This window comes from Colias croceus, chromosome 21 (genome assembly GCF_905220415.1).
Source record: "Colias croceus chromosome 21, ilColCroc2.1".
Lineage (NCBI taxonomy): Eukaryota > Metazoa > Arthropoda > Insecta > Lepidoptera > Pieridae > Colias > Colias croceus.
Window position 1 is genome coordinate 4278445 of NC_059557.1, and position 144179 is coordinate 4422623.

Genomic DNA, 144179 nt, shown 5'->3' on the forward strand with positions numbered 1-144179 from the left:
ACGGAAAATGTATGTTATTGGAGTTGTGTATGTGTGTTTGTGTGTGTTTTCTTATATATACTGAAATCAACCAATTTATATCTGTAGTTATAAGTCAAAACATACAATAACTTATGAATAAAATAACTTTTATATTGTAAAGTCGTAAAATTAAAACTTCTCAACTCAAAATAGTGTGTTAAACATTTCGAAGAAAGTATTAGATCTCACACCTTTTATTTAATAAATCTTCTATTTGGAATGTAAACTGTGAGAATCAATTACGAAAAATAAATTTAGCCATTATACTTTAAAAATTAATTAGCCTTTCCAATAATAACTCTAATTAATTATTATACTAACCAGTCCACATGACAACCAATAAAAATGTTGTTCAATTTAAAAATCAAAGGAAATATTAAGATAAATATTGAACACAATCGTGGGAAGGAAAGTGGAATAACGTTGTGTTTTTCAAACTGGTCCGTTGCCACCTGTCCGTAGGCTTTATCTAATTCTATTTATATTAAACTAGATTTCTGACTTCTGTGCTGCAATATCCTCGTCTATAACTTCTTTTTATTTCAATCACTTTTGCTCAGTGAAAATATTGATAACTAGATTTCCGCCCGCGGCTTCGCCCGCGTTTGCAAAGGAAAACCCGCATAGTTCCCGTTCCCGTGGGATTTCCGGGATAAAAACTATCCTATGTGTTAATCCAAGTTACCCTCTATATGTGTGCTAAATTTCATTGTAATTGGTTCAGTAGTTTTTACGTGAAAGAGTAACAAACATCCCTTTCGATACATCCATACAAACTTTCGCATTTATAATATTAGTAGGATTCTATCATACTATAAATCCTAGTAATATTATAAATGCGAAAGTTTGTGAGGATGTCTGTGTATGTATGTTTGGTACTCTTTCTAGCAAATACTACTGATCCGATTACAATGAAATTTAGCACACATATAGAGGGTAACTTGAATTAACACAAGGATAGGTTTTATCCCGGAAATCTCATGGGAATGGAAACTATGCGGGTTTTTACTAAGGTAGTTCGTTTATAATAAAATTATACCAGTTTTGAAATACTATTTTGACGGTGAAATTTATTTGTTCTAAATTAAGATTTTAAAAGACGTTTAAAATGGAATTTATTTTAAATTTTATTATATTTTTGTCGATTTTACGGGTTTCGCCATTAAGCTTTCTCAATCGAATTTAAATTAAGCATAATATATTTCTATTACATCTATTTTAGTATGCTATTTAAAACAAATATTTTTAGATTATACATATTATCATAATTTCAACATTTTAAAACATTTCACAACAGCCCGCGCAGTCACAGAAAAACCCGCATAGTTCCCGTTCCCGTGGGATTTCCGGGATTGCGTCATTTTCCCGGGATAAAAAGTAGCCTATGTCCTTTCTCGGGTATCAAAATAACTTAATACCAAATTTCATGAAAATTGGTTCAGTAGTTTAGGCGTGATTGAGTAACAAACAGACAGAGTTACTTTCGCATTTATAATATTAGTAAGTATGGATAAGATAGACAATAAAATGTGTTTTATATATAAGTAGTTTAACCTTTTTGTGTAACAAACATTAATGTACATTTGCATAGGCCAACGACTGAAGATAATAACATTCAGCCGCTAATACGTAAATTCCTTATATTACCATATTTATGAAATAATTTCTTATTCTTCCATATTGTGCGGACAAAAGCAATTGAAACCGAATAATCTCTTGTTTTATTAACAAGCTTATGAATATTTTGCACTTGTGTCTCGATATTAGGAATGCAAATAAGCCGTATATTGTAGGATAAAAATAAAGGGACGCTTATTGCAACACGTAAGAAACATTGTATACCTACAGCTTTATTATAAAATATAACAAACGTGACGGTATTGCAATGACGCGACCATGAAATTTTACTCTCAAAACGCCTAAAGAAATTCACTTCAATAAATACACGAACCCGGATCCCTCAATAACTAACTACTAACTAAATAGACTATCTTTAATTAAAAGATAGTAACAAAAACACAATAAACGCAAACAATGATTTCAATTCAAGGTATGGATTAGCGGATGAGTTTAACCGCTATTAGGTAGTGATTTATGATGAGCCGGACTGTTCCCAGCGTGAGATCTGCTAGGGAAGGCATGTTATCGATATCGATAAATATAATTTCTATTAAGTAATTAGTTAGTAGTAAGATTCATTTGTGAATGTGAAGTTATGTATGCTGTGTGTTTTTGATCTGGTCTGTAAGGTTATGTTGGAATAAGTTTCTATAAAAATTGTGTGTGTTCCTACTTAAAGGAATAGCCAATAATATTTTATATTGTGTTTGCAATGCTAAACAGAAACTACTTTATCCCTATCTTTGGGAACTCCAAAATAAGCGTATTTAAAAAAATGCAATTATTGGTTTCATTTCTAATAATGCTAGGTTTCATGTTCTGAGGTTCCATATTCCTCTCAGGCAAAGCTGTTTTATAAATATTAATATGGCGATCATATGATATAATAATAATTGCTAGTAAAATAAAACATTTTTATATACTACATAGACCTATAATAACCTCTGTACAACTAAACGGTAATGTTTATACCAAATAAAATAACATCAATAACTAAAATAATATCGATATACCGTAACATCACTAGCAACAGACCGGTACTAGATACAGGTGCGTCGGTTTCTCACCGCGCACCGTACGAGGACGATTTGTCCGCAGATTAACATCGGATAGCTTTCTAGCTTTACCTTTTTTTATTTACACTATTTAAAATGATTTTTTAACGTATATAAAAACATTTATTAGCTAAATGAAGTTAATAACATTTATAATTCTGTCAATAAATTGCATAATTTACATATTACTTATTATTGAAAGGTTACAATGGTTATTTACAATAAAAATGATACGTAGGTATATACAAGTGTACGTATAAGGGCATTATTAAGTTATGATATTATGCAAAATGCATAACCGGTTGTTATATTTAGTGAGTTGTAGTGTAGTCAGTAGTGTTGTTTTTGTTCTATACTTATTTAGGATAGAGTAAGCGAAACATTTTAGACAAGACATTTCCAGATGGCAATAGTTATCTAGAAATATCTCGAGAATTATATCGAAAGTTATGGGAAGATAATATTTGGAAATGGAAATTTATCTATTATTCTAACTTAGAATTAATGTCACAAATTTCTCAACTTTTAGCGTTCTTTCTGTTTTAGTAAACTGTAATAATTACGTGATATAATTTATTAATTATTGCTTTTTCTCAAACTCGTTTAAACAATGTAGAGTTCATCGCAGTTATTCTTGCTATATCCTTATTATTAATTCCCATATTGTCCCACTGACTACCGATACCAGTTATTAATCGATAACAGTAATCAGCCCATCACTAATGATCGGCCTGTCAAACGTCTAGAAAGCACTATTAGCCGGAATGATTCAATTAAAACTCGTACTGACTAATGATTCGTTGTTACAATCATTTAGTTTCTTGTGATTGGTCGATGCTGTATCTTATCGGATGCGATTCGATAATATTATGCGGAAGACGATCCCAATTAACCGTTTATTGATGGCGTTTATTATAAGAGTAGGCGGTCACATGAAAGCGGCGTTTTTATAATTTGTTTGTGTAATTAAGGATAGTATAAAGCGATGGGTATCTCGATCGTTAAAATATTAGAGATGAAAATCGCATGATCATGTTAATGTATGAATAATTTTCCGTTACATGAGCGAGCATCGTCGTTTACATATTTTCTGATAGATTGTTATCAATGAGAGAAATAGCTATAAATATCACTCTCCACAATATATTGACTACCTTCTTTATAGGATTAAATTACAGTCTCTATATATTATATATATTTTTTTTGATGAAATACGGAAGTAATTGCCTATTTTATTTGAAAGTATGGCTCGACCTTGCCTATTTAATTATTAGTCTAACGAATTTTTCGATTGTGAACTTGTCACAGTTAATCAAATAATAAATCACAATCTCATCACAAAACGATTCCATTACCGATCCATAAATCGATATAAAAATCGATTAAATATTTACAAACAGAATGATGTTATTAACATTCGTAACGATTAATAAAGAGAATCGATTAGTTCCGATGAGCTTTATGATACCGATATAATAATCTCATGAATAAAATATTATGTGACCAACCTTATTAGGTAGTTACGACATTTCTTTTGAACGGAAGCAAAATATAATATAATGCTATCTTCGGATCGATCTTGAGATATCGTCTCGTGTAGCGTCGGCATAACAACTGAAGATGCGAGTTCTCTTGTTTATACATACATGTCTGGGTCAGAGGATTTATTAGAAACTAGTTGGAGACTGCGACTTCACTCGGTAAAAAGCTATGTGCTTACTACTTACAGATAATTTATATCTGTATCAACCTGTACATCCATATATACCTACCTATTGGCCACTTAATAATAAAAATAAAAAGGAACATAACGGATCAATAGTTTTGGCGTGACTGAGGAATAAACATTCAAACATTAAACTTAGGTAGCTAGAAAATCTTTATTTACACCATCAATTCAATTTTAATGTTTATTAGCAATAATAATGAAAGTTATTATTATTCATTAATTATCACAAAAGAGCCGACAGAAAGTGTCAACATTTTAAAAGATTTTATGTACTTACGATGCATGTAATAAATGCTATAAAATAATGTTTTATCATTAAAAGGCCTATAAAACCGTCCTACCTTATCAGCTTTGAACATTACAGTGAGTAGTAAAATATAAATTACCGTAAAACAAAAATTACTACTCTTTTTATAGGTTTACCTACTAGTTCTTGTCTCTGGCTTCTTATTTATTATTTTAGAAAATAAAATACTTACAATATATTCGCATTGATAGGTAACATGAAAAAACTACAAATACACAATACATATTACCTATTTTTTTTGTCAAACAGTATCATTTTCTTAATACAACCATGGACCAATATACTCAAGATACAACTAAACATTAAAAATGTGAAAGTAGTTCTTTCTGTATGCCAATTGCCAGTCCGTCTCTTCTTCACGCCTAAATCATAGAACATATTTGGATGAAATTTTGTACAGAGATAGCTTGAAATCTGAAAAGGGACGTAGGATATAGAGCAGAATTTTGCATTTGCGCAAACAATTTTAGTAATCATTGTTACATTGTTCTACTACCTATCTGTAATCTATATAATATTACGTATTATTAATGATTACCTAATGTCTCTACGTTTTACTCATTATTGTAACAAATAGTAACCAAATTAATAAGTGCACGAACCGTTAAAACGGCTCAACCAAATGAGGTTGATCAGCGACAATCTGTCATCGTGGCCGCACACCTGACCTCTCGATTGTTTCCGTGATTGATGTATGGATACTGTGAGAATAGCGTGAGGGATAAGCGAATGGCGATTATTTAAAGATGACCTTTTTATGATTATTCAATTTTTTAAGAAGGTTGTTTTTGCTCCCATTGGTCAGGTCTTCTATGGGAACAAACCTCAATATTGTCGAAGTGCGGATTGATGTCGTCACATTGTGGAACTTTTTGGTTAAAACATGCTGGTTTTCCGCCGTTAAAAGACAATTAATATTTTGACTTTTCTGTTGTTTTCCAATATCTAGTCTCAAATCTTCCAACCGTCTTACATTTATTCATTACTGCTTGTCACGATATACTAAAGCAATAATATTATAGAAGAGAAACACGGGTGCAAACTTCCGTCCAACAAATATTATAATAAATTGGTAGACATCCTACAAATTTTAGTTTAATCAAACATATACCTACGACACACAATATATGAATATTGTACCAAGAAAACACCTTAATACATAAAATAATACGATAATCTAGTAAAACTCTATACGCTCATAACTTAGACCATAGTACCAAGTAACCGTAACGACAGTGTGAAATCAAACATCAATGTGGTTACAAATTGAAAATCATTCTACACGGAACTTATATCTACTGAAGAGGCGTTTCAAATTACGTATTTGTGTACATTTGTATCGAATGTGATTCATTAATTATAAGTATACAACGTTTGTATTGCTTATTGTATGAAATAACTGTTGTGTGATGATTATTTTGTTAATACTTTCTCCCTTTACTATTATATTTTTAAAACATCGTATTGTGAAGATTTATAGTTCATTAAATATTATCTAGAATTAGAAGTAGGTATATAACAGAGCATGTTTTTAAATTTAAACTTCTTTAGGCGTGTTTAGAGTAAAATTTCAGGGTCGCGTCATGGCAATGCCGTGAGCCGTCACGTCTAGGAAAGAGGTTTCGGTATCTTTGAATCTTGTCAAAGAAGTTTCACTTGTAGGTAACACGTGTGCTCGACACACACGCTCTTTTTTTATTCTTGCTGTAGCAAAAGCTAAGATGAGAGTACTTACTACATTATAATAGTTCATTAACCTTGATAAACCTTATTCTATAATAAAACACTTATAGTTGTTTTTATTTCACTAAATACAATATTATTATAAACAGATACTCGTTGTTGATAGACAATAGCACTCATTTTGGTATCAAAACGGTCGATGTTTTAAAACTTACTTAGAGATGGACCATCTTTGTACGGTCGGCAAAAAAGTTACAAACAAATGGTTATTCAAAATTATCTGGTATGAATAAATGTTGAAAAAGCTTTATTATTTAATTATGATTCAGTAAAATAGATGGTTCCTTTTATAATATCTATTTGATAACTAGAATTATGAAAGGGCGCCTCCTATTAAGTCCTAAAGGTCAAATGTGGTTCACAAGTACTTATAACAGTTTTAATATATCAGGGCTGGTTGTTCATATAAATTACTGTCCATATATTAATGAGTCTTCTAGTTAAAAAACTCCTATTTTAATAAATAAACCCATGCTCAATAAACAGATTATGTTCTCAACAAAAAACGCACAATAAAATATATTTTTCTGCCAACAGTACGCTCGAAGCTTACACAATCATCAAATCAGAGTCTGACAATTAGATTAGTGAATAACTCGCTGTGTCATCGCGATTAGAGGAATTGTTCCATAAATACAATCTTCGGAAGCTATGGAAATTATTCAAAAGTGACGTTTTGTTGATGTTTTATTTATCAAATGTCAACAATGTGAATAGATGAATATTACGTTTTTATAGATGTGTTATGTTAAGGATATAATTAGACGCTCATAAATATGATAACTTATTCGCCTACAATCGAATAAAATATGTATATCTATATGTCATCTAAATTTAGTTTAATTTATAGTTTTAAAAGTCACGTAATTAGAACATTCTGACAGAAACATAACACGTCGCAAACAAATCAATTCCATTTAATCATTTTTGACCTTGACTTCTCAAACGGTAATCTATCACAATATAATCTATCTAGCAAAATAGAAACCATTGTTCAAAAGTAAACAGTATTAATAATAGTCCTTGACATTTCCCAACAATGGCCCACGCTGAATCCCACGAACTTTCAAACCCAACGGGCAGTTTCGCATTGCTTACGTAAGAATCGAACCCGCGACCCCCACGGGTCAGCTAACATAATTGATTAACGCAACGCACAATGCATTAACATAAGATAATGCTTAACCTCTGACATTGGTTTTAAAGTTTCACTTCACAATATGAACTGGACGTGGACGTGAGAGCAAAAACTAGTTATGTTTTATTGACTTCCCATGTTGGTTCACGTCATATTTTATGAGGAAATTTTGTTGGCAGTTGACAAGTGCAGGGTGCATCAGTATGAAATTGATTTTATTGTAACCTATATCTCTTTATATTCTGTTATTTCTGTTCATAGTAGTATATCGATGCGAGCCTATTGACCATTTAGTAGACAACACGTCTGCATGTTCCCTAAAACATTTAAAATAAATATAGGTCACGCTGGTTTACGTACAGGGTCATTAAAATGTAATTCAACATATACAATAAATGATATAATTTATTCACAATAAGAATACCTACCAAAAATATTTCTGAACTAATAAAACAAATAGGTATTTGACAACCCTTATGGTGACCGTGTAACCGTATTTGACCCAATAAAGTCTAGTCTTCCAAGTGTCATGCCGATGTGTTAGTCTAAAGCGCGTCACACACGGTGAAGATACTGTAATATTTTATGTTAAGATTCTCTATAAAATATTATAGTATCTTCACCGTGTGTGACGCGCTTAACACGATTTTATATAACATTGTTTGAAATTTTATCAAACAAGCTATACCATTACAAGTATTAAGATGATGATATATTTGTTCCTTACAAAAATAGTAGAGCCATACGTGTCACTAACTTAAGAGCTCTACTATTTGACTGAAATTTAAGAACATTTACTATTGTTTAAACACGATAATTGTTCTTCATCGTAATCAATCGACATTATACCCATTATAAGAATAGAAAAATAAAGCAACAGACAAATAAAACAAACAGCTGACAACCCTAACGTGACATAACATTTTGACCCGCTGACGTTACTGTCTGCCAAGTGTCATACCGCCGCATCAGTCTGACATTGGTCTGACTGGTCTGACATGAATTCTCTCAGTCATTAACGGTGCTCAAGTTAGATTGTGATCACTTACTGATGAAAGTTTGTTTAGTGTCGGCGAAAAAAGTTAACATGCAATTTTACTGTCAGTTCATTTATTAACGACCTGCTCAATGATTTGTTTAAGTTCGTGGGTGGTAATTCGTGTAATGGTTTTGTATCTGCAAATAGGTTATATGGTGATATGTCAGATGTCTTGATACTTTTCTAAATAGCTATTTATTGGTATCATATCGTGAGTAATTCAAACGATTAAAATGTAATTTTGACTTCTTCAAGTAACTTATTTAAAGTGTCGCCTTTTTGCCTCTTTTATTTAAAGTTTAATTTTCTTTCATTTCTAGTGAAGAGACACGTAAAACACAAAACAAACAGTAGATAATGTAAGTCGAAAATGAGAAAACTAAATAACCATTCACGTCTACAATATAATGATTTTCAACAATTACCACATCTAAACAAAAATCACTACATACAATGATTACATTCAACAATTACCACATCCAAACAATAGTTCATCCGCTCACAGAACATCGAAAGTAAATGACATGTCCAAAACCTGTCAAATTCCTTTCGCATCTGTGGGCTAATTGGGAAAGTGCATAAACAAAAGACAGAGGTGGTCCAACAATGGCCCAGTATTGTTCGGCCACACAGATTTGTTTGCCGTCCGTATTGACATAGCCATACATATTCATGAAGGTTTTAGTGGCTTTTTATGTGATTTTGCATGGGTACTGAGGTCATTGATCGGTTATTTAGTTTTCTATGAATAGATAGAATTTAATATTTGCGTAGGTACTTTCATTCATTGTTAGTAAAGAGCAGTAGTAGGACGTAACATTTTAAACAGATTTCACAATTTTATTTTACAAGTACATAATTAGAATCGCAATCAATACGTTGTTTAATTAAGAATATACCGAATATAAGTATTTATTTATAGTTCAAAGAAACTGAACTGTTCAAGATATAAATAAGACATATCTACTACAACTAATTAAATAATGAATCTTTACTTTATTTTCAGGTAATTCTAAGATGGCCACTCGAGACAAGACATCAATGCAAAAATTCTTCAAGCGCTCATTCACCGTCGAAACTCAAGATTACTTAACACAATTACCTACAATTTTTATTATTTTGGTATATTATGTAACGTAGTTGAAATAAATTGAATTATATTTCAAGTTGGGAGATGAGTTACCTTATTGAAATTAATTAAGACTATGAGTTACACTAAATAATATATTCTTACGAGATCTATGTCTATTTTTTAATAATGTCCTTCATTCAATATAATACTTAATAAGTTTAAATAATTAAACATATCAAAACTATTAATTTCACCATATCTCAAATCATGACAATGTAATATTTTCAATGATGTTAACAACCAAAAACTAATTAATCAAGTTCCACCCTATACTTTAAAACAAATGCCTTAAACAAATACCACGCTTACAATCTAGGACATTCTTGTTTGCCCTGAATCTACAAGAACGGCGTCCCTAACACAGGCACCTAAATCGAAATCTCTTGTTATTTCTGCAATAGCCAAAAAGGTTATATGTAAGCTTGGAACACAACAATAAACCACTTGACAGCATACATTCGTTTATTCGTGTTTACATTTTTAGATCGTCCTTTAGTGTATAAATGCTGTGTGTGCTTTTAAACATCACACACACAAGGTTAAAGCTACATTGTTACTTTTATGTTTGTATGCACAACTAGTATAATATTATATTATCTGTGGCACGACTCGCTTCATAAGAGGAAAACAGTCAGAAATAATGCAGCTTCCTATTGATGAAATAATTGCCTATTTTTGAGTAAACTTTGACAAACATACATAAAACATATCTTCTTTTTAATGTGCTAATGAAGAAAGAGAATGATTTTTCTTTATCTTAAAATTAAAATTATTCCATGCTAATTACGCAATCATAGGAAGCTATTTATCATTCATAATTAGAGAAACTAATCGAAACATTGTATTCAAAACAATAGTGATTTCGTAACCCGTCGATTGTTATAAATCATGAGAGGCATAACAATTTGTAAGCAATATTTTAACAGATAATACATTAGCGTGATAAACGATTTGTATCGAATACTTGACGTGGTCTGATAGACACATCAGATGTCAATCAAATGTGGGATCGAGCACAATTGCTGAGAGTTAACTAGATGTTTCATAATAATGTTAAGTAACTATCTATTTGTGCTTTAAGGAAGTTAAAATATCCTGTTTCTAAACGGTAACACAGAAATCGTGTTAAAGTCTGTCTGTCTGTGCTTCATGTATCGACTGAATTGATAGATGAAATTTGGTACAAAGATAGTTTTAGAACTAAGAAAGGACGAAGGATATGTTTAAGAGAGGAAAACTATATTTTGTGTTCAAAAGCTCGGACAAAAAGCAACAGTATAGAGTGAGTGTTTATTTCTTTTGATAATATCTATTAGTAACTGTTTTTCCTCCCGCGGCTTCACTCACGTTTTCAAAGAAAAACCCGCATAGTTCCCGATTCATTAGAATTCCGGCATAAAACCTATCCTATGTTTAAGTCTGAGTTACCCTCTGTATGTGTGCTAAATTTCATTGTTATCGGTTCTGTAGTATTTGCGTGAAATAGTAACAAACCTACATACACATACATCTATCCTCACAAACTTTCGCATTTATAATATTAGTAGGATTAATTGAACAAAACTCGTGCCGATTATCTTCACTATCAGTAGGAGCAATTCATCATAGCAATAAGATTTACAGATATTTAGCGGTTTCAACCGTATTATTATTGAAAGGTGTAATAAATTACAATTATTATTAACAATTACTTAGCGGAGACACGAAATTATAATTATATGATAGATAGGTATGGCCGTAGGCTTGATCTAAAAGAATTTAGATTGCCAGCCCACTGATTTTTAACTGATTTAAATCCATGATATTTTCTTCAATCTGTAGATATTATATATCAAATTCTCAACAATATCCCAGTTTCTGATTTAAAATACTTTTTGCAAATACATGCATGCACCATTGTAAGAAATGAATGTAAAATTTAATTAAGTATTAAGGAATACTATAATATGTTTCTATATTATCATATATTTTAAGAATGATTTTTGTTACAAAATAAATCGAAGAAATTAAAATCTAATCAGAATCTTATAAGATATAGATAGAATATTAGATACTTATAGATAGACTTTATAATTTTTACTAGCGGTCCGCCCCGGCTTCACCCGTGGTACATATTTACGTTCTCTACATAAGAACCATTCTCATACTTCAAGGAATATAATAAAAAAAGAATTATCGAAATCGGTCCACCCGTTCACGCGTTATGCCGTGACCAATGAAAACGGGTTTCATTTTCATAGATATAGATTACAATAGAATGGGTATTACAAACGCTAATTAAACATCACATTTCGTACATCGATTCCTAACCACAAACAATCGCTTAAGTTACAAAACAACAAAATTTATCGTTAACATTGTAGGGACGTCAACAAGTGTTTGTTTCATAGAAAGTAAAGCTTTAAGCCACAGGTTGGATTGTGTCGAAACGAAAGACGTTTTGCGAAGGCGATCATAATATTATATAGGGTGTTTTATTTTTTATTGCAATATTTTTTTGGATTTTTGAGGATTGGATTTTTAGGCCAAAATTATTATTTGCTTATCTGTAGTAGTAGGTAATAAGTATGTATTTGTAATTTCATATGACAGGCAGGATATGGCGGGACTTATGTATGTCAAAGATCTAATTTTATATTGATGTATAAAAATATTCGAATTTGAAGATTTGTTTATAAGTAGATCTAATAATTCAGAATAAAAGTGTTTTTACAGAGCTACTAGACTTCTAGTTTTATTGGCTAATTTAGTTACCTAAGTGACAAATTAATCTATTTAAATACCAACATGATTCTTTCATTATTCAAGTTTTCATAATAATATACTTAGTGTCGTTACATTACACACGTCTTATTTAAAAATAATAACCAACTTTATTAATATTCAATATAGTTAATGAATTAATTATTATTATTATCTCAATTCCACTCTACTAAAAATAAATTTGTTTACTCACTATTCCGAATGATTGTGCAAGATGTATAAAATATTATTTCATATTAATATTACTAAAATTTCGTTTACAACAGAGCTAAACGAGTCTAACTGGATTCCATTCAAGGATACCTAGGTGTCAATCACTTCCGGTCGCTGCAAACTCCTTCTTTTTATTTTATAATTTAATAGATATTATTTTAACAATAACAACTCGACTGGTACAAACTAACAGGTTATGATATGATAGTTTTAAAGTGAAACTTTTATTACATCCGTCTCAAACTTTTTGGTCTGTGTAGCGCATGTCGCGTGACGCACGATACGTACGATAATTATCGTACAAATACGATAATTTTTAGTAATTGTGAAAAAAATTTCACTTTTACCGTGGTTTCATAAAACCACACAACATTTTTATTTTTATATGACTTTTAGCTTTATATTATGTAATGTTTGTTATTTACACGTATACCTGCAGTGAACAAGTTTGTCTGTCTGTAGATATAGAATGCACATTCGTCATAATAAATGAAAAAAATGATGGTTAAAGATAATAGCAAAATTACAATATTTAAAATCGCAATTAAATTATATCGATAGTAGTTTTTTCTTAATTAATAATTATTATAAGATTGTTTGAAAAACTTCTTGTTTTTAATGATTATAATTAAAAAAACAACTTTCAACTTTGTTTAAAAATAACAATATATATTTTTTGTTATGCGACAAAAAATAACATCCTGTACAGTCGAACGATCGAGTCGTTCTACTTAATAATTTATTGTGAGAATCGACAGTAGCAAGTATCTATTGTGTAACATTGGATTTTATTGGTGTTTAACCGGTAACATTAGTTAATGATACATTAAATGTTGGCAATCTATTGCAATCTGTGGAGTGGTATGTTCCTCGGGCGTTTTCTTGTTTATTTAAGATTATTACTTAATAAATAACACTTTCATGAGGAAAGGGGTAATCGTTTAATATTATAGAAATAAAATTACATAAAGTGACAATAAAATGATACTTTATTACACACTTTATTGTATAAATAGCTACTTAAACTATATTTCTTTTTTGCCTTATTCGAGTGAATAGTTTTGTATTTGTCGGTCCAAACCCGCATGCAACATCGACAAATAAGTAAAAACACTATAAATTAATTAATTACATATCTACAAAGACAACAACCTATTTTATTAAACAGACGGTAAAATATGTACAAAAACTTGACGTTTTGGCGGCACCACACAATTAGTAGACTATAATCAATTCAACCGTCGCGCCATCTATCTTTTCGGCACCTTACTTACATTTGACAGATCGCTTCTCTCTCCAATTGACAGGTGTAGTTAATTAATCGATGTCACTACAATGTTGGGTAACTGTAGTTTTTATATATAGTTATTGAGGTAAGGTTGGAGTCGGTGTTTCTTTTATTCTTTGATCTTTACGGATAAGCTATTTTCTTGCATTTTTGAAGTGAAAATTCTTTAGGCGCGTGTAAAATTTCAAGGTCGCGGCATGGCAATACCGTCACGTTATAGAGTAAGGCGACGATTTTGGTATTTTATAGAGTATATAATAATCATAAACGATGCCATAAATATAAATAGGAAAGGCCTGGTTTGATTTTGTTTATTATTCTTATCTAACCATCAGTTGTCCCATTAAATTTCACCTCGCCGACTTTCTTATTTCCCATTGTGAATAATTTAAATAATTTGATTGATATAATGTGATATTTTGATAGTTTCTAAGAAAGTACTACAATAAAACTAATATCTTTCTATCAGTAATATCATCCGTAATGAATAGCTAAAAAATATTCACAAAACAATATTCAACCACCAACGAACCCATTAGTGTCAATATTCAAAGAAAATTGTACTTTATTGCTACATCATTTAGTATTAAATCACTACAACAATTCAAAATAAAATCAGTTGCACTACAGTTGCGGTGCGTAAATCAATTTTTTACAACGCCTCAATCTTAGTTTGCATTTAAATGAAACAATGCTCTATTTCACTAGTAATACGATTTAAAATTGAATGAAAGAAACAATAGCACATAAGTCTTTTTAGAAGTTGTAAGCTTAACAACAATAAGCTCTTCAAGCTCGCTAGAATAGAAAATTCGCAACATGATAATAAATATTAAATATTATAGGTAATGAATAATGTTTGTATTATAGAACGTGATCCAATTATTGACCACAAGTATAGTAATTTTATTACTGCTAGGCACAGTTCAACAGCATCTCAGTAATACCAATACCTCGAGTAATTAAACTTTTTAAAAATATCTATAAGTAATTATATCTAGTCTATTGTTATAGCATAATAAGAAGTTATAGCACAAATTATCACGTTCGTACCTATTCTCAAAAGGGTATATTTAATTTTAACCCAAAAACATCACATAACTATAGGTACTATTCATATAACAATATGATCCTCAGTCAAATCTTTTAAACTAGCACTTGACAATGAACTCATCAGTAATCACATGTACAATCTCCAAATCTATCAACCAAAGATAACAAGAACAATCTTAAACTACAAAAATAATCACCAATATTAAAAACATTAAAGAGAAAACAGTTAAGTCCATCGAACCAGTTGTCGCGACAGGTGTAAGATAATTCAAGTTTTGAAATCACAAACTAGTATGCAAACAATTATATGATCATTATGTAAATACAATGGTCTAAGTTCTGTCCAGGTGTGCAACTCTCTACCATGTATATGGCCTTGACACTAAAATATGGCTATGAGTTGAGAAATAAATGCTTTGTTAAAATGTTTTATTAATCGATTAATGATTGAATGTTAAACATTGTAGGAAGTCTTCTGTCTTTATAATCCCGACTCACGATAACTACGTATGTATACAATTTTGAGAAATAAGTAATATTTTTTGGTAACATACTGTAAATTGTCCCTTAATTTAGCGCTGAAAAATACAAGTAACTAAACAGTTTTAAATCTATTTTAGTCGTTATTTTCTTTATTAAAAATCAAAATTATCTATAGTACATTGTGAACTAATTTAAAATATAAACAATACAAATAATATTTAATGTATTGCAAACGTTTATTAGCTTCACGTTTTAGCTTGTAAGGCGTTAAAGTCCACCAACGCAACTTGTTATTCTAAATAGGTAATGAATTAGTGCAATGTTCCGTCAGATTTGCAGATTGAAATTCAATTACATATTACAATTGTATTTAATTTACACTTGTCGGTTAGTTTAACAAATTCTTCCGGGATGCCATAGAATTGGTTAAAAGTAACAACCTAAAATGGATATCATTTTTATAGCATCAACGATTAATGTGTATAAATATTATAAAAGTTTTACGAATGTCTGATAGTTAACCGTTGATATGGTATCAATGCATAGGAGCTTTTAATTTTCACCTCTTATTTGTTCATCAAAATTGATAATTTATCAAATATATAGGTATAATTAAAAGTGTAATAGTAAACCTATATTATCTGTGGTGTTACTCTGAAAGTCATAGGTACATGAAAAAAATACATGAAGAATACTAAATATATATTTACGTATCCGAGACTTAATCAAATTATCTAAAAGTGAGTAGATTTCTATCCTATATCTATTCATAATGTACCACAATAGGTATGTAGGTACACATACATTAATAGAGTAGGTAGTCACACTAATGATAAATGATATACCAATACTAATACATTCTCAGCACGCATTTGTATCGAAATCACGTCGTTCCAACAATAGCAGAATAAGCCCATTTAATTGCTCCAGCTGTATTGAACCATTCTAATTAATATGAAATCCTGTTACAAAGGGCAGACATTCTCTTTACGGCTTCCCATATTCGCAAAATTTCGATCTAATATCGATAATGAAGACTAGTTCTTGCGTTCGTTTTACGGTTCTAGAATATTCTGTATACTTAAATGCTGTATAACTTTGATTTAAAGAGAGCTTTGAAAAATGGTAGAGACAGGCATGTTGTAAGAATCTGTATAAATAAAATCATTAATAATATCATAAAGTTAATTAATATTTATGTATATTTATGTAAGCGAAGTTATGTAACCTGTAACTATACTTTTTTATGAAATTAAAAATATATATACATACCTACATGTAACAACTGTTGACGGATCAAATAATAGCGCCTGGGAGGCGTTTCAAAAGAAAACAGTAAAAAATAAAAGTTTTGTTTAATAAAGCATTTTAATTAATAAATGTGCATATGCATCGGAAATCGTAAAACTCTACAAAATAGTTTATTTTCTAATTTAAAAAAAACAGCACCAACATCCACTCCACGGCTTTCCCTGTTCCGTTTGTCTGATAAACCGCTTGACAAAGGATATTGTATGGAGAGAAGTCTATTGTTGTTTTAGCGAACCACAACACGGTGACAAGTTGTCGTTGCAAGAACGGCGTGAAAGTGGCTCTACTTTAACCTGTGAATAAAAGAAATAAATTAAATAATTGTTTTATTGATGCAAGATTATAATCGTTTTACTGTGTGACAATGTAATAGCAATATTGTTTTATTACTATGATCATTGTAAAACATTATTGTAACAAATTACGTGAGAGGTTGTGGGTTGGTGATTATAAAATATGTATGCAACATATTTTGTCATGTATAAATGTTTAACAGTTACCTAATTAAGTATTAAATAAATAGAAGCTTAATAAGCGTATTTTAAATCTTGTATAAAATTTAATTTAAAGGTAAAAAAACTGAAACCACCATTTTAATTATCATTTCTATAATTTACTTAGGCTTTCAAACTATTTATTTCACTGGTGGTTTGCAAGGTGATGTTTGATTTTTTTTTATCTACCAATTATTTGAAAGATAAAACAAAATAATTTTCAGAGGCATTCAACATTATGTTGATTAATCTAATCCCTTTTCTTCACCTTTATTAACGATTTACTATAGAATATTAAACAATGCAAACTATGTAGAGCAACATGTCCGCTAGTTTTCCTCAAACAATAGCAACTTTAGTGGCCAACGACTCGAGATTGCGTTTGAAATATTCACAAAGTCATTCCGCGCCCGTCTGTCTACCCATAACTGTGTTAACATAACCCATTATCTACTAACAACGAAAAATAAACTCTATATCCATAGCAGTAGAGTATTCTTTAACCGCACTAAAAAATAAAAATTGGTACAGCGGAGAATTTTTCATTTACAAAGTTATTAAAAATATGCTAAGAGCAGTGACCTTTGGGAATTGATTTTCTATACGTTTGTAATGTATTATTAATGGCAGTGCGTACTTAATTCCCTTATAATAGGTTAAAAATGATTATCATTTATTACGATAGTATGACAAATTATTAGTTCTTTATGTAACGGACCTTTTTAACTGTTTAGATTAAAACAGTATTGCTGACATCACATATTGTATTTTATTATCATTATGACGCATGAAACTAAAAAGGAGGTTTTTACAACATGAATATATTTAAATATATAAACTAATTCTTTATTTTAACAATCGTAAAATCCTATTGGTTCTGTCAAAACCCGCGGTGATAATAATTGAGTAAAGGTCAAAGTGAATATTTTTTATGTAAAATGTTAAACTATCTGATCTTAACACCTTCTTTCATAAAGTATGTAAATGTGACTCTAATAGCTCTTGATAAACCATTATTGCAGTTGTTATATGTAAATAGAATATTATAAAAAAATGAACATCTGTTACTTATTTTATAATATTGGAAATAGCGTGTAATTTGTTTAAATATGAATTCCGAAATCTCTTACTTGATAAATGGTTCCTTAATTTGCATATTCTATAATAAATCATATTATGCTGTAGTATTTAATTTTCAGTTTGGTTTTTAATTATTTATAATGATAACCAAACCAGATAAAACTGATTAGCAACGAAAACGGTTCGTCATGATCTTCTAAAGTATACGAAATATTTGTAAATTTTCAAAGTAAAACGCAGGCAATTTAGTTACAGTGAGTAATTACCTGAATCCGAAAGATAACCACACAACTATTCATCAAAATAAATTATACCAAGGAACTACAAAAATTCCATATCAAATTAAATTCTCAAACAAAAAGAAATCAATATTACTGCGATGAAAAATGCCGCGTCTGTTTCTCATAATTACAACTGCATAGTCCAGTTATTTCTTTAAATAAACACATTCAATCTTCTGCTCCTAATATATTAACACCTGTCCACAGCATCCTTGCTTATTAATTAAATAAAATCCTTATCTGAGACCGGTCTAGTAACACGTCGCTTTTTTTTTTAATCTACCCATTCCTATATTTACGATGAACTTGAGGTATAACTCAGAATATGCGCCTGTGCTTTCATAATATGAAACTCGCAAAATACATGTTTAATCAAATATATCATATTTCAATCAAACCCAGAAACGTCTTAATCTTTGACAAATAATTATAATACTATAGGCACACCCCGGACACTCCATACAAAATTATCGTTTTAACAGTCACACTGTAGAGACTGCAAATGTGTGTGTTATAACGCTTTATGGTTGGCACATTTGTGACTAGCGTAAAAAAAATTCGCGTTTTTCTGATGAAATACATCCGTAAACAGCACAATATCTAACCATTTTCTACGAAAAACGATAATCACAAATCCAATATAATAAAATTACTTTAAGTCAATTTGATTAATCTTGTCAATCTTCGTTGCGTATCGTCCTTGCAGAAAAATACGGACCATTTTCAGGCTGATCGTGCGGGGTGAGGTAAGTGTTTAATTTTGGCGGGAGGTGGAGAGTGTCCGTTCTGTAGCGTTAAGCTACTATTATGTATTCTGTGCTATAGGCTAAGTTTATTCTTTGACAAGTGTAGGTCTACGTACTCTAGCCAAACTGTTTCTCTGCAGCTTGAAAGAATGGGAAACAAATTTCACAACAGTTATTATAGTATTATAGTAGATATCAATATCACTTGTATTTAAGGTTTTTCAGCCAGGCTTTGCCTATCCTAGCAAATTGCATAGAAATACATTTTTGTAATTTTCCAGTATTTTCGATTGCTCTATTCCCGATTTTAAATTATAGATTTTATAAATTTTATACAATACAATAAAAATATATTTAGTTTATTTTAAAACGACCAGTTAAATTGAAAAAATAGGTACCTACTGTATTTACCAGTATGCAATCATAAAATGAAAACGAATTTTTGTTATAATGAAAACTTGCAAAAATCTATCTCCTGTCTGAGCGCCCTTCCGTATTTGTTTCCGGGCATTTTGAAATCTCATTATATTCGGTGACGATTTGAATTGTTTGTTTGTGCATAAATTTATTAATTTTTTTATGAAAAAATAAAACTATGAATACGTTTTTTTATAGCGGTGTTCATTATCATAACAATAATACCATACTTACATTACTAACATTAATGTAAGTATGGGAAAGCCAAATGTAGAGTTTTTTAATTTATTTCGATTACGTCGTTTAAAAATGTTTGATAATACTATTTACGCAAAGGCTTTCACTTAGCAAGGAAAGGGAAAACACTCCCTAAGAAAAAAGACCCTTTCTTACTAATCTATAACTTATACTGAACTGCAAATAATTTTGGAAGTCAGTGCATATTTATTACTAACTGTGCCCTGCGGTTTTACCCGCATTGCTCTGCTCTTGCTGGTTTTAGAGTGATAATAATAACACCAAAATCATTTTTCAAATCGGACCAGTAGTTCCTGAGATTAACGCGTTCAAACAAACAAACTCTTCAGCTTTTGAAATATTAGTATAGACAGTATAGATTTAATCTCTGTACTGCTAACTATAGAAGGCGACTTATTTTTAAAATTAACATTTACTGTCATTGTTAAATCTAAATATTGTTCCTAGTGCATAACTTGTATTACAAAGGCCTGCTTTTGGAGCTTCCTACCGCATTCAAGATTAAAACGTTATATGTAATTTAATATCTATTGTACCTACTTGAATGAATAATATTAGCATTGTTTCGTATATGGCAACACAAATGCAAGGAAATTCATATCGACACCTGGCTATATTTCAGGCTATTTAATCACTATCTTCAATGGTATTTGACCGCATTCTTGGTACAGTGGTTGACGCGTGAGCGTAGAACCGAGGCTCCTGGGTTCGATTGCCGGTGGAGACGAAAAAAAAAGAATGTCTCGGTCTGGTAGGACACCGAAGGCCTTCTTGTCCCTAATGAAAATCGATCAGTGAAACAGATTTATAATGCATCTGCCCCCTACCCCAATAGGGGACTTGGGACTCCGCTGCAATGGAATTTTCTGAGAAAGCATTCTTTGGTTGATATTGGGTCATGTTTTTGTCTCGGTTTTGTGTTTTTAGGCAAGGTGATGACCAATATATCATACTGTCATACTTATTAATATATCTAGCCATACTTCAGTAGGGATCATACATAGGAACTCCAGGGATTGTTATTATGTGTTGTGCTTGACCACCAGGGAGGTTTTGTTTGTTGAGAATCTCACATACGTACCCTGCGTTTTGTCGAAATTACATCCTCATTAATAGAAAAAATGAAATTATTGACTCTGTATAAAATGGAATTTCATCTTTGATTTAGACTTCCATACGTAAACAGTAGATAAATTGGAGAGCCATAAAAAAACAACGTTCTATTAAATTAAAAAGATTTTGACGATTGAATTATGTTTTTGATAGATTGAGTTATTTTTTAAATAAATAATAATACACAAACATCTAAAAATGCTAAAATCGAAACGTACAAAGTTCACTAGGCCCTCAATAAAATAAACTAAATTAAACAATTTTACTGTCACGATAAACCAGTTTCGTTTGTTCAAATACTGTTCATCGCTTTATCAGTAATGGTTTTGTATTTATCAAACAGATAGAAGTGAAATAATTTTATACGAAATTTAATCTTATCTTCGTTTTAATGCTTATATATTTTATAGTGCCAATTATGAGACTGGCAGGTTAGGTGAGATTTTTTACACCAAATAAGGACGTAAATGTGCAATTAAATAATATAGGGCGATAAGGTTTTTTTTAATCGTATTTACTCTTAATTATTTGTCAGTAATTTTAAGAATAATTATTCTCATTTTAAAGCGGTATTTTTGATGTTTTCTTTAAATAGGTACCGATTATAGTTTATTTCGTTGACTCTATATTTGTATTTCTATTTGGAGACCATACTAAATATAAATAATATAACGGTGTGATACCTATATTAATACCTACAATTAAATATAAAATCTTAAAATCTCTAATAATATCTATATAATATCTATTAATAAAATTCTGATCAAAGTTTGGTTAAAAATAACGTTTGCTTTCTGTTTATTTATATACCTACATATTTTATAGTTTATTAAAATAAAACTTAAATGTAACTTAAATTTTAAGTTTTAAAAATAGTTTTCATAGTAGTTTGCCCATTTTTGTTAAAGATGGCGTTGTAAGAAATATCCCATAATGCGTTATTTCCAGCATTTATTGATAAATTCATACCGTCTGTTCAGACCCTTACAGATTAGGATTCCCGATACTATTAAATAGCAATGATATTTAAGTTCAATTAATTCCCATGATTGTATAGAATCTGCGATAAGCTATATTATCTGTGGCTAAACGTCAAATATGGTAACTGTTGATCGGTTTATTGTTGGAAATGGCACAATAAAGGCTGTATTCCAAAAACTGCATATCCGGTCCAAATGTAGCTTGTAAGTATCCGCTCTTTTGAACGTTAATCGTTATAGCGACATGGTGCAAACAAACGTAATAATATTTTTTTTGTAGAATTAGAAGTGTTATTTCTGTTTTTGTACATTATTGTAATTATATTTAACAATACCTACATCAATTTTATAATGTTTGATTTTTTTTTTTGGACATTATTACACAAATCGACCTAGTTCCACAGTAAGCTCAATTAAGGCTTGTGTAGTGGGTACTAGGCGACGATAAAATATAATATTTAATAAATACATATATAGATAATAACACCCAGACCCAAGAACAAATAATTGAGTTCATCACACAAATATTTGCCCTGACCGGGGATCGAACCCGGGACCGTCGGCTCAGTAGGCAGTTACTTTACCACTGCGCCAATCGCGTCGTCATCCAATGAAGTTATAATATAGAGTACTTAGATATAGATATTAAAAATTGCAGCTTCTCCCATTCATCGTATTTTTATCTAGTGGTATCAATTTTCGTATTCCTCTTATATTGAAAACAATTTGCACAATTTGTGTAGTCCATTTTTTATGTTAGCTTATAGGTATAAAAAACAGTCACTCTAATTGACAACAATCTATTGGACAATTTAATACTTAAGCTGTGGTTTTCAATTTTTCGTTTGAAATCACTGTAACTATGACAACAAGTTCCCGCTTATAAAATACAAAAGACAAAATCGCTGTCTCTTATACCTTGAGCCCTACAATTAATCGTTAAAATAAATCTTAGTACGATAATGCCGGCTAACGAGTGACGATACAATGCCGCGACAATCGGCGGCGGCCTCTTTCATCTTGACACTTTGTCTTTTACTGACGAGCGGCTGGAGTCTGGACTCTGGACTAAAGTTTAATTATTGCAATTATACGGTTTGCTTTTGTAACAATGCGTACGGTTACATTGTTTTGCTATATGCTGAAAGAGAGATATTTGAGGTATAAAATTGATTGTGTTTCGTGATAATAGTTACATTGTTTTGCTATACTTTAATAAAAGAGAGAATTGAGGAATTAAATTGATTGTTTCGTGATTATATTTACAGTAGGTAATAGATGGTAAGTACAATAAAATAAAAAAAATAAAAAAAAAATAAAAAAAATAAAATAAAAATAAAAAAAATCGTTATAAATAAAATCGTAAACTATCAATATTATTTGATACATACGTAGAACGATTTTAAAAATAGATAAAAAAATAAAGAAAGATATTGCGAATGTTGTTTTCTTGTACAATGACGCTATTATAAAATGTTAATTATTTTATCTGTCTAATAATACGATTTTAGAGATACGTAAATTTTGCATATTTTTAATTACCTAAATACCAACTTCCTTCAAAGGATGCAATAATCGGTAGTAGATGTTATTATGGAATGAACTTGATGCCTAACAGATTTGTAAATTCTGGTGCTCAGTACCGGAAAATTGGAATTATTTCGTCATCAGCCATTTTAACTTTTCAGTGCTATAATGCGCTAAAATACCAATGCCACCATTGTTAATAAATGTGTCCTTAATTATAAATTACAACACCATCTTTATTTTCATTTAAATAGTCGTCGTAACCACTTTCAATTTGATATCCATATCTCAATTTAAAATTACATTAAAATAAAATAAAAAAATCCATTAATTACCATGTCACAAACACGAAATGTTGAGAGCGGGTAATGGCAAGAAAAATAATACAAAATATCAGTGAACATAATGCAATCCTTTGCAACCACAACGTGCATCCAGCATTTTATTCAGCTAATGTATACAAAATTCTAAAACGCATGAAACAGTATAATAGTTGATTCTCTATTTTTACTACTTGAACTTATTTCAAAGGCCACCATTTGAACAGAATGCAGTAATTTTAGCTTTCTTTCAACGTCGGTGGGCGGAAACCTTCCTTCTATGTCAACGTAGGCTTTGACTCATTCAGCTTTTTGAGTTTTGCACTCGTCAAAGAAAATTGTGAGTAATGTTCTTCAATTTTTTGTTCCGCCATTATTAGTGCTAAAATATATTATGTAAGTAATTTTAGGAGATTCCGCGGATGTGAATGAAGCCTATTGAATGGATCTTCCTTAGAAAGTAATGCCCTTTTTATGCGAATTAAAGATGCATTTATCTTGAAATATTTGAAAGAATTTAGAAAAGTTCACTTTTCAGTTAATTAAATCTTTGCGACGTCTAGATAAAATGGAATCATAATTCAAAATGGAAGTCTCAGATCTTTGAATGGCCTGCCTTAATCTCGTCAGGCTGTTATGTGAATAGAATGCTGCTAAATAATTTTTTTATGTGTCTAACAGTTTTAGAGCGAAATTAGACTAAGATTCAATCTAGGACAGGTTATATTTGGCTGCAGCGTCGATGAATGGCTGCAGACAGTAGGTATTAGATTACCTTTCGTTTCCATATTGATTTTTCTATAAAACTTAATTTACAAAATAATCGTAATTCGTACCTAATACATTTTCTATCCTACTCGATATGCGAATTTTCACGGGGGCTTACACATCAAATAAATGATAGATCTATATGTATCAAGCTTATAAGGTAGGTACCACCACATGCACCTAAAATAGACTCTAATATCAACTTTTTACTAATATTTGAAAAATTAAAAAAAAACAACGAATTGTCAGTCCACTTCCCAGCCCCACCACTACATTATTGGCTTATCGAATGCTTGGATAATCTGCGAATTGCACTCGTCGGCTTCCTTTGTTAGTTTTTTGGTCATTTTGCAAATTATCCTCAAGGATCGATTGTGAGACACGGTGGAGATCAAAGCATACTTTAAAGTGATTGAACGTTTTTGCAGTTTTTACACTTACTGTTTCTCAGTTGTGTTTAGATGTTTACCAGCCGTATATAGTTTGGACATTTGGTTTTAAATGTTTATATTTTAGTATAGTTCTTTAAACTTATGAGCAATGATTATAATATAGATATCTAATTTAGAGAAAATATGCGTATTAAGGATTTGTGTAAGATAAGAAATCACTGTAAAATGCACCAATATTTTAAGTCAATTAATAGATATTATCAAATTACATAATATTATATCAACATTAGGTGCCTACAATAAACCTTATGTTACAACGTATTTTTCTACATTGTTCGTGTTCATTGTGTTTTATCTATTTAAAAAAAATGCAGAAAATTTAAATATTTATATACAATATTTTAACTTGGGTAGGTACATAATATCCAAGCTGTATCATAATTATACAGTCCCAACTCCAACATGTTTATCTAGCTATCCTGCAACATAATAATTTAAATATTCAAATAAATATCCTCATTACATCGCGTTAAAATACTTAAAAGCGACAATTATTTCATTATATCTGTATAAAAATTCATAATCGTTGAATTATTCAATTCCAACTTTACCCCATACCGTTTTATATAAAACAAAGTTATTTCATTGCCTCTGATTGCTTATTAGTCTATGATTTTATTGTGGGCTTTTCTCTTACAATTTAAGGACCAGTTATTTAAGATCCCTTCGCATGTATTACGATAAGAGGATGAGAGGTCCATTATAATTGGTACTAGACTTGGCTGAGGTAATTTTTATGTTTTAATAAGATATTTACGATACTTGTCAATCGTTTTCATAAAACATCTACATTCTACATACTGAGAACAATTTTGTATAATAAAGCCTTAAACTTTATTCTATTATAGAGAAATTATGCTTGTTACAAGGAAATAGGTACTATTCCTTAATCCTGTTAATAATATAAAATCTATAATAATTTATACTAGTCCACAATTCATAAATGAAATATCTATAATTATTATAAGAGTTAATTGACCTCCTATCCATGGACGTATAAAAAAAGACGGACGGTAAGTATATCGCCTAAACATTGAGATTCCAACAGAGATTCCGACTCGCACTTGGCCGGTTTTTTTATAATATATTGTACAGTATAAGAATTTTTTTTCTATTTTATCGAGTACGATTTTCTCAAGTTTTTGCTTATCACTTCTTCTTCACGTGAATGCGATATTTGGCGAGTACCTACGGTTGGGGGGGGGATTCCATACCTTTCCAGCAGCGTGTCCCCCCCCAAAATGTCAGGCTGGGACCGCGCCTGTAGCTTACTATGGTGGTGGCTTCACGTTGTTTGTTCGTAATACGGCGTCCGTCTTTTTTTATACGTCCATGCTCCTATCTAGAAGTATCTTTATTTCTGATATTTCACCAAAATCTTAGAATATTTCACCTTAATGATACCTTCTTCATTGTGAATTAAATATCCGAGCATAACTAAAAAATATTTCCTAATATTTCGCATTCAAATGATCAAATTCACAAACCACAGTTTCATATACAAACTTGACACTGCACTCTTGATACGAGCGGCAACCGTAAAACCGTAAAAACCGGAAAAAACGTAAAAGAAACATCGGTTCGGTATCGGTGATCTTCACCATTTGCTAATCACGATACCGTTTCAACCTTTGTGGCTAATACTTTTTCGGAGCGAATCCATTTGTATAGGTTTAGACAAGGTTTAAGGCTTTGCTAGAGGCTTCTTTCATTTGGTGATTAAACCATTTTGGTTATACATATAAATTTTGTGTGTAGTTTTACTATGTATTATTTTCCTTGTTGAGATTTTACACTGATCAGTGATGTATATAAGACACATGTATGTATGTACCTATGTACCTATAATATAAGACACAATTAAATATAGTAGTAAGTTACCTTGCTTGATAATTCAACAAAATATCGATAAATTGAATCTCATGTACAGGTATAAATATTTTATTGATTCAATAGATACCTAAAGACAATTTTAATTTGATATCTTATTTTTTTTACAGATGAATGTACAGATACCTCGATTTCGCTTAATATAATACAAACTTAAATGCATTATCAATAAATAAATTTGTACCAACTCTAGCTTGTATAAATTAACATATTATTCCAACGTATAAAATATATCACAGTAACCAAATACCTAGTTGTAAATTCGGTCCCGGTGTTAAGATAAAGCTTCTGTTTTTTTCTCAATTTCCCCGAGGTCAACGACTCGCTAGACCCACTGTCGCCAGCCGTGAGAACGAAAAATCGAACAATTTTGTATAACATTAGCATAATCGTGTTTTAAGTTTTGACCGTGTGGATGTCGCTTTACACCGAGCCATGATACTGGGCCACATATCTTCCAATTTCCATAGATAAGTAATTTGAATTTGGAATCGTTTGAATATAATCTGTGTAATGACAATGTTTTGAATGTGAATAATTTATAGTCTATGCTTTTAGCGTTCGTATTCTGTGAACGATTTCAATATTTAATTTTGGAATTTATCTAATTTTGGAAGTGTAAAAAAATTCGTTAATGTACGCTTTTGCCGTTTTATGGTTTGCGATTGGTATTCAAAGTACATAATATACATACTACACGGTTAAGTCTTTTAACAGAAATCAAATACTATAAACCTGGTCATCAATTTTATAGTTTAAACTTAGAATAATTTATAATCTGTTGAAAACCAGTTGATTTGTAGCTTCATATTCTTATCACATACTTTTATCTTAATCGGACTTCAATTCGACAATACAAAACTGCCTACTATTTTATTGATAGAATGTGTCACATATGATTTTACCTAAAGTTTATAATAATACCGATGTCATCCACAAAATATTTTTCCCAAATTTTTCTACAAGAAAATTATACATAAAACATATAGAATAGCTTAGGGCTGATTTTTCAATCGTTGGTTAAAACTTATTCATCGAATAACGTATTATAGGTACAACCGTTTCAAAAATTTATTCTAATTGTCCGTATTTGACAGTTTACAGGTGACATTTTAATATGTTCGTGTAACACTTTATTGGACGGATAAATTTTAACCAAGGATTGAAAAATCGGCCCTAAGCTATTCTATATGTTATACCTACACGAATAACCAAACATTTGACGTTTTATAAGAAATAAATGTTGCCTCCCGGAATTTCATTGACCTCACTTTATTTCGAAGCCATTTACTATACCTACCTATTCTAATTTTTTCTAACTCGTTAAACATTGTCATTTAAACTTTTAATAGGATTCATTTAATTTATCACGCAGAGAACAACATAATTTTATAATTAATTACTTTTGGTGAAAGGTGATTAATAGCTAATAATTGTGACAGTTATTTTCAATTTAATTTTTATATTTCACAAAATATTGCATAAATCAATATGACTGCAGGATGATATACGAATTGCGAACCTTAAGAGGTTATGAAAGCATGTTCAGTTATGTATTTCTATATTGTATAAGTATGTAGGTATATCAAAGTTATGTCAATAATACAACACTTTGATAAACTTTTCTACATTATTTTTTCAGAGAAGACCTAGTCAAAAATCCCTTTTTTATTTCAATAATACTTCTATTATTGACAATAAAATGACACAGATAATAATACTATACTAGTAATACTGACTTCGTTTCAGTGAGACCTAAATACATAGAAGTCTGTAGATAATATATTTATTTTAGTTAATCTTTAAAAGTTTAAGATAATTGGATTTATTAATTCTTGTATTTAAGAACCACTCGAATTGTTTTTAAATCTTTACAATATTTATTTAAATTATAATAAAAGAATATAATATTATGATTTTGCTCGTTTTAAAAGTTCGCATAATATATTTTTATTGTTTATAAGCTAGGACATCATTACAACGGTATTTCTAAAATAAATTTAAGATTGTGATACATTAGATTGTATTTTCAGTTTGTCCACTTAACACTTGAATAAATTAACAGTTAAATTGAATTTACAATACCATAATAAAACAGATAGATATCAAAAAAAAAAACAAAAATGCATTCTGTCATATTTAATTTCTTTCGACTGGAACAACAAATCAAATGGACGACATTTATTAATGTTTAATTGACTTTTTATTCAAATATGTTTATTTCTGCACATTATTAAATTTAGATATAATTAGTCGAGACTAATATCGTTCCGAAATTAACAAACCTTATTTTTAAATTGAGAATAAGTTAGAAAGTTTAGTTTAAAATTAAGGTAGAAAGCTTTTAAAAAATTTAATAATAGATACAAGAGTCTATTATTTTTATAAATTTAAATCCAATTCGGAGTATATTAATAGATATGGAAATAATATAGTTTTAGAATATCATGACTCTTACAAATAATAAATAATAAAGGTTGAGACCACAGAATATAGGAAAAATTTAATTCCGTATTATGATAATATGAATTTATATGTCAATGATTATTCACAACATGTATATTATTTATTGAACCAACATAATATACATAAATACGCCCAATATATTTATTTACCACATCATAGGTCCACATTCTTTATTCTATGACAGTACACACGTCTGGAAAGTAAATATTTTATTAAAAATGTAAAAGCGGTCGATCCCTCGACATCAATAAAACTGCGATCAGTATATTGTATCCTCCTTGAATTATGTGAACTGCCGCGCTATTTGTAAAGGTCATAGAATAGCGCGTAGATGTAGCACTTCTCTATTTATCTCACAAAGCAGCTCTGGGTTTAGGAAATGTTTATATTTGTAGATTATAAGCTCTAGCTAATTGTAGCGTCTTTCATTTATTTGCTACATAATATCACTGGGTTGAGAAAGTGTTTATTCTTGAATATTAAAAGCTCATATCTGTAACATATTACAACTTGTGATCAGAATTAAGACTTAATTATGCATTTTTCTTAATTTTTCTAGTCATAATAATTGTAGCTCTACATTTATCGGAAAAGCTAAACATATGCTTTATAATAACACAGAGTATATATGTTTTTATTTTTCATATGACAGTTTTATTTTCTATATATGTGGTGATATTATTTAATAACTTTATATTTGAACACTTGAAAGAGTATAATTAATTTAATCTTCGTATTTACCGATCACAACAGTGAAGGTTCAGATTTTCTTGTGATATAATTATTATTGACGTTTTCAAACGAATATGGTGTTTTTATATTGTGATAACAATTTATTTTTGCCATATCTGTTTTTTAATCAATGACGGGCCACTCGCGTATCGGTAGGCTTTCTTTGTGAATTATTGCGGAAGCCGCGTCCGCGTCAATACCTTAATGGCGGCGTGTTTCAGCAAATAGAAAACACACTGAAATTCAGGGAAAAGGGAAAAATCTATGTGTCCTGGTTGTATTGAAAGTGTTTCTATCAAACGTTTTATACATTATTTTATATGGGTGCATTCGCGGGAAATATATGGCAACGTTTTAACTTCCGATAGTGAAATTGATTAGATTTTTTCACAGTGGTAAGTTAAGTTAGAAGTAACGAGTAACGCTTTAATATTTTTAAGATAATATTTTATTCAACTTACACGTGGACAAGATTATGGAAAGGAAACCGTACTATAAAAGCTTTTCTAAGAAATTAATGCCGGGAACATTCTAGACTCTGTACAAGTTTTAATAATATCTTTAGCCTTACATCTGTGTAACAATTACCTAAAAGGTTCCCTAAGAAATTAAATTTTGATATCCAATACAGAAATAACGGGCGCAATTTGTAAAATACTAAAAAGGGTTCGGTCAAAACATATCTTACTGGCGTCTTAAAATTTTCATTCCTATTTATAAAAATGTAACCAGCATACGTTGACCTTTGAGTTCTCTTTGCACTACGATCAGTTGGTTCAATTTTGGTAAGCTGGGAGGGGGAGGGGGGGTCAAAATAGATTGGTGGTTGTAGATCACTGTTCGGGAGGGTTCAAAATTTACAACCCTTTGCGTACAGATTTATGAACCGTATTCTGGGTTTACCCTCACATGCAGAAAAGATCGGGTTTCTTTATTTTATAAATTGCTGCAGAAATAGATTTGTTACTTTTTTAAATGATGACAACTGTATCTTCTAAATAACTACATTCATAAACATAAATAACAGCCATCTGACACGAGTAAAATAATTAAACTATATAAGTGACAATTACAATGACTACTAGTGCATTAAATTGAAAAGTCGTAACTTCTAGAAAACAGCAAAACAAACGTTATCAACGCTACATTACAATCGTCCAATAATGACCATATAAAACCATAGACCAGCCAGAGCATTTTGCCCACAAAACGAAGTACTTAAATACACCAGCGTGCATCGATATCTCATTACGTTCATCATTACGTTCACGGCCGAGAGCATGTCCGCGGTATCTATGTCAGTTAATTTTCCACCAAGTGTAATTACCGTGTTGCTCTTTGTTTTTGCTACCAACTTTATTTGCATGTGGTATGGCGCGTTCGACGGGACAGAGAGTGGAATGGAGTAGATGTTGGATACTTTTGATTTAATAAAAAAGTGATCGTGTATTTATTTGAATAATTATTAAGTTTAAATAAGCTTTTCAACCACCTCTAAGGGCAGTTCTTTATGATGAAGATTTAGCCACATTTCTAAAAAGCTGGAATAATTCTAATACGAATTAAAAATAGCAAAAATAAATGGTTAAAATAAAAGCACAAGTGATGACTTAAGTACGTATAAGTTTATTTAGTTGAATATATTTTATCATTTTTTTAATCACATAAATAAAATTGTCCTTGCCGTTATTCGAGACCGTGTGATGCGGAACCTACTAAAGAAATTAATATTCTTATCACAATATATTACTTATCTTTAATTAGAGAATGAATTATTATAAAATTATTCATCACACATAACAACATACCGATTAAAATAGCACCAATGAAGTCTCCACCCCACTCCCTATCCAAATCTAAAGCCCCAGAATAAGCTAATAGAGACATTGTTCGTCCCTCGTTAGCTGGATCAAGATGCGCGCGCGCCGGGGGTCTAGCGCACATCTAGCCGCGTCATCTCTTACGTAATTTAGACCTGCATATTCGATCTATTTCTTATACTTACGATGTGCAAATTAATGGAGATATATTGATGTATAATTATATGCCTTGGTTTAAAAATATTGTTTTTTTTTACTGTGTTTTGTTTGTTTCAGGTACGACTGGCATCTATCTACTATTGTTATTGAAGAGCACGTGCAATGAAAAGGAAATAATTTAACAGCAATGTTTTCATGTCGAAAATAAAGTTATTACAAGATTTTGTACTTTTTTAATCTAGCCAATTAATTGAAGTACCTATCTAATATGGGTTTAATTTTCATTTAGAAACCAAATGCGTGCGTATAACGGAACAATATCATAGCATTAAGATCGAAGCATTGATATCAATTCTGATTATAATATCGTTCACACTTCTACACGCAATTTCTTCTGTCATCCGAGTTGTCATCGCGTCTAAATCCAGGACATTGTCGGTTCTATTTCAAGCGGTTATTAAAACATGTCTCTAGTCGCTGTCATAAAATATAATATGACAATAACCACGCTGCATTCTATTTGCTCCTTTGACGCGCGTTGAAAACCATGTTGGAGTGTCACAAGGTCTATTCTTGATCCTATGTTCTATATAACATACGTGACAGGTTAATAGCATTTTTTGCCGTCTAATTTACCACTTAAGACCATGTTATAAATACAGATAAAAGATAAGATGGAGAATATAAATGAATTGTTTCAATAGACGGATTATTGCGGTGATGTACCTATAAAGGAAATTACATGAAAAGTCAAATTATAAGTATGACGAGCCGAAAACATCTTTCAAAATGTTTCATTTCTTTATGAAAACGTCAGTTCTATAGCATAGTCATAAATGCAAGTATTCATATTGAATGCAGAGGCGTAATCCGGCAAGCTTAAGAAGTAGGTCGACTTGCAAATATTACAGTATTGGAAGGTTTCTCGAAATGAAGATCGCGAACCAACGTTCATAAAGCTAATTGAAATTGCCTTTGAATTCATTGCCTAATGATTTAATAGAAATCCTACCATTTATTCATACTAGTTGCGTATTGCAATATCAAGTAAATACTCTTTTACTGTATAAGAATTGTATCAAAGATTAGGTCTTTCATTTTACTTAATTATTTACAGGTACCCAAACTTGTTTATTTTATTATTAATAAAAACTATCTTATAAGTCTACAAATCGCATATGAGAGTCATTGTCAATTTAGAATGAATGACTTTCTAAATTACTTACATATATTTATTACTTACATATATTTATATGATTTAATGTTATAATTTTCAGAATTTTACCTCGATAGATTATAAAATGATCGTACTGGCAACGAAGATTAAGTAAAAGTATCATTAGGTACATTAAATTAGTAACCATAATTGCTTTAAATCTTTTTTGATAACAACATAATATAATATGTATCCTTACCCCGATAGGATATTTATATTATTTGTCTTATGATACATACTCTGACCAAGTTTGGTATTTCAAAAATAAATTAATATTAAAAACAGGTTAATATAATCTCCACGATCTTTTACAAAAACATGAATCTAATGCATACAGTTATTGATTATTTATAACGCATTCATCAAATCATAACAAGACAGCCGTTTTTATTACATTATTCTCTACAAGGTAATAAATAACGTAATTAAATATATAAAAACTTCGCATATACTATATGTTAGTTACGACTAATAAAAACTAAATCCGCTCCTTAATTGAGCCACAATGACAGGGGAAGGGTTTCTTTATTTCGGATGTACGGAAATAGAAAGAATAACAAACAGATGTTAGTTTGTAAAAAAGTATTTCTCGTGTAACGGGTAAGGCGTCTTCAGACGATAATTCGATATTGTCTCATAAAACTTATGTGTTTTGATTCTATCTGTAGGATGAGTATCATTATTACCTGTAAGTACATGCACGTGTTTCTGCAGTTTTGTATTCTTAGCATCAGAAAAGCGAGGAAGTTGTGTTTTGGCTGAAGAAAAAGCTTTTATATTTCAGTGGATTTTGACATATCACAGTAGCAATATATTGAATGCGTATGACTTTGTGTAATTTAAGCTCGTTGTACAACTGACGAGAAACTTAAGAAATAACCTCACTCATAAAAGAGAAAATTGGTATTTTCGGATTGATTAAAGATAAATATTGAATTAATGCTTGCATGCTTTGTTATATACCTAGATACATATAAACAGTAAAATCATATTTTATATATCAAATATTAGTACGAGCTACTGAAAAGTCACGCGTTCTGTGTGAAGAGCCATTACAATTTCTCGCACACCTTCCTTTATTTGTCATCCACTATTTATTGTTTCAAAAACGCATCAAGTTACTTCAGTAAATTAAGAACCATACAGTAGGAAACGGTTAAAATTAACCCCAAACCGCAATTTGTTAATTGTTAGGGACTTTTTTGCTCTCCAGGACTTATTTATGAATTTAAATGGCCCCTTAAGACCGGGGTTGATGCTAATTTGAATTTTACGAACTTTGTTTGTAAAGGGTTAAATCTCGTGGGAGGCGATTTGTGCTATTCCTACGTATCTGTTTCTTAAAACACGGTTAACGGTTTAAATTTATGTGATGTTAAAACTTGAAGCGTTGACAATTAACGGCCGTTCTAAAATCTTGATGGCACCAATAGATAGATCTTGAAATTGAAAGTGAAGTCCGTGAAGATACGTTGAGAATAATATTTTAATTGTATCAGCTATAACAGAACAATATTAAAGTATTAGTTATGAATAAATGTTTAAAATATCATTAGCGTAAGGTATATTCGAATAATTAAATAATTGATTAATAAATCATGTAAATAAAACTTAATTTAGCTGAACCTAAATATGTAATATTGTGCATAATATATAGCAGCAGCTGGTAACGCCACCTAACAAAAGTTTTCGTCTAAAGTCCAAAATGATGTCTAGTATTATGTAACTTACAATACGTGAAAGATTTCAAAGTTGATAGCGCAGTTTTCAGTTTATAATCTCCCTCAAACTCACAAAACACTTTATAACATTACCACCTAACTACGAGTAACATACTGAAAGAGCCCTTAAAACATTACTAGCTGTGCTCCGCGTTTTGACCCGTAGTGGTCCGTTCCTGTTGGTCTTGTTGATAAATGGGCTATCTAACACCGAAAGAATTTTTCAAATCGGACCTATAGTTCGGAGTTCCTGAAATAAGCGCGTTCAAACAAATAAACAAACACTTCAGTTTTATAATATTAGTATAGATTATACAAAATAAAACCTAATCAACAATAACCTCAACATTACCATAATCTCATACTAATCATACGAGACAATAACGGTACTATAACGTAAAAAGTTTCCAACTCTCGACCAACTTTGATTGGATCGCCTTTCTTTGAAAGCCGAGATTAAAGGCTGGACAAATGATTATAACTTCTTCATAGTATATTGCGAAAGTTTTTACTTGCACGATGGATTATTGGAACTGTCTAAGGGAAGTGTTTAGTATTATTACCTTAGATTATATTGTGGCACTTGGTTAGAGGCAATTGTTTACAATATTAGAAGTTGGAACTTTTCAAACAAAAATAAGAGCTAAATATAGTTTTAATTCATTGTTGTGTTTGATATAAAACCGCTACAATTAGATAACAAAATAATACACACTTGAAAATGCAACGAATAAATCTTGATAAACATCAAAATTTCAATTTGTATCAAAATATTTATGCAGACCTTACACGCTTTAAATAATGCACTTTTAAAATGAGCGTATGTGCTCATCATAACTTCATTAATATGCGAAATATGTTCACGATAAAATTTTATTCCCCAACTGAAAAGGGAATGAAAATAAACAACTTTAAAACGTCGCTAGCAATGGTAAAAATCGATTAAACACGCCACAGAACATATAAACAATGTGAGGAGGAAATTATGTGGGTAACATCAAAAGAATTCAGAATTCAAGACAACGTTGATTCAAATTTATTATGAACGGAAACAAAATATAAAATGTACAATAAATCGCATTTGTAGACGCCTTCTCTGGGTATTTTCAACGGAGAAATGCCGATAAAACTATAAAATTATCGCGCATAGTGTGGATTTAGCTCGAATGATATAAATTAACGCTTTTATTCATATGAATTATTATATTGTGGAGTACAATAAAATCCTTGTCTGGGAAATGGGATGGAAGCGTGTTGATACTTGTTTAGAAAGAAGAAAACATCGATTAACATTGTATCTATTCTTTTAACTGGTAACGATATAAATATTAAAACCCGTAAGCCATATTTCGATTACTAGTAATCTAATAAGAACTTTAATTAAATTAAAAAATATCCCAAGAATATACTCATCTTATTGTAGATGTCATTTCTAAATGCTGCCCACTAGATTTTGCGCCAAGTGTAATCAAATGACATACCACGCGATTTTTCAGAGCATAGATTCCTATTCAATTTTCTACTTCTGTGTGAATTCCTACTAAACGAATTTATTTATGAATTGATTCTTCCAAGTTCACTGTACATTTGCAGATTCCCTTTATCAGCGAGTGCCATTAATTAAGAGAAATATAAAATAGACGTATCCAGCTACACTAGAGAAAAGTGTTCTTAACTGTCACATTTAGTTTAAAAATAATGTCTCAAAGTATCAATTCAGCCGGTCGCAGTACACAGAATTATGAGTTACGACCGTGGCCTGTTCCCATATGACACGAATAAAATTATATCCAGTTTCTAAACTATTTATAATATTATAATAATTTCCCGCTCCAATTATTCCACTGCTGACACGTTTTATGGGTATATATACGATTGTTATGCTTACCAAGTGATAAATAATTTTTATAACAGAAGTTATTATAAACAAAACTTTCGTGTCTTGACTTATGTCATCTGTATAGTTGTCTATGACAGTTACACTGGTCCATACTTTATGTTACATGTTTTGCCTCTTAATTTAGTCTATTTTTAATATCTCCTAAGTTGTTGTGTCAAATTTATTAGATAATCTTATTTTTACTACGTCATTAATTCAGTTTATTATCAAAAGAAACATATGTATTTAAACACAGTTACACAATTGAAACAGCAAAATAAAACGCTTAAAATGGTTAGGCATTTCAATACAGACATTACCTTTTGCACCATAATCTATAAATATAGATCTATAAATCACAAATTAGCATTAACTTTATTGCATTTAAATTATGCACATCCTCAATCTAATCTGTCACAGAGTTCTATAAATTATAAATATGGTATGTTCAGTGACGATAAAACACCCTTCTTCTCTCTATTTTATTCTCTGGTACTTATTAAAGATTAGTACATTACTTTACCTTCTTTTAGCTTTATAGTAGGACAAGCAATCATAATCTTTAACATTGGTGTGAAAAAAAGAAATAGGTACCTAAAAATATACATGAAAAATATTTCAATATCTCTACAAAAACATAAGTATATTTATACAGCACTATATTAATGTTCTGTGTACACAATTGTACAAAGATTCGGTATTAACACCTTGAAATGAAAACAAATCCACTCGTAATACGTTTTTAAACACCAGGGATAAGCTTCTGCAAAGTTTTAATAAGCCCCCATTGAACTGTTCCCAATGTAAAATTGCAAAGCCTCACCCCCGACCTATAAGTCGATACAAGTTATGATTGAAACGGTACGAAGAATATTGTAACACGCATTTTTGCTATAAATATAATAACAAAATATTAATTTGTAGAGATTTCGTGTTAAACGGTGTTTTGGTAGAGTCAGATGTGAAATATTAAATAATCGTTTAAGCTTGAGTTTTTGTTGTTACATTACCTACTCATATTTTACAAATAATTCAAATTAAACATTCCTCTTGATATTTTAAACAATTTACATATTATTATCTACATAATATTTTTAAAATTCTGTAAAAGTTTTCACAGCGACCACTGTACAACATATTAATTTCTTAATAAAAATTTATTTCTGTCCAAAAATTTGCGAGACGTCAATCCCTACAGCGAAGAAAGGGGAGCCGTCATAATCCCCAATATTCGGCTCGATCATAACCCTGAACCACAAAGGTGACGTAATAACAACAGCTAATCCCCCATTGTAGCGCCATCTCTTGACAGATTACTTCCAACCTGAATGGAGATTACGCGGGCCGCCGCTAGGGGCGCTTTGTTCCCGCCGTTATTAAGAAAAGCCTATTGTACACTGGAATGTAGCGCGTAATTTGTTTTTCGACGGGCTTCATATTGAAGTTTGTGAACGAACGCTTCAATTTTGGCTAATGCTTTATCTTTTAGTATGCTTGTAATATCGTACTTGAATTTAATAAGAGGAGCTTCAAGAGTATTCTCTAGTTTAATTTATAGATTTTAGCGACGTATTTGGAACGGAGAGCGGAGAAACTCAACATAAATCTTTCTTTACCTTAATGTACCTGTTATAACATAGCTTATTTATGCTTGATATATTTTCATTTTTTATAAAAAAATATATCAACAAAATCGGCAAGTCAACGAACTCTCTGAAAATTATATAAGTAGTCCACACAATGTATGCTGTTTTGTATATGGGAACTAGAGCGTGGTGATTTGCTTCTTTCGCACCTAAAGCTGTCCCGTGACTGACCTCTCCGGTCTTGTCAGATTCAGTTATCAGAAGTTGCCAGTCTTCAATTCGGGTTGCAAGTCCCTAATAGAGTTCACCTTTGTTTTATGTAGCTATAATACTATTATCTCATAGGTAGTTAGCTAGACTTCGATTATGGTTGCAGGATTTGTCCAAATAGGTCAATATTGTTGTATTATAACGAAGATTGATTGAAGACTGAATTCACTCGAACACCTAATGATCTATAATTAATACACTTCCCTCTTCTATTTCGAGTTTGTTCGTTTGTTTAATCCCGCCCGAATTAAATGTTTAACCCGTAAATTGTTTAGTTACGTCACACGTCAAAACATTTGATGGATCGGGGTAATAATTGCCTCACGCTTCACGCTCCCGAGAAAATAGGGGTTTTAATGTTATTGATGGGTTCGCCAAATTGTTTATGTGCTGTTTTGTTTTATTGCAGGGGTTATTAGCGGTTGAATTCGCTTGGAATACCTATGGTTCGTTGTAAGGAGAGTGAATTTGGTTGTGAGGGTTTGTGGGTGAAAATATAGCTACGACAAGTTTCGCTAATATCATCTGAACTGAATAAAAATGCTTAAATAATATATTATATTGTCGTCATAAAACTTCTAAATGTTAAAACAAAAGCAAACCATAATCCTTAATTAAAATTAATAATGCCCGTTTATATGTTTTTGCAATAAAGAATCATCAAATATAATGAAATTTCTTGTTATATCTGTGGTACAAAGAAATTCGCATCTTGAATATAATAAAATACACCATTTTATTTCCATTGAAGTGTCTCATTTGAAAAAAAATGCACTTCGCAAACAATAAAGGATTGTCATAATATTTTGTAAATGTATCGCCGAATATTCATAAAATATCCAATTTTTGTGTTCAAATTAGCACCGCGTTAAACGGAACGTAAATATAATATGTTGTTTTTTGACAATTTGGCCGTTTTATCGTTATGATTTAAAAGTTCGGGAATATTCTCATTAAATTTTGGTTGCGTTCATTGTTTTATTTCACTTTGAGCGCAAAAGTGAATCATTTCATGGAATTATTTATGCCTTATTAATTTAAGTTTTTAAAATATTGCGATCACTTTATTTTATTGTATGGTGTTAAATGTTGTGTATTACTTTCTAATATTGTTATATCTATATTATAAATATAATATTGAGATATTTTATTACCTAAATTAAATTATACTCATATAACTGCAATAAGTACATACATAATATATTATATACCTACTCCTATTAAATAATAATAATAATAAATATTTACATGCATAATAGAACACATTACAATAATCTCACCAACTAGACATCTAAAACAAAATCTAAAAAATGTCCGTGTTCACTGTTCAACCAATTACGTTTTGAAGTTTCGTAAAATATAAGTAACATCTCTGTAGACAAAGTAACAATTAAAAAACGATAACGAAGTTAGAAATCGCAAAAATGTATGGGATTGACATACGCCGCGTTAGATCACGTGGTCTATCTAATGTCAATTCCATACATTTTTGCGATTTCTAACTTCGTTATCGTTTTGTAATTGTTACTTTGTCTAAGGCCCTCAACAATCTACAAAATCACTTGTATCCTCTTAAATATTATATTTACAAGGCAATTATAATAAATTGTGCTATTAGCTGTGATTCAGAGTAAATTATTATAAAAAATGTTATATTCTAAACTGTACGCACCGCGCGGTATGTTAAACTTGTGGTAACCTGAATATGTAATTTATTATTATGTTAACTATAATCATTATCTTGTTATTTAAGGCGTGGCTGGAGACTTTAATCGAATTAAAACTGTTCGGTTAGTTCTGTGGTGATAAAATTATTAGTTTATTGTTGTAGTTTTTTATTAATATCTAAATAATATGCTACTAGGAAATTACAGCTAGCTATGTATCTTTTGACTGAAAATGTATAATTTTATGGCTGAATTTAGGCAGGTACTCAGGACGTAATTAAAAACTAAACTAAATTAAAAACTAATTAACGTTCGCTGTCATTTTTTTGTTGTTTGTAAAGCCTTAGAAATGCTGCAGTTTCACTAAAAATTAACTTCACTTTTGCCATAATTTAAATCGGGTTATTGTAAATTTGCCACAAAGTTAATTCGTCACGTTTTTAAAACTCCATACATTGAAAGTAAATTCGTCACATGCCTTAAAAAGTATGTGTAAGTTCGTCACAGGTATATTCGGGTTATTGTAAATTTGCCACAAGTAGTAAAGTAGGTACCGCCAGCAAGCAAGGCAAGTGAATTATACCTTTCAGCCTGCGGTGAAACCAGCAATATAATGATTTACATTTTAATATTACAGTCATCATTCACATAAGGTAAATTCATCAATAACATAAGGTAAATTCATTATTTAGTCAAATTGATTTGCGCTTTTTAAAAGTTTGAAATGATTTTTTATGTATTAGAATTTTTATTTTTATGGAAAACGAAAGTTGACTTATAAAAATAATTAATGTGATTTTAACTGTGATTTATTAATTGTCATGATCATGAAACGCGCTAGTCTGTTTGAGTTTTGATTTTTATTTGCTTTGTGTTTTTCTAATATTATAGGATATGATTTAAGTAAAGTAAGTAAGTAAGCAATATCTTTACTTGTTAAAGTAAAAGAATAATATTTTATCCTTATTTTTATAGGATTGTTATAAATATTGTAGAGCCGCTTTTAGTTCATTGCATTTTAAAAATATTTATAAAGAGAACTGTGATTTTTACGATTACCTATGTAGAATAATATAGATGTTAAGTAATATTTTTTATAACTGTTGTATATTTTTAGAACATTCAGGGTGTAAGTGACAGTCTTTCGAAAACTTTGATCATGGACTCAGGTCATCTTTCTGGGCAACTTTCCCAAAGAAACCATATTGCGGAAATGAAAAAAAAAAATTCGGCATTCCCATACAAAATTTTCGAGTGAGATGCTAATTTTGTATGGGAGGTTGAAATTTTTTTTTTCATTTCCACAATATGCTTTCTTTGAGAAAATTGCTCAGAATGATTCCATGGTTAAAGTTTTCGGGAGGCTGTCCCTTACACCCTGTATACAAAATAGGTGAAAAATATTTTATCCTTATTTTTATACGACTGTGATAAATATTAGTTATAGTGAAGTGAAGTCCCATGTCCCCAAGTGGGGTAAGGGGCAGATGCATTACACATTTGTTTCACTGATCGATTTTCTTTAGGGACAAGTAGGTGATCAGCCTTCTGTGTCCTGCCAGACCGAGACATTTTTTTTTCTTCGTCTCCACCGGGAATCGAACCCGTCCTGGGTTCGATTTTACGCTCACGCGTCAACCACTGTACGAAGGAGGCGGTCTAATTAGTTATAGAGCCGCTCTCATTTCATTACATTTTAAAAATATAATTATAGAGAGAACTGTGATTTTTTACCATTACCTATGTAGAATAATGTAGATATTAGATATTTCTTAAGTAATACTCTTTATAACTGCTGTGAATTTTTAGAACATATACAAAATAGATGTTCCTTGGTTTTTAGCAAAATTTAACTTTGTTATGCTTTTCCTTATGTTTTTACAAAGTCCATCGCCATCCAATTTGACTGTGATTTTTTTACATGTAAGGTTGAAAATCTAAAACTGATTAAGAAATAAACATTTTAAATTAATTTATTGTTTAATTTTTTTGCTATCTGTACTTAAATGTATCGATGTGACGAATTTACAATACTTGATATTAAATCGTGACGAATTAACTTTAAAAAAATAAAAGTGTGGCAAATTTACACATACTTTTTTAGGTGACGAATTAACTTTGTGGCAAATTTACAATAACCCTTTAAATCATTATTCTGTCTCTCAATTTCTAAAAGATTTGTAACGTATTTTTATAAAACTCACTAATTTAGCCTAAACGTTTTCATTAAAATGTCGGAGCAGCTTAACCCTTAAATATAAGAATGTCACGTTAACTAATTTATAGGAGAGACTACAAACAAAATGTAAAAAATTTGTGACGTCATCGTATCTCGAATATATCACACGGTACCTATAATTAATTGCCTGTATCACACGATTAATTGTGTGTTTACAAAAATTTAGTAGTTCTATTATATTGTTAATAGTTTATTATGTTTGACGTCAATATTTTTATTTTCGTTTGACGTTCTGCTTTCACCATTTTAATAAGCGAAGTATTTATGACTTGGTACAATATTAAAGTTGCGTTTTTATAAAGTAATTTTGGAAATATTATAATAGACATCTATTAGTGCTGATTTATACAGGGCAGTAGACAAGTCAGTCGCGGCGCCGAAATTCGGCGCCGCGACTGACTTTAACTGTTTACATAGACTTCAAGCCTCTGTACTGACTTCAAATCTGTTTACACAGGGTTTTTTTTCGGGTCAGCACTGATTTGCCTCGAATTTGTAGTCAGTTACTGATCCTGTGTAAATCAGCATTTATGTTAACGACTAACGTAAGTAATATTTTGCGTTTTTTTATTGACAAATGACAATTTGTGACAATCACAATTTGTATTGACAAAGAAACTATCTAAACATACAGAAACTATAGGTATTGTAATATTACAATTATTTAGGTATTGGTATACATATATGTACCAATACGTGAACAAAAATGAACGCCTCTTCCATTACTCTCAAACAAATCCTAATATTTTATTATCCTTCAACTATTCATATCACCGTTTAGAACATTCTAGCCTGTGATTCTAGCAATACCTACATCAATCAATGACAAAATACATTTTTATTTCCGGCCGTATTCACTGACACTCGCTTAAAAACAAACGAAGCACGTATTCCGAGTATGTCAAACAAATATCCATGTGACACTGTTCTTGATATTATAATCCAGTATTAACTCAGAGCAGCGCGTTTCCAACAAAGAAAAATAACATTTCTTAGAATAATCCTCACGAAATTCAGTGGAACTTTCACGAAAATAATGTTAAAAATCAACCGGGTATAATAGTGATAAATAACAATTTGGATTGTCACAATAAGTCAAGTGTAACGAGATATATGTGTAATTGTGGTGGGGATCATAATTCATACGGTGCGGCTTTTAGATGAGCCGCACTTTAGTGGCTTTAGAGAATCAGCTGTTACGTACAAGCAAATTCTTTATTATTTATCAAATAGAATCTCGATTTCGGCATTTGTTCTGAAAATTTTCCATTATTACATTCTAGTAAAAGTACATATTTTATAAAATTATCTACACCCAAAAAAACAAAATTCCTACCTATAGAAAAATCTCAGTAAGAAAATGTGTTTTAAATTTACTAACAACAGGGTAAAAAGTTAAGAACCTACCAATTTATCTCACATTTACGATTATTAAATGGGCCAAAAATAATTGACACGAATTCTTACAGAAGCATATATTTCAGTTTTATTTTTCTCATAAAAATATGATTAAAACGACAGGTGATATTCATTGTTGAAGTTTTGAGAAGAGGAAACAGCTATTATGAGCAATTTGTCAATCAGTAGCTGCGTGCGTAAATGATATTTAAGGATTGTGCCTCACTTGTAGCTTTGTTTATTTTTAATGCAAAAATATACAAAGAATAAAAAAAAATGTTTAAACAAAAATTTAAGCAGGAACGCTAATATCGTCTTAAATAGCTTGTATTCTTTACATAAATTTATGGGTACGAATGCTTTTATTAAATTATTAAACAAAACAACGACGTTGTCTAAACGACGCGGACGATAAAAACCACCTGACACAATTTTTTAAACAGAGTCATAAAATAAGATTACATTAGGTACTATTATTATTTAATAATAATTAAAACTTTCGTTGGACCACATTCTTTATTTCCTAACGAGCGATGCTGTCACCAATGCCCATTGTCGCCACCAACAATCAAATATACGAAGACAGAACTAAAATGTATGCTCCCGTAAAAATAGCTATGGAATTCACTAACAAAGATTAAAATGTTCTCTAAAACAATAGTTTTTAGCTAAGTGACAGCCGATGATCTATAGTTTGAAACGCATAACGTTATGTCAAAACAAATTGGAATAAAAAGCCATTGTTATCACGTGTTGAACAGATAATTTTTGCACTAATGTATACACGTCTTAATGCAAATTCCGAGTGTTACAATAAATTTAAGATTCACAATAGAGTCGGAATTTTTTGATACGTTTTAGCGACATTAATAATGTATGGAAATATTTTCGGTGCGCGAGATTTGAATTTATTGTTTTGTGTTTTGATCGCGTGCTATTTTAATACAAAAGATTTTAAATTTTTGCACTAGATGATAATACTGGCAGTATGTTTACGGGTGAAAACTAAGGGTGAAAAAGCGTATGTTTTCATAGTTTAGTAATTTTAGATTAACCTGTGATGATTTTAGATCACAGGTTAATTTAAGTAGGTATAGTTTAAATCTATCCTCACATCATTTACTATTTTATATTAATGTTTTGTTCTCATGTTGTCAAACATTGTATCGTAAAATAAAAGTTTATTAGTAAGGAATTTCCTGAACTGTGTTTGATTATGGGCCAAATGATTATACCCGTTTCCGGGGTCAATCCCACTCAATTAACATTATACCTCAACCAGAATTGAACCCGGAACACTCCAGATATATGTCAACCACTAGACCAATAATGACATACCTGTGAAAACCAATAAACGTAAATTAAAAGTGTTAACGCTATAAAAAAATGTCTTATAAATAATTTCCTCTGCGATCGCATACCGCAAGACAGCTAAACATCACTGTACCGCCATTTGTAATCATTAAAATGTCATCGTTGTAAAAATATCCAGTTATTGTTTGAATAAACAATGCGATGATAATAAAAAAAGCCGTGGAATAGACCACGAAATGTCTAGATGAGTCAGATCAAAGATTATAGAGTAGAAGCGACTGTTTGAAAATGTTGAAACTTTAAAGACACTATTGATTCACATGTATTACTGTTGATTCATACGATTAACTGCAAAACTAAAGTTTTAGATTTGTCTTTAGTTTTTTGAGCCATTGATTTTCTTTTAAATGAAAATATTAAATCAGTAATAAAATTTGAAATAGTTCCAACCTCATAAAGTTCTGTCGTACTTGACTGAAACGAACAAAAAATAGGTAACCTAACTACACTCGTATACAACAGTAAATATTTAAAAAATAAACATTTATGAATATTACAACTCGACACTATAAAGAAGGCGTAGACAATCTCAAAAATATTCTTTGGCAGCGCGAGTCAAGACAAAAATAGACGTTCAAAAATATTGAAGATCGTTGAAAAATAGATGTCAAACACAATAACAGAATTATCAGACGCGACGACAAGCACTCGTAATTTGGGGCGAGATGCGTCTGTTCTTTTTAATCTATGTCTTTTTAAGCTTTCTCATGAGAAAATCTATTTTGCTCGAGAGCAATATGGTGTAGACTGTAGAGGTTCACCTGTTTTGTAGATAGTCTTCCCTTCTTGTAAAACAGGTGACTCTATCGATAGATACAATAAATGTATCCAAAATAGATGGGGGACCATTGCTTGAATAAGATGTATATTTTTGAAGTGAAAACTTCTTTAGCGGCGTTGGGTATAAAATCTTAAACTCGCATCAGGACACGTGGCCTGATCGAAAAAGCGTAAGACGGATGTTTTTTTTTTTTTTTTTAGCATTTATATTCGATGCGTAAGACGGATACCATTCCAAAATATCAAACATGCTGAACGTTAATAATCAAATTTTCACTTCTGCCGGCACTCCCGGAGTGCAACCCGTCTTTTTTTAATAAAATATGCCCGTAAAAAAACTTATAGAATTAAAAAATCTGTGAGTCTACATTATAGAGGTATTTGATATAAATTAGTACCTAATGGAAAATTTTAAAACAATGTTGTTAACTAGATCTATTTTTATTAAATTTTGTCCAACACAAAACTGTAGTCATTTAAAAAATGGATCACACGGGCACGCCATAGCGAGGTGTCATTTTAGTCAGAACCATTTGACATACTCACATTTTGACGTGTTATATAACTAAAGTCGATGAAAAGTTTGGAAGGTGTGAGATATAACAAAACTTGTAAAGTGATACTCTTAATATTTAAGTAGGTGACTCATTTATAATAGTTCTTTTAGTAGCAAATGCTACTCGACTTGACTAGACCCTAGACCTTTTCTATCCTAATGGTAAATGGTAATAAAAAATAAACATAGCTTTTTGCAAGAAGGTTTCTGGGGCCTTAGACAAACGTACGTAACGCCATGGAATAGAAACTGCTAACGCTAATTATTGACATAAGCTCATGACATTTTGGTAATGGTTCGATCACACTACCAACGACGCAGACGACCACGACCAAAGTTCCAATCTTGCCGAAATTTGTTCAAAATCAATATTAAAATCTCCCGTCATTCTGGTACTCAGGAATAAAAAAATTCGAGGTCAATTAATAAAAAGAAATAGGGTTTTTTTGCGATTTTCGCCGAGACGGTAAGTTTATCATACAATCACCTGAACCAAAATTGTATATAATCTAATTATCTATAAAAAAGGTTAAATACATTTTTTTCTAGGAGCCACCGTTTCTATGAAAAACCTGTTTGTTTATCCATTGATCTCAAAATTTTTTTTTCCAAACACCAATACGACAGGAAATTCTTAAATTTCATTTTTAATTGTGTTTTGCACAATTTTATTTAATTGCGACTGGATGAAAATTTTGTTCGTGGTCGTCGTTGTCGTTGGTAGGGTGACCGAATCCTTATGCAAAACATCATACGCTTATGTCAATTTCTATCGATAGCGTATTCTATTCCTTGGCGTTTTGCCGTTTGGCTAAGGCCCCTGGCCTCTTTCGTTTATTTTCCTCCCTTCCTCTCCGGAAAAAGCTCTCATATTTAGCGACCCTGCTTTCTTATTCAAACACAAAAAAAACAAAATGTTTTATTTTGATTCAACCTTGTGACAATTAAAATTTATATATCAATGAGTTATTTGTATCAGCAGGATATAGTGAATGTTGAAATTTTGTGCATTTGCCACACGTACTCTTTACTCGATAGCTTACCTGTAATAAAATTACACAAAAAATTATACAATCCAACCACGCACTGAACATGTATCAAACGCATTTTTGTCATTTCCATAACAGCCGGTCTATATCCGACACAAAAGCGATAATAATACAACGCTCTTTTATACACAGTACATTGCGTATTTGTTACGGCGTCACTAATAGTGTGCGCACGCATGGCCATCAATCTTCAAGCCTCAAGGTTCAGCCGCGACTATCTTGTTTATAGCAATGTTAACCGTGTTTATTTTCACGGCTTAGTACAGGGTGTGTTTAATGTGCTATTGTGCAAAGAAATGGAAATTTTAAGGATAATTTTATGTTATTAATACTCGTAAAAATATCATTTTTATTTTCTATAAGTACTATAATATTATCGTAAAATGAATGAATATTTTAAATATTTACTCGAGAAGGGTTGAATTTACATTAGATTTTTTTTTTTTGTTTGAGATAACGTTACTGTATTTAAGATCATTCTACAAAAGATTGATGTGAAAAATATAACATTATACTTGCTAAATACTATGTGCTTAAGGAATACAACAATACGTAATAATGTATAACAAGTTATATACGCTCTCTTCTTAGATAATGTACAAAAACTTACATACCTCTACGATTTTCAATATTTTTTAATTATTATCCATTTTTCCACCACAATAATTAAGATCACCCTGTAGAATAATACGCGGAACGGTATCTTGATAAATACAGGGCATGCCGTGACAAATGGTAACAGAGTGTTTTTAAGTATTTTTAGAAAACGTCCCCATACTAATTGGACACAACATCACTGTAACTATCGTGGTGTTATTTTTGTTATGAGTACAATTATCGCCAGCTGTTTTTGGTATAGTTTTCATTTCATGATGTAATTTAAGAAAGAAGAAAGAAGAAAGAAGAAAATACATTTATTTTAATGTCTTGCCACACAGGAAAAAAAATTGAGAATAGTAAGATACAATAAAGTTTGGATGCGAAGAAAACAGAAAATTATATTAAATACTAATAATTAAACCTAAAACACATAGGGTCTGTGCAGCATCAAACATTAAAAAAGGAAACCACTCGGTGATATTCTGTGATGCAGAGGCATCGCAGCACCGGTTTTCAGTGGGCCCTCCTCGACAGTCAAAGGCACAGTGTAAATTTTTTACATAATATATTTAAGTATATAGTTTTGAGAAAGCAAAAGGTATACATAAATAATTAATATATTTAAAAAAAGAAAACATATTACATAAATATACAATATACATAATTACATTATAATTTGTATATTATAGAATTATAGTAACTTTACTACATATATATTGACTAGGTTGTAAGGAGATCAAACAATGCGAAACATATTTAGTTACCATGCAACTAAAGCTGGCCTACCTGCCTTACGATTAGATAATTTTTATATTTATTTTTAAAATTAGTCACAGATTGAATGTTGCGATAAGGCGGAGGCAGGTTGTTCCAACATTTAGTTGCATTGTACTTAAAACTGCCTCTGAATGCGTTTGTATGAAATTTTTGAAAATACATTATGTACGGAGTTGCCCTAGTATTACCTCTATATCTGCTGTTTATATTACGCCCCCAAATTATTTTATCATGGAGATACTCAGGTTTAGTAGACTTTACTATCCCAAATAGTAAGGTGGCAAAATGCATGTGCCGTCGATTTTCCATGTTTAATATTTTGGCTTTATTAAGATAAGGTGATATATGATGCCTAGAAGGTATGTTCCAGCAAAATCGAGCACATCCATTTTGAACCCGCTGAATAGCATTCTTAGTTCATTTAAGTAAACGAGGACCGTATACAGTATCTCCATAATCAAATTTTGAGAGAATTAATGTTTCACATAATCTGACCTTTACTTCAGAATTTATATAACGCTTCAGACGATATAGGACCTTAAGACGATAAAAACAATTTGAAATTGTTTTGTTCACATGCTTTTCAAACCTCAAACCTTCGTCAAATATAATTCCTAGATTGCGGGCTTCATTAACACGTTGCAGGACCGTACCCTTAATTGACACTTCTATGTTTTGCTGTTTTTCAAGCTTCTCAATTTGTTTTTTTGTTCCCATAATAAGATATTTGGTCTTGTCTGGATTGAGAATCAATGTATTATTTTCAGACCATTTCACTATCCTATCCAAATCGGCCCCTAGATTTTTCAAAGCTGTCTGTATTTCGTTGGGTGGAAATGATATGTAGAGCTGTATGTCATCCGCATACATATGGTATCTGCAGTTTTTTATACAGTCCCCTATATCTCCGGCATATAGAATAAATAGTAACGGTCCTAGAATTGACCCTTGCGGCACCCCCCTCCCAACTGACCTCACGTTAGAATAGGACGTAGTTCCATCATCCTGGGCCACCGCGACCAGTTGGCTGCGATCACTCAAGTAGCTCCTGAACCATTCCACAGCTTTCTCATTGAAACCATAGTAGGACAGCTTTGCTAAAAGCAAAGGTATATTTATTGTGTCGAAAGCGCGAGAGTAATCCAATAGAACCAAAATGGTAACCATTCCTGTGTCCTGATCGGAAAGTACATTATCCAGTACATCAATTAAGGCAGTTCCTGTGCCTCGATGCTTACGGAAACCGGACTGAAATACTGGCAAAATATTATTTGCTTCTAAATATTTAATCATCTGGCTATACACAACTTTCTCTAAGATCTTTGAGAGACATGGCAGAATACTAACAGGTCGAAGATCTTTGAAATCAGTAGGGTTATTGTTTTTCTGAAGCGGTCTCACAATTGCCCGCTGCCACAAAGACGGAAAAAGTGCACGAGTCTAGTGAAAAGTTGATAATATGAGTAACAACGGGTAGTACATCTGACATTACAATCTGCAGCATATCCAAAGATAAGCCATCGATGCCAACAGCGTTGGATTTGAGCCCCTTAAACAACTGCAAGACTGTATCTTTAGATACTTTACTAAAACCAAATTCAACACCTCCAAACCTGTTAGCATTAAAGTAATTAATGATATCCGCCTGCACTGTGTCCGCTCCAGGTATGTTTAAAAACTGACTGTTAATTTGGTCCGGATCTCGTATATGTTGCGGTAATATATCGGTATACTTGGCTTTAAAATTAACATGCTTGCTGATATGTTTCCAGAGAGCTTGAGGCCTGTCTATGTTTTGGTTTATGTATCGATGAAAATATGCAGCCTTTTCACGAGTTATTGCATCACTAACATATTTTTTCAAGTCATTGTAATACTTTTTATGTGACGGAAGCTTTGTATGCTTCGCTCTAACATGGGCTTCATCTCTTTTCTTCATCAACAGTTTTATGTTGTAGGTTATCCAAGGATAACATTTATCACGTGTCAATACGAGCTTAAGAGGTGCGAGCAAATCAAATATTTTTAATACAGAGGAAGAAAATTCATAGACTAAGTTATGTATGTCGCCATTGCGAAAGAAGGGATCTGTGTTTAAATTATCTAAATACTGTTGAAGTTCCGTACTATTAATATCTTTTAGAGGTCGATATGCTATAAATTTTGATTTTATTTTATCTTTAATAATATCTATTTTACACGAGATAAAAGCGTGACTACTTAGCGACTTAATATAGTCAATTTTAATGTCATACACCGGGACGGTTGCGCAGACTAAATCCAGTAAAGTTTCACTATCCTCAGTGAAGTGGGTTGGGTCAATGTGCTGTAATAAATTCATACTATCCAAAAAATTAAGCAGCTTTTTAGTATTTACATGTGTAACATTTAATATGTATAATTTCATAGATTAGTTACTGATACTATTATCACGTTTGCGTTGTTATTGGAAACGTGTGCTAAAAATTGAAATGGACTGCATGATAGTTCAGCTTTCGAATAAAAAAGAATTATCAAAATCGGTTCACCCAGTCGAAAGTCAAAATATACATATATTGTGAACCTTCCATTTTTAAAGTCGGTTAAAATGTAAATAGTAATTGTGTATTTCTTATTGTATTATTCTACAAAGACATAACAATTGAAAGGTGACCTATACTTCTTAATCAAGAACGAAAGAAACAAGAACAGCCGCAGGTAAAGCTAGTTGGATTACTAAAAGATTTATTATTGAGCCTCTTGTTTAAATAATAAGACTCGACCTTAATTCTGCAAAAAACTTTATGTCTACAAAGAAGGGATTGGCACACTTTCAAATTACGACGGATCAACTACAAATCAAATTATAAACAAAAATAAATATCTATATGTATGTACGAGGAAATTCACTGAAAATGAATGCATAATCTTTAAATGCTAAACTAGCTGTGTCCCGCGGTTTAACCCGCATTTATACGCTCCTATTAGTCTTAGCATAATGATATAGCCTTCTTCGATATATGAACCATCTAACACTCAAAGAATTGTTCAAATCGGACACATAGTTTCGTAGTTTAGCGCATTCAATCAAAGTTCTTCAGCTTTATAATAATTCAACATCTTGATCTCACCATTATGTTCCCTCTGCCTTGGGCCTCCCGTGCCTCATATTTATTACCTATATGCTACTTTTTCGCTTTTTTAATACAATAGAGCAGAATACAATTAATTTCAAGCAGGATAAACTAAATATATTCAAAGTCCTAATCATCTAGCCTTACATACCACACATTATGGGTGGTCTGTCCCCGTTCCTATTTTAGTTCGAGACAAAACTAAATTTTAACCATAAATAACAATGTTTCGGACAATTAATAATGGCTGTTCCCTTGTTCTAGCGTTGTTTAAATTAGCCGCTTATTTTAGCTTCATTTGTATTGTTTTCATTAATTTTGGAGAAATGTTTTTCTTGTTCCTGTTAGGAGCAAAAAGGAATAAAACCGTATTATTAATATGCAGTAAATAATTTTGAGTTATTTAATTTTAACGACTTCTTTTTAATAGTAAAACAAGTGATCACGAATCACTCATAATATCATGCTAGGCATGCTACTTCCTAGAGCTAGGTTTTATTCACAAAACAATTAGCAAATATTTGTTACCTTTGCAATATTAAGTAATTAATATAATACTGATATTTAAATACATACTTTGAATTTTGATCATATTATATTACATAGTACAATGTAGTAGGATACATAATTATGTTCACAACAAAAAATCATTCCGATTTATCATAAAACGTAAATGTGTGAAAAAGGTTAATAAAAAGCGAATCCTCATTAATTACAAGATTTCTATATTAACCACAAACCACCGAAAGACCACAGTATAAGAACATTAACAATAAAATATCCGAAGGTCAATCGATACATTAGTTTATATATTTATTTTTAAAAAGACAAAGTATTTTTTGATCAAAGCCTTGTTGTTAGATGTTTTTTAGGGTTCCGTACCCAAAAGGTATAAACTTGCCTTATTGCTGAATCTTCGCTGTCTGTCTGTCTGTTAGTCCGTCCGTCTCTCACCAGGCATTCATGAACCGTAGTAGATACACAGTTGAAATTTTAAAATATATTATGTATTTCTGTTACTCTTAATTAAAAAAAAAAACGAGGAACGGTTTGCACGGCCATAAAATTATGATATTAATTATATACGGAACCATTAGTATCGAGTTCGACTCGCACTTGACCGATTTTTGTAAAGAACGGAGCCACTTAACGGGCGAATAATGAAGGTTATTGTGTTTTTTCAAAAGTTTTTGAAAGCCGTTTAATTAGGTGCAATGATTTGCAATACTTTTCGGTAGCTGTCAGGCGTATTGTTAATAGGTTAAGTTTGAGATCGGAATAAAAGGTCGTTGAGCTGCGAATTCTGTGGTACATTGTTGTTTTTTACATCTTTGAGTTTTAAACAATCTGACTTTTTTTGCTATACTGTACCAATTATATGACCTTTATTGAATACATTTTGATGTATCAATTCTTGTGCTATGAAAAAACTATTAGGGCCAGTATCAATACTTACCTACTGATAATATTTTAACAAAAATGTTCAGATGTTATTTATCATTATAAGTGACAGATAAGCTACACAGAACATAAACAGAAGTTGAAGAATTGGCAATAGGCTTAAATTGTATTATTTTATATTCACACCCAAATGTATCATCTAGAAACACAACACTTATCCGCTAATACTTATTATCACTTATTATCTTTATAAAAAAACTACATAACTATTACAAGAACATAAAATTGTTCACTCGCTCTTAGCCTACAAGTTTGCAAGGTAATTGTAACGAGGTATGACTTCGCGAAAAGCATAAAGGAGCTTTAAAGGTTAATATCGACAATTCTAATTATCTCTTGCCCTTTGTAAGATGTATTGCTGCAATTGTTCCACTTTAAAACTAAATGGGATCAATACGATTCCATTAATTTTACACAAATTACTTATGTTTGTATAGGAAAGTAGGTATATAATCGTTTTGCTTTCGCTTTTGTATGATTTATTTTATCGATAAAACAAATAAAACGTTAATAATATAATATTGATAAGTTTTGGTGTCAATTTTCATTGCATATGAGGTAATTTTTGCCTGTTAATGGGCAGTATAATATTAATCAATATGAAAATAAAAAATAAAAATAAATCAAATTATAATCGTGTTAAGTAGCCCATGTTTGAATTACACAACGCAGAAATACCGATTGACACCTTTTCAATCCAGTTTTGACAAAATTATATTTGTTCCCACGCAAAAGAGTAGGTCTATTTTTAATTTATTTTTTTATGTTAAAAGACTAAACTTTACATCACTAGAACAAATCCTTGATAATTAATGTTGTTCTGTCTTTATATTTCAACACAAAAATATTACGCTAAAAATAAACACTAATAAAACATTAAATTGCATATAAATTAACGCAATAATCTAGTCCACTTGTGTGCTAGCCACAAAATGTCCCCTCATTAAAGCGCACAAACCAACACCGCAAACAATGTTTAACCCTTAAATAACGCGAATGAATCCGAGTTTAGCAACCATAAATCACGTGGAACAAGCGCCAAATAATTCAGCTCCAAGCAACTTTATTATAACAATAAAGAAGCACGCGGACGTTTTTAAGCCACAAATTTGTTTGCTCAAAACATATCCTTTTGAACTCACCCGGTGATACTTTTACTCAGAAACTGTGGGATAATTGGATGATACTGCGTTTTTATGGCACGCGTTAAAATCAACAGAATTTGCATATAATTTCTGTAATATATGGGCCGTTGAGGCAACTATGTTAGTGGGCTTCATTGATGAAATTCGGGTCTGGACTGTCTTTAAGAGTGTCATAATGAAGATTAACTTTTTATTTATGGAACGCAGACCACTTATACTGTTCAAATATAAACATTGTAGTTAGAGATATAGATTCATATAGGACTATGAATCTATATCTCTACCTACATGAAATCTGATTTCTAATGAAAATCTTATACATTGATAGCTAAATTAGCTAACCCTTAAAACGGTTCTAATATTTAAATTAGAGATATCCCACTTCCATAAACATGTTAATCACTCCATAACTAACATACAGTCACAAACAATCAACCGATTATCATCAAAATAAATCTACCATCAGCATTCCAATTGTCGATCATAATGCTAAATTTAAATCAATTAAGCGAATACGGCGTGCGCATTGTTTTATAAATACTGAGCTTCAATTAAACAAGGCATTCTTGTTCGGAGAGATTTACGTTCCGGTCTCAGCGGCCCACGACGTCTTTTAAGGGTTAATTAGAGATGCGCTTAGTGCTGCGAAATTTATGTTGAGACTGATTGTGGCATGACACACGCATGGGCGAATGCTTGGCGGATTGATTGTGATTGGCTGATCATTGGTGTAGACTTGCCTTTTATCTAATGTTTGTTAGATAATTTTGTGATGATGTTTGGTAAATGAACGGTTGAATGTAATAAATCTAATTGGATATTGCGTAGATTCTTTAAATTTCTTAAATTACGGAATACTGCTACCCTGATTTCGAACATATTTATTTTATTTTCAGTGAAGATGCATTCTTAACAAACTAAACTAAACATCAATACATACCAAACAGCTGATTGATCACAGATCATAACACTAGCATATTACAATCAATATAACAAATCATCTACACTTGCCAACATTTGCGACCAACATTGGCCATCACCGCTAGCCACTTAACCCTAAACTGCGTAAAATAGCTATACAGGATTATTTATCACGCATGGTCGTCTGGACCTCGGTCACGGAGCATTCCTGCGGCTGTATTCGCGATCTTTATTGGTTTACAGGATAATTTACGGTTTATCGTTGAATTGTTCGGTTTTTAGATGGATTTTAGCTTGATAAGATAAACGATTGGCTTGCAAATATTGATTAGAAATTTTAGATAATGTGTGTAAAATGTTATAAATATAATCTATTGCAAAAACAATGAAGGTCATAGACCAAAACATATAGACGAATATTTAGGTACTGAAGAAGAGTAATAGGATAATAAAGGAATTCATATTATTATGTAACCGAAATCTACTTTACTAACATTAAAATAATAGTTTCAAAGATAATTATTTTATTCAAGACTCAGTAAAACTATTTCAAACTGTTCTACAGAACTATTATTCGTAGCGGTCTCATTAATATGACAAATGCAGTGTTATATTTATCATAACCGTGAGATATACGATAGAAGAAATATTCGGTGAAAGTCACGGAGAGAACATATATATTTCATATTAAAAGATTATTGTTAATGCCCACTTTGACAACGCTTCCAATGAAGCATCTACAATTTGTTTAGATTTATTGTTCCCGCATCTGCTAAGAACGAAATAATCTACGTCATATTTACTGTTTGTCTGGAGGGTTCTGATATTTTTGCAATTATTTATGACTCTTGTACTTAATTTTTTGTTAAAGAAATTTGTAAAAGTTATTGATAAAGTCTTTAGTAATCTTGGCACGTAATAATAGTCATATTTTGGACAATAGAATTAATAAAAGAAATAGGTTTTTATATAATTAAATAATCAGACATAACTTAGAAAATATAATCGTTACAAGCTTTACGCCCGCGGCTTCGCCCGCGTTTTCAGAGAAAACCCCGCATAGTTCCCTTTCCCGTAGGATTTCCGGGATAAAACCTATCCTATCTCTCAAGTTGGATCAAACTGCACATGGTGTGCGAATTTTATTATAATCGGTTAAGTGGTTTAGGAGTCCATTGAGGACAAACATTGTGACACGAGATTTATATATATTAAGATATTCCGGGATATTAATATTTCCTAGTTTCTTGGCACACTTTTTTTGTACTCTAGAACTAAAAGTATTAATCATCATAACGTTATGTTGTTTACTAATGGTGTAAAAAAGCTCAGATAACGTTTATCTAAATCTTAATAGTCATAAAAATATGTCTATTTCGAGATTTGCAAAACGCTCAACGGTGACGAAATTTTAATTTGAAACTTTGAAATATTTTACGAAATTTATTTTTATATCCATGAAATTAGGATTTATTCGTAGAGCTATTAGAAAGGTGTGATTATTATTTGTTAGATCTTTTATTAATATTTGAATTTGTACCAACTTCGACTTTAAATGAAGTAACTGAATATTATGTAGTCATAACTGCTGTCGGAGAATTTAAATAACTCTCCATAATTAATTATAGTTAGGTAGATATGTGAAATAATATTAAATAATGACTCAGTGCGCACACCTTGCGCGGTCGATGGTAGTACCGAGACTATATCATCGAGCTACTGACTCAAGGAATATAAACCATCGGGTGTCGGGTGTCGGGCCATGCTATGGTTTATATTCCTTGAGTCAGTAGCTCGATGTCGATGATATAGTCTCGGTACTACCATCGACCGCGCAAGGTGTGCGCACTGAGTCATTATTTAATATTATTTCACATATCTAATTGCTTTAATTTTAGCCAGTGATCGTGACTTTGACCGCATTAGAAGATAAAAATACATAACAAGTTATGCGACTTTCTATCATAAAAATTATTTTCAAAATCAGATCAGCAGTTCCGGTGATTGCGTAGAATTACTATGTTATATAAAAATGTTATCGTCTATATAAAATAAATATTGTAACGTGTTTTTGTTGTATTAATGAAATAGTAGATACGTAATATTCTGTAATAACATATTAATATTCCAACACTATACCGATTACGGTGCATTCATATATTTAATAAATAGCGAATAAACGACTAAAGCACTCGTATAATTACATAATTACACATTGTGTTCGATTCTGCGTAAACAGACAATAACGTCTTCAATCATTTTGTTTACCTCAATATACAATATACGGGGCAACTGTCACATAAAAAAGTAAAAACACCTCATTAATTTTTTTTCCTGTCTCATTGTCGGTATCTCATTGGTGACATCGCATAATTACTGCACGACAAAGGGCCTTCACTCAAAAGTTTAAGAGTGTGTGAATTACAACACCCACAATACTTCTGAGGCGACTTTGTCTCGTACTGCAATTATCACACCCCTTATATAGCTTGGCAAAGTTAAACATGCTGTAGCGAAACCGATTTACAATGGAAGTTCGACCTTGCTGTTATGGGTATACGTTATGTTATCGAACAGATGGGTTTAGCGATAGTTTTGCAAATGGTTATATAGATGGTAAGAATAAGTACCATAGTAAGTTTGAGGGCGTCAGGTTTCGGATTGTTAAGATGCTTCAGTAGAGACCATTCAATGTATTCGACGTATTAATTAATACGTTGACAATTGCAAGTGCTTCTTTAGATGTTTTTGCTTTGTTACTGATACTCTTATTTGCTCGTTGATTGTCGCATTTTTAACACGTGCCGAGTGTTTTCTTGTTCTTAGTCATTTCAGAAACAGCATTGGCATCTATTTTTATGTATGTGTGCCTGAATACCTTGACTAAATGCTTTGAAAAAACCTGGGAACGATTAGAGGTTAGGAGTTCCGTTTTGATTTTTACGGTTTCTATTTTTTGCTGTGTTATAAAATGATACGTATAGTAATTAAGAAACAAGTAATAACGACATGAATATTATGTTTATATTTTTTTCATATGAATAATGTAGACATATCCACTTATTGCTCTAGTATTAGAATTGTGTAACATTTTCTTCATTCATAATATGAGACTAATAAATTATTTTAATAATTTGCTTATCCACAAAACGAAAACCATTTCTTAACTCAACTCGAATTAAAAAATTCAATACAAATTTTCAAAAGATAATTTCCCACCCATTGTGCTCACACAAGTACGGTCCGCAAAGCAAACATTGTGAACTCTAATCAAGCGCATCATAAAGCACATAGAACATAAAACATCAATAATCCAATAACCAGCCAATCGACAAAGGCCTAGTGGAGGGTTATTCGGGTTAAAAATTCACGTAGTAATGAGAGTGGTCGAGCACATCCATATTTAATTGGCGCGGACGGAGCCGCGCTGGTTTACGAGTCTCTGCGGGATGAGGGGCGATTTTAACATTTTTTTATTTCAAATGCCCGATAGGTTGAGTGGTATTGTGAAGAGGACAGTATGACACGTTGGATTTTGGGGATGCGGTATTTATTTATTTATTTTCTTAATAGCATTATGAAAAACTATTTTATATAGCATTTGTTTATAAGTATTTTCTTATACGGAAAAGCAATATTTGTGTCAGTTAAAACAACTTTTCAAAGCTATGTAAAGCTTACGATAAAATAGTTGCCTTAGCCTATTCCGACATAAGTCTGAAAAAATTACTAAATTACGGATCAGATAGTGGAGATCAGACTTCTGCGTCTGGCCAGACCGAAACCTTTTTTTTTGTTAGTCCCAATCGGGAAAAGAAAGCATGACTTCTCGACTTATTCAGTAGTAATCGCCAAGGAAGCGTACAAAGTCAAAAAGTGCTGTGGTTTTATTTAAAAATAAAGAGCTCAGAAATAATTTTCTAAAAGCTCTAATCTAAAATAATATCTAATAATAATAAATATGTACTCATCATATAAGCCACATCCACACTAACCTTTCTCAGCAAAGGGCGTCGCGGTAGCCAATAGCAGAAAAAAATAAGCGAAATAATATCGAAAAGGCATAAAACGCGGGCAATATCGCTATAAAACACAGACAAACACAGGAGATAATCGAAGCGAGTGGCCCGTATTGTGGACTCTTTATGCGTTCATAACATTTTACTACGAATTTGTTCAATGCTTTTAGAAGCGGGATTCGTATTGGAAATGGTATTATTTATTTTCGCCGTATTCATGGATACATGAATATTAGATATTTTAATATTGGGCCTGCATCGGATGGTTTAAAGGCAGCTTTTTTATGTATTTGTATTGTATCTTGTGCTTTTGATACTTTTATGGTGGTACGTGGAATTGATGTGCGTTTTCATTATGAATCGAGTGTACTTGAATGCGTATCGAATCATGGGATATAATTACACTAATAGAATATTGATGTGTGAATGCGCGTTCGGAAAACGGCTGGATGGATTTTGATGAAATTTAGTACAAAGATAAGTTTATAGATTGGCTTAGCACGGTTGTAATTTGGATAACTATAATACATAATATTTCGTTAGAAAACCTATTTACCTTACAAGTAAGGTAAAGTTGCCAGTAAATGTAGAGAAGTAATTAAATCTTCAAAAGTATAAAATGTGTTATCTTATATCTAATGTCTTATTTAAGATAAAAATTGTAAGCTAGATAATCCTAGTATTGTTGAGGAAAATTCAATTTAAAATCCACACATTGAACAGACAAAGCTTGATTGATTACGTTTTAAAAGCCGAGGGTTCGCAAGTGACGGCTTAGGGTTTGCTTTTGGGTATTTTGTTCATTTAAATCGTTCTGCAACGAAAGTATTTAGTATTTGTTAAAGCAGTATTATCGGAAAAAAATGTATTTTTATTAAGAGCATAGTATAGAGTGGTAACATAACAAACACTTGGTACAGTGATGTGAATATTATAATCGAATGCTTCTAGGTTAGAAACCAGGTGGATACTAATAAGAAAAAGTACCTAGCTGTGTTAAGGTAATCTGATATAATTGACGTGTGACATATAAGAGCAAAAATCTATTCGAAGGAACAGGTAAAGAAAACATTTATCAGCAACTCAAATATTAGTGAGAGCTTCCTATATTTTATATATTTAATAATTCTTACCCCTTTCTGTCACCAATTGTCACCCGTTACAGTCAAGTTACATAGCAATTATTGGTCCATATTTCCTCAAAATTTACACGAATCATTACTCTCAGACAGAAAATCGATTAGTCTTAACCGACACTACAACCGTAAGTCACGTTATATCATTTAACGTTGGTCGAGTTGCACACACTGTACCAAAAATAACATCTAAAGCTGGAAATAAGTCCACAAAAATTTGCAAAAGCAAATATTTCTCTATCTCTCATATCAGATCTTAGTTCTGACCTTTCAACATTGAATGAAACGTCTTTGTGCTTCAGTTTCATATTCAATCTTGTCTTTTTCTAAACCCGCCTTCCGGTGGACAATTGCCAAGAGTCGAGGTAAGAACATCTCTCGTCCTGCTCCAACCTATCGATTAGTTATATCCCCATCTCGAAGTGTCACAGTACATTCCCTGAATGAAAGGACCTTTTGATCGTTTTGCAATACCGCTGTATCTGGAGCCAAGTAGTAAGTGAAAATAATTTTGTCGTTGCAGTGTGACGGTATATTTTATTTAAGGTCAACGCTTTGATATATTTATCGTATTATGGTAATGTATAATGATGTCAACTACACGTGTGACAAACGGAGAACATTAAATGTCTTTGTTATTGGTGTGTCAATTACACATATTTGGTGGTAATTGACTTGTAAATCTTATAGAGGTTTATTTTATCGTTTGTTTTTACCTTAGAAGTAAAATAAACAGTTTAATTCTATATATGGAATTGTACCCTTTTTCTATTGCACAGGTACAACTTATCAAGACTTAAAATTGAAAGGCAATAATAACCATTCAGGAACCGCGTCACAACGGCGTTCCTTGGAAATAACAGTACTAGGTAGGTCTACAGCTACTTTAATATAATCATATTCCTAATTCCAAAATACTGATTCTAACAAGACAAGTGAAACAGATATAGTAAATTTCAGAACAGATTCTAGAACACATGAAAATATCATACCTATCTATACACACGGAATAGTTTATACTTACTCAATTCAAATTCAAGACTGTGTTAAACGTTCCTTATTGCCATTTCTGCCTACAAAAAATTATTGAAAAAGCACAAAAGCTAAATAGTTCAAATGAAAACGAGTCATTAAAACTTAGCCGATATTTTAACGCCAATACCATAAGAGCAAAACAATAATAACTAACAGACGGAAACGCAGACATTGTTTAAGATGAGTAAGAACAATGTATCTGCGCCGTTGTTACAAGAATAATACGTAGGAAACGCTCTTCGATAATCATTGTAGCTCATCTCCGGTGAAACGTGAAGATATAGGAAACTATAGAACTACCAAGGCACAAAAATCTATACAAATTGCTAGCTGTTAAGAAGTGGTTTTGAAAATGGGTTGATCGTGCTTATAATAGAGTCAGATGTATCTGAAATCTTCCAACAAGAGTTATATTAATGATTAATATAGATAGTAAAAATTATAATATGCTGCATCTATCTAAAAATGTCAAAGAATAGCATTTACAAAACGTGACACAAACTAAAGAGCTGTGCAGAAGACGCATAGATACGGTTGGACCCAACAATGGTTTAACCCATTGAGCCCCAAGCGGCCCGATCGGTCCACGTCCCACGACACAATAGATTTTCTATTGTGTCTGTGATTCCGGGGCCTGAGTTATTAAACTTTAATTAATAATCTATAAATTATTCCTACTTCAACTCGATTACAAATACTTTTATATCATTACTACAAACTATCTTACCCCGTTCTAAGTCCTAACAACGCTCAACAAAGAAAAGAGGAGGCTCTAAATCTACAAAACTCTTCATCTTTACCTAAGAAGTCATACAGTAGATATTTCTGTACCAGCCTCAATGGAGTGCGCTTCATTCAAGATCCTCTAAATAAATTGATAATACACTCCTCCCGAACACCGGGCATTTGTTTCGCGAAATGAATCATTGTTTTGTATCTCATTTTGTACGTTTGGAACTTCTTATGTGTTTAGTTGATTTCTAGATTAATCTTGTATGGAAAGACGCATATTATTTGGAAATTCATTAATAGTAATCGGACATAATAAAAGTTTTCTTAACGTTAAATATTTTGGTACCCAGAGCTACAGTTTTATTTATGATTCGTGATTATTTAGAAAGAACTAGGCTTTGCATCTACTTTGATGTTTTCTTTTCCTGTACCATCAGCCAGAATCTGATTATTTTCATCATTCTTCATTCTTATAATCCTGTATTTTCCTATCTTCTACAATATTTCCAAATTTCAACTTCTCTTAATCTAGCTCTATTAATAACAGACTATTTTTGGTCTCAAGATACGACCAACAACGGCCAAGTCGTGGCCAAATATAAGCGCCAATCAGATAAAATAATTTAATGGAATATTAATTCGGATCCTCAAAATAATCGTGTCATTGGGAGTTGGGACACAAATTATTCAATGAATTGTTTTGTTTACCTAGTACATATATTTTATAAAATCATTTATAAATTTAGTTTTGTAGTAAGTACAAACAATTAATGAGCACCTAGGTAATACCTAATTAAACAAGGACTTGCTGTACAATTATATTAATAATCACATTATATAACTTTTGCACCATCCCATGAACTTCGTGCATTTCTGTCTCTGCCAGGTTGACTGATAGATATTGCTGTTCAGCAATCATGTCGACACTCTTGAGAAAAATACTAATAATTCATACTACGTAATTAAAGAACGGTTGTTCTTTGCAGTTCCTCTTCAGCTTATTTATACGGAACCCCATTGTGTCGCGAGTACGACTGGCACCTTACCAATTGTTCTTATTTCTTAGTTACCTTAAAACATATAAACGCGAATCTAATAAGACTATAAGAACATTAGCACTTCCCCAGATTTCGTCCAAAACACAATAAAATGAACCATTATTCAGAAACTAAGCCGTTTGTACTCGCGCTAACCATTACCTATGCTATTACTCAAGCCTTAGGGACACAAATAATTGTCTATAAAACTAATTTATGTGCTAGAACACTATAGTTCTTGAATTATGAACTATCCGTCAATTTAAATAACACACGGCTAAATGTTAACAACTGCTGTTTGTGGATTTCGTTTGAAATTAACATTATAATATTATGCAATTTAACTATTATTACAGTTTGGAAGTGGGTCGAACTTTTTTCATTATAAGATAACTGTCTTTTAATTGTCTGGTATTCCAGTAAATCTTTTGGGAATAAGATATAAAATTATAATCGATTAATGAAGATTCCAACAGATATTCTTCTTCTTCTCTTAATTAATGGCTCCACCCAATAAGAAGGGACTTCGCCAATGTCCAGTATATATGGGTGAGACAGGACTCAAATTTCAGTCAGTTAGACTTGTTCGGTTGTGACATTAAACATTTGGAACTGAGTGGGAAAATGCTCAACAGATATTTAGACGCTTATTCTACTTTTCTGCTTTATCCACCACGTACCTACTCGATATTATTTTCTATGTTATTTAAAATCTAATAAGACGCAATTCCCGTTTCTAATTGAGTTACCTAATTTCATATAGTTTTTAACGGACTTCATACAACTACAAATATTTAAGTAAAATGTTTAAAATACCTAGGGAAAAAAGAAGGAAAAAAGCCAACAAAAGTTAAGTTAGATACTACGCAATATACGCGTATACTAAACTAGCTTGTTCCGCTTCTGTTAGTCTTAGCGTGGTGATATAATATTATAGCCTATAGCCGTGCTCGATAAATGGGCTATCTAACACCGAAACAATTTTTCAAATCGAACCAGTAGTTCCTGACATTAGTGCATTCAAACAAACAACAACTCACTTCAACAAACACACAATGAATATTCATGCAAACATCACACGAATTAACCCATTACTTTTTGTTGCAGGTAACAATCAGCTGTATTGGAACATTATTCCGCCCTCGATCCCGCCATAAACCATTAAATTGAAATAAATTCATTGTTAGGGGAGCAACAAGTGGCCCGTTATCTGTTGTTTGGTAGGGCTGCCACTAATGGATAAAATGTATTTGTAAGGCGCAGAATTCGGAGAATATAAAATTATTTTTGGAGTAGTAAAGTCTTTAAGTAGTAGTTAAGTCTTTCAGCTTGTACATGTATGAGATAATTGTTTTAAACTCTACAATATAAAAATAGTGTTGATCTTTTCGCTTCGCTTTATTTCATTGCTATCAGCAAATTTTATTTAAATTATTTTAAGAATAGTATATTTAGATATTCAGTAAGGTAAGTAGTTACTTTGAAATTTGAATATACTATGAGCATAGTATGAAATTTCAATTTGTAATAACATTACTAAAAGGAGCCATTCTAATTTGTTCATATACCTTAATATGGATGGAATAAAACTGTGTAACCTTTACAACAATACGATATGCAAATGACATAATATACTTGTGATCTTTTTACCAGAAAATAAACTGAATTTAAAACTCCACGCATAGCATCCCTACCGACAATGCAACCCCAAATAATAGGGGTGGTTCGCAAACATTTATCTTGTAAAGCGACTCGATAGTGGCTTGTTACGTACAGTGTCAACAAGTAACGCTTATGTCAAATTGTCATTCGCTATTTTCCTCTGTGAAAGTGTATTTTCATAATATGATCAATAAGTTAGTTTACGGAATAGTGTCTTCTAGAAGATTCTTGTAATGGTGGAACCGTTGGGAGAGTGGTAAGTGCCGTCGACTGAGGAAGTATGAATTCAAATCCCGATTTGAATATTATAGTATTATTTGGAAGCTGTTATTCATAATTTAAATAGGATATGTTTAAAAAATAGGTCCTTAGTAAATATGGTCACTCATAAAGAACATAAAAAGGTGTCAACAACATCGATGGATTTCAAAAAATCGTCACAATTATTTCGTTGATATCATTCTTTAACAGCTCAATACCACATATATGTATAAAGAAATTAAATTACTTGCTTAATAAATTATAGGTATGATTTCTAAATAACAACAACGTACTCAAATTTCGACGGACCGAAGGACGTTTTTTAAAAAGACAAGATTTAATTTAAACGTCTTTAATATGTGCTCTCTACATCCAGAATGAAAACTTAAACTATAAACTTATCGTTAAACAAAAATGCAACGCTGCAATCTATGTTCTAAGAAATACAAAATGCATTAAGGCGATGCAGGGTGGCCGTAGTTATGCTGCGTTAACAAATACGATATCACATGCATGTACTGCGGGTTGCCCCGACATAACTCCTCCATCCTCAGTTTCAAGAAAATCTGAAGGATTTTCTTGAATACATATTTTTCTTAATTTAGACTTAATTACTACCACAATTACAATTATAATTACGATTAATACAAAAGTTATAATGTTAATCACTCCGACGGCACTATTCACTGTACTACTAAACTGGTTTTCACTATTTTCACTATTTTCAATTAAATGCCTAAGCATATTTATGTCAGTTAAATTTGCACCCTTCAGGTTAACAGGCTTCCTGTCGGTCGGGAAGTTCATCAAATTTGGTAATATAATTTTTGGTAAACTTGGGTATATAATATCAATTCCATTTACTTCATATTTCTTTAGTGTTATATCTCCGATTTTCACGTAACAGCCAGTCTCGTCTAACGTCAATAAATAGGTACCATGAAGGAATTCTTGGGTTACCTCGTTTTCACAGACCTTGGTAAGTACTGTTTCCACATTTACGTATAGTATCCATCTATTTGGCAGAACATTGTCGATTTTCACGTCATCTATGGAAATGGGAATCGGCTGACAACTGGAAGCATTTGTAGATAGCCGCAAAAGATCAGCTAAACAATCGTCTTTATATAATGTTGATGTCAGTATTTCCGGGCATAGGAACCGGTCTTCATCTATTTCTTTGCATGGTTGTGAAAGTGGCATGGTTTTCAACCCCTTCACAAGGACATATGGGTATTTGGGTAGGATAAGGGAAGTCTGACCTTTTTCTTCGTTAAATATAGGTAAAGGTATTATTTTAAAATATGAATAAATGTCGTCAGTAATTAATGGAATAGTCATTACGAATTTTATTTGACTTTGTTTTACATAAGTTTGTACTTCTATTAATTGTTCAATTTTAAGAACATTATCTAAATTTACTGGAAATGGCAACTTAGAGCTAGTTTCAATGTTTTTTAATAAAAGTAATAATTCCTTAGTATCTACAACGGATTGGTGTAAAAGTTTAATTTTACTAAAAGCTACAGCAGTTTCTATTTCACTTAATCTAACGTAAAGAGACATAAAATTATGTAAGAATGCAGAATATGTATGTATAATTTCATTAGTCCTTTGATGTAAATTTGTGTCATTTAAAAGCGAATCAATTACATTTAGCTTATTCTGGATTGCAATGAAATTGTTATTAGATATTTCAGCTACATTTAATAACGAACCCACCATCTCAGTAACGATCGTCATCTTATGTATTATAGAGTCTTGTTTAGTCTTTAATTTTTCAATAGTGTTTTCAAATTGTATAGCATCTTCGTTGTCGAGGTTACCGGTGATAATTTTTATAACTGAACCAAGTGGATTTAATAAACCACGTTTAGATCTAGAAGACGGAATTAATTGTTCAAATTTATCAATAGTATAATTCATATGATAATCTGTTTGTAATTCTGTTGTAATAAAATCGGAACCTAACGCTTGTATATCAATACAACTATGAACCTGATTCCTAAATGATAGATAACTATTTATATTAAATTCTAAATCGTCATATATTAACTTTAAATCTAAAACCTTAATAACTCTCCATGTGTCATTGCTGACGACTGCATAGCCTTCACGGAGAGGTAGTATTCCGGGGTTCCGTTTAATCTGGTGCAGTTGAAGGCCCTGGTTTTGGATCACGTGGATCGCCAAAATTAGTAACCTGTGGAGGACGCTTAATGTCTTTAATGGGAACTTTAGTCTCACGATGATGCGTTGTTACTGGCACAATATTTCTATGGGTCGGTCCCGTGACTATCGCTTTCTGATACCTAGGCTTATCTTTAGCACGTCTCGTGTTAACTCCTTTAATGTAAACCGAATCTCCTATGTCTATGTTAAAATCATTTTCACCGCCATGCTTATCCTTAATAACCTGCTTCTTATGAATAATTTTGTCTGTAAGGTATTTGTATAAAAATTTAGTACGTTTGTGGTGATCTTTTACAAATTGTTGGGTTAATTGTTTGTTAAAATCTACAGAAAAAGCATTATTAGCCTCTGTATGTCCAAAAACGACTTCAAAGGGAGTTAAACCGGTGGTAGAATGTATTGAATGATTATATGACATAATCGCGTATGTCATGACAGATGCAGCATCAGTTATCTTACGTTCATATTTAGCTATCCTGTAAATTTCTATTATTGTAGAGTGGAATCTTTCTATTAAACCCATGGAATTTGGATTGTGCGGAGTGCCAATATGAAGATCGATTTTGTAATACGAAAGCATTTCTTTCATTAATACATTATTAAACTCAGTGCCGGGATCTGAACTAATTCTATTGGGAATACCATATAAAGAAAAATATTTAATCAAAGCTCGGATAACTTCGTTTGTAGATCGGTTATGGATTTCTATGGCCTGACCTAGTTTACTAAATGCGTCTATAATCGTAAGATAAGCTTTACCGTCTATTGTAAATGAATCGATAAATATTTCCTGAAAAGGTCTAGTTTGTGTTTGGGAAAGTTGTAACTCTGGTTTTAATGGTTTTCGGTCATACTTCATTTTCTTACATACATCACATCCATTTAAAACGCTCGCTATTGTTTGATCCATTTTATTCCAGAAATATACCCGTTTTATGTGTGCTAGTGTTTCCTTAATACCCCTATGACTTGTTTTACCGATATGATATTTCAAAATAATTTCGCGCTGTTCGGTTTCATCATCTACATAAACAACTCGCCTCTTACACTCATACAACTTTACTGAACCCTTTTTGAAAAGTGTGGTAGCCATTTTTGAAAATTCTTTTCTATGTATTGGGCTTTCGAAATAAAAGAAATATTTCAATTTTGGTCTGATGTAACTTAAGAGAAATTGCTTTACGAGATCGGGATTGTCTTCAGGTAAGTGAACCTCTAGTACCTTTTGTAATGGTCTTGATAAGTCTTTTACTGTTGTTTTATTTCTATTCCAGGTATAAACGAGTATCTGATTAGGTTTTGTATCTACAGCTTCATCTAGAATGAGTATGCCTTCCGTATCAAGATCGCGAGCTGAGTGAACCGTATCTGTATTTTCGCTATTATTACTAGACGCGGTCAAGGTGCTGCTTTCCGCGGTTATTGTACTACTATCAGGCGACGGAATCGAATATGGGGACCTCGGGCGTTTATTTTTAGTGATTGGCATTGTTCGGTCCGAATCAGACGAAATTGTAATCGGCGTCAGGGGTCTGTCACATGTTTCAGCCTGATCGTTACTAACTTTTACTATTTCGTCTATTACATCGGTTAAGTGTTTTTGAAGGTTTCGCTCCTTCTCGTCTACGTTAACTTTCATTGACACGTCGTCATTTTCAGTCAATGCATTAACCTTAATTCGAGACAAGGCATCCGCGTTGCTATTTTGCTTTCCGTTTTTATATAAAACATCAAAATCAAATTCGGATAAACGTAATTTCCAACGTGTAATTTTACTATTTGGTTCATCTATTGATTTAATCCAAGCTAAAGGTCGATGATCGGTGTAAATTGTAAATCTTTTTCCGTACAAATAAGGCCTAAAGTGCTTTACAGCCCAGACTATTGCTAACATTTCTTTTTCGATAGTACTATATCGAGTCTCTGCCTCATTTAATGTTCTGCTAGCGTATGCAACTGGTTTGTCACTACCGACTGAACCTTGTGATAGTACCGCACCAATTGCAAAGTTAGAAGCGTCAGTGGTAAGTATAAAAGGTTTATCGAAATCGGGAAACTGTAAAAGCGGAGCATTGGTAAGTAATTCTTTACAACGTTCAAATGCATTGATATATTCACTATTGTTAATATTAATCTTATTTTTCTTTTTCAGACATGACGTCATTGGTTGGGTGATTTTCGCGAAATCTTTTATAAACTTTCTATAATATCCGACAAGTCCGAGGAAACTTTTAATTTCCGTGCTGGTTTGCGGTAATGGGAATTTAAGTACTGCTTCAATTTTATCGTTGTTAGGCTTAAGGCCGTCCTTAGTTATGGTGTGTCCTAAATATAAGACTTCTTTGCGTAAAAATTCACACTTATCTAAAGTAACTTTAAGGTTCGTATTTCTGAGTCTATCAAATATTTTGCGCAATTTAGAAATATGTTCTTGGAGGCTGGACGAGTACACAATTATGTCATCGAGGTAAACTAAGCAGTGAATACCCTGTAGGCCGCGTAGCACGTTATCCATGGCCTTTTGAAACGTAGCCGGTGCTGTTTTGAGGCCAAACGGCATGTGTTTAAATTCGTAATGTCCGGACTGCGTGGTGAATGCTGTTTTAGGTATATCAGAAGGATTTACCTCTATCTGATGATAGCCAGATGCAAGGTCAATGGTACTGAAATACGTAGATTTGCCTAACTTATCGAACAAATCTGTAATATTTGGCAGGGGATATTTATCGTCAATTGTAATTTCATTTAAACGGCGGTAGTCAATCACCATCCTAAATTTACGTTCGCCTGATGCATCTATCTTCTTAGGCACTAAGTGTACCGGAGCACTCCAAGGCGAGTGAGACTCCTGAATAACGTTATCATTTAATAATTTATCTACTTGATTCTGAATTTCCTGATTTTGGGCAAACGGGTGTCGATACGGACGAATATAAATCGGATTTTCATTGATCGTGCGTATATCATGTTTCACTTGGTTAGTAAATGAAAGAGGGATCTTGTCGCAATAGAATATATCACGATATTCATAACAGAGTTTACTAATAAGTTCGCGTTCTTCTTTATTGGTGTGTTCTAGCCGTAATTTCGATAGATTCTCTTTTAAAGCATCGTCTATTTCGCAGTTGTTTACATCACACGTGTTAACTATACATTCATCTTCGTGCAACGTAACTTGAAACGGCTCGGTAATAGAAATTTTAAAACTTTCATCGGAATAATTTTGAATAACAGTATGTGCAAAAAAGTTTTCACATTTAACTATCGCTGCTGGCATACGAACGCTTTCACGAAAAGTCTGAAAATCTAATATAGCGTCACCGTTTTGTAGGTTAGTTGGAATTGATACTCTAGTTTCTGATCGAGGTTCTAAGGTGATTTCTAACGGAGGATTATATATAATCGGTATTTTGGCGTTACATGTTTCTAAAATTTGGTGTTTCATATTAATATTTGCATCTAGTTTCTTAAGTAAATCAGATCCGATTAATCCATCGTACCTACTGTCTACATTGTATACATAAAATTTGTGGGGAAGTGTGCTTCTAAAAGTTTTTAATAACGGAATTACTATAACTTCATCATGAGTGCTTTGCGCATGGGTACTAACAACTGTGAATTGTTCATACTGTTTATGATCTCTAAAATATTCTTCCGCTTTGGCTGGACTTATAAAAGAACGGCTGCTTCCTGTATCTATGAGAAACTTTGCTTTTATTTCGGGAACTATAATATGTGGTAATTTTAAGATGCTGTCACAATAATTTAAATTAATTATTTCACCGTCTCGTCGGAGGCCGGTAACGGAAAATTTTCGTTGTTGTCATTAAAATTACTTTCAGTTACTTCCGGATCGGTATATTCGTATAACTCGTTCGCGGCTTCTTCGTTATAATCTAAGGTTGAGTTATCGTAATTTTCATAATTTGGCTCATCGCAGTAGTACAGATTATGAGTTACGTTTTGCCTCATAGGTGCCGTACGCATTGATACATCGCTATTTAAGCCGGGGTTCGGTGCCTGGGCATGTTGTATGCCAAATTTAAAACGAGGTTGGGCTGTTTGTTGATTTGGGATTCCAAATTTATAACCGGAATTTTGAAAAGGTCGCAATTGGTGGTTATTATTAGATTGTGTGCCAAATTTATAGCCTTGGGCTTGTGGTGTTTGCCTTAACTGTTGAATAAAATTTGGTCGAGGTGGTTGCATTAAATTTGGTCGAGGTTGTTGAGCGAAATTCGGTCTATAACCAATTGGCTGTTGAGGACTGCCGTATTTAAAGTTTTGATTTAAAGGCATCGTACTGAAATTAGGTTTTAATGGATTTTGGAAAGTGTTTTGAGTTATAGGTTTTGGCTTACTAATCTTTGCGTTATATTGTTGTATAAAATTTACTTCTTCTGTAACTACGCTAAGTGCATTTTCTAAGTTTGTACAACCCCTTAATCTAACAATCCGGATCATGTCCTCCGGGAGGTTGTACAGAAAAACATTTAACGCAGTATTATTGTATATGATCATCTTCGCGGCTTTAACTCCTTCGTCCGTGAGGCGGTTTACTTTTGAAAATAGGGAGCTTTTAACATTTTGTATTCTGTGGCAAAACTGTATGTAACTTTCACCTTGTTTTATTTTTAACCCTTCTAATTCTAGTGCGATACATTCTTCCGATCGCGGGTCTCCGAAATGTTGGGTAAGTATTTCCTTTAATTCAGTCCATGAAGTTATATTTTGGTAATCACTAAGCAGTGAAGCTGCCTTACCGATAAGCCTACTCGTTATGGCATGATATACATATAAGTTTTGTGCGTTATTGTTCGCATCTTGGAATGATCTTATAATGTATTCGCTTTTATTGATAAATAGGTTTAACAGTTTTTCATCTCCATCAAATTTGGGGATGATACATAGTATTTCTCTTGGTATGAGTTTAATCTCTTCCATTTTGGTTCTTTTAGTTAGTTTTAGCGATTAAAACTCTAAATATAATAAAGATAACACTATTTTTTACTAATAACTAACACTTAAAATTAAACACTAAAAATTACGACTTATCACGATAATTGTAACGAACAAAATCAAATAATCGTAATGATTAGGCCGACTATTTTGGGTCGGGGATTTCGTGAAAACAGGGAATGTGAAAAACAGGAGTGAAGAGGTTTACTCACAGACTGCTCGCTCCCATGTCCTTCACTTATGATCCTGGATGCTCGTCCTTGAGGTCACAGTACGCGTTTCACTTCAGCGATTGAGTTTTACGCGTACGCGTCGCGGGAGAGTTATTTATTTGGTTCGAGGATACTCGTACAAGCACCGCACTATCACAGATCCTTTCGGCTATAGTGTTAGCTCGGCAGCAGGATATTATCGAGTATCCTACCGGCTGCGCCACTCAAATTTCGACGGACCGAAGGACGTTTTTTAAAAAGACAAGATTTAATTTAAACGTCTTTAATATGTGCTCTCTACATCCAGAATGAAAACTTAAACTATAAACTTATCGTTAAACAAAAATGCAACGCTGCAATCTATGTTCTAAGAAATACAAAATGCATTAAGGCGATGCAGGGTGGCCGTAGTTATGCTGCGTTAACAAATACGATATCACATGCATGTACTGCGGGTTGCCCCGACATAACTACGTACACGACAAATTCTTTGTTTGTCACTGTCGCTTATTAAAATATGAGAAAATAATCTTCTTACACTAAGGGCCGATTTTTCAATGCCCAGATAAACAGTCTAATAACTACCCCTCGAATAGATTTATTTAATTGCTTATCTAACTCATAACGGCTCGCCTATTTTTCAATCGTGATTTATTTGATGAATAACTATCTGACCAAATATTTCCATATTGGCAGCTCTGCTCTTGGAGTGGCGAAACAAACATATTAAATTAGTCAGGTTAGAGCGGGATAGAGTCAACTTGCAATATGTCAACAACCGTCATTATGACTCACGTCAGGAGTGCATTTTAAGTTTATCTTGTGTTCTATGATTGTTGATTATTGTTTTGATTCGAGTAAAGAGTTTTGATTAAATTTGTGTTAAAATTTATATATTTTACGATGCAAACGACATAAAGGCAGCGTCCGGCAAATTTTCAATGGCATGATCATCAGTAGGTACTATCAAAACATCAATTTCAATATGATTTTAATTGATAATTATTTTATAGAAAGAGGCTTTATTGTAAAAATTCTACGCTCTATGTTATTACATACGAAAATATCCCAAATTTGACGCGTCAGTTGTCAACTCAAACGTCTAATCGTCGAATAGCACACTATCTGGCCGTTGGAGCAGCAGATAGATTTATTCCTCAAATAACGTAGTTATTCGATAGATAAGTCCTATTCGTCTATTGAAAAATTGAATATTTTGTTAACTGAAGAATAAAGTCTATCTAGCTGTTTATCTGGGCATTGAAAAATCGGCCCTAAGAAATACATATTATTATGATTCAAACAAAGCTGGATAATTTCTTGACATTGAAGTATTCGAGGCTTATTTCTATTGGTGTTATTGTACGAACAAGTTAAATATTTGCGTTCAAATCCCTTGCTATATAAACAAAGCTTCAGGAATTCAGGGTTCCTTATTAAATGAACTTATATTTTAATATATTAATTCATAAAATAATCTATACTAATAATATTATAAAGAGGAAAGGTTTGTAATTATGTATGTAGGTATGTATTTATGGTTTTCACGCATAAACTACTGGACCGATTTCAATAATTCTTTCACCATTAGAAAGCTGCATCTTCACTGAGCAACATAGGCTAGGTCTTATCCCGGAAATCCCACGAGAACGGGAACTATGCGGGTTTTTCTTTGAAAACGCGGGCGAGGCCGCAGGCGGAAAGCTAGTTATTAATATTTCTGGTACCAGATTATGTCGAACTACCTCTTAATTCACACACAAGACCCTTTCCTGATTTGTATTTAAAATATATAAAATGAGAAGAAAATCTGAATATAAGCTACTAAATCTGTACATATTAAAGCAGTGTGTACCTAGAGCAAAATAAACTTGTTAAAAATTAATAAGGAATGTTATATAATTATTACAAAGTACAAACAAAAGAGAGTTTTTACATCTCAATCAATTACTATATTATAACATTAACATTTAATGGAAGTGTCAATCTATCCACTTTTCACTCCACAAAATGACCACAACACTATTTTAAACAGTGCACTATTTATTCAAGTTCTAAAATCTAAATAAACAATTGCGTCGTCCATCTAGAACGTTCTAATTTCGTCGTCTATCTCAAAACACAAATGAACCGCTCTGACTATACCCATTCTTAAGAGAGCACTGCAAGAATAGAATATAATAATTCATAACTATTATGCGCTCGATAATACTGTAGTAGGGTGGAAGGGAATTGTATAAAAATGATTTAATTTTTAAAATCTATGAAACTAATTGTTTATAGAGAATTTGGGTATTTTCATCATTCTTTGTAAAGTCTATGTTGCGATGTAACTTTTTATAGCGGAATTTCGACAAAAATGGGTTTTGTTCTTACCCAGCTATCATACTGATTCTTATAGAATATAGCACCTACGATCGGTACTAAAGTTTTATTTTGGTAAAAACAAGCCTTGTTTATTTCAGCATTTTTTTCCCATACCTATAAATGATTGCAACAATATATTCTATCATATGCATCGTGGTCTAGTAGTACTATATGGAATAGCATCCGAAAAATTAGTCCTAATTAAAGAACCACTTAATCTCGCACAATACTAATTCCATATTAAAATATTAATATATTCAAAAGGCCACTATTACGTAGCCGTACTATATTAACAGAACAAAGCATTAGAGGCCGCCTCACGAATAATAGACGGAAGCCGTGCCAACCACGTGCGCGATACTGACTAATAACATGTAGAAATAAATCATTAATGTAATATATTAGTGTGTGAAAAACGAATTTATCAACGCACTAACGGATTGCGATTTAAACTAATGGAAAATCTAATTGTGTTTTATTTTTGTTATCATTCAAGTTCGTGGAATTTGATAATGGAGTACCTAATATTATTTCGAAGTTAATATTTTAACCATATTTATAGGGTACCTATTTTATTTTGTATAAAGAATGAAGACAAAAAAATCGTCTGTATTTTGGAATTTTGACATAGGTAGGAGTCCTTTTTTGCGAAATGCTTCTTCCACCGCTGTAATCAGTAGACATAGTAAGTTAATTCACCACAAATCATAATCACAGTGTTCAAAATGAAATAATTCGTAAGCACAACATTGTATACCTACCTATACATTTGAGAGCTTTTAATATTCGTTGATAAAATTGTTATAAGATCTTGACTATTTTAATAATCAGAATAAGAATTGCATACAGAGAAAAATAAAATAAATCCTAATTCTCACTTTATAAGCCAAGTTCGGTTGCCTTGTGTATGAGGAATGTTTACGTTATTAACTGATCACTTTCTTTTTGTATCCATTTGACCTTTAATTCTTTTCATACAAAAATATTATCAGCTCTGTCCAGATTCATATCCAGTCTCCATTAACTCCAACATATATTTTATAACAGCACAACTACAAAATCAATTACAACAACAAACTAACACTAATTGGATTAACCTTTAAATCCATTATTTGATGGATGCGTGCCAAAAACAAAGCACTATTCGCGAATAAAGAGTATTGCAATTAGATTAAATTATAACATCATGTGTTCAATCATATCAGAGGGTTATAAACATGTCGGTGTGTGTCGAGCAGTAATGGCTCGGCTATTGTGGATGTTACTGGGAAGTGCACTAATAGATGCTAAATAATACATTAAAATAGTCAAGTCGTTTTGTTGAGTGTTGATGGGATTCGATTGGACTGTAGCAGATTTTTATCTAAATGAAACCAATAATAATATTTATTGTCATGCATGTTTTATTAAATTTTCGGAATTTAATGACATTACTTAAAAATAATTATTTTGACTTTATATTTATTGAGATCTGTCCTAAGTCTATCTAAGTAGTAAAAATAATATTCGGTAATGAATATTATTTGAAGTAGATAAGTATCTAGTTATTTCTATTACAATTTTGTTATTCGTTTTGTCATCATCCAAACATAAACGCCTGGTGGTAAAAAACATTCTACTTATTTTATGCAACAAAATATCATTAGAAACTAATGATAAATCTTGTAATACATTGTATGTGTACTCTTTACCATTTTATTGTGGTTCGAAATAATCCCTCAAAACACGAGTTAAAATCAGATCTAATAAATCACTAGAAAAGTGGAATAATTAATAAGGTGACGATGTAAAGATAACACTGGGCACAACATCATTAGTAAGGCAGAAAGACACTTGTCTTACCTTGAACTTAGCCCTGTTTTAGTACTTTGTTAGGTCACGGTCACAGGGCGTAGCGATAATATATAAGACATAATATACGGAAAATTTAGGAACAGTTTATATCTTAAGATTTCTGATGAATATCGACAGTTCTTTTATTTCAGTTCGGTACTTATGAAAAAATCTAGGAAGTATGTTTTATTATTTTCTTTTCTAAACATTATTAGTTGTTGTGGACTGTATTATTGTTGGGGTTTGTGTTCAAGAAAACACCCTTCCTTCGACATACATATATTATCCCTTATGTACACTATTACAATTTATACTTAATCACTATTACTTATTCACTATTACTTCTTCACTACTGGTCTGGAAGAAGAACTTGCTGCAACTGACTTTAGTTCCAAAATGTTCGCTATTTATATGCGTTGCTGGCGGCGAGATACAAACGATGCGGCGAGCTACAAAGCCATCGCCCGGCGGCGAGTCACAAAGCGGCGGCGGCGGCTCAAAGCGGCGGCGGCTGTCTTGCATGTGCCGCCTAGGCCACGCCTCCTCCACGTGCAGACGCAATACACGTGGCGTACTGTGTAGAACGCGATAGTCGAAACCGCGGTGCGCCTCGTCAAAACCGCGGTGCGCCTCTTCTTCCACGTGTAGCGTTGAAACTCCGCTCCATACACGTGGCGTCGCTGTGTGGGGAGCCCCGTTGTCGCCTGCGCTTGACCTTGATAGTATGCTCGTCCTTTACAGTCCTCCCCCCGGCGTAGCTTGCGTAGCCTCCTTCATCACGACGAGCTTGCTGACGGGGCGTCTGAAGATCCCGCTCTTGGTCTTCACTTCGACTACCCGCACAGCGTCGTCCGGCCCGGCGTGAACGCGCACCACGACCCCCATGGGCCATGTGTTGCGCGGCAAGACGTGGTCCACGATGATGACCACGTCACCTTCCTCGAGGCGTCGCGTGTCCTTTCGCGCCTCCCCCCGTGGCACGAGCGTCGGTAGGTACGCCTTGATCCATCGGTGCCAGAAGTGGTCGGCGATCGCCTGGCTGGTGCGCCAGGTCCGTCGGTGGAACGGGTCGAGGCGAGCGCGTGGCAAGTCCCCTTTGGCTGGGACCTGCGGCATCGCTCGGCGTACTCGGCACAGCGCGCAGTTCTTCTCTACGGCGCGCACTGTGGGCCGCAGGTGGATGACCCAGTAGCGCTGCCTCAGGTCGTTGGTGACACGCTCGCGGTTGGCGTGTCCGGCGGCACAATGTTCCTGTAACACTATTAGTCTGGTTATTCTGTGCCGGCCGTCGAGGATTACCGGCTTCTTTACCGTGTCGGGTGCTGTGGCTGCGTTTATGCGGCCCCTTACTCTCAGCACGCCGTCTTCCATTACCGGGTCCAATTTGTACAGTCTACTAGATCTGCTGATGGGGCGCGCGTCCTTGATTCGCTTTATGTCTTCCCCAAAGCTGTCGTTCTGTGCGCGCTGCACCAACAGTCGTTCGGCTTGTTCCAGGTGGCGACATTCTAGTCTCGTCGCCGTGTGTCTGATGCGTATGTCAATGAATGCGAGCACCCTCGCTGTTGCTCCCACCAGTGTGCGGAATTTGGAGAAGCGCTCTGGATCCGGCAGCCATTCCATCTTCCGTGGCAGCTCGCTTACATGCAGTACATCAGCCTCGTCCGTAGTTTCTCGAAGTTCCTTCTCCGTGGGCCACTGGTCCTCCGTCTTTGTCAGGAATTCTGGACCCTGGAACCATCGATCATGTCCCGTGGTGAAACTTAGGCGGGTGGCGTCGTCGGCAACGTTTTCATGAGTCAGCAGCCACCGCCACTCTTCCCTTTGTGTTAATTCTCCAATCTCACCGAGGCGATGCGCGACGAACGGCGTGTATCTCTTTGCATCGTTGCGCACCCAGTGCACCATCGTCGATGAGTCTGTCCAAAACCAAGTACGAGATATGTCATACCTGTGCTCTCTTCTTACCTGATCAGCGAGTCTTGCGCCGATCACCGCCGCTTGTAGTTCTAGGCGCGGGATCGTCTGCGCGCGTCGTAGTGCCACCTTCGCTTTCGCCGAGACGAGTTTCACTTCCACGCTGCCGTCCGTTCGCCGCATACGCCAGTACGCCACGGCTGCATACGCTTGTTCACTGGCGTCGCATAGCACGTGCAGCTCGATGTCTTCGACGTTGTCCGTTGCGTAGCATCGCGGCAAACGTAGCGCGCCGACCGTTTCCAGCTGCGCCAGCCAGCCTGCAAAATGCTCGCCCTCTTCTTCAGGTATCGGCTCGTCCCATGAAATCTGGAGGCGCCACAGGCTCTGCAATATGATTTTAGCACGGATGGTGAAATAACTTAAGAGGCCTAGTGGGTCATAAATTGACATTACCGCACTTAATGCTTCGCGCTTGGTTGGCGGGCACTTGCGATCTCGCACCTCCACCGGTACCCTGTTCATTGCTGTGTTGAATCCTAGCGCGTCTTGCTCGGCGTCCCAAATTAGCCCGAGGATCTTCAGGGCTGGCTGCGCTCCTCCCAGCTGCGTTGGTGTGCTGGCGTGCAGTTCTCGTGGCACGTCCCTCAGCACGCTCCTGTCGCTGGCGTTCCATCCTCGTAGCTTGAAGCCTGCCGCTGCGTGCACCGTCCGTATTTCTTCGATCGCTTGTCTGGCTTCCTCTGCGTCGGCGTAGCTCACCACCAGGTCGTCCATGTAGTGGCTCTTCGTTATTGCTTCCAGCGCCATTGGATACTGTTCTGCGTGCTGCTGCGCATTATGATTGCGGATGTAATGCGCCATAAACGGAGAGCTCGCTGCGCCGAATATCATGGACGTCATCTTATAGTGCTGTGGCGGCGTGTCGCGTCGGCTTCCCCTCCATAAAAACTGCTGCGCTGGCTGGTCTTCGGGTCTTATTTTCACTTGTAAGAACATCTCCTCTATATCTGCTGTGACTGCCACTGCCTTTTCCCTGAATCGAAATAATATACCTGGCAGTGATAGTAGCAAGTCTGGGCCCTCAAGTAGTTCATCATTTAAACAAGTCCCGTGGCTTTTGGCTGCCGCATCAAAGACCAATCGCTGCTTCCCTGGTTTGTTGGGATTGGTCACAGCAAAATGCGGCAGGTACCAGCACACGCTGCTCTCGCCTTCACTGCCATCGCACGGAACCGCATACCTTTTCTCGAATAAGTTGTTCATCTGCTTGGTGTACTCGGCTGCGAATTCCGGCGCGGCGTCCATCTTTGCTTCAATCTTCAGAAGTCTCCGCAGCGCGGCATTGAAGCTCGGCGGCATGCGGACGTTATCCCTCTTCCACGGCAGGCCGATCTCGTACCCGCCCGGCGTCTTTTTCGTAGTCGTCTCGACGATTGACGTCGCTCGTCGGTCGGCGTCACTGATGCGCGGTCTGCTGGCTATGTTCAATGATTCGATCTTGAAGTGCTCTGCCACCAGGTCGTGCAGCCGTTGGCCCGCTTGTTGTTCTTGGACGTGAAGCACGCAGTCCTTTTCGACGATCATTCGACGCGGCGTTGTTCCATGTATCACCCAGCCGAGACTTGTCTTGGAGGCGGCAGGTTCGTCGGCGCCGCCCGTCCGAAGTTCTCTTGTCACGATATGCTCCCAGTGGTCGGTACCCACCAGGACACCCGCGCGTGCTTGTTCGTAACATACCTCACGTTCCGGTATGTCGCGCAGATGTCTGTACCGAAGCAGGGATCCCGGGATGGACTGCTGATGCAACTGCAGCTTCTTCATCGTGCGGGCGCGCAGGTCGTGTAGTGTCCCGTCGCTCTGCCCCCGCAGCTGCACCGTCACCAGCCGACTTCCTTCTTCAATCTGCTCCATGTTCGCCCCGTGGATGCGGAGCGGCGTGGCGGGACCTTCAGCGCCGATCTGTTGCGCCAGGTCCTCATCAATGAGGGTGATGGTGGAGCCCTCATCGAGCAGTGCGTGCGTCGAAACCTCCCCCCGTGGGCCGACGACGGTGACTGGACACATCTTCAGCAGGACGGCGCGGGGCGGTGCGGTTGCGCGGTCAGCAACCGCCATGACGGTTTCTTTGGTCGACGCAGCAGGCTCTTCTCTTCTTACGTCGTGCAGTGATGAATGATGCGGGCGGCGGCACTGGTTCACGCCGCATGGTTTCGCTCGACAGTAGCTGCGCCGATGTCTCTTCGTGGCGCACTTGAAGCAGGCGCCCTTTTCCCTGACCAGCGCCCACCGCTCATCCACCGACAGCTTGGCGTAGCGCGGGCAGGCAACCATAGCGTGGTCGCGCCCGCAGCACAGGCAGAAGTCTTCTTTCTTCTCTTCTTTCTTCTCTTCTTTATCTTCACCGGAGACCATGGTGTATACTGCAGACTTCCTTTTCGGTGGAGCAGGTCGCGCTGCTGCTGCTGCTGCTGCTGCTGCGGCGTCTCTGCGCGCTGGTGCAGTGCTGCTCGTCGGCGCGTAGGTGTAGCGAAGCGCCTGGTCCGCCTCTCTCATGAGGAAGCGGGACAGCACCACGATCTCTGGATCCGCTGTGCCTTCCTGTGCAAAAGCATAATCACACCACCTAGACCGCAGGTGCGGACTAAGTTTGTCCAATATCTCCCGTGCTAGCATAGGATTGTACAAATATCCTTTTCTGTCTATGGTTTTAAGTATACACACCACGTTTTGTACTTTTACCGCGAAGCAGTTGATGTCCTTGGCCGCTGCTCCAGGTCGCGGCAGCTTCCTTAGGTCTTCCATGGCCCTGTCGATTATTATCTCGGGCCTCCCGAAGCACTGCTCCAAAGTTTTCATGACTGCTTCAGGTGATGAAGCAGTGTGAAGCAGCGCTGCCACGGCGTCCCTTGCTTCCCCCTTCAGGCAGGTACGCAGCCGCTGGATGTTTTCTGCGTCGGACACTTGGTACATGCTGCTTGTGTCCCGGTAGGCTGCTCGGAACGGCAGCCACTCTTCAATCGCACCTGAAAATATCGGAAGGTCCGCGTGGCATAGGCGCGGTCGCGCCATCTTCTCTAGGGACGCCGCCAGCTGCTCTATTCCTGTTCGTCTGGTCGGCGTCGGCGATCTTCCTCTTCTTAGTTCGGATCGCTGGTGTCTGTCATCCTTCGGCACAGGATGTGACTGGAGCCACTCGTCCACCTTGTTTCGTTCTTCTGTCGCGGTGACGGTATCTTCCGGCAGGCCCTCGTCTTCCTGTATGGCGGACACCTCGAACTGTAAGCGTTTATTTATTAGTTCTTTCTCAATTTGTAGTTCTTTTCTCTGGATAGCGGCGAGTCGCTCTGCCGCTTCTAATTCCGCCGCCTTAATCCGCCGCGCCGTACTCGCCGATGACCGCACCGATCTAGCGGATCTCGCTGGCGAATGCCGTCGCGGTTGCGGCGGGATCTCCATTGTGTCTGTGGCTGACGTCAAGCGTGCGTCAGACGGCGATGCCAGCGGGTCCAGCACCAGCCGCTGCATTCGTTCTTGCCGCACACGCTCTGTCTCCTGGCTCCGGTCCTCCACTTCAGCAGCTTCACCCTGGCTGCGGGTAACCACCATGCCTAAAGAGGTGACGCACCGCAGGCTTATACTGGCAGACTCGTTCCGCTGACCAGCACCCCTGATTCCCGGCGCGTACCACCAAGGTCACCCGATGGCCCGAGTCTACCCGTAAAAAACCTTACGACTCACCTCATTGGACTTGTACCAACAGCGCGGCCCCGTCGGTAGGTACCTGACTCGCCTGGTGACGATCAAAAACACCAGCAGGCTAGTACCAACGTTACCGGTTTGCCGATATTCGCCCCTCGAAGATGAACTCGTTGCCGATGCGTACCTCTCTTCGGCAGGATCTGGTCTTCCACGGGCAGCGTTTCCTCTTCCTGGAGTATCCGGCGATCGAAGGACCAGACGTTGTTGTGGACTGTATTATTGTTGGGGTTTGTGTTCAAGAAAACACCCTTCCTTCGACATACATATATTATCCCTTATGTACACTATTACAATTTATACTTAATCACTATTACTTATTCACTATTACTTCTTCACTACTGGTCTGGAAGAAGAACTTGCTGCAACTGACTTTAGTTCCAAAATGTTCGCTATTTATATGCGTTGCTGGCGGCGAGATACAAACGATGCGGCGAGCTACAAAGCCATCGCCCGGCGGCGAGTCACAAAGCGGCGGCGGCGGCTCAAAGCGGCGGCGGCTGTCTTGCATGTGCCGCCTAGGCCACGCCTCCTCCACGTGCAGACGCAATACACGTGGCGTACTGTGTAGAACGCGATAGTCGAAACCGCGGTGCGCCTCGTCAAAACCGCGGTGCGCCTCTTCTTCCACGTGTAGCGTTGAAACTCCGCTCCATACACGTGGCGTCGCTGTGTGGGGAGCCCCGTTGTCGCCTGCGCTTGACCTTGATAGTATGCTCGTCCTTTACATTAGTTATAATTACAGTTAAAAATACATCTCCTCACTTAATGTTCCCATAGTTATTCAATTATTTTAGTGTAACCATGTGGGAATTAAAAAATTTAAGCTTGTATTTTGAATAATCACCATCAATTTACAACTATACCACCACAGAAGAACACAACTCCAAACGCAAAACATATCCTTCCATATTATATCTTCCACTGCACCACACAGTAACCCTTTTTGCCTTATTACAAAACCAGATTTAGACCAGACAATTGACTTTGTTCGCCATAAGTCAGACATAAAACGGATGCCAATGTCAAATGTTATTGTTGGACGAATATTAATTATCTGGAGACATTAATATCTGGGAGGATGGATGGCTTTTTGGCTTTTCAAAGTTATAAGCTGTTTGGTCACTTGGTTGAATTTTGAGGGTTTGTAAAGTGTGTATATTATGTATAATATGTAATATTTAAGTTGGCAGTAGTTAAGTATGTACGTAAACGGGAAAAGTTGTTACTTTTGTTGTATACGACTTCTTGGTTTAAAGTATACATGTCTGATGAACATGTGTATTCTAACTATAATTAATAATAATATTTGTTTTCATTCAATAGCGGTTACATAACAGGAATGCTCCCCAAATCATTACTATATGAGTAGTAAATAGGTTCAAAAAAATAAACATTATGCAGATATCTTAATTTTGTAAAAATAAAATAAAACATTGTGTCTATTATATAAGTAGGTTAAAAAATAAAATCACATCTTGTTCTCCAATGAGCATAATAGTTCAGGATACATCGCCCATTTTTGCAAGTGACTACTATCAAGCTGATTTTCCGTTTGTAGCTTTATTTTGATGAGACACCGAATAATTTCGTGTACGAAACTCTCGATTGTGGTAGCTAACAGAGATAACAAGGATAAAATTTTTTGTTTTGATGGTTCTCAAATATTTATATTTTTCTCACTTGCAAAAATGGGCGATGTATCCTGAACTATAAGCTGTAGTTCGAATTAGAAAAATCCAAAAAATTATTCTCATTTATTCTACGAATACCTACGAAGCTACCTATAGGCTATAATATTATATTCAAACAAGTCCACAGTCAATTTTCACTAACAGTATCCTAATATCTAAATATTATTTACCATAAGAAATATACCATTAATAATAGAATTTTGACAAAACGGTAGTATGATAGGTGTAATGTATCACATAATTAGCTACTTATAAATAAAATATCACTTCTTCATTCGAGGTAGGGTCGGCATACAACGTATTATTATAATTTACGGCCAATTAGACGAAGTGCTGCCTAAACGAGTGGATCGGTTACTAATGGCTAATTTTATATTTAACTATTTTATATTTTTGGATTATAAGGTTAAAGACATCGATTTGGTAAAATTACTGTAACAGTGTTGTTTTTTGTTTGTGAGTTGCGTGCGTAGTAATCCGATACTAAATAACCTAACCGGCCTTTATAGCGGAGTCAGTCATAACCTTACAATTTTTTAGTGAAAAAAATAACAAGACTCTTTCTTGCTTTTTCACTCAAAAATATTATACTTACCTTTCTATACTAATATTATAAAGCTGAGGAGTTTTTTTGGTTGTTTGTTTGTGTTAGATAGCCTATTTATCGAGGGAGGCTATGGGCTAAACATCATCTCGCTAAGACCAACAGGAGCGAAGCACTGCGGGTAAAACCGCGGAGCACAGCTAGTTTTAATATAAGTAGTGCTGAGACGATAGTTAATTACAAGTGCATCCATTTTTTTTATCTATAAACGTTGAAAAAACATTTCCAGTTATTTTCAATGAAATAAAAATAAAAGAAAACCTAACTTGGCGAGGTTTAGTAATAAAATATTGTGTTCTGCGCATTCCTTTATGAAACTGTACGAAGTGTCTCTTAATTCCGCTTCCCGCAGACGAGGTTTACAAAGTACTCGGTATTTGACAAGTACGGTCAACAAAAAAAGTCGTGCTTTTTCCTAGATGAAATTCCTAGATGCAAACATTTTGCATAATATAATGTGAATAGTCATGTAAATTTAGAAGTAAGTGTTAATTAGTGTAAGACAGGTATTAAATCAAAATTTTAATTTAAGTGCTTTTAAAAGAAAGGAAAACGTACCTACACAAATGTAACAACGCATTGCAAATCAATTAGCTAGATATTGCATTAAAGCCTGAATAAAGTTATATACGTCACTATTTTTTCAGCACATACAGAAGTTTTTACAAAATTACATTGCATGCGAAAATGCAATTACCATACACGCACTATCTTAAATCAAAAATAATTGAATACATTGTCATTAAAATGCATAAAATGTTGCATCAAAGTGACCATTCTATCTGTACCTAAGATCACATAATCCATAGCGCTTTTATTTCATACAATCTTATTAGAATATTTCTGCCAATAAATATTCCAAAACGTGACACAATTTTTTTTGCACACCGTACAGGGGGTGAAACAAAGCTGCCACTGCTCTTGCCACTTTTTAGTTTTTATACCGCCTCCCTCCCTGATGCTATTTTTGTTAACCACGTTCACAGAAAGATGGATGCGGTCTTAATCTCCACTGTTTATGACCGCTTAGTTAAAATGCTTCGGTTTTTAAGTAAACTATTAATGATAGCTGTTAAGTGTTTATTTTGTTAATGTTCCTTCAGTAATGTCGGGAATGAATGGTGTTGTTTATATGTGTTTAAAAGTCCCTTTTTTGTTTAAATTAAATGGCCGTCTCTTACGGTTTTTTAGACTATCGTCCTCGTTTACTTTTGAGCATTTTTATTTCGTAGAAGATACCACTTTAGCCCTTTCAAATTCTTGTAATCTCTATGACAATATTCATCAATATATTGATGCATATGCAGTGATAAAATAACACATTTTTATACATGCGTTGATGATAAGGAGGTATGTAGGTACCTATACTACTTAGGGATAATTTTTCAATCCTTGGTTAAAACCTATTCGTCGAATTATTATGAAACTACCATTTCAAAATGTATTCTTATTGCCCGCAGGCCGCAATTGATAGTTTACCTAATATTATCGTGTAATACTTTATTGCAGAGCGGGTAAGTTTTAACCAGGGATTGAAAAATCAGCCCTAAGTTAAATAGGTACCTACCTAATCGTACTCGCTTATTGCAATATTTAGACTTCAGTTATCTATATAGGCTATATAATATTAGGCATATCATCAAACTAAACAGGCATCACAATTCTGCACAATTTAAACAATTCCACATTTATATTTCTCAACAGACTCAATACCTTTTCAAAAGTATAAAAATACCGCAACACATAGAACACCTATCCGAATGAAAGACCCGTAGAATAAAGGACAAACAAAATGTCTATAAAGGCGAGACTAAACATTTCCAAGACGCTACTGGGGTGGGAAAAGGGGGGGGGGGGGGGTAACATACATATAATTTATAAAGAAATTGCTTAGCGATTTTCAACCTTATTCCAACGATATAAGGTCCAGGGTGACCGTAAATTCGAAGTTTGTGCGATAAATACTGTCCATTTATGAAAGAGCTTTGATAGTGCATTACAGGGATGGGGAGGGGGGCTATTTTATATGTAGTCGTTTGTTTGGAGTATAAAGCCGGTGATAAATTGTTGAATAGTTCTAGATGTCGCGGTGTTTAGGGAAAATGGAATTCTGTAATATGCCTAGTAGGTATTCTTGACTGGTAGTAATTTTGTGAATATTAAAAGTCACAATAACGTATAAATAACATATAATTTGTGAGGTAGATACTGACCTAAATTATTTCGTTTAAGTATGAAAACTACTCGTAAGTAGGTAGTGGAAAAAATTATAATAATTCAGAACGAGTGTATCGGGTAGGTGTAGGGTTTAGGAAGAAAGTGAAAATAAAACATCTTTTTTAAATACCCATTATTATCCATTTTTAAAATAAGAAACCATGATCGCTAAAATCCTTCTTTTATAATACCTACTTACCTAAGTAACACAAAAACCATATACCTATCTACTTAAATACCTAATGGGTATGATTTATAGTTTCAAATACTAATCTATATTAGTAATTAAAACCAATTAAAAATATCGTTCACTCAGCATGCGCAAACTTTTGCACAATACCGTGTGGACTGTAAGATAAAGCAGTGTCAACACCTAACAATCCAAAATCTACTCTATTTTTCAAAGAATAAGGTTCATATTCCAATACATTGTCAGTGACACCTGTTCCTAACATCCGGCCATAATGAGCGAGTACAGTTGTGTATAAAATTAATTTCGTAATATTTTTAATTATCTCACTAATATTAATATTTAAAGATACGACTAAATATATAGTTTTAGATGAAATTGATATTGATGGAGATGATTAGAAAACAGGTTATCTAATCTTCAAATCTTACGTTAATCACTTACTTATTTTGTAATTTATGTGAATATTTGCCTATATTTTTAATGTTTTTGTTATAATTTTATTGAGATTATAAACGTGATATTATTTTTGTAAGTTTGTTTTTCGTCGTAATAAAGTAACCGGGTGGCATATTTTTGCATATTGCATGTAATGTACTAATGTGTTAGTGATTTAATGCATTCAAACACTAGATTATATTACATACTTATAAAGGAAATGTTAAAACTACATAATTTCTCCCTATAGGTACCTATCAAGATACCTATATTCAAATCGGAATCTTATTATAGAACCAAATCAAATTGGAGGATAGGAATAATTTATTAGGTAGGTAGGTTCTATCCTATCGGTTCAACTAATTATTAAATTATACTTAGGTACCTATATAGCGTAATAATTTATTTTAATATTTCATAAACGTTCTGAATATAACTGTACAAGAAAAACAACAAACATAGAAATATGAAAATAGAAAAATTTTCTAATCCTATATAAATCTTATGAGATCTTTTCTTGTCACTGTATATTTATATTTATACATATAAGTACTGTGAATGAGTATAGTAAACAAATTAATAACATGCATTTGACATTTTACGGGTTTAAAACCGCCACAGCAGAGTGTAAAGACGAGTTCAACCTTGACCACATATTACCTATGATATAAAAATAAACTTTCCCTGTGAGAGTTTGAAGTTTTTTATGATAATAAATGTCATATGATTAATTTATAAAAAATAGTACCTACCTAAGGTAATACAAATTACAAAATACCTACAGCAAAATATTAATCATCAATCAAATAAAGATGATACAATATTGTATTATAATTTATACTTATACCTAGTACTTACCTACCTACTTACGTACCTTACCTTTGTTTTGTGATAAGCATGGAAAGATGTCATCACAATTCGTTGAATCGTTACAAATTGTTCCATAGGATTTTCCTAACAAAGATAACATTGAATGCGTATACATATATCCTATATGACATAGTTAGGTTCATAATTGGATAATTAAACCACAATATAAAATGTACCGTATTATACCTACCGTTGATTGTACTAACTACAAAGTAGGTATATCTATAACCTACTGGATATTAATTAACATTGTAGGTACATACCTACAGCTTGCACATTACACACATTAGAAAATCTATTGTGTCGTGGTCGGATCGGGCCGCTCGGGGCTCAATGGGTTAAAAGCATTTGAAATCTACTCAATGGGGCTCAATGGGTTAAAAGCGTTCCAAATTCAAATCACACAAAGAACGTTACACAAAAATTAGAATTTTCTCGTTCTATATTTAAAACTCCGTGACGTCACGCCACACCAATCAGACAATAGAATCGGCCTTTCCAATTCGGTTCTATTGTTGAACGCAGCGCTCTGATTGGTGGAAAGGCACAATGGGAAACGCCCACAACACAATACCCTATTGTCAGAGCCAGAGTGAGGAAATCCCGCCCAGAACATTTTTACTTGAAGAATATTTTATTTTTTAAGGAAAATACCTAGTAAATAATCTATAATCTAAACAGTTATGTTTTGTCTATTGTATTCCTGCAGTTGAACGTAAAAAGTATGAACAACTAGGTATTTATGTAAAATTTAAATTTAGATTGTATTGACATGATTTTAAAAGAGCAGCTATGGAGTTTCTTGCCGGTTCTTCTCCATAGATACGACTGCTTTCCGAATCGGTGGTAAATGTTAAAAAAATGTAATGACGATTCAAAAGTGCTCCTTCTTCTCGAAGTCTAATTGAATAAATAAATGTTTGAGTTTGAGTTTAGACTATATTATAATGTAGATAGTCTAATGTGCTAATTAATTAACAACTATTCCTCAGCATAAAACTTTGTATGAAAATATCAAAATGTTAGCAAGTTATATTAAGAACATTAAGGGGAGATAGAGTGTTCCAAAACGCTATTACCAAGTTTTAATGAACACCCTCAAAAGAAATCATTAATGTCCAAAGTGGCTAAAATGGGAATTTTTGTGGAAACGTTTAAAAACGAACTTTCACATGATCACGAAATATTAGCTGCTATTAGTAAGACTAATGGATCCATTTCGTATAAAGTGCTAGTTATTTTTACGCTGAACATTTTTATTATCTTTTATACTTAGTAGGTACATACCTACATACATAACTTACTACTAAAATAATTAGTAGATATAGGTACTTTTATTCTGATTAAATAGGTACTGTTTGTATATATTATAAAATATTTAGGTACCATACCTAATTCTCTTTGCTAATTTATATAGGTACCTGTCTAAAATGCCATAGGAGGTGCCTCTTTCTGTAGGCAGATATGTTTGTTATATTTAATTCATCTGAAGAAACAATCGAATTTAGAGTTATTAGAAAAATATTTATTGCAATGCAAAGAACCTATGGCCTATAGATAACAATCTTCATAAGCTATAACTTTAGTTACCTACCTGCAGCGTTCATCTCATTCTATTGTTTCCCAATTGAATATATTTTTGTAAAATTAAAAACTGTTCCTTTCGCTTTTAGGTCTACTTATTAATTATGTTACCTATTTGTCTCATTACTCATAATTATTATTACATATCACAAACTACCATATACATGCCATAATAATACCTACCTAGTTAATCAAGGAAATTATAGACAACATAACATTAGGTTAAACATTACATACCCTTAATTCGCAAACGTCTCATAGAAGACGCAAAGATCAAAACGAAGTTTACATAGAAGGGGAAGGGTGGTATCTCGGAATGAAGGAACGCTAAGTAAAGATGATTTAATTGTAATAATGGACCGGATTTTCATAGACTGTTGTTTTATTTGCGTTTTGGGAGCGATACTAATGAATGATTAAATTAGTGTTTGTTGAAATTAAATGGTATTTTGGTTGTTTTATTCAGCATTCAGGATATCAATTTTCGGATACTATCGTAGTAGGTACCTAAGTGTGAATGAAAATAAAATCTATTTAACTCTATGGAATGGATGGAAGAATATGCTAATCACTACCTACATACCTACTACATAGTATAAAACAAAGTTTGCTTAAAGCTTACATATAGGTAGGTAAGCCTAAATCTTTAAAGTTTAAAACTACGCAACAGATTTTGATGCGGTTTTTTTATAGGTAGATAGAGTGATTAATGAGGAAGGTTTTAGTATATAATTTCTTAGGTTTTAGACAAATCGGGCGAAGCCGCGAGCGGAAAGCTAGTAGGTACCTAAACAATAAGATTTTTAATCTGAACTAAATAACACTAAACGCAGTCTCATTCACCCGACATTCACAGATACACCCACGATACACTCCTAGATAATCAGTTATTGACCATAGACGAAATGCCTAATGTCATTCCTTACCACAGACTAAAAACGCGTGTTCCCACGCACACATCAACACGGCTTGTACAATGTGAATAAGAATAAATGGGAGCGACGGAAGCGTAGATCGAACCGTTCGATCTTTAAATAGATAGCGCGCGCTAAGTGACGCCAATTAGCCTGAGCCGCGCTTTACTGACACTGCCGACATCGCTGACGTTAGAAGAATATACAGAAAAGGCGGTTTCACATATCGAGCATCCTCACGGGCTCTTCGAGTGTAGAGTGAACGGGAACCTTTACAGTTAAGGCGGTTTCACACAGCTAGCAGCCTTAAGAGTAGAGTAAACGGGAACTTTCTAGAAAAAGCGTATCATCGTACCACATCTTAGCTTAACATCAGGCGAGATTGTGCTCAATCGCTTACTTATCTATACTACAATATTATAAAGCTCAAGAGTTTGTTTGAACGCGCTAATCTCAGGAACTACTTACCTAATTGTGAAAAGTGAAGGCATGTGTCTCGGCAGGGAATAATAGCTCATGCCTTTTTCTCAGCCTAGCTTGCTTTGCAAAGCCATTGCTGCGCAAAGCAGCTCGGTCAGTGGACGTTATTCAGCCGGGCAAAGCGTTTGTGACATTATTTTCCACTGCTTCGCGAGGCTGTTCGCTCTGTGTAGAACAGCCTAATATCGAAACATATTTGTATGTGATCGATAGAATTTGAAAGATAACATCAGACCACAGACATAGGTACATTTATGTCTGTGCATCAGACAAAAATTCTAATCACGACACGTGATGCGCAATGCGTGGCATAGTGAATATATCACACCCGGAATAAATTAATAAATATCTAAACATTTTTATTGTAATTCCTGAATTAAGATTAAATTCTTTTAAAATAATTTCTACTGTAGGTAGGTATCTACATCATTTCTTTTAACCCTTAACATTAAAAATTCCTGTCTACCAATGCCCATTATCACAAACATTTACCTACATCATTTAATCACATATTTCATTCATAAATTTGAAAGCTATTTCAATCCATTTCATTCTCATTTAACAAGTAGGTAGGTACCTATCTACATACAAATATCTACACTATATAGATTATAGGTACCCAACTAATAATCAATTAGTATAATCACCGGTATTCTGTTTACTGAATACGAATCTTACGTACAATCTTTGAAACTAAAGGAAAGCTTTGAAACAACGCCAAAAAGCAATCAAGTAATTGATATGGGGGTCTCTGATAATCTTCAGCGGGGACAAAGAGCTACCTGCTCTTGTAGATGTTGACTAGACTTCGTTTTTGTGAACTTAGGTAGTGGAAGAAGTAATTAGTTTTTAATTTCTAATTTTCTATATTAGGTAGGTACTTACCTATATAGATAGACGAATGGGAACTATATCTAGGTACTACTAAAATCATAATACAGTAGGTATACCTAGATATCTACTTACTTGTAGTAATTACTGAATTAGACAATAGGTATAGTATTAATTAAGTAGGTAGGTTTCAATAATAACTAAGACATAGGTAAAACATAGAATTATTAATACCTACACATAAAATGTGTTTAAAATTACGACCTTATTTTCGCATGAAAAATCGATTAGGTAGGTATACCTAAACACTTATACAATAAACAACCTAGGTTACGCTAAAAGATTTCAATATAGGTACCTACCTAGGGCAATCAGTATCTTAAGTTATTTCACTTAAGTAGGTACATCTACTACAGTATCTAAACTTATTCCACACAAGCTAAGATGCGTGAATAGAAACATTCTAACGTAAAAATCGATAAATGCGAAATTTAATCTCCCGTACAATATTCCAATCTGTTCAGTTTACACGTCAAACAAAAAGCAATTTTCGCTGAAACCAGTATAATAAAGCTAGAAGGGGGGACCCACCCCAGTAGATAATACTCCTCACACGGGAGGGGGGACCCCGAGACATACATTCTTCCACGCCTGCGCTGCGATACAATATAGGTCATATTGTTTGTATGTTTACATGTCTGTGTATATGTCTTCACTTGACTTGTTAAATTAATTTTAATAACGCCGCAACTTGTCAAGAGATCATTGATATGCTTTATAATAGGTAGGTAGGTAGGTACCTATAGATATACTTATTGTGTTAAACTATAAATTAAAAACAATAAAATCATGCCTTCCCATGTTGCAAGAAGACATTTTATACTGAACGGTATCAATATCTATTGTGTATGTAGTGAAGAGCTCTCCCTACTATAATTTTAAGCAAGTTCTGTTAAATACATCGATTGTTGGCATTATAGACGACATTATGTGCATTGTTATAACCCTTCAGACACTGGAACAAACGTAACCTGTTTATATATATATATAACAGGGCTACAATAAAACTTTTTATAAATATGCAAATCCATTGTGCGACTAAAAATATTCTCGAGCGGCATCGTATTTCGCCGGTGCGATGGGAAAGTCCGCCGAAACAACAATAGACGCGCCAATCCGCGCACAATAGACCATTTTCCCGGCCACGCCTCGACAATGCCTGCACGCCCTGTCGAAAAGAAAATTTTCTTCAAATACAAACGTATTATTGTATCGACTTTCCGAACGCCCTCGTAGAACACCCACCTGACTATTGTGGTGTGCGGCATTACAATGCCGGCTGTTCACCGCGCCACGCACACTGCATCGCATCAAAGAAGCTCGTTGGGCGGGGCCTAGAGCGAGACGAAGATACTCCTAGTCGCCTCGCGACCGGCTCGAGCGGGACGACGCGCACGAAATACAGCCAGTTAGATAAGGACGGCCGCAAGCTTTGTATAGATTCCGCGCTGTTTACGAATAGACAATTGAAAATTAACGGTATTCTAAATAGAATATTGGCAAATTTTTACAGAGTTACATGCGATATGTATTCTAGATGTTGATTACGTGTTTAGGTTGTAAGGTTCCATTGCTAATTTGTAAGTAAGGGTGGTAAAAGGACGGCATTGTTCGTAGGGCAGTGACATTAGGTCGGTGCGTCCTTGTCGCTCGCGAGCGGCGCGGGGCGGTGGTCAATTGTAGCGCGCGCTTATTGTCAGCGAGCTTCGATCTGTTAGCATTGTGTGTTGGGAGTGCGTGGTCGACGGACGTATCCACGCTCCGTGTTCTAAACGATCGCGGCTACGAACTCATCGTGACGATTTTTATTTTTGTTTTGTGTGTGTTTGTTTTCGTGACTGGGACTGTGTAAAATGCCAAAGAATTGTGTTTGGACTATTTGACGTGTTTTTGTTGGTTGTTTTATTTTTATTTATTTTTTATCGTCGTCGATCGTTAGATATTACTGATGTCTCGAAAGGCGAGAGGAACAATGCTCACTCATTTGAAGGTAAGATTACATTTAATTGTATTTTATAATAAGATCATTTATGTATTAAATCTATTAATTGAAGGCAAGTTACACACTTCAAACATAAGTATAATTTCGAGTTGATGTTTCAATACGTTTAATTAGGTAATGTTTGTTTTACTTATAAGATTGTTACTTATATTCGTTTTTATTCCTAATGAAACTACCGTGAATTAATCGGAGGTAGTGAACTGAATTTTGTTATAGAAAAATTTATGTATTTAAATAATAATAGCTGAGTTGAATGATTCGTCGAGGTTTTGTACAATTTTTTGTTAGTTCGTGGTTATCGGAGTGCGATGTACCTACCTAGGTTTCAATTTGTTTGAGTATGACATTAGTTTGTGTTTCTTCTATCTAGTGTTACGTAAAGCTTAAGAATTAAGATTAGAAGTCTAACTAAGTGCATAGAGGTGTTTATACCTATTTTAATATTATCATTTACTTTAGAGCTCATTTTTATATAATTATGATTTATGAGGTATTAGATAAATGCCAGATGTTGTTTTCTTGTGCTCTTTTGGTACCTACGACTTACGTCTAGAATTTTAAGCATTTGGAATAAAATTACATTTTATTGTATGAAATAGTCATTAGGTACCTACCTAAGTATTATTTTTATGTAATTTCTAGGTAGGTATATGAAAGGAAGTTTAATTTCTTCTTGTCAAATTTTTTTCGACAGACATAGGTACTTATGTACCTTCTATATAGTTAAGTGGCCACTTGACACACTTAGCCACATTCAGAGACGTTTGTAATAGTTACTTAAACTTAATTATTTTTAATGTGTAACTTAATATTACAATTTAGTTAGGTGTTTTAATAAGGTTATGATAGCGATTACGTATTGTTAGTTAGATATCTTGGTTTTTTGCAATATTATCATTAAGTAAAATTAAGGAAATTTTAATAAGATTTTATTTTATTAATATTTATAAGACATAATAATTAATAACGAGAAGAATGATAAGGTTAGGTTTAAGGTTTTTGCTCACAGTTCTTATAGGTAGGTAGGTACCTAGGTACCTACATTACTACTAAATCTTGCGACCTTTTTAAAATATTTTGAAGGCAATAGGTACCTAAAATATAAGTTCCAGTATAGACTAGGTACATACACACCTACCTACTTACTGAAATATTTTGTTATAATTGGGTATTTAAAATAAGCGAATAAAGAATAAATCATAGCATTAACAAGATCGTTTACCCTCCATTTAAGGTATTTACAAAATAATGCAAATTACGACGTAAGTAGGTTCATATACCTACTTACAGGTGATTTTTGAGTTTAATTGGATGAATTGAATTGGAGAGAGATATTGTGCAATTGGCAGAAAGTGTCAACTGTCACCAATTGTAACATTATTATATGTACTTACATTTTAAATTATAATTCCGATGTAAGTTTCGTATGACCGAAAAACTTATGAATTTATGAAGGCTTGAACTTCATAAGCCAAAATGAAGCACTAATCTTTGCATTTTATCATTCCTACATTCCTTTTCTAAGCTGGTGGACGCGAAATGGTCCACGAGTGGACGCAATTTGGATTTATTGGACGCGAACTGGGCTAAACGCATTTTTCTGTTATTTGTCTGATTAATTAACAACTAGGTAGGTACATGATATTTAGAATACAACTGAAATTAAATCTTAAAATAGACTATAAAATGAACACTTTACATACATTTTTCGCTGAAATTTGTGCTGGTAGGTACATACATTTTTATTTTCTCCTTCAAAGTTCAAACTTACCAACTGTACTAAATGAACGCGAACAGGCGAAATGACCCAATAGCTGATAGGCTAGTAGTCTAGTAGATACAATTACATTTTGTTTGAATTATAGTTATATAGGTACATATCATTTTATGAGCTTGTATCTTGATGAAACAAAACACAAAAGGAAAATTAAGGAATATTTATTCATTCATAGGTAGTTCAAAGTTTGAAGTGAAATGTATTATGATAAAGGTACCTCATACCTACCTAGGAATATAAGATTTTCATATGAAGGTACTTGAAAATAGAAAGAGGGGGGTAACCACGTACTGAACTGGTAGGTATACCGTATAATAATAAAATAAAAAATATGCGTGTGTTACCTACTAAATCGGTAAATATATAATAATTAATAACGGTTAATGAACTTTTTAATAGGAAGATATTTTTTTTACTCGCCTAGTAGGTAACTATTTATTACCTGCTGCTTAGACACTGAAAAAATATAAGATACCTCTAAGGTATTTTATATACCTACGAGGCGATTATTTGATGGGTAAGTCAATGAATATCCTATGATGATGCTATTTGGAAGTTTCCTTTCAAGTTCTTCAGGAAACCAAATACAATTGACATTGTTCTGTTTTTATTATAAGGTAGGTGTGTCAATTAACGCCCTCTGTTAAATAACGCCCGAACTTCAAAAAACCCACTTATATTCAATAGACCCGCATCGTACCTCACGCACAAATGAATTGCACCAATAGGAACGCGCCTAGCGCGGTTGCGTAAGTCTGGAGTCGCCATCTTTGCCAGTAGCAGCTTTCATTTCAAGAGCGTTAGACGTGCACTGGCTGTTATAAAAATTTCTTCTAACGAAACTATAAGTTTTCAGTTGTTTTTGAGTTATTTCTTGGATTTTTTTATACTTTGGCAGTAATATACATAACCACACTTTATATTCTGTAAATATTTTCAAAATGATTTACTTAATTACTTCAAAATTTAAAAAAAATGTCAATAACGCCCAGTCGCGTAATAACGCCCAGTAAATGGACCTTGGGGCGTTAAATTAGTTTTTTTTTTGTTTAAAGTATGGTAGAAGATTACTAATATTAACGTTGATTAGTTAAACTAAAATAAAACAGTATAAAATCGTTACAACTTGAAGAAACAAGTCACTTTACATGAGTTACGAATTTTATAGTTTTAATACTAAATTTTCTTTCTTGAGCTTCTTTTATTTTTAATAAAGAAATTTTATAACGTGCTTTTTATATTTTACTTAGCAGAAATTCTATAAGAACGTATTTTAGGCATACACAATTTTCTTTCATAAACGGGCGCTATTTAACACAGTATTTCTATAAACGCCCAAGAAAAGGTTTTTAAAAAGATGTCTTTATGTCATGAAACAAAAATAGTTTCACGTTTTAATTGGTATTTTTCGGTTTAGAAAGAAATATCAAACCTACTCGTCGTCTGTTTATGTGCTTTAAAGTAGTTTTAATAAATAAAAAATTAGATTTTTGTTAGGCGGGCGGTAATTACCTCTTCTACCTTACTATAGGGAAAATACACTTAAATATTCCTGATGTAACAAATTTGAATCATTAACAAATCGAACTAGCGACTTCCACATTTGGTTTTCCTCAATTATAATTTAATTCATAAACAATAGACTTAGAGTAAATAAATAGTTTTGCTTTTTGTTCTTTATAAAATATAATGCATAAATCATAACCTATTAATTATCTATTCTCTATTGCAATTTGCAGGCTTTCCCAACCTTTTCCAAGGACCCTTAGCGCCACCTTACCAGGATCCGCGGACCCCCAAAAAACCTTATTCGCATAAGTCAATCTACCTATATTATTTTAAAAATTGATTGATTTCTTGCAGTGCTTTAGTATGAAATAGCTTAGCCACCTATTACTTGACAGATTATTCCATCTTAAAACTGAAAAATACCAATTTCGGGCGTCAGAATAGTCTGGTCACTTGGCTTTCGTAATTTTCTTTTTGAAAGAAATTTGCATGCAATTTCGTAAGAAAAGCGCAAAACCAGTCCCACTTCTATAATTTCCAGTCGATTAATTTCTTAAATTAATTAAGTATAATTTGTTTGTTTGTTTTAAAAACAACCTGACGTCACAGATAGGTAGTTGGGGAGTTGGAGGATTTCAAGGCTTGTACAAAATCTTAAGTGAAATCTACAATTATGTAGGTATGTATATTTCCCCTTCAGATTGTGTAAAAGATATTTAAATGAGTGTTTTCACGAAAAACATTAAGCGTATGTAAATTTTTGTGATGATTCATATCATTTTTAAACCGCTAGCCGAGTAATAAAGATTATCTTCTATCTTTGTTCAGAAACAAACAAATTAACAAACTCGTTTAATGATGATTAATATATAATTAATGAACGTCAAACACATTAATGACAGAATTAATTATATCCATATTTTATTGTAATATTCAAATTTTTCACAAGTTGTCAAATGTTATGCAGTCATCAAATTTACGACTGCATACGAGGTTCGTAGAAATGATGTCCATTATGCTAAAATGTAGGAAAGATATTGGTTTCTGTCAAAAAATGACATTTTTATCTATTTGTGATTGTAATGCATCTAGGTACGGGTATTTTTCTAAATTTAGTTGTGAAATCATTAGATCACTTAAACTAGAGAAACTTAGATCATAATTTCAATTATTATTATTATGAAACAAAAACATGGAGCTCATAAAACCACAAGATTTAAAAATAAATCGTTAATTTACAAGTATTTTATTTCTCGGTAAATAATAAAAAAATACTCAACGCCGGATGTTTGAATGTGTATTATAAAACTCAGTCCGAATTCTTTTCGTAGATATAAATATACGATTTCACCACAAAACCGGTGTTTAATATAATCGCCTGTTAATCTCGATTCCATCAAAATCTCACGTTAAACGACTGTTTTTTTAACAGAGATTAATTAGTCTTTGAAATCAGCGTTTACGCTTAGGTAATATATAATTGCATATAATAGCTTCGTCGTTGTAACTACGTTGCAGTTGATAACTTTTTTAGTGTTTGTACAGAATCTTAGGTTCTAAATGAACCTTATATCAAATTATTAAATACAAACTATTTTTAATTTTGACCCGATTAGAACATGTTAAAAGGGTAAAATAATAATTACGTTTAAAATATGACATAGATTACTACTTATAAAAGTATTTTATTGTTCATCAATATATTTTAAGGGAATATGCATTAGGTATTTCTTAAATAAGCCATATTTGATAGCGATTTGAAAATATAAAAAAAAGAACGCCATTGTTACATCTTCCTACCAACCCTTTACACATGTGAAGTTTAAACTACGGTTTCGGGGATGGGCGTCACCCTTTCTTATCCCTTCTTATCTGTTGAGCCATCTCAATTTTCATATTTAATATTTAACAATACCTACTAAAGGATAAAGCTATGTATTATTATACGCGTAGGTTATCTATACTAATATTATAAAGTTGAAGAGTTTGTTTGTTTAAACGCGCTAATCTCAGGCACTACTGGACCGATTTGAAAAATTCTTTTGGTGTTAGATAGCAGATATGTATGGAGGAAGGCTACAGGCTATAAGATCATCACGCTAAGACCAACTGGAGTGGAGCAATGCGGGTGAAACCGCGGGGAACAGCTTAAAGTAAATACTAAAAACTATGTACTGATTTTATGGAGCTTTAGAAATATCTACTAAGAAACATGTGAATCGGGGTTTCTAGGGTTCCTTAATATCTATTTTGCTAAGTCCTGTATATTTTATTAATTTATAAATTAATAAATGAATGAGGTTAAGAAAGCGTCATGTTCCCAAAAACTTATTTGAACGAAAGTAGAATAACAGCAATTGTTTTTACAAACATTATATTTCATATTCTAACAGGAAACCATATACCTAGTATTTATATAAAACATTGCCGCAATCAAAACAGTCGTAAATTGATTCGAATAAACCCTAACATTTAACGGATGCAGTGGATATTAAAAAATAACTTTAAACATAGATATAGGTCCGGTGTAAAATGCGGTCTTCTAAAGATGTATCGAAGTTGATAGGATGCGGTTTCATCGGTAGTTTATTAAACATTGTGGTCGGTTATAGCGTGTAAAAGTTTATAAGCGAACTTATACTTTTAACGTTGGTAACCGCTTGTTTATATTTTAAAGTACCCTTGGAAGTGGGAATTTTTTGAAGATTTTTATGTTTGATCTGATTTCTGTTTAGAACGATGGTTTAGAATAAATTAAAATCATAAATTTATAGTAATTAATACAAAGCTTTAATAATACCTACCGTGTGTGCAGAGCACACGTGTCAAAAATGAAACTTGTTTAGCAAGCTTCAGAGATACCAAAATCTATCCCTTACTCCATGGCGTGATGGTATTGCCATGATGCGACCAATTTTACTCTCAACCTGCCTAAAGAAGTTTTACTTCAAAAACAGTTATTAGGTAATGAAATATCGAAATCTTCAAAACAATTCACGAGATTAAGAAAAGAGGTTTGTTCAATGAAATATATATTCTTTGTTATAATAAAGTGTGCATATACAATCTATTACATCATGTATGAAGACGTTAAAATGTGGGTTTACGATACATAATGTTATTTCCAAAACTTTGTATATCAAGATTATTGCTTTAGTCATTCGATATGCGTTTGATTTTCACGTGTTTGTTTATCAGAATATTGTGCCATAAAATTTGCAGACTTCTCCGATGCTTCATGCTTTGATACTACTATACCTGAAATAGACGACCAGATAGATCTGTAAAATTCTTTAGTTTAGGTATTAGGTATACCTACTTATAGAGAGATATATCTTAAGATGTATCTCCGTAAGATGTATGTGTATGTCCATATATTAAGATTCATTGTATTAAAGGTATATGACCGATTAAGTCAGGATAGTACGGTAGTTTCTTAATAAAAACATCACCTGATAACCTTAAATCACTTGAACATCAATAACTTATACAAAATTATAACACCCTCGAAATTTAGTTTTCTAGCCATTTAGGTAATATTTATTAGTCTAGCGTGTAAATTATAATACGACCTATATTTCAAAATTATACGCCAATAGTAAAACATCTTCACATCTTACTCCTGTCACATCCGACCAAATTAAATACGTCAGGCACGTAACGCGTTAGCATTATGGATTATAATTCACACAACTCGGCAGCATTATCATCACCCCACTTTTTAAATTCCCATCACGTTGGCTTAGCTTTGTTCCATTGTGAATATGTAAGAATACAGATTATGTTATGGCAGAAGACTTATTGAATCCGATTTGTACGCATTTCGTAAAGAGAATTTTGGAACTGAATTTCTTTTACACAATATGACTAGGTACAACTTATTATATATTTATTCTAGTGGCATGTATTTTATACTCATATTTTTATTTTTAACAATTTGTCTGTAGGTATACGACGTCATTTTTCTGAGACAGTTTACAGTTAACAGACATGTTAAAAATGTCCAATTATAGATATAAAAAATAGCTTTTAACTTTTTGTTCATTTAGGTTACATCTAACTACTTTAATACAATTATTACCATTAATAATATCAATTAAAGAACAAAATAATACAAACATTTCATAGTAGATTAATCATTCATAAAATCTTTAAAATAACGGCTGATTGGCCAATTATTGTCACGGACCGCCTGTAATTTCATTTGGCACCCTTTTAAAAACAAGTCGGGCCGATTTTCATACAAAATAAACTCGATTGAGCGACAATACTGCCCCATTGATTTGATGCTTTTGTCATTCGCTGGAGACAACGGCCTTCCGTTTCTTTCGATGTTTAGATTTGTGGGATGTGTTGTGAGATTCGAGCGATTTGTATCTACCTAGTACCTACAAACTAAAAGCTATACGTTTACTTATTCCTTATTGGATTCAAGTTCGTGTATTATGTGGGAGTCTATAGGCGCGTTTCAATCCTTGATTTAATTATATTTATTGGAATGGTTATACGTAATATTGTAACGCTCTTACGTGATGTTTTTACTTTAACGATTCAGGTCCTAATGGCTAATGAATGTTCTACATTTCAATTTGTGGTCTCTGTTGCATTACAAGAAGATATTTAATCACCAATAACATGTTTATTATTTAATCTTTAAGCAGTTTGAATAGTAAGCGTCTAGTTTTTCATTTATGGACGTTTTAGTAGCTCGCCTTACGCTCCTGCCTCGAACCGCGTCTCTCAGAAAGGGTCGTAGGTGCATTACTTGTACCCCATTGTTTACGGAGAACCCTTCGGTTTACAGCACGTGTTTTATTGTGCAATTACAGGACAATTACTGGGGCTAGTGAATGTTAAGGAAGTGCTATTGTTGGTAAGGTGGAAGGGCTAACGATAATGTACCTGATCGAAACGGGAGCAAAGAAAAATAGATGGTACATCTTGTATTCATGATAGTACTAGGGAAGTATGACAGTAAAGATGTTATAGCAAATGTATTTTGATAAATTATTTTGATAGATCTTCAGAATATGGTAATAATACTTGAACAATGTTAGCTATTAAACTAAGAATCGGTGATTGAATATTTTGGAACGTTTCAGGGAATTGGAAATACATTTGATGGGCAGGTCTGAGCTGAAGCATCGTCAATAACAAAGGTACCAGAAGATATCACGGAAACCTTATAACAGATTAATAACATTGTCACATTGGCGAAGATATCGATACCTGTCCAATTATAATATTGGTTTAAAAATTAGCCAACCTTGACACAATTAAGATAATATCTACATTGGACGTGCCTCCTTGCTCCGTAGCTGGATCGTGGAATAAAAGGTTTCCTGTGCAATCGTCATACGAGATGAGTAGGAAACGCCCATTACAATACACCTTTATAATAAACTCACACGTGTACTGTGAGAAAGGATTTGGATCAATTTTCCTTACGGTTCATTGTTCATGGATAAAGAGTGGAACTTAAGAACGATATTGAGATTCTGCGATTTGTTTTGTGGGAGATAACTTATTGTTAATTACATGATTACTAGCTTTTCAATTATTTTAAGTAAGTACAAGAATATATTATGTGAGTTCATTAGAGATAAACAAGACGGTAGTATTTTTAGTTTATTTTATAGTTTTTACGGTAAAACCTCGAAATGGACCACGAAAGAAACACAAAAGAATCAAGCACCGAACTACCTTACAGTGTTCTCGATTATAAATGCGAAAATAAACAATAAAATGCACAAATGATAAACCAATGTACGAATAATGGTTGCATGCGGGTTGGCAAAAAACTGCACTTCGTTTGTATTGGAAATTGGATATTTTTCGAAGCTCCAGATGCGTTAATGGCACCCATGTGTGAGAGAATGTTTTTGTGTTCATATTATGCTTGTTCAATGAAAGTTATTAATGAATCTTGTCCACAAAAATGTCTAAAAAGTAAAGAAATTTAGTGGACAGCAAATGTTAAAATTTCAATGGTTGTAAAGATTTTCTTTTAGGCTGCAATGCAATCAATGATTACGATTCCAAAAGTTACCGTCTACCTATACCTAGTTCAATTTATTAAGTTTTTTGAATTCGTAAATTATGAAAAATATTTTTATTGATAACTAGCGGCCCGCCCCGGCTTCACCCGTGGTACATTTTTACGTTTTCTCTACATAAGAACCATCCTGGTACTTCAAGGAATATAATAAAAAAAGAATTATCGAAATTGCCGTTCACACGTGATGCCGTGACAACGCGAAACGGCTTTCATTTTTATATATAGATGAAAAATATATAAGTACATATTTAATTAGGTACTTAATTTATCTGATAAGCACGGAATACACAAATAGATTTAAAAAACAATATCATTTCACCACATATAGGTATTCATTAATGAATTATATATTTCACTAGCTGTGCCCCGCGGTTTCACCCGCTCTTGTTGGTCCTAACGCGATGATATATTAAAGCCTATAACCATCCTCAATAAATGGGTTATCTAACACCGAAAGAATTTTTCAAAATGGAATAGTAGTTCCCGAGATTAGCGCATTCAAACAAACAAACTCTACAGCTTTATAATATTAGTATAGATAACAAAACATACGAGTACAAAAACCTTCCTTACACGGAAGTATCTATATCTACTAGTTTGATTATTATTGTATATTTTTCCATAAAATGAACTCAGGTTCATATTTATAATAAAGAATTTTACGAGTTACATCGAACTGTACTAAAAATATTCTATCCAGGATGCAGGATATTGTTCTGTATGTTTGTTTGCGCCGAATTTCTTTATGGTTATCATATCTGTTTTATGGTATGTAAGAACAAAGGATATTCAGTTATTAGATTTTTATGTTTAGTGTGATTATTAAACTATAGGTAGGTAGTTACGTTAATGTTATGGAGGTATGAAAAATTGTTATCTAAAGCTGTACCTATATGTACACTTAAAATGCTATGAAAATGCGTAGATATTATATTTTTTGGTTTTTATGGCATTCAAATGCTTTATAAATATAAATTTATAAAGAATAGAAAAAATTCGATCACGAGGCGGGACTTGAACCTGCATCCTTCGCGCCATTCCGGGGCGGATGCCTAACCAACTCAGCCACTCGTTACCCGCCTGAGCAATCGAATTTATTCTATCCTTTCAGTTTTATGTGTTTCTATTCTTTATAAATTTATATGCGTAGATATTATTTAATATAATGACAAATCTTTTAAATGAGTTAGCATACCTAAGTTTGAAGATTTCTTGTGCAAGTTTTCGTAACGCAAAATGAATCTTGATACTTGAGTTAAAATTAGGTATATTTATTTATCTATACATATAATAAATCTGTAGAAGGGTCAATTCTGTACATTGAAAATATTGAAAAAATAACTAGCAGGGGGTGTTACTGGATCGATACCAAACCCAAATATGTGATTAAAAAAATTTTTGTCTGTCTGTCTGTCTGTCTGTCTGTATGTGAAGACATCACGTGAAAACTACCGGTTCGATTTCGATGAAACTTGGTATAATTATACCTTATTATCCTGGGCGTAAAATAGGATACTTTTTATCCTGGAAAAATACGTAGAAAAAAAATTAATCTCAATTTTTCAGTTATCCATAGACGTTGTTCTGTAGTAGGTACCGCGAACACACGTTGCGTATTATTATAGACCTAGCCGTATTTGGGTCCATAGATATTTATAAGATGTCATTGTCCGAGTTACTCAAAATGGAGAAATAAACCATCCACGCAAAGACCGACATCCGCGCGGACGGAGTCGCGGGCGGAAGCTAGTTATATCATAATTTGTTAATACCTACACCGATTAATTCTAACATTTACACGACAAATTCTTATTGTTATTACATTACGTGAAAACAAAACAACTGAGTTGTATTAATGAACACAACGTGTCAATCGCATCGTTTTTGGAGCGGCATTTTTCACATTAACAAACAAACAGACGTCCCATGTGTAACATGTTTACTGTAACTGTCAATTGAACTATAATTATTAGGAAATCGTTGATTAGCTTTATTATAATATCTATGGTTTATATTATTTAGTTATAGAGAAAGAAATGGGGGTATTTTTCATAATTCCCGGGTATTGTGAATATTGAAAAGTGTTGTTAGCTAATTTGTTCGGCGGGATTATGGTCAGCTTATGTTCAATATTTGAAACTATATACGGTGTCAGTAACATTCTGTCCGGTTATTATGAAAAATGCCCATATTTATCACTTGATCTGTAACATATTTCTATCTTCTGGCGTAGGTGTTAAAGCGTGAAGAAAATTTAATTTTCCGTATTCGGATAAATTAATTGATAGCGTACGTATTTAATTACTTAATATCATATAAGTTATAATTTTACACAGATTTTAGTAAGTTTTTTCTCGAAGGAAATTATAACGGACCAAAACTTTTATCAAATAATATTAATAACACATAAAATCTAGCATTATATAATAAAAATACTACATTCTAATTGATTGCGGTAAGAAAAAATCTTACTAGTATCTTGTAGGAAATGAAATTTTACCACAAAAGATTATGTACATATATTTATAGATAAGTAGCCTACTTACAGGCTGAAAAAATATATTTATAGTTACGGATTTCATAACAATAGAAAGAAGAAAAGTCACATATCGTATTAATATAATTTTAATTTTAATGATTTTTTTTGTAAGGAAAAAGGTAACCTTAAAACTGTATTTTTTAACGAATCTATTAAAGCGTCTTAATCACTTTTCTTGCATGCTTAATTATTCTCAGAATCAGAATAACAAATTGGAATGTTTATCAAAACTAGCCTCTGAATCATCAAAGAACAAAAGACGAGATTCATAAGGATATATTTATAACCAAAATCAAGCTGCATTAATTAGAATACATATTAAATTACGGATGGCGCCTCCCAGCCAAACATTACAAAGCCATTTTGTCTCTGGTCAAGTGTTACCAGACGTCTGCCCGGCCATAGACAATAATATCTTTGTGGTCGCGACTGGCCGCATAATGCCCATTGTGGCCGAATCAATTAAACCATAATGTGGCCATTGTAAAATACGCGCGTAACATTGTCTTAATGTATCTCACTCGTGTATCGTAAAATAATTTTTATAGTTCTATTTAAGGCCGAACTGAATTTATCGACCAGATAAGTTTCAGTAGCTTTTCGGTTTAGAATTACTTATTCGGTTGCAGTCGATTTATTGCTTTTGTTGCAGCCGTAAAAAGCGCCACGATAATGTTCTACTCAGTGGCCGGGTTATTTTGGTTCTACCTGACGTTCAATTAAGCCGAAAGAAAACAGCCGTATTATATCTCACCTGTTGATAAGCTAACGACATCTCCGGCAGAATAATATCGCGTTCCTTTTCCACGACATCAAAGGGAAAAAAGTGCATTGACTCCAACGTTTTAGATGTACGAATGTACCTAAAACACGAATTGTAAGCTCGAATATGAGACAGTGAAGAGGCAGTCATTATTGTAAAGTAACCCAAAACCGACACATGTGTCACATATCGTCCAGGATTGCGATGCCATATGTGAAAAAGAAAAAAAGACAATCTGTTGTCTCTTCTCCCTGAGGTACGAACAATGCCGCGTTCAAATCCTGATCCACTCGTCGACTGAACTTGAACTTTGAATAGCTTATAATAAAATTCAATTTACGATTCCCACCGTGGGATCTACGGATCATTTCATTAGAACAGCGCATTCTGAGACAATTTTTTGTGCAACCTTTCGTAACCTTTAGCCTGTGACACGGTTTGTAGATTAGGCATATTGTTGACCTTTTTTGCTTCCTTTTCGGTTGCACGTGATTTTTATTTTTTGTTCACAAATCGAAGGGTCTTTTGTTTTTGTTGAATTGTTCAAGATTTTGCATGTGTTCCGTCGAGAGCAGATTGTGAGGATGTCATTTGCGAATGTCGAGAGATCTCTCGTGAAATAAAGAATTATATCGGGACGTTGTTTTGTAATGTAAACGGAAGTTCTAATATTGGAGTATCGCGTCCAGGCGTGGAGGCCGTTGACAAAATTAATGTTTTATTATGAAACAATGAACGGAATGGTGTTTCTGATAAATAATGCGTTGCGGCGTGGATGAGAGATGTCCGGTCGTAATGGTGACACGACCGCTGAGAAATAAACCAAAACACGTGTTGGTGTTACTAATAAATGACATTACAGACAATACTTGAAAGCGTACAGATCGCGAGCTGAAAATCAAACTTCCGTTCTTATTTGATGACAGGATATTTTTAATTGAAGTGGAGCGGAAAGGATGTTACTATTAGCTTTTATTATGAGGTGACAAAATACGATTTCTTTGTATAAATCTCAGTGAATGACGCATTTTTACCTATTGTCGATTTTGTTTTGTTCGGAACGATCAACGAAGTACCTACTACCTACTTACGAGAGAGGCGAATACGAATATAGTGTTCTTTCAAATCTAATAAATCAGAATTTGTTCTGTAAAAGTCACATTCCCATCACTTCAATTTCTTCGTAAAACATTTGATTTTAAAATGTAATTAATTTCCATTGTAAGCATTTAATGGAAAAATAAAAAACTCTCACATTGAAGTTAAATCTCATTACCGTCTGCCCTAATTAGGTGTGAAGCAATGTCTTGTTCTAGGAACTTCCATTTTATACTATTAAAGGTTGTCTGCCATCTTAGATTTATGAGCAAATCTCCGCGATGTGTTACGAATAAAAATAATAGAATTGTCGTATCTAATAATATATCAGCCGTTTCCGTTCGAGCATTCGTTTATTTTGAGTTTGGACGCGAATATCATAAGGTTCATTCAGTAGAGATTTTAGTAGCGCAATAATTGTTAATATTATAGGACGGTTTTAATTAGCCCGGTGTTAATGGTATTCCAGCTATTAACCGGGTTTTATAGTAAACGGTTGTAGCTTGTGAATTATGGCTGTAACAATGTTGGAACGGTTCTGTTTAATTATGAATTACTAGATTTACAAATGTATTACGCTCATCGAAACGGTATTAAAACATTATCGTTTTGAAAGTGCATGAAAATCGATATAGTCCAGGAATTACCATGTATTAACAACTATATTTGTGCATAGTTCTACATAAACATAATAGGTAAAAAATAACAGTCATCCAAGCTTTTCAATTTAAAAATGATTGCGAACTGTAAAACAGTATACCAACAATTTTTAATCAAGGCCCGTATAGCTACGTTATATCCTTCGCATTCCTGATAGGTACATCAGGAAAACCTGTTTCTTCGAATCAATCACACAACAATGAAAACTCCAACAACGGCTTAATCCGCGCAAATGAGATTGTTCGAGAAACAAAATAAATCCGATGACTGATGTACCCTTGTAACAAAGCCCATGATGGATACCACGACTTTAAAAGAGAAGTAGACAATTATTCATAAAAGAGAGCGTGTGTGCGCAGCACATTCGTCAGAAGTGAAACTTCTTTTGCAAGATTCGATACCTAAATCGTCGACTTACTCCATGACGTGACTGAATTGCTATGACGCGACCTTGAAATTTTATTCTCAACGCGGCTAAAGAAGTTTAATTTCAAAAATATATCTTACACTCGTTCGTTGATTTAGCGTCCTCTGATTGACTTTGCGTAATTTTTTTTTAATACTGGTAGGTAAAGTATTAAAAAAAAATTCGCTTACTTTATTTTCGATTGAGTTTACATGAAAAACCTTAGAAGCACCTACTTGTATAAACTAAGAAGTAGATATTATGTTTATTGTTTAATAATACTGATGACGTTTTGTTTAATTTGATACGAGGTATTTATATTATTTTGTGCGGATATTAACTGAAACTTCATTTTTGATGGAGTGGTAAACAATATTTTGATGATACAACTTTTACGTAAGTTATTCAAAAATTCAAATTCAAAAATTCAAAATCAAAAAATTGTATCCTTGTTATCTCTGTTAGCTACCACAATCGAGAGTTTCGTACACGAAATTATTGGGTGTCTCATGAAAATAAAGCTACAAACGGAAAATCAGCTTGATAGTAGTCACTTGCAAAAATGGGCGATGTATCCTGAACTATTATTCTTTAACGTACCTATACTTGCGTGTGTAAATTTTATAATTAGCTATGCATCTTTAATTCAGGTATGTTCGATGCTCACCTATACTTATTTTATAAATTCATATAATATACTGTTATTTAAATATCAAATTCCTATTAATAGGGTGTTTATTGGTCTTATTTGTGTTAATCTTTTATTTATTTATGTTTTGTTTATTTTAATAGTAAGAATATATGGATAAAAATGTATTATTATACCATATCGAAATTAACCAGTACACCATAATAAAAAGTTAATACAAAACACTTTTGCCAGTTTCGATGGAGATATAACCACTTCTGTTTTATTGTTGGAGCCATATTTTATGACTGGATTGTGTACGGATTTAGATTTAATGGAGACTTTTCATACGTTCATGCGTGTATTATAGCAATATTTACATGGTTTAAATCATTTTTTAATAGTTATCGCGTATATGAGAGAGTATAAATCAGCAATCTATAGGGTTTTAATAAGTTTTAAAAATATTAAAAAAAATAATTGTATCTTTTTTCATGTTACTCAATTATAATGGCCCTAATTGGCAACGATAGTTTTAATTCATTAGTAAATTTTAAGTAAACTTAATATTATTATTATATGTCTTAAGAGTATAATGTGAATAGACCCTTAAATCTGAACGCAAAAGCACTCAATGTTCAATTATTACGCTACCGCTATCTTGGAAGTTAAAATGTAAACTTTTACGGCATCAATTTTCATGTGTGTACGTTACCTACATCTCCTGTTTTGCTTATGTTTACCGCTTTATTAGGCCATATTTCATGGAAAACATGTTATGAAAAAAACAAAACAAAAACATCTCGAATTTATCAAAAGTAAAATTAATGTAATGTTAGCCAAATAAATCACATTCACCGTCGCGTTATTAGGCATATATTTTATTATCCAGTACTCAGCTCGCAATTTATTTGACATTATTATTGTATTGTTACAACGCACATTAATAAAAACGAACCAACTAAACAAAATGACGCTGTAGATTCTGAATAAACATCGACTAAGCTTACACAACAATATCTATTGTGTGGTTGCAATCATTAGTATTGATGACGCAAATATTACGAACTCGAAAACACGTGAAAAAACATTAAGAGCCAATCAAAGCACCGACGCGGACGTACACAACACAATGTCTATTAAAGATGTGTAAGGAGTAGTACTGCAGGGGGGATCGGACAAAAGTGGTGAACGTAATGATCCGAAAGAGTGGCTGTACGGAGACGCGTCGAATGTGAATGCAAGGAGCGAAGCATGAATATTACAAACGTTCAATCGCAGCCGCCTCTTTGTGCTGAACAATGTGCTCGGTCAAGGACTTGATAGCGAAGGACAAAGGGTGAGGCAGGAACACAATTCATAATGTTTGCGGTTGTTGCGTTTTTAATAACTTGTTTAGACTATTAGAACGGGATCTGAATTTTATAAAATTATGTCTATAAAGTAGCTCTTGTTCGAAAGATAATGAATTTCAATTTTGAGTGGAGCGGTGTTAACTGAAGATATTTTACGTCTGTACAAAATAATAACGTCCAATGCATTGCCTAATACTATCATATACCTAATCAATGAATGACATGTGAGCTAATAGGAAATCAGAACACAATATCGCTCAAAAATTGTGACCGGACATTAGAGAATTGTATGCGAGTTAAGAAGCATCACGAGATCAATGCGAATAAAGGCATCGAAGCTGGACTGAAGCAAGGGGTAGTACAATGTCGGCGAGGTCCAAACAAAAACTGACAACACAATACGGAGTGGTCCAACAACAGTGGCCGCTCGTAAATCAACCTCTGACAAAAGTAACAATGGTATTGAGGGTACCTTATAAGAGATCTTAGTATTGTGTTTATTCTTTGATGTTCACTAATAAAACCTTTGATTAATATCGTATAGACGGAACCAGTTGGTATGCAAATAATAGGCACAAAAGGTGGAATTCCTCAGTAGTCGAAACACACGTGCTGGGGTGTGGACAAAAGGAACTAATGCTACATCTTACTCACAATGCTTTCGTGAGACGACATTCTTATTAGATCCGACCTAGTGTGTCAGATTCCTCAACTATGAAACTTCTGGCACAAGATAAATTGACCAATTTTCCAGCGGCTTCTAAGAAAACCAATGATGACGTTTGTATATTATTTCAGATTCAGAGACAGCTTGTCATAAATGTAATATTTACCCAGATTTCACGACTGACGTAGAAAGATGATAGAAGTGTATATTCAGTCGTGTTTATTTTCCCGTTATTATATAGTCCATAGTGAGTACCGGCAAGATGATTAGAAAAACTTGTTTATTATGACTGCTTTTAATGCTTGTGCGCAAGATTTTTCAAACAATAATAATGCTGTTTTATCCAAACGTAGTTAGTTATCTTATACGATGTAATTTCACTCTTAATTTAAGTTGGTTATGTAAATAATTGAAAAATAAAACTATGCTTGTACAATTTGATATGGGTCAGACGACTGGCCGATCGCTGACCCACAGATAATGTAAAGTTTTTGTGTGTTGATCGTTTTATTGTTTCCATTTTCGTGGCATTATCAATTGAATGTCTACCGTAATTTAGGTTATTGAGATAAATTCAACAATCTATTATTTTATGTGCATAACGAATCTATTTATGGAGCTGTTTCCACGGTGATTTATGTCTATTTTTAGTTGTATTAGCGTACTGCTTGATAAAGTATGAATGTTCTTGATAATGTTCGTGAGGAGTGCCGTAAAGCTTTACTCTAACGGTGAAATATATCGCTTATTATATTGTTATTACCTCTAGTTTACCTTTTTCTCTATTCTTTATAGCGACAAAATATATTTTCGTTATAATTCCGTTTAATAAATAACTGTTTCTGACGATATAATGCCATAAAAATTCCCAGTATCAAAGCGTAAAATTGTTAAACACTTCCTCAATTATATAATACGAGGTGAGAGTTCAAACGAATGCAAAATATTCCTTCCAAACTAATTTTCTAGGTTATCAATTCCTATTTCTTATAAATAAACTATTGTACGAGGTTATCTGTTCCTGTTTTTATCAATTGTATTTTTGTTCTTCATTGTTTTACTACATTTTAATTTGTTATACGTAACAATGCGATTTTTGTTACGCTTATCTCCATTAGTAATTGTATAGTGTATATTGTACTTTCTTGTTCTATAAATAAGTGAGTTCGGTTAACGTTAATATAATAAATGTTCCGAAATCAGCGTCTGGCATGTTTTATAGAAAATAAAAACATTCAGACATACAGATAATGGTGTAACATCCGTTTCGTATGAAAATATCTGTTGGTTCGAATAGAAGTAGGGATTTGTACGATTTCCAATGGTTGCTTTTGGTTTGAAACGATTTTGATAATATCTATGATTCTGTGCGGATTGTGCACAATTTATTTCTATTGGCCTTTTGAATGCTTTACAACTATGTGGGTTTCTATTAAGTTATTTCATGTTATTAGGATAATCATTTGTGTAGAAAATAGCTTCTTTAATAAGCAATTCGTTACTGTGTTCTACATTAACTGTATTATCATTATTTTTTACTGAAAAAGACAACTGTTCTATCAAACCAGTGATATTTCGTCACAAGCTTCCTGCTTTAACCAGCATTTTCATACAACCTACATATTGTAGATAGTCACATTGTTTCAACACTTTCACAGATTTCCTGCATTAACCTATTGGCTAACATTTCATTGACAACCTCATAACAGATTCCTATTAGACGATAATGTCAGTCTTCGTATACGCAATCATCTAAATAGCCACCCGCTTTGTTTCCCCTTAGAACACGGTGCCAAATGCTCCGGCTATTTCTGGATATAATTCGCACATCAAATACATTTTAGTGATATAAAAATTATTTCCACTGCGTCATTGTTAGTGTTAGAAAGTTGGGAACTAACTTCTTGTTTATGTTTCGTCTGCTTTTTGCCTTGCGATTTGGTTTTACTAGGTTTCTTTACAATTGCTAAAGTACCTATCAGGTATTTTGCTTGGAATATTGATAAGATGTTTTTATTCTCTTCCTTTTCTTATTGTTAAATTTTCCGTACTTTCATTATTATTCACAATCATAATATTAAAAGCTTGTTAATAAATAACATTAAATATGTGTTAATTCATACACGAAAGAAAAAGAATCACTGTCTCTTTAAAATTGCGCTAATTACATCCAAACTAATTGAACGTTTAATTAAAAATCCCTGCTCTTTATTTTCTTTAAAAACACAATTCGTTTCATAAAAGTAAGTCAAATGTTCTGTCATCACTAAATCACTCTGCAATAAAATGAGACAATAAAAATGATTTCGTTCACTTTTCGTGCTTTCTGCGTGTGCGCAAGTGATTTGTTGGATTGTCAGTGTGCACTCCCCTTTGATTGTTCACTTTAATGTTTACAGACAGTGAAAAAAATTAAGGAGCTTTATACGTATTGTGTTTTGTTTAATCGGACAGATTTAAATGGTTTGCGTTAACATCTTTGGATGCTGCATTAAGTCTTGATCGTTAGTCTGAGTAGGAGTGTCATCACAGTGACGGAAAATTAATAATTTATTTTGGCAGTATTTTTGCTTTGTATCAAAACGTGTATTCTGTCACTGTTTGCTTTCTGAATGTACGATGATCATATTTTCAATTTTATTTAAAAACGTTGCATTTTGTCTTTTTGAGGCACTGATTTCAAATAATGGTCCTCATGTTTTTACGAAATTTCCCGTAATCTCTTAAAGCTATTTTTTCCGTCATACGTTTTCTTACAACATAATATTCTTCTGATATTTATTATAAACATACATTTAGCAAATTATATAAATAAAGCCGTCAACAGTCAATAGTAATGAACATAAGGGAGTGGATGAATGGAAAAATTTCGGAAACGCAAAGGTCATACAATGGGCCTTAGGGTCTTTGATGTGACAAGTAATCAATGGCTGGGAAAACTAATACTAATCTTTTGATGTTGAATATGTTTTGATAGCGGTGCATTGTGGCAATTCAGCTGATTATGGTATTGTTGAAGGTAAAGATTGGAAGTAAAGACTTGAAATGAGTTTACTGACAAGCTATAGAATAATATGATGTGTGTTGTATTCGTGTTAGAGATTTACTTGTGACTAAAGCGATTGGTAGTGTGGTAATTTTAATGCTCAAAATGAACTTCTCATAGGCGCAATGTTTTGAGATTTAGAAATTTTGTTTGCTGTGTAGAAAATACAATTTCAAGCAAGGAAAGGCAATTATAATTTGCTAAATATAAACCGACATTTATTTGTAGGCATTAAAGTAATTTTATACAGCAGATACCTGTAGTGATAGTTGGTACGTTAAAAATACTGTCTAATCAACCGTAACTGTGTATTATCCGCCGAAAATAGAAAGATGCTAATATTTTTAGGTCGATTTGTAAACATTATTCGTTCACGAATTCACAAGTCACATTATATTTAGTACCCACTGAATGTAGCAATTGGAATCGAATTGTATCGATGTATCGAGTATTATCTAGCCCTCTTGTTTGTCGAATCGATTATTCCGCTTCATATCATCGTTATTGGGTAAACAAGACCCTCCCGGATCACAATGTACTCTTGTTGACAATTTTGTTGGTACGAGTTCGGTTGAATTTACTTTACTGCTAAATTGGGTTGGATTGGCGATAGTCGTATCTGTTTTATCCTAAACTAGTTTAACCTTATTTTTAAGATTTTAAAATGCGTATTGAGAATGTTGTGGTCTGTGATACATTATAAATAATAATCAATTTTAGTATCTATTAAAACAAAGACTTAATTCATATCTATTAATATTAGTAAAAACTGTTATACCAGGTGCAAAATATGATACCAAATGATAACTTTCCGCATTGTCGCGTGAAAATAGCGAACTAAATATAGCCACTGAAAATCTCAAGCATTCACTAACACAACACATGTCATTACAGATTAAAATAAACATCATACTTATGAATCAGAGATTACCATAACGAGCCAACACAAACATTAAGAGGCAATGTTAAAACGAGGTTTTAAACGAAATACACTGAAACATTACGCGGTTGACAAATAACCGCAAATTGAGATTGTGACTTGAAAGGGTTAATGGCGTGCCGGAGTGGGATTGTTCGTATAATTCACTTGGAAAGCGTAGATTGAGCTATTGTCGCGTCTTAAGATCCTGTATGTTTGGAATTAATTGTCGATACACTACATGTGTGGATTGATGACGTATTGTTTTCTAAGCTTGTTTTCGTATTGCGTAAATTGTAGATAGTTTTAGTTTAGATATAACTTAATTATTTGGTAACTAAAACATGAGGTTAATCTATACTTTATCATAATGTTAAAATGGATGTACCTAGCTCAAATTCCTGGTTTATGGTTTGATGAAAGTACAAAAGAATATATCTAATGTTTTATTTATAAGACGTGTAACTTTCCTGACATGAAAATAATATATTTTTAACGTCAACCCTTTACAAGTCACCGATATTTTATTGGACAAACAGGGACAGAAAGCCCCAAAAATAATATGTGTCTAACGCTTAAATAATTCACAAAGGTATAGTGGCTTTTGCGGGAAGCTTATGAATTATATATAAAACATTCGATATTATTCGATGTCGGTTTATTTTATGAACGTGTCCACATAAAGGGTTCATATATTATTTCGTTTTTAATTATGGATTTGTTTAAGTATCGCGTCCATTTGTAATATTGTATTGGAAAAACGATTTAACCGAAGCAGAATATAAAATGTACTTCGATTTATTAATGGATACATTTTCAGGCGTAATACGATTGTAACAAAAAGTTCTTTAATAAACCGAAGGTTAATAAAAGAGGCTATTTCGCATACAGATACGAAATATTCTATCCATTTATCATACGTATTATAAAAATTTAATCAACAAATCGTTCAATACACGGACCATATAAAACCTCTTCGCAACATTTCAAATATAAAATTGGCGGGCTTTTATATATTTGAAACATTTTCACTATCTGAGCGCAGTGCACTTCCTAAGTCATGTTCGAGGGACGCCGGTCCGAAATACCCCTGAGATTTGACAATAATTCTCGATAGCTACTCCATTCTACCGCTTTCAATGAATACTGAATTGAGATAGCTCCTTGCATCTTAGACAACCTATTTCAATTTAGATTATTGCTCCGTTGCCGAGTGCATCTTAATATAAACCGAATATTCCTAATAAACATCCGAACGCTGCGATATTGTAAGCAAAAAATGACCTTCGTTACAACATCAATCCGAAACTCGGAGATGAATAATAAAATCGTACAGTGTACTTTATTCATTGAACTTCCCAAAATTAACAGAGATAACGTTTACAAAGAGCGAATTTGAAAGGGGCACTGATTCGCGACTCTTTAATCTTTCATCGAAAACAAAACTTTGGATCGTAACAGGATTGTCTGCCGTTCATTTACTTAGCAAATTATTCTTTGTCGAACGGAAGAGAAGGCTTTGAATCCATTAATTCCCTGATGGGGTCACAAAGAGGTGGTGCGAATTAAAATAATGTATTCTACGACTTCAATAGGGAGCCCTCCGTCCGGTGCCGCTGTTATTACAAGAATAATGTATTTAAATCAAAGTCTGCTTTCAGACGAAGATACTCCGCTTTGTGAGCCGTCGAATAAGTGATCACGTACGGTGCCATTAGGATGTGTTTTATGTGCAAATTATAGGCTACCGTTTTTAAACTCGCTCAAATTTCAACGTCGCTGAACAATTTCGGTTCGTTAGAAAAGTTTAGAGCAGTCTCCATTGTGAGTCGGTTTGCATTCACGACTCGCGTTCCCACAAATGAGGTTCAATCTACAATACTTGCGGGTATTTACTAAATCCCTCTACGTGTATCTCTCTTTATTAATTGCAATCCCGGCACAGAGACAAACCGTATGCACAAACAGCAAATTAATCCTCACTATCAAAAGGGTTTCGACTACCCCCTGTTGCCGGATAATTTAGAATATGATCACCCCATCGTCGAATATTTCGAAACAAACATTTCAATGTATTTATTCTGGTGTTTATTTTAAAGCGTAATATGTCGTGTTCCACTTTGATGTCGTGAAATCGCTTCTGTTCTTTATCAGTCACGCAACGATTTATGTCTATTCATTTCGTCATTTAAATTTAGATTTTACTATCTTCTATTCTCGTCTCAGTTTTCTTTGTAATTTGATCGACACTTACTACTTTTCCAATTTGGGTGAGTACGTATGAAATTATTGCATATGGTTGGTTGGAGTTTGTTTGTCAGTATGAATGGTTCATTATGCGAAGGGATACTTTAAGCGGGGCGCAGATAATATTTGCGATGTTATACCATTGTTTATGATTTGGACAATTGTTTGTGTTTCTCTGTCAAAGGATGTGCACTTGTTTGTTTTATGGGTTGACAGACAAAGGGGAGATGTTCAGAGATAAACGGAGCACGTTCAATACGCTGAATGGAAGTACCGTCCGTATTTTCTGTTTTCTTTAGCTCTGAAAGATTTTCATATTAAGGAAATAATATATCCCCATTCCTGTATGAATAGAGTCTTCAGGTAAAGACTCGGAACAAAATTTCTCTATCGAATGCTTTCCTTTGCGGGCAACTGCGCGGAAACGTAGTGGCATCTTGACTCGAATACCGGTACTTACTTGTATTTTCATGCTCAACTATAAATCCGCCATTTTTATTTCCACTGTTTCATTCACGAGAGTTTTGTGTAGTTTCAAGTGAATCGCATTTGTTTCATAAACATTTTAATAATACCCCATCGTGTTCGAAGTTCGCCTGTTGACTCTGCAGCGGGTTTCTGATGTGTTAATAACGCCTATTTACGTGATTGTGATCAAAGTAAACTTTGCCAGTTTCATATTATGGGCTATTTGTTAAGCCCGCCTCATTTGCTGTTTAGCATCAGTTGCTTATACGAATCAACTAGAAATTTATTGATTCAATTTCTTGGGATTTAGAAATATTTTAGTTGTTGGTCCAGCAAGATTTCGACCTAGGTTATAATATTATGTTAAATTTATTTTCTATAAATTTATATTTAATAAAAATAAATGTTTAGAACGAGTAGTAGGTAGTACCTATAGTGAGTTCTTTCTTGTTTTTATTGATATTTGAAAAATGTTCGAGTTTGTCCCTAAATTTTGATTTATTTTAGAAAGCGTTTTATTCAAGAATAATTACGTAAACAATTGCAACACTTAACTTGTCTAGCCCATGCTATACGTATGTAAGGATCAGCTGATCGTCTTAACAAGGGCGCCTGATGAATTCATTGTTCCCAGTCCCTTGGCCCATGTAAGAAGAGGGAAAAGCGAGATTGCATTCATTGTTTAAAGAATATCTTCATAATTTACCTCAGTATTTGTGGTGTAACGTACTTAGGTATGTTTCAATTTTCGATGTATTTCGAATACGTTTTATAAGACGTAAACACTTCAACGTCGTCCGCTTAATTTTTAGTAGTTATAAGAACTGGGGTACCTACTTATCCCTTTTTACTTATTAATTTTTATAGGTATCTTTAATAATAATTATTATTTAAAGAAATTACACAAGTCTTGTTTCATTTTCTCAGATAAATCTATAAATAGGCATATAATAAAATATACCTAGCTATATTTGAGACAACCAAAAACATTTTAATGTCATCTAACTATGAATACAAGTTTACAGTAAAAAAAGTAATTTCACCTTTGATTGATGCATTGTTACCGGGATATTAACCGTATTGTTTGTGACGTAATCACTCCTGAACCTCCTTGAGGGTCGGCGAGGTAACTTATATTGAAATGCGTATGTTTTAGGTAAGTTTATGTCGATTTGAATATTTCATAGTCGATTTTGAAAGAAACCGATCTCTTTGACGATTGGTTGACCAAGTCATTTAAAGATCGAAAGTCAAAAATTTTATACTAGATATAACTACTTGACTACTTTTCGATATATATAGATACCCAATCAGACGTGAATTTTTTTAATGTTATATAAATCATTTTTCTATCTCAATAAGATTCTATTATTTTGTTGTTCTTAAAATATCAAAACTTCAATTCATTCATTCAAAAGAAATGAAGCATAAACAACGAATACACATTAAGTACTTTGCCATAAATAAAAAAAACATGAATCCATTTCCATAATATTGTAGCCGTCACACTCACTGGGTAATTTTCCCCATTGTCAGGCACAAGAAAATATTTCTCCCCATATAGCACTAGATGAGCCTTAAATAAATACATTAGCTTGAAATTTTGTAAAAATATTAGTGCAATGTTTTACTACATGAATTTACTTTGGTTTATCATATATCGGTTGAGATATTGTATATTCTATGATTTATATTAATAACATGATACTTTTCCCGTCCAGTGTACAAAATACCAGTGTTTAAACCAGAATTTATTTTTATATAATAAAATCTTTTTCACAAAGACCTTTTGTTTTGAAATTCTTTTATTTTCTTTTATTATACTTTTGTTACAATACAATAGCATTAATAAAAAACGTTATTTAGTTTCTTTTAAATACATTCGATAAAATATGACACATTTTTCTCGTCACAATAAAAAGAAGATAATATTATGTTATGCGAGCTTAAGTGGCCTTGTGTTTTTCGACCATTGACTTCATTTGACCTTTTTAGATATTTAGTTTTTACCTATATTTTGATTTATTATTGTTCGAATACACGCAGTGTATTATGTAAGTAAGAACAAAAAAATAACAATTAATAACTTATAACATGTGTTTTTTGCAATTGTGTAATAAATTACAAGTGTAAATACGTTAGTGTAATATAAATAAAAAGGTTTTTATTATACCGTATAAATTTGTATTTCGTACCAATTTAACTGTTTGATTAAAGATATTTATTATTGTGAGGAGAATACAAAATCAAGAAATATATTTAAAAGCTAAAAAATATATTGCGCGTTCTAGTAATTTTGTATTCACGGTTCTTAATACCGTCATTTCTATGAGATTTGTAATTTGCCGCCGATAATTTCACCCCCGTCTGTTGAATGGAGGCCAATTGTGTCATTTTTGTTCTGTTCTGACATGTTATTTACCTTGCTTTGATTTCTAAATAAAGAACTCGATTTATTGTGGAAGAAGTTATAGTCGCTTATTCATAAAGTACCTAGTATGCTTCATTCAATCAACGTTCAAAGTTAAATTTAAACACAATTTTAAACGAATAAATTTGTTTCATTTTTCTGATAATGCTGATTTGAAGTCCATAGGTAGATGTACCTAGATAATATATAAAAATTAAAATCCTGTAATAACAATTATATCACTCAGGTAATAATATGTCGACTTTAATTTAATAAATCACTTCAAAAATACCACTTATAAATATGTCAATTCTTAAATAGTTATTAATTCACCAAACGACCAATAAGCATACCTATCTATTTTAAAACACCTCAAAAACGTAGCAAGGACACTGGACAGAAATATAAAAAAATACCTTTTTACTTTACGCAATAATTAAATATTTTTGTACAAATTGCCAGCTTATAATGGACACAAATGAATCGCTGGAACTCCATTTACGATGAACGCTTTGAAAATCTTTATTTATTCGTATTGTGAATAAACTTATTATAGAATAGAATAATTCAGTTACTGGTCCACGAGAAATTTCTTTCCGCTTTTTCCAAAGAAAAGAAATGTTTTCGCCTTTCATTGAATTACCAGCGCCGGGAATTTCTATATTCTTATATTTTATTGTGCCACGCCGCCTTAGACACGCTTATTCAAATTAACTGTATTCTTATAAAATGCCTTTTTATTACACTCTGACGACACCGGAAGGAAGTTAGCGCGGAAAGTTTTTTTTTTTTAATTATTAATATCTCAAAAAATTGCTCCTTAAATGCTCCATCAGAATCAGTAATTGCTCCACTTCTATAATTATTAGTTTATTTATAATTAATTTTTAAAAAAAATCCAAATACTGAAAACTTGATTTCCCTATAGAATGAAAAATATTCACTTTTCATAAAAATTTTTTTTGCAAAAAAATTGCTCCTTAAATGCTCCATCAGAATCAGTAATTGCTCCACTTCTATAATTATTAGTTTATTTATAATTAATTTTTTAAAAAATCCAAATACTGAAAACTTGATTTCCCTATAGAATGAAAAATATTCACTTTTCATAAAAAATTTTTTTGCAAAAAAATTGCTCCTTAAATGCTCCATCAGAATCAGTAATTGCTCCACTTCTATAAGTATTTGTTTATTTATAATTAATTTAAAAAAAATCCAAATACTGAAAACTTGATTTTCCTATAGAATGAAAAATATTCACTTTTCATAAAAAATTTTTTTGCAAAAAAATTGCTCCTTAAATGCTCCATCCGAATCAGTAATTGCTCCACTTCTATAATTATTAGTTTATTTATAATTAATTTTTAAAAAAAATCCAAATACTGAAAACTTGATTTCCCTATAGAATGAAAAATATTCACTTTTCATAAAAAAATTTTTTCCAAAAAAATTGCTCCCGATTTGCTCTATCAATTACAAAAAAAATTATTTAATTTTGATAATTTTTACAATAATTAACTGAAAAACTATGTTTGCATAGTAAACTACTGCGCTGTGACGTCATCAATTATTGTCGTTGCGACGCATAAGGGCCATATTTACATGTATCAGCACTGCAGCGATATGTATAGACCTTAATGTTTATGTTTTCTTATTTATATTATTCACTAGATTTCCGCCAGCGGCTTCGCCCGCGTTTTCAAAGGAAAACCCGCATAGGTAGTTCCTGCTAACGCAAACGATAGCAACTTGACACCGAAAGATGAAACAAGCGACTGAAACACAAATTAATTAATAATTACATACTTGAAGTTTTAATAATACGAATAAACGTACGAGTTTAGGGATGGGTAGGGAAATGTTTATAAAAATACCTATAATAAGAATGATTTAAATAGGTACATAATAATATCTGTTCCTTGAAATTTTGCTAGATGAAAACTCAATAATTAAAATATGGCGCCTAGATATTCTTAGAGTATAAATAGCAACATAAGGTAAGTACTAAGTATTAAATAATGATATTATTATTCCCAGCATAAAACTTATTAATGTCATTTTAAGGTAATTAATCATATTAAATAGTTGCTCTTTTAAAATCATGTCAATATTACATAATCTGTAACTTATATCTAACTTCATAATATATCATTTTCATCTTCCATATATTCCTTAATGCTATAATAGGCTCTCTGAACTAATATATTTTTTACATGAGTGTTACCTGAATTTAGCACTACCAAACTCTTTAATACAATGTGGAATTCTGTTGTAAAAGCGTATACCTAGACCCATAAATGAATTTTTAACTTTGGCTAACCGGTAAAATGGCATTTCAATTTTATTTCTGTTCCTTGTGCCATAACAGTGTTTATCTCCTACTCTTGTGTGTAAGTCGGCGTTTTTGTGTACATGCAAAATATTATTAAATCTATACTGTGATGGTACAGTAAGGATACCAGTATTCTTAAAGAGATCTCTTAGCGAGTCCCGAGCACGTAAATTATATATAGAGCGAATGGCTCTTTTCTGTAAGATAAATATAGTCAGTTTCTATATCTGCTGCCCTGCCCCATAGTAGAATTCCATAGGACATAATACTTTTTATACACCATTACAATTAATCTAATATTGATTCATTGGTTACATTTTTAAAATCTTCGTGTTTTATAAATTTATAAAGAATAGAAAAAATTCGATCACGAGGCGGGACTCGAACCCGCATAATTTCGTGATCGAATGTTTATATTCTTTATATTTATAAATTTATATTTATAAAGCATTTGAATGTCATAAAACCAAAAATATCAAATTCAATCTTCGTGTTTTGTGAATTATTTAATAAATCATTTACGTGATTCTTTTTTTGTTCGATGCGGGATAGTGTCGAATTGGTCCCATAAAAATTTTATTAGGATAGGCCCAGTATTTTATTTTATGAGCATTTTTGTCTGTATTTGTAAATGTTGCAAGTGCAAGTTTGAAGTCGATTGTTTTTAGCGCAGTTATGTCTTGTATGTAAAACCTTTTGTCAAAAATAAAATTCTTTATAATTAGCACATATTTTATTATTGATACTCTAGTGAAAATTTTTCAGGTGATTATATAAAAGTAGGGCTCAATTTTTTCGCGAACCCTACTTCTAAATAATTACCACTCTTCAATAATTTAAAACTCCTTGACTGAATCCCTTCACACCCTAAAATAAAAAGTGCCTATTAATTTTTCTTATAGTAAACAGAAATTCAAATTCAATTATAAAAATACTTATTACCGATTTAATACTTTGATGATAATTGATAGTAGAAATATTTATTACTAACCTTGATATTGTTGTGGACATGATGAAATGTCTCCTTAATATGTTATATGTAATATATACGATGGTACACAAAAATTATTATCATTCGAACCTGCAATCCTAACTTGAAGACTCAATAAAACAAAAATTATAATTATTTCTTATTATTCTTATCATCAGAACCCTTTAGTTTCTGTGATCTGTGATCAGAACCAAATAATTACATGATAATAATTAATAACCTTTTAAGTAATACCATCCTACTAATCTATACTTCTATACTATATTCTCCCCCCTCATAATATAAAGAGGAAAGGTTTGTATGTATGTATGTATGGTTTTCACGCATAAACTACTATACCGATTTTGATGAAATTTGGCACAGACAATCTTTAGACCCTGAGAATATGTACCTTTTATTGCGAAATATGTACCACGGGCGAAGCCGGGGCGGACCGCTAGTAATATAATAAATGCGAAAGTTTGTGAGGATGCGTGTGTGTTTGTTACTCATTCACGCAAATACTACTGAACCGATTACAATGAAATTTAGCACACATATAGACCGTAACTTGGATTAACACATAGGATAGGTTTTATCCCGGTAATCCCACGGGAACGGGAACTATGCGGGTTTTCCTATGGAAACGCGGGCGAAGCCGCGGGCGGAAATCTAGTGAATAATATAAATAAGAAAACATAAACATTAAGGTCTATACATATCGCTGCAGTGCTGATACATGTAAATATGGCCCTTATGCGTCGCAACGACAATAATTGATGACGTCACAGCGCAGTAGTTTACTATGCAAACATAGTTTTGCAGTTAATTATTGTAAAAATTATCAAAATTAAATAAATTTTTTTGTAATTGATAGAGCAAATCGGGAGCAATTTTTTTGGAAAAAATTTTTTTATGAAAAGTGAATATTTTTCATTCTATAGGGAAATCAAGTTTTCAGTATTTGGATTTTTTTAAAAATTAATTATAAATAAACTAATAATTATAGAAGTGGAGCAATTACAGATTCTGATGGAGCATTTAAGGAGCAATTTTTTGAGATATTAATAATAATAAAAAAAAAACTTTCCGCGCTAACTTCCTTCCGGTTCTGACGACTACTTAATTTTCGCAAATGGAACTGCTATTTTATAATTTGAAAAAACGTCGTGTTGTTAACAAACATCTTGCGATTTGTTACAATATTCTAAAATACTCGCCGTTTCTTATTTACATGTAGTCTAAATAGTATTTATTGATACCTACTTCGTTATAACCTTTAAAACACTGCACTGCAGTTCTACAATAACAAATAAAAGCATAGTTCAAAAAATAGACCACCTTTGTATTACGTATCTAAACGTATTGGGTATCAAGTATCAACCTCATTTAAAATCTGACTAGTAGATACTATGACGATGTTGCTAAATAAACTCAATAACCCTTTGACTTTATTAATTCATGAGTACCAGTGATTCGTAGTTTCATAGGTGCATCTTCAGAAGCTGTTCCTCCTCCAAGACGTAGGCAATTTCCTTCAATTAATAGATTTAGAACTTGCATGTCCATCGCAGTTTCATTTCTAAACGGATGTATATGTCATATAAATTAACGTTCGGAATTACAGAGATTCAAAGTTTATTGGAGATATTTGTAAAGTTAGTTTTTAGATATTGTTTTTTGGGTATCATATTATTGTTTATATTTATAGTTAGTTACATCAAGTACATAAGTACTTACACGTAGACTTATTATAAACCAAAGAAAAAAAGGACTTATGTTTTACAGCACTTGCATTATTTTCGCGTGGCTATCTATAGCTACAAGCATAATATATACCAATCTTACGATTTCATTCCTTACTAAACAGTTGCTTCTTTTCTATTTTTTATTCTGGAAGTTGAATAAATTTTGGCTGAATTAAGTACTTTTAGCAAACATTTTATTTTATTGTCAAATCCTTTATTCACTTAAGAGTCATCTGCATCAAAGGTTCACTCTTTTTAAAGATATATACAGGCTAAAATGGCAATAGATCCAAAACTTTTCACTATAAAACTAAAAGATTAAATAACACATTACACCAAGGTATCCATAAACTGCCCACAAATTCACGAGAAAGTAGAAACCATAATACTCTCAATATCTACAGTAAACAAAAGCTAATATTTCCGTCCTCGACTAAACAATTATACGTCACTTGTCCCTCCCCTTACATCAGCTGTGCCCTCACACTCCCCTGTATTTTTAACTCTCGTGTTAAATTGTCAACGACGATCATTTGAATTTCTAAATTTGGAGATTAGTTCTTTAATGATAGATGATGTTAGAATATGTCTGGAAGACAAACAATCGAATTTTGCTATGCTATCAATCAATGTAATGCTGTCTTGATAGTTTTCTTGTCATGATTATTATTAGGTAATATCAAATTAATCTCTTTTAAGTTTTTACTTAAACACACAACTCACAAGTCACAATTCAAAAGTTATTTTCATTATCTTATTTACACAGAACAAAGTCAGTTTTGACTACAACAAAACGCTAGCAAATCTCAGGAACACGAAGAAAAGTCTATTAGATTTACTTAAGGCAATTTAAAAATAATACAAAGCGATTAAAAGACAATCAAATCATTTCCGCAAAACGATTTTCCCGCCTAAAAGCACATTGTTCGAAGCACCGCTTGATGTTATTGTACCCGTAATAGAAAGGAAATTAATAGTTACAACGAACAAACTTATACATTCACTTGATATAAATCCTATAGCCTTAATAATAGGGTTCAATATCGAAGGACAAATTGCCAAATATCTTGGTATCAAGGAGTGAACTATTGAGGGAGAGGCAACACAATTGTAAAAGTAAATCCATTTTGACGCGTTTCGCTATTATTGTCAAGTGCAGATTATTCATTTATATTGATTGTAAATTGTAAACTAGCGAATGGAATACGATTATCCGTTTCACGACTACTTGGCTTTAATGGAGTTTTATTTTGCATTTGCAATGTTTTTTCTAGTAATTCGAATCTTAGCTTCTGAAATATCGACACCTTTAACTATAGGTATTTTATTACGTTGAATTGAACGAACTAGTTGTAACTGTCGACATCTCTTTTCGACTTTTCTCAATATCTTAATATACATTTTTTGAAAACAGTACATTTCCTTACAATTTTTTTACACTTCAAAACTTTGATTCCAACTCTTCGACAATTACCATCAATACTTGGTATTGTGGACTGTTAGAAAAATGTTCTAGATAAATGTAAGGAAGATCTTTTTGGGAATTCTTAATCTTGATTTTAACGTATTTCTTCTTAATGCTAAGAATTATGTTGTGAGAAGTTGAATTTTCTCTTTTTAAAAATAACAAAACTTTTGCCGTCACTTACAAACGATGTTACGAACTGCCTTATTCAAAGGCACCTTTTCTTGGTACAACGTTGTTTTCAATCGACTATGTTTCGAGTGATGCAGTATGCAGAAACATAATATATTAATACTTGATTCAGAGCTTGAGATGTCAACATTTCTTACGTTTGTAACAGGGTGAAATTTTTATTAATATAAATAGAAGCTTCATTCTTCCTAAATTGTTTAACTAAAGTATTTCGATACAGGCAGTATCAATGTCGTAACCTCGTCATGAATGTTTAACTACATAACAATCTTAAGACGTATATACTATCTAGTGTTTGCACAGAAGGAATTAGCAAGGTACATCGAGCGTCTGATTGGTCGGTAGGGTTGTGAGTTGGCGATCATTGCTTGTGTCAACACAGCTTTCTTGTCTGCGTCTGCTTTGAAGTTTTGTTTGAGCTGCTTCGTTAATTAAGTTTGTTGTTACGTCTTCAGATTCGAGTGCATTTCGGATTTCAATCTGTTTAACGTTGATTCGATTATTGGAGTGAATTTTGTAACGTTGCTAATCAGTGTGTATTTTTGTATATTTATCCTTATAAATATGACTATGTTCGAATTGAGATAATTCGTTATTAGGAAGAAAATTACACCTCGAAAAACGCATAATTTTTTTATTCCACTGTTTGCCAAATAGTAAAATTTGATAAGAAGCTAAGTAGGTGATTCTCTGGATTATAAAGTAATTTGATGTGAATCAATATCCAAATACTATGCCGACTCATATTTTTGCATGAGAACTCAAATAAACAAAATGAACCTAACATTTAATTCATGAAGTATTAAGCTAGTTTGACTATCTCTCCATGTATACAATTAGGTACTGTATATATAAACCTTAGTCCAGGCGACATCACACTATCTCCCAAACACTGTCCTAATCAAATTGGTCTTAACACCAGTGAATAGCAATTAGATGTCGTTAACTGAATCGTCCGGAGTAAAGACAAATATCGTATCGGTTCCGTAAGCAAATATCGGGTCGCAGGTCGGACTGGTGTCGTCTCGTCGAACTAACTTGTTTCAAACTAATTGGGCTCTAATTGTAATTGGATTGAAATTTTGGACTTTACAATTTACATCTAATCTATCTAAATTATGTACATAATGAAAGTAATCCTGCTTTAGTCGTCTTTATAAGATACAGAGAAAGTTCTTAAATTACTCAAGAAATTTTGAACGAGCTATACATAACTTACGAAGTGATAATAGTTAAACGTAGAAAAATACATTAAAATAGGAATTAGAAATAATAACCATCGCAACAAGGCACTTATAATGACTTCTCGTAAACATATAAAAATACTAGCTGTGCCCGCGACTTCGTCCGCGTGGAATAGCGACTGCATAGTAGTTACTACTTTACATACAATTATTTAGTAAACACGTACTACCATAAACAATTCATAGAATTGTTAATAGAATTTATTACTAATCTAAGCTAAAAAACTTACGTACTTTCCGGAAATCCGGGGCATTTTCCGGGGATATCCGGAAAATGCCTGTAAAATATCTGGAAAATCCCCCGGAAAATGTGTGAAAATGTCCGGGAAATACCCGGAAAATATCCGGAAAATGCGTGAAAATGTTCGGGAAAAGCGTGGAAAATGCCTGAAAAATCTCCGGAAAATGCCAGGGAAATGTCTGGAAAATATCCGGAAAAAGCGTGGAAAATGCCTGAGAGATGCCCAGAAAATGCCCGGAAAATATTCAAAAAATGCGTGAAAATGTCCGGAAAAGGCGTGGAAAATTCCCGGAAAATGTACGGAAAATGTCTGGAAAATGCCTGGAAAATCCCCGGAAAATGCGTGAAAATGTCCGGGAAAAGCGTGGAAAATGCCTGGAAAATCTTAAAGAAAAAGAAAGCTAAAATCTTTCATATTAAATGTATATGGGATATTCATATTTCATATTATGTACTTAATGTATTTGTGGTTTAAAGATATTTTTTTTTATATTTCTCGATTTATTAAAAAAAATGATTACGGCCATTATTAGGTTAAGTACTTTCGATATCAGTTTAAAGTTTTTTGTTATCTGTAATACTTACAAAAAAAATTAACTACAGTTTTGGGTTCGGGATCAATTTAATAATTACACCTGCTAATATTTTTTTTACATATTTTCATTGTATAAAATCGTAACATAATATCCTTTATGTATTGTTCTATTAACACATAGATAATATCTTCCCAAGGTACTAAATTTTAATAAAAAAGTTGTTTTTGTTATTTATATCTAAAAAAGAGTATTTTTATTAGACAGAAATAAACATAAAAATTTTATAAGTTTTATGAAAGCTGAATGTAATGCAAATGGGCAAATATAAAAGTAAAATTAGGTATTTAAAATAAATAAATGAAACAACTACTAATTACAGAAAAACTTCTTTTTCGGTTGAAAATTGCTGGATCATGAGTATAATTCTTTATCTCTTACCTTGGGCAGTCTGGAAGAGATCGCTAGTAAGCGATAAGACCGCCTTATGTACATACCGTGTTAATCCATTTGGTATGATTGTAAATATTTTACTTGGTGTGGTACGTATATTACCACACCAATTGATAAATAATATGTACTCTGATCCCAGTACGATCTGTACCGCGATAGCCATAACGATAATAAAACAATCAGATGACAGTAAAGCACGATTAAAAATCATACTTGTACAGTAGTTGTGAGTGCAATATTTACGTTTCAAAATAACATTTTTTTTGGTACTAAAACGTAGGTAGATTCTCACGCACGCTGATACGTGGTTGGCTGCCCCTTTTCTCATTCCCGAAAAATATCCTCTAAAATTACCCAAGATTCTTCTAATGATTGTACCATACGTTGGAAATTAACTTTAGTCAACAATTGACCACGCGCCAGGATACTTATTTCTACTACATCCTCATGCAAATCGTTAATTTTTATGAACATTGAATCTGTAAATAAAAAAAATGAAAAGATTACTTTACCTAATTTTATTAAAAAGCTTCTAACGAATAAAATTCTATCAAGAACTAAAGTGACCTTCTTTGGGCGTTTAATATAGTCTTGTAAAAGTTATACATAAAAATAAAATTTCATCATTTTCTTATTTTGTCGTAACTTCAATTCTAATTAAAAACATGAGTCCTAACTATATAATTAATTAATAAAGAATAAATATAAAAGCTACAACTTACCTTTTGTGGGAACGCAAGAAGGATTTTTTAAAATGTCACAATTAACTGTTAATAGTGTCTTGTTTGACATCAAATAATAAACATCTACCCTCACTTGTAAAATTTTATTTAGTATATTCACATAAAATATAAGCACCTGAAGTGGACTCTGGGAAGACATGGGTTAAAAAGTTAAATAAATAAGTACAATTAAAAACCCCACCAACATCATATTATTTAATTTTTAATTATAAATTTGCAAGAAGCGTTAAACATGTAAATTGATTTGATTTTAATGAAGTCTCATAGATGGCGCTGTTTCAAATTTGTCTTTATACTACTAAGATTCATTAAACTGTTTCTCTGCCAAAATTACGTAAATGACGTAGTTTTTATAGTGTAAAGCTAGATAATAGCGTGGCTTACCCAAAAACAACATTTAAACATGAGTCTTTAGATTGTACGCTGTGTAATACACGGAATACGTTAGAAAAATATAGGTTCACAGCTCCTCCCCCGGAGGTGATAGCATAATAATGTGTATATAAAAGCCTCACCCGACCTGTTAGTAATATTCATGCAAAATTTGAAGTCAATCTATGCGGTACTTTTCGAGATTAGCTCGGACAAATATACAGACAAACAGACAAACAGACAAACCGACAAACAGACAAACAGACAAAAATTCTAAAAACTATGTTTTTGGCTTCTATATCGATTATAGATCATGGATTATGTATTCTTTTAAAAAAATATTCAATGTACAGTTTTGACTTTCCTACGATTTTATTATATAAACATATAAAAATATTATAAAGATGTGATGATCGCGTGATAAAAGATAATATTGGAAGATATGCTTTAATCATGTTAACGATGGTAAGAGATCGTGAAATACCAGCAACACGCTACTTGTACAGTTCTGATGTACTTTACAAAGCAGTATTTTTTGAGTTGATATATTAATTACATGGGAATGAGGCAAATGAATTAATTGAATGGCGACTTCGAAATAACATTACAAAGACAGTTTGGCTGCTCAATAGCGGGTCTGATAATATTTATGATACAGTATTGTTTATTCGATTTTACGAAACTGATTTAAAAAATACCACTAGTAATGTGTTAGTCTTAACATAAGTTTGTTTTGTCTATTATTCTACAATTTGTTTATAAACTCCATTTTCAAATGACACTTTTCTTCCACAGAAACATGTCATCTAAACGTAAGTCGCCACCGTCGAAACTGCAAGAAGGCGTCGACGTGAAGAAATCCGAAGCCGGCCCCGCCAACCTGGACTTCTCAGACCACCAGGATTCAGACGAGAACGAGCACCAGACCTTCTACAAGTTCTCCCCTAGCTCATCTCCCCACACCTCGATCAGCGAAGAAGAACCTGCAACTTACGAGGACGAGAACCCTAGCAAGAAACAAAGATTCGACCAAACATTAGACATGACAAACAACCTTCTAGTCCCATCGTCCTTCCTAAGTCTGCACCAGGTCAACGATCTCCAAGCGAGAAGACGCGGCTCCTCAGAATGCAGCAGCCCCGGTGCTGAAGCGAAAGTTTTAGGGCTATGCAATAATAACAATTCATTGCTGAACCACAACAGTGCGCTATCGCTCGCCAACCCTCACAAGCGGTCGATGGATGACGTCCTGAAGAGGTTAACGTCTAAAATGAATAATAGCACGATCAAGGAAGAGAAGAGGCCTACGCCGTCGACCACGCCTGTAAAGCAAAACAAGTAAGTTATATATTAATTGTTATATGATAAACATTTGCGTAATGATTAAAAAGTAATAGTGTGATAAGTAGGTACTAGGAATTATATTTATAGTCACGTGATTTAAATTTAATCAAGCGGGGAGACTTTTAGGGTAATTTTGTTTAAGCACCCTATTTACCCTAAAAGTAAACCTAGCGTTTCCCGGGAAGTTATAATTCAGTCGATCGTAATTCAGTTTAAAAAAATATCAGCTCTGATTCTGCGCCTGTCAGAAATACTTAAAAATATTGATTAGGATATTTTATTATAATGAGAGAATTATTTTTCTTTAGCTTTTTTTAAAGAATTATAATATCTTTACGAACTTAAAAAAATAAAAAGTCGTACCAAGTACCAACATAACCATCGGCAAATTGTACAACATTAGAAAAATCACTTCAACATTCCATTACATACAATTTAATTAACAATATAACTAATTATTTGTCGCCGTCTAATTACTTTCTATCACTGAACAAATACATTTTAACCTGTGATAATCTCTAGCCGGCTATTATTGGCAATTTCCGATATAATTCATTAAGAATGTTTTGTTTAGCATTTATCTTACAACACGGAAGCTTCCACAGATAATAAAGTCTATTATGCGTGTCATTGACGATAAATCAATGTTATTTTGTTACCTAAAGGACTGAAGAAATCTATCAGTTTATTACTTATTATTAATGTTTTTTTTACACTTACTATGATACTAAATTAAAATTAATATCTAACCACACAGAAAAAAACAATGACGCTGAACAAAACTGCAGATTTAATGAGCAAAGAACAGCATTTTAAGAAAACATTAACATTTACGTAAACCGTTTAAAATATAACCATAATAAAAACATAATGTATCATTGTTTAGTGTTAAATAGAAACGTGAATGTCGTCGAAACCATTACGAGTAAACTGATGGTTTATTTATATTTTAATCGCCGTTTTACTGTTTCCTACTTTAGTACCAAAATAAAGAGTTTACATACATAGTGGGTTTTAATTGAGCGTGTAAACTGCTCATTAAAAACAATGTAAAGTGGACCACCAACCGTTAACAGCTATGTAACCAGCCCTTTATTGGCTCGTGGTTTTACTCGTTTATCAATTTATTCAGTCATTATTTTTATAGACCGCCTCCTTGGTGAAATGGCTTTATCCAGCTTCTTTGATCCTTTTTTCTTGTTTTCGATACATCATAATATAGTTACTATAGATTAGAAAAAAAGTTGAACAGTTAATTGTGTTATTTTAACAATATTTTATAAGAATTCGAGTGAAATGTATCTGACATGTCTGACTGACATACAACCTAATAATTGTATGAACAAGTTTATTGTTACATTTAAACACTATTATTTAGCCTTACATTTTAACCACATACTTTCTACATTCCATCTTACATAAAAATAATGCCTTTCACAAAAATAATTACAATCTAATAAACTAAACGCTGTTTATAATCGAGGAACTACCTATCCTTCAAGCAATTACGTTCACGACCAATATCACATGAGCTGCATATATCTATTGATTCGATCGAACGATCTTATATTATGAAGACGGGATGTATTATCGCAGCTCAGCTTACGCTGGTCAAGTGCACAATAAAATTAGATGCAGATAATTTAATAATAGAGGTGATTAAAGATAAAAGGTGGAGGTTGTGTCAACCGATCTATGTCAATATTTGTCTGGCATTATCTGTTGTGAATAATATTGTTATGACGGATCACGGATGTCACTATGGGATACATTGTTCGTAATCTCTGTTTTGTAGTATGTATTTGCAATACATTTTATCTGACTTGTTTTTGTGATAATTAATTGTTTTTTTAAATTTTATAGATATTGGCACTGACATTAGTTTGTTGTTGCTGGGGTGACTTGTTTTCGTGGGTTATATAGCGGAATATTTTCGATCAATTTTGAACGTACTGTATGTTTTTAAAGCAATTATCAAAAACGATTGTTTGTTTTAATTTTAATAATAATTAATAACCTAATTATATCTTAACAATTGCTTTGATAAAGCTATTTAAAGATTGAAAAGTACGCTTTAATCATTTTAACTTAACTTTTATACAATTTTAACAAATCTTTTAATAAATAAATAATACATACATGTAACCTACTAAAGGAAAAAGGGTACAGTTAGCACAAAAATGATTAAATCAAAACCGGTGCGGCTCGTAAACAAAGCGGTTCTACGAAGCGAGTGTAATATTAAGACGAATGTACGCTATTGTCCCTCGGCCACTAATTAAACGTAGTGTTAATTGCCCCGAGAATTAAGATGTTGGCCCGTAATGTGTAGCAATCCGTCTGTGTTAAAGCTCTGAGCGGTTTTGTGTGGGCGAAGGTAGGAGCGGTAGCGGTTCGTAAAACTAAAGCAAAAACTGATGAAATATCTTATATTTTCTCAACTGATTTTGTGCTAGTAGATAGAGATACTACACAAAAAGTAATGAAGTATGTATTAAAATTTTAGTTATGTTGTTTGTCCTTTTCTGTTATAGACTTTTACTAATCTCACGTTGCTGTATCTTAGTAGCTTTATCTAACTGTATGTTTAAATTATCAATTTATAATTTTAAAAGATAATAATTCATATAGCATCAAACTGCATTCTATAATAAAAGAGGGCTCTTCTATATGCTCTTCAATGTTTCTATGACCAATCTCTTATCATCCATGCTCAACCGCTTCGTACAATTAGTATTAATCTTAAAATCGCCTAAGTCTATATCATACTCCACCACACATGAACCAGGAACAATAGGTGAACCATAATTTGTACAATGATACATTTCATAAACACAATGCGCGGGATTATAAATCGCTGCCAACATTTGTTACATTTAATGCTCTATTTTTATTACGACTGATCTTTCTATATGCTACCTACACTTTCTATGAAGTTAAATGTTTAAACGATATTTGAAATTGTTCTAATAAATCATTGGAAGAAGTAGCTTGGTAATTAAGTTAGTGATTAACTGATTGTCTTGTAAATTTTACAATCTTCATCATCATCAGCCCATATACGTTCCCACTGCTGGCACAGTACCACGTACAGGCCATAATCCACCACGCTGGCCAAGTGCGTGTTGGCGGATGACACATGTCGTCGAACTTTTTTAATTCTTCGACATGTCGGTTTCCTCAATTTTTATCATTAGATAACTTTACAATCTTATCATTAGATAACTTATTATGCCTATGTTTTTTTTTTTTTTGAAAATGTAATAAGTCCAGTACTTCAATATAGAAAAGTGATCACCTACTTGCCCGTTTAAAATATATTTTTTAAATGTTATCTAATTATCTGCTCTGTGCTTTCCATTGGGTTCATATAGGTATTTTAAATTGTAAAAATCGTAACAGAATACTTTTAGAAGTTCTCACGAATCTATAAACGATTGTAATGTTAACAAAATACAAAATAAGTAAAGATTTCAAGGAAATGTTATTTAAAAAAGGAATCATTTTTCTATGGAATGTACTACTACTGTGGCATTTGCATTGTAATGATTAAAATATACATACGGACATACCTGATAATCTATGCTAGTCTTTTTTGACCGCAACACAAATCCCACGATCACAATTGTTACAATTTAAACACTGCAACATCATAATTAAAAGCTAATAGAGATGAAATAATATTGTAATACGTAAATCATTACACGAAACAATGAAGTAAAGTTCATTAAATTCGGATGAGTTGCGAAAATGTAATTATCGAGTAATTATAACTGTGTCTATTGATCAAAACGAAAGTCAATAGTTGCATCACGATAAGATGTCAAGGATGATTCGATTTTATTCAATTAAAAATTATGGGCTTTATGCAAGAGCAATTTTTGCAAAGGATAGGTATAGTTCGCATAGGTATTTAATATTTATCGATATAGCCAGCTCTCAAACTATAACGTTCCTGTATGTCCTAGTAAAAAACAGATAGTATTTAAAACAAAGTCTTTGTCGCTGACTATCTGTCCCTTTGCAAGCTTAAATCTTTAAAACCACGTAACAGATTTTGATGCAGTTTTTACACAGATAGTATGATTCTCGTGGAAAGTTTTAGTATAGTTATTAGTTACTATTTATTAGGTTTTAAACAAAGCTAGTAAAGCCGCGGGTGGGAAGCTAGTAAAAAATAAAGAGAGCATGAAAAAGTTATATAAAATCACGAAAGTTTTGTTAATATTAATTCATAGATTTATTAATTATATTTCGTACTAGCTTCCGCCCGCGACTCCGTCCGCGCGGATGTCGGTCTTCGCGTGGATGGTTTATTTCTCCATTTTGAGACCTCTGACAATAACATCTTATAAATATCTATTGGACCCAATTCCCAAATACGGTTAGGCCTATAATAATACGCAACGTGTGTTCGCGGTTCTACGGAACAACGTCTTTGGATAAAACTGAAAAATTAAGATTAATTTTTTTCTACGTATTTTTCCAGGATAAAAAGTATCCTATTTTACGCCCAGGATAATAAGGTATAATTATACCAAGTTTCATCGAAATCGAACCGCTAGTTTTCACGTGATGCCTTCACATACAGACAGACAGACAGACAGACAGACAAAAATTTTTTTAATCACATATTTGGGTTTGGTATCGATCCAGTAACACCCCCTGGTATTTATTTTTTCAATATTTTCAATGTACAGAATTGACCCATCTACAGATTTATTATATGTATAGATTCGTAATCGTATTTAAGTAGTGTCATCCGCGAGGGGGGCTAGTGATCTGTACTACAGGTCTTTTACAGACCTATTTCAGACACTAGTCCTTCACAACGTAAATGCTACACGTTTACATATTTTGTTCTATTGTAATAGTATAAGTTGTGAAGGCAAATAAATAAAGTTTTTATTTTATTTATTTTTTAAAGAAAATTCACTTAAATAATATCTGCCTATAATAACATAACAACACCCACCTCAAAAGCCTTCTTCCACCTAAAAACCGGCAATACGTTCCCTAATGTTGTGAACTGTCATGGGCGGCGACCATCACCATCAAGTGGGTCGCCTGCTCCATTGCCGGGGTTGCAATAAAAAAAAAAAAAAAAACAACATATTCTGTCACGCGTGTTTCCTCGTAAACAATGTACAAGGTCTAACCACTCTGCACAATAACTATTCTATTTCATACAAAGTAGCGACAATGCCTTTTGTGAACAAATGTCCATTCGTATGTTTATGTTTATTGAATGTTTATTGTTTTGTCTTATAATTTTGCAATATCGTATGTAAAATTTAATATTACGTTCTATTCACGTTTCAATGGTCTTGGAGCTCTTTATGCTCCCTGTTTTTCCATGGAAAATTTGATGTTAAGAGAGATTTTGAATATAGATAAAAGAAACATTGACCTGAAATTTATTTCCGTTTGAAAAACAACTTTGAAATGTCACCTCGTATTTTTCCACAAAACGAATCTATATTTATATATTTTATGCGATATTCACTACAATTACGACTTTACATATACATGAGCATATTATGTAGGTAGTGATTGCAAACATAATCGTATTTTAGACCACAGCCGTATCATAGCGAAATAATCCGCAGTTTACATCGCAAAAGCATAGTTTGTCGCTTTCCCGCCTTGATCATTTGAAATTGGAATGCAACGTTAAGCGCAACCAGTGATTGGCTCATACAATATTCAGGGCGGCCAATCGCAGCGGCGCTGTGTTGCCAGTGCATCAAAAATTCTATCTGAATATACCAATGTGGCGAGCACTAAAAATGATAATACCAACGTGGCCATACAATTTCAAATGAAGAATTCATACAACTCGCCTTTCCATTTGGTATGTATTTTATTGAACAGTATTGAGTCCGGCCCATTTTATTTATTGGTGCAATACGTACGTTTATGAGGCGATTACACTATAACGTCTTTTATTAGATGACCGAAACTTTGTGTCCATTAAAATGAAGATAAATACATGTGTTTGGTAATAAGTTGTGGGTAACGGCCACTTATTTTTAAGGTGGGGGTCAAGTGTTGCCAGTCACAGGCTTTTTTTACTTATGGCAGCATCGAGCAGTTTTAAAATAACAAAAGAAAGTTTAAGAATAAGATATGACGAATAACCAACGGATGTCTTTCGCTTCGTGTGTTTAGTTTACTCGTGTGTGCATTGCGAGTTTTTTTTTGTATTTAAACACAAATAAAAACAAAAACATTTTCATAAGCAATAATCATCAAAACCCAAAATCAAAACGTGTACAAAATCTACAGCCTAACGTTAACCAAGGAAAAAGTTCAATAGCTCAAAGGAAAAACATCGATAATAATTTTCCCCTAGCATCTGACCTGAACCTGATTTAAAATGCTATCAGGCTGAGAAGGCACCTTACGGCAGCTCAATAAAACGCAATAGCATGACGGACGGCGGCGACGACCTTTAAAATAATAATGTGTATTGTTGACGATGGATTTGTGTGGATACGACTGAATTTTGTGGAAAGTGGAAAGTGGAAGGAAGTGGTAGAATTTTGTTATAAAAATAATAGTCACTAATTTATGAGCTTGTGATTTGTACTAATTACATCTGTTTTAATATTATATTGACGTGAGCATGTTCCAAACGATTGAAACATTATTTGTTAGACCGACGGACGTTGATTTGTCTTATCGATTGCTGACTTTTGTAAAGTTATTCTATAGCAAACTAATAAAATATACAGAGATGTATATGGCCAGCACTTTACTAAATCACACAAAACTGGCAGATGTCCATTTACATTCTATACCTACACTGCTCTTTTGAATATATTCCATATATTGTGATACTATCACACAGCTTATATATTTTACATTATTTTAAGGCCTATCCACACAATGCTAACCGACCTGTCGCGAGGGGCAAACAAGATGAATAACCCCAACGTCTCTACGTTGTCTCGCGTTAAGGGATTTTTTATTGTTGGCAACAAATTGTGTTGGTGTGCGGCAACCCTTACATTCTTTATGCATCATGATGTATGTACCTCCCGTTTAAATATGCTATTCAGACTTCAACGGCTCTGAATAATGGAAACCGTCTTGAACGACGTGTCTAATTGTTTTCATTGTGGTTAGGGATAAACTTATGAGATAGTTCTGTATTTGAATTGTTTGATGTGCAGCAAGATTAAATTCTATATTAAGTGTACAAGACACAAGTTCTAATAAACGTATTATAACCATTTAATACCTCGACAAATAACAGAATTGTAACGATAATTTTACAAACATTATAAAAATGAAAAGTGAAAACCACTAACGTTTACAAAAGAAACACAACAATACTAATTGCGGTTAAAGCGCTGTAACAATTTACATTAAGCCATCAGTCTCAACGAGACAAAAGCAAAATAATGAGTGTAAAAATAATGAAACGGATCACTCATAATTCCATTCAATTACATCACTCACAAAGCTCATTATTGTGGCATAATTATAATATCGACAAAAGCAAATTAATGCTATTCCACGTAATTAATAAACCAAAGAAGCCCTACAAACAGGCCCCTCAAAGGTGAAATTATTGGGGAAAAAGTCTGAGATTAAAAGAATGAATTTTTTCAGACATGTTTCACAATTACTCGTCAGATGGGCATGACGCCAAGATATTGGGAACTTTGAAAGGTATCGAACTTTGTACAGGATGCTTTGAAGAATTTGAATCTTGTTAATGTTGAAAATTTTCGTCGCAAGTTTTACGTAACGTTGGGGTGTACTGTGATTAAAATTAGATTGAGAATGATATTGATATAGTTATTAGATGATAGAGAATTTATAATTTTTTGATGTTTTTAGTTTATATAGCAAGTTAATGAACAATAAGATTACAGTTTTTTGCATTTAATTTAATCAATGTTATTTTGGATAAAAAAATAATGTGTTGACTATAATTTATTTTTAATTAAATTAATTTAAATATTTTAAATATATATTCATCAAAAATGATTCACATCTTGTAAATGAATGGTAGAAAATAGCATTATTATTTCAAACACGATGTATTACGTCAAAATCTATCGCGTCATGTTGTATCCATTTTAATGACGTCACTCCCCGTCGTCAACCCTTCAAATTCCTTGAGGGTTGTTCCTACGTGCAAATTTCTTTTGTTTTTGATTTACCTATGCGTTTTTAAATATTTTGCTACTTACAATCTTGTGTAGTGTTTGTTTTATATTTATAGTCATCGATAGTCGATACTGATAAATTTCATTTGGTAAAATCTTTATTCTAGGAATTACGTTTCGTTATAATGTTTGATTGTTGTAATTATAAATGTTCATTAATTTATTCATTTGCACTATATTTTATGACACGAGAGTTAGTTATTTGTGGCTAATATGCATTCGTGATTGGAAAATATTAATTAAAAAAGGTTTTATGTTTTTAACTAAAAATCATCATAAACTTGATAAAGACATTAAACAGGCCAATACAAGACTAGTTAAGCTTTACTAGAATCTCTAAATATTACGTTTCATAGAAATCTGTGCCTCCAGTGAATAAAGGAATAACTCAAAAACAGCACTTTTCAGGAGAGACAAAAAACTATATATCAACACTAAATCTTTATAACTTCAAATTTTTAAGCTTGTATGCGTAAGATATGATGTTAGACTTTAGTTTTACATATAAACAGATATTGTAACAACCCCATAAATATACTTTTTTCGTGTTTTTTTGTAGTTGTGGCCTTATGAACGAGTACTTCATGGAATAACTCAATGTATTCACATAATTTTTTTTTGCTCTTTGCAATATAACGACTTATGCCCTAAAGCACTATGTTCATAGTCGCATAACACGACTTATATTATTGCCAGTTTTGGTTTTATAGAAATAATGCGACTTATCATGCTTGAAATTTGTGTACTTTATGACTCAATTGAAGCCTTTTAGTGGAACAACCATGCATGTAGCTTGAAAAACGAGTGAAATCAACGGATTTTTTAACGTTATTAGATATAATAAAAACAAAACAACATTTAGGTGTTTATGCATTTAACCCTAGAAGTCCAATCTACGTAAATTTGATGTACACCGCGGCGAAATATCTTTGTCTTTTCTATATTTACCATCGAATCACTTCGAAATCCAGAAACAACTCATTAGCCGTCGAGACCTAGCAGTACATAGTTGGCTCTTCCCGGTAAATTCCGCCATTTTGTAGTAAAGAGGATGTTGTACGTCATTTTGACGTATAATTGGGCTTTTCGTAACTTATACGATTGTTTAAAAAAATTATTTTGTGATTTATGTGAATATTTTTTTTTCCAATCACGTTTTACATGATATAGTATTATATACTATATATTGAGTATAAAATAGGATCCAGAAAACTTTAACACTAGGACGAAAAACCTTCAATTTTAGTAAATGACTGTTGTCCTCCGCTGGATTTGGACTCCAAGAAAGAGGATTGGGTGGCTGAGATGTTGTCTGGTGGTTATAAACGAATATGTGTTATACATTGAGGATACAAGCACTATAAAGAGTTAAGAGAAGCTCGAAAACCATATTCCTGTATATATACTCCTGTATATACATATTCCTGTATATACCTATAACTTTCCCTGTAAGGTAACTGAACGTTACCTTACAGGGAAAGTTATAGGTAGTCTGTGGCGATATTTTACGGCATGATATGAAATTTTAACAATTTCTATATCTTATAATATCAAAATAATATAGATAAATAAAGAAAAAACAATGAGCCGCAGAGATTTTATGAAAAAATTAAGCACAGATTTGAAGGTGCCTTGGATGCAAATACGACTTGAAGAGACTCTACAAGACTGGTTATAATTTTTTTTTCTATGCGTCTATAATTATTATAGTATTATTGGTTAGATTAAATTAAAAAAAAAAGATTAAAAACTAGTTATTTTTTAGAAAACTTACCCAATTAAAAGAAGAAAATATAAGTTTAACATTTTTGTTGGCTTTTTTAGATAATTCAATTATCGTTCTGTATTTATATAAACAAAGAGTATAATATCATTAAATGCACTTAATGTGTTAATTAAAACTGTATTTTTATCTATTGCAAAAAATAGTTAATTTCCATAGAAATATTATTAGTAGGTATTCCAAGTTGATTGATAAATACCTTTTTTTTTAAATATAAAGATTTATTGTTGCATATTTATTGAAAAAACGATTGAAAAATATTATTAAGCAAAAATAAATAGTGTCTGTTGTTTCCGTGCAGTATTCAAATAGACCAATTACAACACGGTATTAATGCGAAACTGTCTCATGTCGTCACTTGAACCAATGACACTAAGAGTTGTTCCTTTATGCTCATGTTAGAAAAATGACACAAATGCGTTTATATACTAAAATAGTGTTAGCACGGATGGAACAAAATGAATTATGTCTTTATTCAAAAAGTATAACTACACATACGTCCTTGTGTTCGTGGGTTATTTTGACTCGAGACGAATAGTTCCTTTGCGATTGCCTAAAATGATGGATAAGGTAACTTATACCGTTAATGACACCCTACTTATACCGTTTGGGTCATTCGAAAAAATGGGTTAGGATGCAGCTAGAGATATGTCCATTTGATATGTTGTGTATTTTGACGAGCTGAATCCAATGGTGCAATAAAAACCAAAGGGAATAACTCGTCTTACTCCCTTATTCACTGGAGGCACAGAAATTACAATAACAATTATTCTCATGAACACATCGTATGATCGATAAATAAATTCTCTTCTCTAAACACTCTACAATAAAAGAGTTAGATAGGTAATGCAAAAACGTCAAGATAAAAGA

General features: G+C 32.9%; 1 protein-coding gene across 1 annotated transcript; it reads right to left on the minus strand.

The window, feature by feature from the left end:
* Window positions 1–71719: 71719 nt before the first annotated feature.
* LOC123701475 lies at window positions 71720–73861 on the minus strand. The gene has a single exon (XM_045648969.1). It carries the CDS (start codon window positions 73167–73169, stop codon window positions 72000–72002), a length of 1170 nt encoding a protein of 389 aa, XP_045504925.1. The 5' UTR covers window positions 73170–73861; the 3' UTR covers window positions 71720–71999.
* Between the last annotated feature and the right edge of the window lie 70318 nt (window positions 73862–144179).

Coding starts and splice junctions, on each gene's coding strand:
- LOC123701475 (XM_045648969.1), bottom strand. CDS start 73,169: ATGGAAGAGATTAAACTCATACCAAGAGAAATACTATGTATCATCCCC.